The sequence below is a fragment of the Canis lupus genome, chromosome 7 (assembly GCF_003254725.2).
Source record: "Canis lupus dingo isolate Sandy chromosome 7, ASM325472v2, whole genome shotgun sequence".
Lineage (NCBI taxonomy): Eukaryota > Metazoa > Chordata > Mammalia > Carnivora > Canidae > Canis > Canis lupus.
Genome location: NC_064249.1, coordinates 13,066,124 through 13,188,019, shown reverse-complemented (window position 1 = coordinate 13,188,019; position 121,896 = coordinate 13,066,124). Strand labels below are relative to the sequence as shown.

Here is a 121,896-nt window from a genome sequence, read left to right as displayed (position 1 = left end):
GTGATCCTGGAGTCCAGGGATGGAGTCCCACATCAGGCTCCCTGCATGGAGCCTGCTTTTCCCTCTGCCTGTGTCTCTGCCTGCACCCCCCTTCCGTGTCTCTCATGAATAAATAAATAAAAGCTTAAGAACACCTCAGTGTTTACAATGGCTTGAAACTTTCATATTGAATAACAGAGCATTATTGATCCAATCCAGATCTGATTCCAAACCCTCTACTCACACTGACTTGCACTATGATTCTAGGAATTTAACCTGGAAGGACCTAATGTTAGTAGGGATTCTGATTTTAGGGTAGGTATCTTTTTCTTGAGGCATATGGTATGGTTTGAAGATGTAATGGGACTGTAGTTAAATCAGCAGTAGGGTCTACACTTTCTCCCACCCTATTTTTGAGTTATTCATTCATACTGATTAGTAAAGCTAGCTAGAATTTAGGAAGTACATCTTGTATTGTGTCAATTAACATGAGAAGGATAAATATGTCCTTCACAAAGGGTATGCCCCTTCTTCATGATCACAAATGAAACAAACCTGTTTTAAGAAAAAAAAGGGATCCCTGGGTGGTGCAGCGGTTTGGCGCCTGCCTTTGGCCCAGGGCGCGATCTTGGAGACCCGGGATCGAATCCCACGTCGGGCTCCTGGTGCATGGAGCCTGCTTCTCCCTCTGCCTGTGTCTCTGCCTCTCTCTCTCTCTCTCTGTATGTGACTATCATAAATAAATAAAAATTTAAAAAAATATATTTAAAAAAAAACAAGGGTGCCTGGGTGACTAAGTTGGTTAAGCATCCACTTTTAATTTTAGCTTGGGTCATGATCTTAGGGTCCTAGGATAGAGCCCTGCATTGGGTTCCATGTTCATTGTGGAGTCAGCTTGGTATTCTCTCATGCGCTCTCTCTCACTCTCTCTCTCTCTCTAAAATAAAAAAGAAAAGAAAAAAGCCCAGACTCTTAGCTATAGAGAACACACTGGTGGATACCAGAGAGAGGTGGGCAGGGGATGGGTGAAATAGGTGATTGGGACTAAGAGCACATTTATTGTGATATGAGCACTGGGTGATGTATAGAATTTTAAATAATTATATTGTACACCTGAGACTAATATAATGTTATTATACTATTATACTATTATACTATACTATTATACTATGTTAATTATACTGGAATTTTAAAAATAAAAATAATATAAATAAGTAAAATCTGTTTAATAGAATGCTATGCATTTAGCTCTAACAGTTAATGAAAAACTCACTGAATGGATAGATGGATGGATTCATTCCATCAATAAAGTAGACTAGGAGAACTAATTAAAAATTTAAGAAAGAACAAACTACTCCTAAATATCTGGTTCAGTTCAAAGTAGCTTTTTGGGGACTGAATTATCTGGAAAATTGCTTCAAATCCACATCTCACTTTTGATGGCTAATCCCTCCCTTACAATGAGTACTGAAGTGCTGTTGGAATAGAGCCAAGCAATGGGGTTGTGAGTTTCTTCCTTTTTCTATTTCTGGTAAAGTCAAAAGCAAACTAGGATTTAGAACAAATCTGAGGCTGACTTATAAATACATACATATATATGTATATATACAGAGGCTTAAAAGCATAGATTAATTTATTATAGTAATTGTGCGACATTGGAAACAATGGGTACATCTCCAAAAACATTTTTTTAATAAAAGCGTTGTTGAGTGTAAAAAAAGCAACTTGGTTAAGTGATGTCTGCAGTCTGACTTTTCTGTAAACAAAAATCAAATAATTCTATAAATATTCTATAGGTATAAATATATGACAGTACATAAAAATGATAGACTCTGGTGTTGGGGAGTGGGTCTGGATTAGGTGAGGCTGGCTTTTGATCATTTTTATTACTATAATTTGCTTTCATCTTAGATTCCTCAATAAGATTTGTGAGTGAGACAACCAGTATGTCTAAGTCCTAAGTCCTTCCCATTTTCTCCAAATTAAGTTTTATACTTGTTAATAACCAGGGTACTTCTGAAATGAGTGATTTTGAATTTTTTTAAGCTTTAAAAATTATATTTTCAGGGCAGCCTGGGTGGCTCAGCGGTTTAATGCCACCCTCAGCCCAGGGCCTGATCCTGGAGACCCAGTATCGAGTCCTGCGTCGGGCTCCCTGCATGGAGCCTGCTTCTCCCTCTGCCTGTGTCTCTGCCTCTCTCTCTATCATGAATAAATAAAATATTTTTTAAAAATTATATTTTCCTATTTTTATCTCTGTGAACCTTCGAAGATTAGTCTCTTTGAACTTTGAGTGCCTTCTTTTTAGTATTTTCCCTATTGGCATTTCTTTTAAATAGCTTAGCTGACAGACATGGTAATCCCTTTACTGTACAAAAGCAACCCTTTTTCTCAGAACACTCTTAAAGAATGTCTCTTTTTAGGGCATCTCTCTGTTTCGATGCTGTTTAATGGACCAATAACACAAATGAAATGTGCAGGGGTACATCGCACAGCAAGACAGCTGCAATTTTTAAAAATTGCTGAAGAATATAAGTCAGAATAAAGTTACATGTAACCAAACCAAGTTATATTTTACAAGGGGTGAACCACCCGATTTACAGGCTGTGGAAAGTTTTAAACTCTTGACAGGAGATTTTCTGTGGCCCTTCCAAAAATAGAAAAAGGCAGCTGGGTGCCCAGCCTAGAAGAAGACCCACAGGTTTTAATGAGGCTTATCAGCCACTAAAAAACACTCCTGGAATCCCAGGATTGGGTGCTCTCCACCTGTTGAAACAAGAAATGAGAACATGTGAGCATTTGATTACAAATCCTCCTGCATTAACAAAACTCTATAAGGGGGCAAAAGCAGCTGGAACTGCCTGACAGAAAAACCGACAGGCAGGAGGAATAAGAGAGGTAGTGAAGAGAGAGATGGTTTTGGAAATAGAAGTGATTGCATAGATTAAGTGTGAATGGAAAAAGTTTGTGCAAACATATATACTGTTCTCACATATGCTAATAATTATTTTACATATATAAGTGGTTATAACTAATATATATGCATTTATATAATTAATTTTATATAACACACATATATATAAATAACTCTTGTACAATCTTTTCTTAAAAAAGATTTTATGTATTTATTCATGAGAGGCACAGAGAGAGAGGCAGAGACACAGGCAGAGGGAGAAGCAGGCTCCCTGTAGGGAGCCTGATGCAGGACTCAAGTCCAGGAGCCCAGGATCACGACCTGAACCAAAGGCAGATGCTCAACCACTGAGCCACCCAGGTGCTCCACTCTTGTACAACCTTTAATAACCTAATTTATTCGCAGACATTGTCTTGTTCAATTCTCACCAAAATCTGTGAAGTATCACCACACTCTCTCAGAGATGAGGAAGCTGAAACATGGAGCAATGACGCGGCTCGTTTTTGGTCATAGGTTAATGAGTGGTAGAGCTACATGTGGAGGCTCCATCTCTTGAATCAGGAAGGCATACCTGTTCCACCACATAGTGTGGCTGCTCAAAGCAGTTGGGTTCTCTTTAGAAAGAACACTGAGATATGGATTGCTGTGCTTTGGCCAATCCAAGAAGACAGGAGTGACTAAGTGAGAAATAGTTCTGTTTGCTGGGTTCGTGATTCCTCTCTTTCCACAACTGTCTGGTCACCTTTTAACCGGCCCACACAGGTGATAAAAGAAAGGATGTGTATATCTGTGGGTGTTTATATACAGCTCTCTGCCCTAAATTAACCTAATCTCCCATCAGGAACCTCAATCCTAAACTTAGGCCAAAATGAAGGAGAAATTTATTGATTCTCCATTTTGAAATAGAATTAGAGTTCACATGCAGTTAATATAATCAAACTTTGTTTTTGTTCTATGATTAGTTTACTTTTAGCACAAGAATTTAATATTAGTATATATATATATTTATATTGGTGATTTTTTGAAAAAGCTTTATTTACTTGAGAGAGAGAGCACAAGTGGGAGGGGCAGGGGGAGAGAGAATCTCAAGTGGACTCCACGCTCAGCATGGAGCCTGACATGGGTCTTGATCTCACAACCCTAAGATCATGACGAGCCAAAACCAAGAATCACTTAACCACTACACCCTCCAGGCCCCCCTGTATTTGTGATTTTTTTGTCAGAAGTAGTAATACTATGCACTAAAATGTTTGTGTTCATGAAGCAGACTATAAACGATTTAAAGGAGCTTGGAGACTAGGACTAAAGTCAAAGCAACATTCTTGAAAGGACAGCAAACAAGAACAACCCATAATTTGTTCTCATAGAAATTACAGAATTTTCAGGGACAGTTTTGAATTGAGTGGGAGTAGAAAGTATAGAATAATCCCTGTTCATGCCTATTTTACCAAAAATAATGTATGGCACACACACACACAAAATAACCGTTAGAACATTGAATACTGATATAATTTCATATGGTTCTATATTACATACCTAACATAGGTTCTGCTAAATAACCTAAACCTAATATGGACATTTTTTTGAATCTGGGATAATTTATTTTTGAATCACCTCTTAAGTTTCTCCCATGAAATTCATGACTTCCAAAAAAAATCATTTTCATTTAATTGTTTACAGAAGATAATATCGGTTTTAAAAGTACATTTAATACAAATTTACACTAATAAATGTCTTTTGGATCTGGAAAGCTGACTTAGTGATATGAACAGAGAAGTAGATTAGATTCCTGAAATAAATTTCTGGTTCCATCACCGACTCATTGTGCATGCTGAAGTAAGTTATTTAATCTCTTGGTATCTTAGTTTCTCCACCTACAAAATGGGGCTAATAATATTTGCTATTAGATAATGTCAGCAAAGTACTTGGAGAACATCAGATGAAAGGCGCCACAAGTAAGTCGTTATCTTAAGCATGACCTCATACTGTCTGAAAAATGGACTTTACCAGGCTTGCTGATTATCTCAGCACCTTAATTCCAAACTTTTCCTGTTCAACTGCTTTCTGGATTTACTCACTTCTGTTTATACTCTTTACATATTTTGACTTCATTGTGCTGTTTGTATTGTTTTGAGGAGAGTTGATGCTTTGAAGTAACCATGAGACGATGCTTCAGTTTGTTTGGTTTGGGTTTTTTTGTTTGTTTAAGCTCATATGCATATGTTTAACATTTGAAACATATAGCACTTAAACAACTTTCTAATTATGGAGACACCTATAGCTATGTGAATTATATTGGCCTTATCCATCCATCCCTCTTGTTTGTGTTAATTATATTTTATTTTATATTAAAAGGTAATTTTTAGGATGCATGTATTTTAGGAGTATATATTTATATTCCTCCCTGAACACTTTGTGAAAGATTGAAGGCAGATGTTGAGACTGCTGTAAATTTTGATGTTTGTGCCACTTTCCTAGAGGAATGAGGTAACATGATATAAAGGCAAAAGATTAGTTGCTTAGAACTGAATCTGAGCTTAACCCATAATCATCTAATACACATTGATCTCCTCAGGAAAATGGCAAAGGTCAAATAGGTACTTAAAGAATAACCACATGACTCAAAAGGCATGGCTGTTGATTCAACAACAATTAGCACTTAGAGACGAAGTCAGAGGTAGAAAGTTGGCTTCATTTCCTGAACAGAAAAGCACTTCATTCCCTCTGTCAACCTGTATATCTAAGGCTAATAAAAATATTCCAGAGGAGCGAACCTTTGGTCTTTGGAACCTACCAGTTAATTCTTTGGGACTAATTCCAAAGAGAAAGATTTCACTGGAATCTGCCCATGAAGATGTTCTATTTCAAACAGAAGTATTACAGTATATACAACCACAGTTTGAGTCATCTGTTGAACAATGAATGGACAGATTATGGATTGCCAGAGATAAAGACTCTTTCAGAGGAGACATCAAGCGAAATACTTTGGGCTTTACAGTATTTTCAGATATTTGAACTTTTGCCAATTTTATAGAACCAGCATTGGCAGAGATTTTAAATATCCAGTTCAACGTACATTTAAGTTAGGAAATCAGAACCATAGTCTGCCTTTGTTATTAGAATAGTATTCTAACAGAGTTCCAAACCTGTTTGCCAGATTTTATCTCTACAGAGAGGTGTGAATTTCGTTAGATAATGAAGTGATTCTGTAAGTCAGGTACTGTTTCCCTAAATTATATCCAGTATATGTTTATTGTTTATAAGATGTAATTTAACACTTAAGAAGTAGATGTTATTGGGGTGCCTGGCTGGCTCAGTCAGTAAAGCATGTGATTCTTGATCTCAAGGTTGTAAGTTTGTGCTGCATGTTGGGTGTAGCGATTACTTAAAAATAACTTTTAAGAAGTAGATATTATGATGGGATAGATTGTAGTATGATGGTTAAGAATATAGGTTTTGGAGTCAGATGGTCTGAGTTCGAATTCTATCTCCAGAGTATAACCTGGTGTCTTTGTTTTCTCATCTATAACAGGGAGATAGTATTTACTTCAAAAGACTGTGAAAATTAAATGAGATGCTATATTTATGGTGCCAATTGTGGTGCTTGGCATATATTAAGTACTCAAAAAACATTAGCTATCATTCACTCCATTTATAGACTACACTAAGGTTAGACTGTGACACAGGTTGGGGTCTCTGAGCAGCAGACTCAGACAAAATTTAATGTGCTGGATGTTTACTAGAGAATGCTCCTGATATGAACACCTATGGAAAGGAGGCCAAGGAAGCAAGATGGGGTTGAGGGGGGAATCACATTATAATGGAGGTCCTATAGCCTCAGCCAACCCCATGGGAAAGCTCTGGAATGCAAATGGTCCATCTAAATTATACTGTGTCGGGCTGAGAAGCCCGAGCCTTTATATTCTCTTTATCAGTCATTGGATACGTACCGCTCTCCCCGTAACCTGGCATGACTTTGGGCAAAATGACTCTCTGCAGGTGAAGTAATCCATGAAGTAGGTAATAGTGACAGCTGTTCACCGACCCACATGGCCAGCATTTGGGGCAACACAATCTTCCTTGAAGTGGATCTGGATGGTACATCTTTCATTCAATACTGGGTAGATCTTGGAAAATCATCTCAACCAATTAAAATTTCTTGAATAAAAGTTAGGTCTTTAAGGATAAAAGTAGGACAGTGAAGCTGAACAAGCCATAGGAGAAGGGGGGCTCTGTGTTACAGAAATCTTTCCCATTCTTTAGAATCCCTCAGATTCTTAGAGAGGGTGGATTCTGGTAACTAGAAGCCCTTTAATGAACTGTGATGGGTTGGGGTTTGTAATGAAGGTGTAACCTAGGAAAAAGCCCAAGTACTATGCATAAGGGTTGCTTAGGAAGGTGGAAATAGAAGCCAGTCAGTTGATGTCACAGAGAAGAGACAATTGATAGTAAGAATTTAAGTGAACAAAAATGGCTAACATTGTACCCTTTGGTGTCCTCAGTACTTTCTAAGTGCTTTGCATAGATCAACCGACTTAATCATCACAACAACACTATGATAGTATTTACATAATTTTCCCCATTTTAGAGATGAGGAAACTGTCAGAGAGAAGCAAAGTAATTTGCCCATGTCATTGAGAAAGGTGTGGAACTGGGATTTGGGCTCAGGCTTCAGACTCCAGACTGTAGGGGTTGGGCTTAGTCATACTTTCTCCTCTCTTTCTGGACGGTTACTAATGTTTTTGATGCAAACGGACTCTTTCTCAGCAATTCAAGAGGTGCCGTTTTGCATCAAGACTGAGAGAGGGCAAACACAGAGGTATGCAGGGATAGCTAACACCTAGGTCACATTTAGGGATTTCAAAACAGATCAACTGTGAGTCCACACTGCAGGTCTTCAGTTACAGAAGCATGATGCCAGTGTAAGCAAGGATGAGTCAACAGGTAGGACTGTGATGACTGTCTCACCCTACTCAAAATTCTTCAGACACTTAGTGTGTACAATATTGGATTCCACAAAGCTGGGCAAGGAGGAAAGACAGAGGTTTAAAGGAGAGCCACAATAAGGACCTACAAAATAGAAAAATATTTCAACTTGTATGGAGCCTGAACAGATTGGGGAGAAGTACCATATTTGGGGGTTCTAGAGACTACGTACATAGTGGTTGACAGTAGATGTTTTAATGCCAGACTGCTTGAATTCCAATCTCTGCTTCATCACTTCTTACTTGAATATGCTTGAGTGTCACTTTACCTTTCTGTGCTTCAGCTTCCTGTCTATTAAATTGGGATAGCAGTGCTATGTCACAGGGTTATCGTAAGACTTGAGCCTGTTAATACATGGGAAGCACTTGAAACTGTGTTGGGAGCAATAATAAACAGTAATTAGCTGAAAAAATATAAGAAAGGGTGACAGATAATACATATTCAAATATAAAGACTTTCATGTAGATATTTTCCATCTATATGGTAGACAAAATGAGAGTAAGTCCACTTAAACTGAGAGATTGATTTTTTTTTTAAAATTGCCCATCAAGAATAACTAGAGTGAATATTCTCTGTAAAGGGCTACATAGCATGGAGTTGATTCTCAAGTTTAGCCTAAGAATGGTACGCTCTAAAATTGAGGTGAGGGTGGGAGGAGCTCAAAATATCAAATTTGAATCAGGTACATAGTCTCCTACCACCGCACTTGCCCAAGACATAGTCTGAAAACTAAAAAAAGTTCAGTGTTCTTTTGAGGGACTTATCACTAATAATAGCCATTATATATTAATGTAGTACCTGAAGTTTTGATAACTGTTCTTTTTCAGCATAAAAAACGCAGAAGCAGTGGGAAGAAATGAGAACACATTTGTAGCAGAGCTACACAAAGGAATTGCTTGGGTCAAATTTATCTAGACAGAGCCATGATCAAGACCCAGATTTTAAACTTTTCACAGTGTTTCCATCATCTTTTATTTCATTTTTTAAAGTGAAAATGAAATAACCAGCATCATGTCATAGAAAGGTCTTTATAAATTTGAAGATATTTTTAGTTGTCTCTTAACCAGATCTGCCCACTTCTTGGCCTGGCTTCAGGAGAATGCCATTCCCCAGGCCCATCCTGTGGCCCCTTTTAAAGGAGTGACCTATTTTCAGGGATCATCCATACACTGGGTTGAGCCAGTCAAGTTCACCCTCTGGGTGTGGTTAAGTCACAACAGCAAGGTTCCTAAGGTGAAGCAAGCCAGAAGTAGAAGCAGAGGGAATGGCGGCTGAGCTGTCCATCAGCAGTCCACTCGTTCCCAGTCTCCTGTCATGGAGGCTGAAATGCATTCTTACAACACCCACCCTTCCCCTCCTTTCCTCTTCTGGTTAGACAGGGTATTTTACAATCAAACAATTCCTGACTAAATATGTGTCTATCTCTACTTCAAACTGCTAAAAGTCAACAAAGACATGCAGAGATAAGAGTTTAGTCTACCACTGTGTACTTAGTATTTGGGGGACAGAAGATATGAGCTAAATTCAATGAAGAGGTATTTTTTAGCAGTAGAGCATTTTGAAAAGTACTCTATGAGGTATTTTCTCTTAACATTACATATTCAATTAACCACATTTGTTATTTCTACCTCAATATTTTTTCTTATCCATCTTCTGTCCATCTCTTATTTGGATGATACTACCCTCTTAGGCAATATGAAAAGATGTAAGGAAACTTAGCTTTTCGAAGAAAACTCGAATTCCAAATCTCAGCATAAAGACTTCATGGCCTCCCAGTTTTCTCTCTTACCACTCACCTTCCCCTTAGGGATCCCTCACTAATAATCCTTGCTTCCACCAGAAAAAAAACAGTATCCCATGGCATTCGTCCTCTTCCTTAAATCACTCATAGCACTACTGAATTGAGGCTGAATAGTTAGATAGCTTCAGAAAAAGGCTCAGGAATAACAGAAAAAGCAAGTAAGGTAGGAAGATGCAACTTACTTATTTTAGGTAACAAGGTAGGGTGTACAGTTTTTGACAAATGTTTGAGCAGTCTATATGGTTACCCTTGTGCATATACTGATGACACTCTCTTGCTCTCAAGAGGTGTATGGTAATGTAGAGTGTGCTAACTACTGTCAGGGTATACACGATGATTGAGAGCATAAAAACGGGGCACATAAATCAGTATTGGGGGAAAGAAACTAGTGAAGGTTTCAGAGAAGTTCTGCCTAAGAAACTGAGCCCTGAAGAATAGACAAATAAGAATTAGCAAAGCATAAAACTGGGGAAGGGGGGGGGCAAGAAAGGAGGAAATATTCCAGAAGTATCTAAGAATGTGCAAAAGACGAGGGCACAATATGTCAGTGGTGAGGGGTTTCTGCCTATTTCTGCTCAGGTGACAGGCTATCTTCCCTACAATCCCCAGAAGCCTGCAAGCACCCAGGACTTTTCTGAATCCAGGCCAAAGAAAGATCTTCATTGCAGTTTTCTTTTAGCTGATGGCAACATTCTTACCTTGTTTTCCTACTCAGGACTATTATCTTCTTCCCAGGTGGCTAATGCCAGTAGAATCCTCATAAAATCTTACTCTATGACCTTGATGAAGACAATATAGCAGGATAATCCATTATCCATTCAATAGAAATGCTTCCTTACATCGCCAACATAAAGGCCACTTTCCGGGACGCTTGCGTGGCTCAGCCGTTCAGCTCAGGGCATGATCCTAGAATCCAGGGATTGAGTCCCACATAGGATTCCCTGCATGGAGCTTGCTTCTCTCTCTGCTTATGTCTTTGCCTCTCTCTGTGTCTTTCATGAATAAATGAAATCTTTATTGTTTTTAATGAAATCTTTAAAATAAAATAATAAAGCCACTTTCCAAAGACCTAAGATCAAAAGGAAACTGGATTTTATACCTTTAGGTATTAACTAATGGCATGAACTATGCAAACAAGTTACAGTTCTCTTCATAGAATGAAAATCAATTTTACTTCCAATCTTTGTTTTGAGAATGGGAGGTTTAGAAAACTTCCCTAAATATGTCATTAGAAGGGAAGCAAATTAAGTTTCTAGAAATCTGTAAGACTAGTACTGCGTTGTGGTTTTCCCTGGACCAGTGTTACCACCTAAAGTTACAATATACCTAATTTCTATAAACCCTAGTTTCTATTTTCAAGCTCATGACTTATTAAATTTTCCCTTTCAAAGGATAATAACAAACAGAAAATAGAATGTTTCAGGCAGCAGTGATAAAAAATACAGATGTTCTTGGGTGCCGGAGTGGCTCAGTTGGTTAAGTGTCTGACTTTGGCTTAGGTTATGATTCCAGGGTTGTGGGATCAAGTCCCGCATTGGGCTCCCTGCTCAGAGGGGAGTCTTCTTTTCCTTACCCCTCTCCCCTGCTCGTGATCTCTCTCATAAATAAAATCTTAAAAAAAAGGCAAATAGATACAATACAGATGTTCTTGAGCATGTGTTCTCAGTGGGGACAAATATTGGTTCTTAGAAGGCAAAAAATCTTATTCTTATGTTTAAAGGACAAAAAGATATATAGTAAACAAATATATAGTATATGTGTGGTATTAGAATTTCAAGGGAGTACAATTAGGGAAAAATATCTAAAAAGGCTCTTTAGCGAGGTGAGAAGGAAAAATTTGAGAAACAATGCTGTATAGATTCTTTTGCTAAGTCAAGAAAATCTAAATTAATTCCAATATAATAATTCAAAATACCTGCATGAAACAGAAAAGCGTGGTAATTATATTTTTAACCAATATACTTGTGAATGGCTCCAATTCTTTGACCTTTGTTTTTCTCAGAAGTTACTAGAATTGTTCAAGTGTAAAGAAAATTCTAGGATTAACTGGGAAAAAAAGGACTATGAATCATTAAGTTTACAACACACAGAATACAAACCAAGAAAGTAAATTTATTTAAATTACTAAAATAAGCTTCTAAAGTCATTTACAGATCACCTGCTACAATTATTTTTCCTGAAAGATATAAGTAACATTTATTTCTTTAAAATTATTTTGGTCAGTGAAACATTTAATAAAAACATTTGTTTCTCCATATAATATATGTGTATAAAATAAGCTTTTTCAAAAACTCTTGTTTTAGAATCATCTATAAATCAGATGGCCTGACTCCTGATAGTCAGGAGCAAGTTTCAATAAAGGGTATACATTTATGAATACTGGTTGTCCTAGTTGGAAGAAACCAGACCACACTCCACACTATCAGGCATGGGATCCTCAAAAGGTAAATGATAAAGCCAATGACTGCCTCTAGTATTCTAAAACCAGTATTTTCACTTGAAGGTTTGTAGACAATAAAAACAAAACAAAACAAGGTGGATCTGGAATCTTAAGATATTAAGAAAAACCAAGCAATCAATAAATGAGAAAGCTTAGTTACAGAAGCAAGGTGACACTTGAAATGCAACAGTAGTACAGGAATGCACAATAGTACATTTCAACATTCTTCACATATGGTAAAGTTCACTTTCTTTTTGGCTTGAGACACTCTTAATAAGATTTATCATGTGCACAGTAAATCTTTACATTTGTCATAAGAGCATCATTAAAGGACCTTAAAACTGCACGTAGAAAATCAAATCCTTCTTTGACAGTCCAGGAAAGCTGGTTAACCAATGGTTTACCAATTCTGGCAACTATATTTCTGAATTTAAAACGAAGGCTTTAGGATATGTCCAAAATAAAATGCTCTGAATTGACCACACCCTTCAGAGTCAAATGAACAAATATGTTAAACCTTATAATATACATGCTTCAAAATCCTTGGGAGGACCAAAAATTTCTTAAAGGAAAACAAGGACATGTGAAAAACAAATCCCAATAGAATTCACTGAGAATAGAGTTCATATGGCTATGCTCGAGTGACCTAAGTCTCAGTGGCTTATTTTAAATTTCATCTTGAAGACTTCTTCCCCCTTTCCTCCTCATTCCACAACTTCTCTTTTCCCTTGACTCCTTCTCCAGACCTCCAAAAACAAAGAAAAAAAATCCAAACACACACTCAGATGACCTTTCATTACTCTTGTTCCTTACCTTCTTGTAAGGGGAAGGTAAGGAATCCGCACCTAAATGATGTAAAAGAAAACAAAATGGGAAAACCCATGGCTGTATTTAGAAAGCTGTCTTACTAATAGCAAACTCTGTGAAAAATCTAACTTAAAAAATTGAGAGGATTCATAGGAAGGAGCCCAATACCCCCCAATCCTGGTCTGGTCATACCATAGCAATAATGACTCAAACCCCGAATATAAACAGATCCTCTATGGGACTGCATATGATTTACAGTCCTCAGAGACCATTAACACAGATCTCAGTGGAAACAGGGAAATGATTCTCTCAAGTAACAGATAATTAGGTTGAATAAATGATTTAGATATTCCATGTTTACATAAGAACTTCCTTTAAAAAAACAAACAGTTCTTTCAAAAAGAGCCCTGAATCCTATCTCTGGTTAGAAAGTCTGAAAAATTTTTAGAACTTGAGACATGATTTTTGTCCTTGTCACTCTTTATAAGCAGATGCCACTTTTCAGGGCATTTTCAGGCTGGACAGGCAGGACCAAGTGAGAAATACGGCTCCAGAGTCCACTTAATTTGTCTGGATCCATATGTTTGTAGGAGTTGGGTGTGTCAGAGTTGGTGAACTTGACTTTGAGAAAATCTCTCACTTTTTCCTCAATTTCCTTTAGGCCTAGACTGGTTCCCAGTGTGTCTTCCTCCAACAAGACAGTCAGGACTAAGGCTACATCTTTGAAGGCTGCATTTTCATGGTCACAATATTTATAGAAGATCAAAGTAGAGCCTGCAGGCAGTGACTCAAAGCGGTGTACCACAGCTGCATTCTGGCCATTCTTGAAGCCATTGCTCAGTTCCCAATCTACCTCTTGTTTGACAATATCACTGTCTTGAGTAGCTTTGCCCGCCCCATCAATCCGGATGGCACGGACACTACGGAAAGAAGAGTAGGCATCCGCAATTTGTTCGCTCAGACACCTAAGTGCTTCTTCAGCATCTCGAGCAGCAGTGAGCAGCAAGATGGCAGGCTGAGGCCGAGGTTGGGAGCTATTAAGATGTTTTTCAAGGAATGTAAGGCTCCTTCTCCACAGTTTCTCATCTTGACCTTGATACTTATTCATAAGTTGTCTCATCTGGTTCTGGAATTCTTGAACAGCAGTGGTTTCTACCTCAGGAGTAGGAGTGAACAAAAAACTCCCAAGAACAAAAGCAGCTATCAGAACAGCTAGCCACCACCACTTTATCTTGATAAAAGATGCACTTTTGGGTTGTCCAGTCACTTCTGCTCAGGAAAAAAAAAAAAAAATAAAACCAAACAAACAGATTCAAATACTATTTTCGTAGATTCAAGAACAAGTGATTTTTAAAATCAGTATCAATCTTCAGAAATATTAGATAAGAGAGGAAGGAATTTAAAGAGTGGAGCTGGTAATTTACTATCTTAAAGAAATGTTCTTCACATGTATTTAAGAAAATTTCACATCCATAGGTTTTAGGTGTATGTGTTTCTTCAATGTCAAGATGATAAAAAGCCTTAGAGGAAAAAGTAAAATTTAAATATATGAAATGTCAAAGCAAGTCAGAAATAATATATAATCTATAAAGCAAAACTATTATTACCACTGCTAGTATCTGGGAGGTAAACAATAAAAAGGTCAATAGATAAAATATTTATTTTTTATTTTATTTATTTATTCATGAGAGGCACAGAGAGAGAGAGAAAGAGAGAGAGAGAGAAACAGGCAGAGACACGGGCAGAGGGAGAAGCAGGATCCATGCAGGGAGCCCGACGCAGGACTCGCTCTTGGGTCTCCAGGATCAGGCCTGGGCCGAGGGCGGCACTAAACCGCTGGGCCACCACGGCTGCCCAATAAAATATTTTTTAATTTAGACATTCAGAATTCATACAGCTTATTATCCAAGGTGGAGTGTTTCTGAAGTATACAGAGGGATTAAAAAAGGATGCACTCTAAGTGAACATCTTCCATATATTGTAATAGCTAGCTGTCCCTTAAGTTGCACTGATGTCCATTCTTCTGTGGAATGCAAGCTAACACTAGTAAAATCAAGCTCGCAACTCATCTCTAATTATTGGCAATAATGGTATCAATTTACATTTATCTAGTGCTTTTCAGTTTATAAGCACTTTCTCATGTACCACTTCATTTAGTAGGACAGCAACAATAATACTTTTATACTTTCTATTTTATTTGTACTATGGACCTTTTTAAAAAAAAAAAGATTTAGAATTTTTTTTTATTTTTTAAAATATTTTATTCATGAGAGACACACAGAGAGAGAGAGAGAGAGGCAGAGACACAGGCAGAGGGAGAAGCAGGCTCCATGCAGGGAGCTTGACATGGGACTGGATCCCAGGTCTCCAGGATCACGCCCCGGGCCGAAGGTGGCGCTAAACCGCTGAGCCACCGGGGCTGCCCTGTACTATGGACCTTTTAGAGGAATAGTTCTCAAAGTGTGATTGGTGGGTGCCTCAAGATCCTTCCAAGAAGGTCCTTGAAGTTAAAACTATTCTCATAACACTAAGATTTACTGACTTTTCCTATCATTTTCATTGAGTTGGATTGATGGTGCAAAGCCATGGTGGGAAAAGCAACTGATGCCTTAGAATCACAGGACAGTGCTAATGTAGTCTTTGTATTCACAGCCAAGAAGAATTTAAAGTTATCAGTGAAACTGCTTCATCAAGCAGTTAAAATTATTCATCTTATTAAAATTCAACCCTTGAGTACAAATCTCAAATGGAATATATGAAGAACTGGGAAATATACATAAAGCACTTCTGAAGCCTAGCAGAGTACAGTAGTTTTCTCAAGGAAAAGAATTTTGTGCAACTGAGTCAAGCTGAACTAGTACTTTTAACAAGTGACAAACTATGGTTAATCAGACTTGAGTATTTGGCAGACATTTTCTTGAAAATGAACAAAATGAGTGTCTGTTGTTTCTAGGAAAACTGACAATATTTTTTGTCAATTATGAAATTTATAATTTTTTAAAAAACTTTAAAAAAAGATTTTATTTATTTATTCATGAGAGACACAGAGAGAGAGAGGCAGAGACACAGGCAGAGGGAGAAGCAGACTCCATGCCGGGAGCCCGATGCGGTACTCGATCCTGGGACCCCGGGATCACGACCTGAGCCAAAGGCACATTCAACCACTGAGCCACCCAGGTGCCCCTAAAATTCACAGTTTAAAGTAAAAATTAGGATTATGGAAATATTGTATCCGCCATTATAAGCTTGACAGCTCCCAAATCCTTAAAGACGTTTTGTTTTGAGATTGGTGGTGATATCAACAAATGTGATCTTTTATACTATATTACAAATGTGTAAACATTTGGAAGATCTACATAATTTAGTGAACCGGTATTTTCCAAATGAGCAGTGCATGATATTCCATTCAAAGTACAAGAAAGACCACTGAATTTTAATGTAACAAAACACAAAAAGTTCATTAATATAGTTTCAGATCTTACATTTTAAGTAACTTGTTGAATTTTGGACAGTATCAAAAGAGAATATCCAAAATTATCTTTAGACTGTTAAAAACTACATTATCTGTATAAAGCTAGAGTTTTACATATACCACAACCAAAACTATATACTGTAAAAGGATGAATACAGAAGCAGATATGAGAATCCAGCTCTGTTTTATTAAGCTAGACATTAAAGAGATTAGAAAATACAAGCAATTTATCACTATTCTTACTAAATTATTTAAAAGTAAATAGGTATTTTTACAATTTTTCAACTTTAATTTCTAGGTAAATATGGATAGGTATAGCCCATATTTTTTTTTTTTTTAAAAGCTCTTTAAGGTACTTACTAATTTTGCTAGTAGAAAGTGGTTTTGAGACCAAAGTGAGATTGACTGTGGTGTTATTTTCTTCTTATTCACTCAGGATAATATATAGGCTTAGAGAATTACAGAAACTTGCTGCAAGGCTCTAACAGGAGGTTATGTTAAGTGGTCCAATCTAATCCAAATACAGGTCTGCGGACTCTCAAACCCATGGTAATCCTATTACATCATGTTATGTGCCATCTTTCTTTTGACTCAGCAAGGTTCGCCTGGTTATTAGTATTAGTAGTTCTGCTTATTAACTTACTTTTGGATTTACGGATAAATAAGTGAAGGGGAAAACCGATATTGTTTCATATAGTTTGTCCTTAAAGAATTTCAATGCTAGTAAAATATGTACTTTTTCCTCTTAAGTGCTTACAATACAATTCTTCAGATAGCACTATTTTTGTTTGTTTGTTTTTTTGCTGTCAAAAAAATTAAAACAATTAAGAATGACCAATTTTAAAAACTCACTTAATAAAAACTGAACAAACTTACGTTGGCTGGAGGTTGACGGAGACCTGTTTCCAAGCTCTGATTTCTGAATGCTGTCATCTAATGATAGGAGTAATAAATAGTATCAATTTCTGGTTCAGAATTTAAGTATTTCCAACAGAGGAAGAAAATACAAATTCCACCAAGAGAGTATAAGGCAGAAATTAGACAGAAACAGAAGAAAAAGCAGATCTAAGTGCCCATTAGACTGACAGCTCCTTGAGACTCAAGAGTTATTTCTGTCATAATTATTCACAGCATGCCATGGTGTCAAGAGTATAAAGGATACTCTTCATACATTTGTTTTATGAAAAAGCCTTAAAGTATTTGACTCAAATTATTTAATGGAAGTAGTGAAACTTATGGCACAAAGTTGAGACCAAAGAAAAGAAGTACAACTAAAAGAAAATAAAACATGTTATACCATCTGAAAAACTGCCATGTTTTGGACTCTTGCCTGGTGATGATGCTGCAAGAGGGGAAAAAAGGACAAAATATGGATTATGAGTTACCTGGATAAGTGGTTTTAAGGTAAATGCAATCTTAATCCTCACTATTCTCTACCTCAGACTGACTCAAACATTTACTCTGGTGCCTCTGATCATTTCAAATATCAGTAATATTTTAAAAATTATATTAAAAACTTTCACCATTTCAACAATCTGTTTTATTTAGGTTTGTGGTTAAACAACAGATTTCAAAAATAATTTTCTCATGACTCCATCAAATCTCCACTTCTATCATTGTTTTTAGCAAACAAAAACTATCCTCTTTCCTTTTCTCTTCCATCCTTCTTGACATGAGCATAGATTTTAACATAAAAGAGAGAAGTAATAGAAAGACATGGTTTTGGAAGGTGGAGAGGCTAAGTTACTGACTCATATGACCTATATTTAACAATACTGCCATCTATCATTTGCCTGGAGTTTTATAACTTACGTATATATAAATGACCTTCCTGCTGTTTACCAAGAGCTTTCATTTGAGAAATACTGGACTAAACTGGAGGTATAAAATTAGCACTGCTAAAATATAGAAATAGCCTTATTCTTGGTCATATGACAAAAAAACTTCAAATGAAACAAAAATGACATCAACCTTCACTCTAAAGGCATACTGTTTTACAATTACTTGTTTAGCCTAGGAAATTACATCATTTAGAAATTTCTAAGTTAAAAAAAAAAAAAAAAAAAAAAAAGGAACTTTTAAGTTAGGCCACCAAAGCTAACAACTCTAGTACTAAAACAAACAAATTCCATCAAGTGATGTTTTATCGTGAATACCTTACTCTATGGTTGCAAAGATCAAATGAAATAATATATATTATTATAATATAATAACATATAACTATAATAATATAAAATGATAATATTGCAATATATATTATTATACAGAAAGATCAAATGAGATAATTTTATGTAACACCTAACTACAACAGAACTATAATATATAGTATATTTATAATATTAGTTATATAATTATATAGCAAATATAATATTTACATAACCCAGAGGACAGTTTAAATTTTAAAGTTTAAAAAATTAAGAAAATAATCCCATTTACAGTAGTATCAAAAAGAATAAAATACTTAGTAATAAACTTAACCAAGGAGGTGAAAGACTTGTACACTGAAAACTATAAAACACTAAAAAAATTAAAGCTGACATAACTAAATGGAAAGATACTCATGTTCACAGATTGGAGAATTAATATTCTTTTTTTTTTTTTTTTTGAGAATTAATATTCTTATAATGCCTATTGTACCCAAAGCAATCTAAAGATTCAATACAATATCGATGAAAATTCCAATGGTATTTTTTACAGAAATAGAAAACAATCTTAAAATTCGTAGGAAACACAAAAGACTCCAAATAGTCAAAGAAATTTTGAATAAGAAGAACAGAGATGGGGGGCATTACACTTTGACTTCAAAATACATTATAAAACTAGATTAATCAAAACAGTATCGTACTGGCATAAAAACAGACAGAGACCAACAGAAGAGAACAGAGTCCAGAAATAAATCCATGCAGATATGGTCAACTGATCTTCGACAAGGGTACCAAGAATAAACAATGGGGAAAGAACAGTCTCTTGAATTAATGCTGCTGGGAAAACTGGATATTCACAAGCAAAAGAATGAAACTGGACTCATATCATACACAAAAAGTCAACTCAAAATAGATTTAAGACTTAAACACACACACACACACACACACACACACACACACACACACACACACACACAAAGACTTAAACACAAGAACCAAAACTATGGGGGGTTGCCTGGGCAACTCAGTTGAAGGAGCATGTGACAATTGATCTTGGGATCATGAGTTCAAGACCCATACTCGGTGTGGAGATTGCTTAAATAAATAAAACTTAAAAAACAACAATAACAACAACAAAAAACAAAACCATAAAACTCTCAGAAAAAAACAGAGAAAAGGCTTCCTGACACTGGCCTTGGCAATGATTTCCTATATATGATACCAAAAACACAGGCAACAAAAGCAAAAACAGACCATGGGATTATAGCACACTTAAAAAATTGTTGAGCTAAATTAAAATCACACCTCACACCTGTTAGGATGGCTATTATCCAAAAAGCAAGAGGAAGGTATGTACAGAGGATGTGGAGAAAGGGAGCCCTTGTATACTGTAGGTAAGAATATAATTGTTACAGCCACTAAGGAAAAGTATATGAAAGCTCCTCAGAAACTGAAGAATGAAACTACCATATGATACAGCAATCCTACTTTTGAATATATAGCCAAAGGAAATGAAATCAGGATCTTGAAGAGATATCTGTATGCCCATGCTCACTGCAGTAATATTCACAATAGCCAAGACATGGAAGCAACCCAAATGTTCCCTGATGGATGAATGGATAAAGAAAATGTGGTATATACAGTTAATCCTTGAACAATATAGGTTTGAACTGTGCAGGTCCACTTATATATGGATTTTTAAAAATAAATACATTGGCAAATTTTTTTGAAGATTTGCAACAATTTGAAAAAACTCAAAAGTTGAATTACATAGCCTAGAAATATTTTAAGCCATTAAGAAAAAGCTAGGTATTTCATGAATGCATACAATATATGTAGATACTATTTTATCATTTGCTACCATAAAATACACACAAATTACAGAAAGTTAAAATTTATCAGAATTTACACACACCGATTGTATATGGTGCCATTCACAGCTGAAAGAAATGTAAACAAACATAAAGATGTGGTATTAAATAATAATTGCATAAAATTAATGGTACTGTATACTTTAATAAGGCCATAGTTTTTACAGAAAAAGCCATCAAACCTCAAACAATAAATTCCTGCTGGAGAAAACGGTGTCCAGATACATATGACCTCACAGGATTTACAACAGAGCCAATCAAGGAAATCATGAGAGAGCATGAATATGGCAAACCAGGGAGGGGGTGAGGGGTTTCAAGATATGGATCTTAGATTCAAATATGCTACAAAGCTATAGTAACCAAAACAGTATGGAACTGACACAAAAACAGACATATAGATCAATGGAACAGAATAAAGAGCTCAGAAATAAACTCATGATTATATAGTCAATCTTTGACAAAGGCAAGAACATGCAATGGGAAGAAGACAGTCTCTTCAACAAATAATGCTGGGAAAACCGGACAGCTCATGTCAAAGAATCAAACTGTACCACATTCTTACACCATACACAAAAATAAACTCAAAATCAATTAAGGACTTAAATGTAAGAGCTGAAACCATAAAATCCTAAAAAAGAGCACAAGTGGTAATGTCTCTGACATCAGCTGTAGCAACATTTTTTTTAGATCTGTTTATTGAGGCAAGGGAAACAAAAGCAAAAATAAATTATTGGGACTCCATCAAAATGAAAAGCTTTGGCACAGCAAAGGAAATAATCAAGAAAACTAAAAGACAACCTACAAAATAGAAAATATTTGCAGATGACATATTTGATAAAGGATTAATATCTAAAATATAGAAAGAACTTCTACAACTCAACACACACAAAAACAAATCATACAATTAAAAATCGGCAGAAGACATGAACCAGGTATTTCTACAAAGAAGACATACAGAGATGCAAACAGACACAAGAAAAGATGCTCAATATCACTCATCATTGGGAAAATGCAAATTAAAACCATAATGAGATATTACCTCATATCTGTCAGAATTTTGAAAATCAACAATAAAGAAACAATTATTGGCATAGATATAGAGAAAAATAATCTTGTTGTATGGTAGGAAACATTTGGTAGGAAACATGCAAACTGGTCCAGCCACTGTGGAAAACAATATGGAGGTTCCTCCAAAAATTAAAAATAGAACCACCCCATGATCTAGTAATTCCACTACTGGGCATTTACCCAAAGAATATGAAAATACAAATTTGAAAAGATACATGCACCCCTATATTCACTGCAGGATTATTTACAATAGGCAAGTTATAGAAGTAGTCTGTGTCCATTGATAGATGAATGGATAAAGAAGATGTGGTGTCTGTGTGTGTGTGTATAAAAACGAATGAAATCTTGCCATGTGCACAACATGGATGAATCTAGAGGGTATAATGCTAAGTGAAATAAATCAGAGAAAGACCACTACCATATAACTTCACTCATATGTGGAACTTTTTTTTTTAAAGATTTTATTTATTTATTCATGAGAGACACACACAGAGAGAGAGACAGAGACAAAGGCAGAGGGAAAAGCAGGCTCCATGCAGCAAGCCCGACGTGGGACTTGACCCCGGTTCTCCAGATCATGCCCTGGGCTGAAGGTGGTGTTAAACTGCTGAGCCACCGGGGTTGCCCTCATATGTGGAATTTAACAAAGAAAGCAAACAAAAGAAAAAGGACAAAAAACAGACTCTTAAATATAGAGAACAAACTGATGGTTACCAGAGGGGAGATGGGTAGGAGGATGGGTGAAACAGGTGAAGGGGATTAAGAGTATTACTTACCTTGATAAGCTCTGAGTAACTGCTGAGTCACACTATACTGTACATGTGAAACTAATATAACACTGTATGCTAATTATACTGGAATTAAAAAAAATGATATGGATCTAAGAGAAACTCAAGAGCAAATAGACACACCAGAGGAATAAAGAGAAGATGACTTGATAGAGATGAGTGCTCCTGAACTGAGGAAGAAGACCTAGAAGAAGCAGTGCCAGAAAAAAAAGAGTGACATTAGATAATCTGGCAGAAGGACTCCAATTATTTAAGACTCCCTTCAACTTCTTTTACAACATGGACCCTTTCATGACAGAGGCACTGAAACTAAAGGAAATGGTGGAAGACAGTTGGTACCATATAGACACATTTTTCAGAGACATGAGAAGGTAAAAAAAGTCAGACAGAAATCACATATTTTGGAACGTGCCTCCCCTTCCACATTTTCCATCTTTTCAGCCTCTGCCACCCTTAAGACAGCAAGACCAACCCATCCTCTTCTTCCTCAGCCTACTCAATACAAAGAAGACAAAGTTGAAGACCTTTATGACGATGCACTCCCACTTAATAAACAGTAAATAACCATCATGCTGTACAGTTAATGAACTATCTGTTGTATTAGTGTGAAAAATCTAATACTTGTATGGCAAGAATTGTAGGAGATGTTTTTGTGTTATCTTCTCTTCCAAGTATTCATTGTGTGCAAGACTTACATATAGAAGAGGATAGCCTATCCTTATATAGGCATATGAGTGATATTTAATATAAAATTAATAATGTCAGTTTTCTTACTGTTTCATTACTTTGCTTTTAAGGAAATAGGATACTGTATACCTTTCTCTTTAGTAACCAGAGAAACTGTCTATCAGCCTATCATTACAGGTAAATGTTTTTTAAAAAGAAACAACATTCCCAATACTGTGTCATGAATATGACTATAATACTGTATGCTTTGGAAGCTTTATAATGATCCATTTATTAGTGTATAGGTTAGGCTACTATGAAGCGATCAAATCAACTATCCTAGGCTACCATAAAACATGCTGCTTCTTCATTATCAATTCATGAATCATTATACCTGTAAATAAATAAATACTCCTTTTTCACATTATCAAGTTAATTATCAATTAACACTTTAATGTCAAGTGTTAATAATACATATAAAATCTACAATGTTTTGCATCATATAAGACAATAGAGTTGTAGGTCCTGACAGACAACTCATTTTGTGCAGAATCTAAAATAGTCAATTCATAGAAGCAGAGAGTAGAATGGTGGTTGAGGGAGAAGGGGAAAATGAGGAGGTATTAAAGGGTACAAAGTTTCAGTTATACAAGATGAAAAAGTCCTAGAAATCTACTATAAACTATAGGACCTATAGCTAACAACACTTTACTGTGTATTTACAAATACAGAACTTATGTTAAGTGCTCTTATCATACACACACACACACACACACACACTCAATCAATCAATCAATAAATGGGTGGGAGGAAACTTTTGGAGGTGATACGTTTATGCCATTGATTGTGTTATGGTTTTTAAGATGCATACTGATCTCCAAAAACATCGAGTTGTATACTTTAAATGTATGCCAATCATACCTCAATAAAAGGACTAAAAAAGTTACTATATGAACATGGCAAGTAGAGGAACCTACAGTGAAAGACCATATGAAAAATTATCTTAGAAAAAAAATCCATCAAGATAATGCTTATCTTGAATAGCTTACTCCTTGTTGCAAAGATCAAATGAGATAATATATGAAAATTCTGGTAAGTGTTCTTCTATGATGATTTTAATGATGAATAATAGCTCAATAAGTTATTATATAACATGTAATTTAAAATTCACAGAATACAAACAAACTTAACAGGCTATAAATTGCTCAGGTGAGCATTCTCTAAGAGATAATTTCTATCCCTCTTATTAAAAATATTATTAGAAATAGTGACAAATTCCTTAAACAACACACACACACACACCACTTTTTAAAAGATAAAGCTCGAGGTTTTCTAGTCTGAAGAGTAACGGTAACAATTACTCTGTAAAAGTCAAGAGCGGATGGCATGAATCTTTCATAGTTGTTATCATTGATCATTACACAAAATATTGTGAACAATAATTAATACCAATGGTTATTCATTTGTTATTTAGACTTTAAAAACTGTGTTCAAATATATAATAAGCTAATTAGAATAACCTAAGTATAGGCAACTACCATCCCTACTTTAAAGGTAAGAAAATTGATGTTCACAAAGGTTAAGTGGCTTTACCAAGATTACTCAATTAGTAAGTAGAAGAGTTGGGACTGAAGTTCCTAACTCCAAACTCTTTTTCATGTCTCTGCACTACTGTTAGAGACAGGTTCCAAAACATGTATATTGAAGCATTGACTCAGAAGTCTGACCTCTCCACAGAAACTCTTCCCTATACTCATTGTTTCATCACCTGGAAAATAGGAAAAATAGACAGTTGTACCATCTTCCCCAAAAGGTTAGGACACAGGCAGAAACCCAAACTGGAATCTGTCTACCCGGGAACTGGTGCTAACATTGGGTGACAATAAGGACCTAAAATCCCAGATTTTTTTTTAAATTCCAGATTCTTGAACACTTAAATCTAAAACTGAATTTTTTCTCACCAAAGCAAACAGAAATGTAACTTTAACGAACTATGAAATTCAGAATGCCAAGCAAACAATTTTTTAGATGATTTTGGATTGAAAAGGAATCTAGGAGCACTGGGTGGCTCAGTGGTTGAGCCTTTGATCCCAGGGTCATGGGATCAAGTCCCACATCCGGCTCCTCAAAGGGAGCCTGCTTCTCCCTCGGCCTATGTCTCTGTCTCTCTGCCTCTCATGAATAAAATCAGAAAAGGAAGAAAAAGAAAGAAAGAAAGAAAAGAAAGAAAGAAGAAAGAAAGAAAGAAGAAAGAAAGAAAGAAAGAAAGAAAGAAAGAAAAGAAAAGAAAAGAAAAGAAAAGAAAAGAAAAGAAAAGAAAAAAGACATCTATAAGGCTGTATGACAACACTGCAGTCTTCCACTTTTATTGAAAATATTTTTTCACTGTTTTTATCTTTTTAAAAGATTTATTTATTTATTTATTCATGATAGATATAGACAGAGAAAGAGAGAGGCAGAGACACAGGAGGAGGGAGAAGCAGGCTCCATGCCGGGAGCCTGACGTGGGACTCGATCCCGGGACTCCAAGATCATGTCCTGGGCCGAAGGTGGTGCTAAACTGCTGATCTACCCAGGGATCCCCTCACTGTTTTTATCTTAGTCCTCATGTGGTTAAAGGTCTAATAAATTCTGTTATCTGCACCTTACTGTGCAAATTTCTGGTATGTAATTTCTATATAACTCTCAAAGTTCTCTCTATATGGTAGATGGCTATTAATCAATATACAGTTATTTAAGTCTTACTAAGTGCACTAAGACAAAATAGGGATGCAAACAGATATAGTACTAAGACTTAGCTATCAATTTATCTATTTCTACATTCCAATCAGATCTTTAATATAATTATTTTCCCTTCGCTTTGCATTTGCAGTGTCTTATCAGATGAAGTAAAAATGGTATAAACATTTTTTGGTAACAATGTATACTATACTTCACTTATCTGGAAGAAATTTATCTGTTATTAATTACCCAGAATATATAGTTAAGAACTAAGAAATAAAAAGTCTCTGAGCTTTTCATAGTGTATATACTTAAACTCATCCATTTTTGCTTCTGAGAGTATATTTCTCAGATCTACAAAGTAAGTTTTAATTTTTTTTTTTTTTTTTTGAGAAATGGAGGGAGGGAGAGAACAGTGCAGAGGTAGGGGGCAGAGAGATATAAAATCTTAAGCAGGTTCCACACCCAGCCCAGAGCCTGACTTGGGGCTCAATCTTACAACCCTGAGATCATGACCTGAGTCAAAGTCAAGAGTCAGACACTTAATCAACTGAGCCACCCAGCTGGCTTTAATTTTTGATACTTTTTATAAATATAATCCTAGTAAGCTAAATAATTAATATTTGCCTTCCTAATTACAATAGGTTAGAAAGAGCAAAGTGTAAGAAGAAATGGTTTTCTGATAGCAAGGTACATACAACCATTAAGAATGACAGCCAACAATGAGAGACACCTAACTCTGGGAAACGAACAAGGGGTAGTGGAAAGGGAGGTGGGCGGGGGTTGGGGTGACTGGGTGATGGGCACTGAGGGGAGCACTTGATGGGATGAGCACTGGGTGTTATGCTTATGTTGGCAAATTGAACAATAAATAAATAAATAAATAAATAAATAAATAAATAAATAAATAAGAATGACAGCCAACAATAAAGCGACAGAATGTTATTTCAGTTTTAGACAGCTGAAGAACTCACATGTGGGAAAAAACTTCACTGGTGGAAAAGAATGAATTGTGACCATCACTACTTTGCTGATGGAAAAATAAAGCTATAGAGATTTGTTTACCACAAAGTAATCTTGTCCTATTACAGTCTGTCATTTCCCACCCACCCCTTTTTTTTGTTAAGGTTTTATTTTTAAGTAATCTCTACATCCAACATGGAGTTTGAACTCACAACCCTGAGATCGAGTCACATGCTCTACTGACTGAGCCAGCCAGGTATCCCCCTACAGTTAGTCACTTCTTGAGCAAGAGATATGTGATTGGGATTTTTATATTATCTAAAAGGGAATACCTAATGATCTTGATATTTATTGTGATTAGATGAGTAAAGAAGGGATAAAGGTTAAGGGTGACTTAGTTTTTTTTTTAAACAGAGTCAAAATTTATTGTGGACACAGCTACAGAAATTATGATAGATACTGAATTCAAAGCATGATTACTTCACCACATCTATCTATGATATTTCTTAAATTCTGTGACATTTAATCCACCCTAAACATGAATATACTATTTGTAGATTTCATACTTTATTACTTAATATAGTGGGCAAGCAGATTTGCTCTAAGTGGGTAAACAAGTCTGCTACAAATAAAAAATAGGTACTGTCAATAGAGTAGAATTTCATGATTATGTATGGACTGGACTGCTGCTAGACAGAACTGACAACTTGTGAAGTCTATACCCATCATTCACTGGCGTTCTTTTCTTTCTTTTTTTAAAGATTTATTTATTTATGATAGAGAGAGAGGGGGGCGGGCAGACACAGGAGAGGGAGAAGCAGGCTCCATGCAGGGAGCCCGACGCGGGACTCGATCCCGGGACTCCAGGATCGCGCCCTGGGCCAAAGGCAGGCGCCAAACCGCTGAGCCACCCAGGGATCCCCATTCACTGGCTTTCTCACACCACTATTTACACTCTACAGTTAGACCATCTCCTGCTATTCCAAGCAGATGGAAATAAATAGTAATCATAGCTGTTCTTCATTAATGAAATCACAATCTAAATGCCTATCTCAAAAACTAAATATTTTTGTATGCTGAATAATAAAGAAAAACAGCAAATAAACTTTATATTACTTCAGTAACAGGTAGAGATTTATCAACTTACTTTGCGTCGTAGTTCTTATTCTTGTGGTTGGTTCAAACCATTCCTGAGTTTTTTTTGGATATGCTGAGCCTGAAGCCAATACATAGAACATATATATATATATTTTTAATCTATAAGTACATATATCATATATCATTTCACAAACCTTGAAAATATATACCATACAAATTTACAAGGTAATTCTATCAGAAAGGCAAAACAAAGTTGGGGAAAACAACAAAAACAATAGGTTCAGAAGTAAAAGATGATGTTAAAGGATCACACCAGTAAAGGATGAGCCACTACTTACAGCAAAACAGGGAGCAAATAAAAATACAATCATCTAATAGACAAAACTATGTACAAGTCCTTTGTTCTGGTCTGAGAATGACTGAGTTCAATAATACTTGAACTTAATTTCAATATTATTTAAGAAGAAAAAAAACAATCATTTATTCTTCCAAATAAGTTACTTTAGGTAAAAGTCCTAAACACATTTCCATATCACAGAATAACTACACGTTTGGTACCAATGTGTGGTAGGACTAAAAGGCAAAAAGGGCAAAATAAACTTAAATCCTATTCAAATCTAAATTTGACAAAGTCAAAATTGCTTGACTGATAAAAGAACAACCAATCACTTACTTAGCACAGAAGTTTGCTTATCAAAAGTTTTGAAGTTTCGACCTACAAGAAAAAAACAGAGATAGGCTCATACAATACTTGGAAATAAGAACAGTGATGATACTGCACAGACATTTTACTTGTATACTATGGATACTATAAACCAAAAAAATCTCCACAAAAATCAGACCTTTCTTTCAGCAGTCCCAAACATATGCATATTCATTTTTTTCTCTTTTCTAAACTTCAAAGTATCCATCCAAGTATTGGATAATAAGTCAATTTTAGGATCAATTCCATCAAAATAATAGTTGTATGTACTGAATGCTTACCAGGTATGACGTATAATTTTACTTAATTCTCACACTTTATGTGATTGATACCATTATTCCTATTTTATAAATAAGGACACTGAAATTGATCACTTGCCTAAGATTACATATCTAGAGGTAGTAGGGATAAGATATAAACTCAGGGTGTCATATATGTTAATATATACTATGTAAGCAATATTGCGGACATTTCAAAGTTGTTATGAAAGATGCTACTTTTTCTTTTGAAATGGTATCTAAGGACAACTGTAAAAGGATACAATGGGATGATTAGAAATGAATTTCAAACAATTATAGCAAAGTAAATCAAATATGCCCTAAATTTATTTTTACCCATCGGTACAAGTGTCACTGTAAATTTTCAATTTTTCTTCTGTATACAAATGCAATATATGCTTGTTGTAAAAGAAATACAACATTTGGGGCAGCCTGGGTGGCTCAGCGGTTTAGCACCGCCGTCAGCCCAGGGCGGGATCCTGGAGACCCGGGATCGAGTCCCACGTCGGGCTCCCTGCATGGAGCCTGCTTCTCCCTCTGCCTGTGTCTCTGCCTCTCTCTCTCTCTCTCTCTGTGTCTCATTAATAAATAAATAAAAATAAAAATCTTTAAAAAAAGAAAAGAAATTCAACATTCTAGAAATATATGACTTAAAAATTCATAAATATCTATTGAGTGCCTACTACATGCAGGAATACCATGGTAAATAAGACATAGGAATATTCTTTCAGATTTGTTCTCAGTCTCTATCAACAAAGTACTTTTTAAAAAAGTAGATACATGCTTCTTAAAATGTGTTTCTTTGTTTTTAAATAAGTACTTTTTTTAAAAAAAGATTTTATTTATTTGAGAGTGCATGTGTACCTGTGGCAGGGAAGGGCAGAAGGGGAAGGAGAGGGAAAAGAAAAGAACATCAAATAAACTCTGCTGAGTACAGAGCCCAACAGGGGTCTTGATCCCACAAACCTGAGATCATGACCTGAGCCAAAACCAAGATTAGACCCTTAACAGACTGAGCCACCCAGGTACCGCAAGAAATACTTTTTAAAAAAACACCTCTGACTTAGGGCTGTATCTTATAATCAAAGATATGTCATAGTTTAACTAGATGGTTTTTCTAGTGATACATAAAATAATGGCATCTTAGATTTGAGGACATATATCTTTTTTTTAATTTTAATTTATTTTTTATTGGTGTTCAATTTACCAACATACAGAATAACCCCCAGTGCCCGTCACCCATTCACTCCCACCCCCCTCCCTCCTCCCCTTCTACCACCCCTAGTTCGTTTCCCAGAGTTAGCAGTCTTTACGTTCTGTCTCCCTTTCTGATATTTCCCACACATTTCTTCTCCCTTCCCTTATATTCCCTTTCACTATTATTTATATTCTCCAAATGAATGAGAACATATAATGTTTGTCCTTCTCCGACTGACTTACTTCACTGAGCAAGAAGTTTATTTAGAAATTGGTTAATATCTTCTGGTGGATATTTAAGCATGGTGTACATCTATACTTATTGCATACCCTTTTACTTGTCTTTTTATATCCAGTGTAAATGTAAGTCCTTGCAGAGATCCTACAGTTGGAAGCACTGTTGCTTTCTCTGAACTAAACACACAATAAAACTTTATTGGTTGAAAATCACAGTGAAATTAATATTTTAAAGTATTTGTGGTGAATAATTTTCAAAAGGCATATCTGTATTACTAATCCGAATTTCTTCATGTGACTCATTCCAGTTTATTATTGTAACTTTGATATTTGGATATGCGTCTGAACGTATGAACAAGGGCTAGATTGCAGATTGGGGACGTTTTTACCTTAAGTTCTGTCCTTTCCTTTCCTTTTCCTTTCTTTTTCCTTTCCCTTTCCTTTTCCTTTCATTTTCCTTTCCCTTTCCTTTCCTTTCCCTTTCCTTTTCCTTTTCCTTTGAGAGAGAGTGGAAGAGAGCACAAGTAAGCAGACCAGTAGGCAGAGGGAGCGGGAGAAGCAGGCTGACCACTGAGCAGGGAGCCCAATGTGGGGCTCCTGGGATCACGACCTGAGCTGAAGACAGACACTTAACTGACTGAGCCACCAAAGCACCCCATACTTTTAAGTTTTCTTAAGAAAATCTTTTTCCTGCTATAATATATTGTTTGCAATGAAGTAAAAGTAAATTATGCATGGAATTTGAGGTGGTTTTGAGATGATATGGTTTTAAATACTTTAACCATTTTAGAAAGAGAAAGATTTTGAAACCCTTCTTTGAGAACACACAAATAAAAAATCACTTCTCATTATGGGTTAATACACATGGTCCTTTCACCCCATTCTTCCTCCTTCGAAAGAATAGGAATACTGATAGTTAGCTAACATTTATTGAGTACTTGTAGTTTCCAGGCACTGATCGAAGTACTTTGCATTTGTATCTTATTTAATTCTTGTAATTTCTTGAGTTAGGCGCTCCAGTCATTCCCATTTTACAGAAAAGACAATTGAGGCCTAGAATTTAACTTTCTCAAATGTCCAAACATTAGTGGTGGAGAGGGATTTGAACTTAAGCAGTCTGATTCCAGAAACCTGTGCTTTTAACCACTCTACACAGTGCCTCCCAATAAGTTTCATATGATTTATTTAAGGTTGTAAATACCTTTCAAATTTCAAGCATAAATAAACTTAAAAAATTTTTTGAACTTGAATACCTTTAGGTAGGTATACTCTGTAGTTCATCTCAGTCCCATTATTATTGTCAGACATACTCTGCTGGCTTCCTGTCTTTCGTTTTACCTTTCCCTGAATTTCCTTCTAATTCTAAATAAATTATCCAGTGTTAAAAACAAACCGAATGTAAGACAGATCTATTATTACTACCTTACACATGTTCCTTTCCTTTTTTTTTTTTTTTTTTTTGACCATCAGGTTTCTGCAACAACTTGTGATATATAATCTGTTGCCTCCACTTCCCCTCTATCCATTTCTTAGGTTCCCCATTTCTGTTAGTAGTTTCAGCATATCTCAGTTACTTTATGCTTGGAAGCATGACATTTCTTTTCCTTGCCCTTCATGTCCCCTATTCTTCCTTAGGTACCTGGGAAACTCCAAATTACATATCTGATCTTGAAGACCTTGAAGATCTAGCTCAAAAGCCATTTTCCTTGGCTAGCAGACTTTATTGTTTTCTATCCACACTCTGTTGAACTTTATATATATTATATTAGTATGTATGACATTGTATTTTAATTCTTTTTATTAATTCTTTATTAGTCTCTTATCCCTGTTAGATCTTGAGAAACTAAAGAGTGAAGAATAAGTTTTAACTGGATTAAATTTTTGTCTGAAAGAAAATTTTGACTGAATTTTTGACTAAATTTTTGACTGAATTTTTGTCTCTCCTGTTCCTCTAGCATCAGCATAAGGCTTGGCACATAATTGGCGTTCTAAATACTTAAATTTAAAAATCTTGGATTTGGGGGCACCTGGATGGCTCAGTGGTTGAGCATCTGCCTTCGGCTCAGGTTGTGATCCCAGGATCCAGGATCGAGTCCCACATTGGGCTCCCTGTGGGGAGCTGCTTCTCCCTCTGCCTTTGTATCTGCCTCTCTCTGCGTATCTCTCATGAATAAATAAATAAACTCTTAAATAAATAAATAAAATTTTAAAAAATCTTGGATTTTTCTCAGCAGTATCTTTTATATTTATAACCTCCTTTGTGTTCCCATTACTACCAGCTTAGTTTGAGTCCTGATATTTCGTGGCATAGAATATATGCATTGGTTTTCCTTCATTCCATTTTCATAGCAGTCCCTCAAAATGAAAGACTGTACAAAGTAACTTCCAACCAGACCTTGCATGACATGCTTTTCTGTTCTCTTATTACTCTGGTTACCCTCCTCCAGATGATTCTTTTGAATTTAATTGGTAGACCTCACATTTATCCATACTAGTTTGCAGCCTGTCTAAATAACTTTGAATCATAATTTGATAATTTTTTGGGTTAGCCATGCCTCCTAGCTTTCTGTCATCTGCAAATTTGATAAGCATATCTTTAGTCATCATCCAAAAATTATGGACAAGACCAAGGACAGAATTTCATGTTATTTTTCTTTCTTTTTTTTTTTAATTTTTATTTATTTATGATAGTCACAGAGAGAGAGAGGCACAGAGACACAGGCAGAGGGAGAAGCAGGCTCCATGCATCCCCCGCCCTTCTCCCCTTCTACCACCCCTAGTTCGTTTCCCAGAGTTAGCAGTCTTTACGTTCTGTCTCCCTTTCTGATATTTCCCACACATTTCTTCTCCCTTCCCTTATATTCCCTTTCACTATTATTTATATTCCCCACATGAGTGAGAACATATAATGTTTGTCCTTCTCCGACTGACTTACTTCACTCAGCATAATACCCTCCAGTTCCATCCACGCTGAAGCAAATGGTGGGTATTTGTCATTTCTAATAGCTGAGTAATATTCCATTGTATACATAAACTACATCTTCTTTATCCACTCATCTTTCGATGGACACCGAGGCTCCTTCCACAGTTTGGTTACTGTGGACATTGCTGCTATAAACATCGGGATGCAGGGATCCCGGCGTTTCATTGCATCTGTATCTTTGGGGTAAATCCCCAACAGTGCAATTGCTGGGTCGTAGGGCAGGTCTATTTTTAACTCTTTGAGGAACCTCCACACAGTTTTCCAGAGTGGCTGCACCAGTTCACATTCCCACCAATAGTGTAAGAGGGTTCCCTTTTTTCCGCATCCTCTCCAACATTTGTGGTTTCCTGCCTTGTTAATTTGCCCCATTCTCACTGGTGTGAGGTGGTATCTCATTGTGGTTTTGATTTGTATTTCCCTGATGGCAAGTGATGCAGAGCATTTTCTCATGTGCGTGTTGGCCATGTCTCTGTCTTCCTCTGTGAGATTTCTGTTCATGTATTTTGCCTATTTCATGATTGGATTGTTGTTTCTTGGGTGTTGACTTCAACCTAGCTCTTTCTATACTCGATAGGTCTTCTAAGCACAACATCTCCAAAGAAACGAGAGCTTTAAATGATACACTGGACCAGATGGATTTCACAGATATCTACAGAACTTTACATCCAAACTCAACTGAATACACATTCTTCTCAAGTGCACATGGAACTTTCTCCAGAATAGACCACATACTGGGTCACAAATCAGGTCTGAACCGATACCAAAAGATTGGGATCGTCCCCTGCATATTCTCAGACCATAATGCCTTGAAATTAGAACTAAATCACAAGAAGTTTGGAAGGACCTCAAACACGTGGAGGTCAAGGACCATCCTGCTAAAAGATGAAAGGGTCAACCAGGAAATTAAGGAAGAATTAAAAAGATTCATGGAAACTAATGAGAATGAAGATAAAACCGTTCAAAATCTTTGGGATGCAGCAAAAGCAGTCCTAAGGGGGAAATACACCGCAATACAAGCATCCATCCAAAAACTGGAAAGAACTCAAATACAGAAGCTAACCTTACACATAAAGGAGCTAGAGAAAAAACAGCAAATAGATCCTACACCCAGAAGAAGAGAGTTAATAAAGATTCGAGCAGAACTCAACGAAATCGAGACCAGAAGAACTGTGGAACAGATCAACAGAACCAGGAGTTGGTTCTTTGAAAGAATTAATAAGATAGATAAACCATTAGCCAGCCTTATTAAAAAGAAGAGAGAGAAGACTCAAATTAATAAAATTATGAATGAGAAAGGAAAGATCACTACCAACACCAGGGAAATACAAACGATTTTAAAAACATATTATGAACAGCTATACGCCAATAAATTAGGCAATCTAGAAGAAATGGACGCATTCCTGGAAAGCCACAAACTACCAAAACTGGAACAGACTTAGAAATAGAGAAATAGACTACCTAAACAGGCCAATAACCAGGGAGGAAATTGAAGCAGTCATCAGAAACCTCCCAAGACACAAGAGTCCAGGGCCAGATGGCTTCCCAGGGGAATTCTATCAAACGTTTAAAGAAGAAACCATACCTATTCTTCTAAAGCTGTTCGGAAAGATAGAAAGAGATGGAGTACTTCCAAATTCGTTCTATGAGGCCAGCATCACCTTAATTCCAAAACCAGACAAAGACCCCACCAAAAAGGAGAATTACAGACCAATATCCTTGATGAACATGGATGCAAAAATTCTCAACAAGATACTGGCCAATAGGATCCAACAGTACATTAAGAAAATTATTCACCATGACCAAGTAGGATTTATCCCTGGGACACAAGGCTGGTTCAACACCCGTAAAACAATCAATGTGATTCATCATATCAGCAAGAGAAAAACCAAGAACCATATGATCCTCTCATTAGATGCAGAGAAAGCATTTGACAAAATACAGCATCCATTTCTGATCAAAACTCTTCAGAGTGTAGGGATAGAGGGAACATTCCTCAACATCTTAAAAGCCATCTACGAAAAGCCCACAGCAAATATCATTCTCAATGGGGAAGCACTGGGAGCCTTTCCCCTAAGATCAGGAACAAGACAGGGATGTCCACTCTCACCACTGCTATTCAACATAGTACTGGAAGTCCTAGCCTCAGCAATCAGACAACAAAAAGACATTAAAGGCATTCAAATTGGCAAAGAAGAAGTCAAACTCTCCCTCTTCGCCGATGACATGATACTCTACATAGAAAACCCAAAAGTCTCCACCCCAAGATTGCTAGAACTCATACAGCAATTTGGTAGCGTGGCAGGATACAAAATCAATGCCCAGAAATCAGTGGCATTTCTATACACTAACAAGGAGACTGAAGAAAGAGAAATTAAGGAGTCAATCCCATTTCCAATTGCACCCAAAAGCATAAGATACCTAGGAATAAACCTAACCAAAGATGTAAAGGATCTATACCCTCAAAACTATAGAACGCTTCTGAAAGAAATTGAGGAAGACACAAAGACATGGAAAAATATTCCATGCTCATGGATTGGCAGAATTAATATTGTGAAAATGTCAATGTTACCCAGGGCAATTTACACGTTTAATGCAATCCCTATCAAAATACCATGGACTTTCTTCAGAGAGTTAGAACAAATTATTTTAAGATTTGTGTGGAATCAGAAAAGACCCCGAATAGCCAGGGGAATTTTAAAAAAAGAGAACCTCATCTGGGGGCATCACAATGCCAGATTTCAGGTTGTACTACAAAGCTGTGGTCATCAAGACAGTGTGGTACTGGCACAAAAACAGACACATCGATCAATGGAACAGAATAGAAAACCCAGAAGTGGACCCTCAACTTTATGGTCAACTAATATTCGATAAAGGAGGAAAGACTATCCATTGGAAGAAAGACAGTCTCTTCAATAAATGGTGCTGGGAAAATTGGACATCCACATGCAGAAGAATGAAACTAGACCACTCTCTTTCACCATACACAAAGATAAACTCAAAATGGATGAAAGATCTAAATGTGAGACAAGATTACATCAAAATCCTAGAGAAGAACATAGGCAACACCCTTTTTGAACTCAGCCACAGTAACTTCTTGCAAGATACATCCATGAAGGCAAAAGAAACAAAAGCAAAAATGAACTATTGGGACTTCATCAAGATAAGAAGCTTTTGCACAGCAAAGGATACAGTCAACAAAACTAAAAGACAACCTACAGAATGGGAGAAGATATTTGCAAATGACATATCAGATAAAGGGCTAGTTTCCAAGATCTATGAGGACATATATCTTGATCATCTATTCATTAGTATATAAAGTACTCATTTTTCATAACTAAAAATTATTCCACTGTATGCATGTAGCATAATTTATATAGCGAGATACTTTTAAGAGCTTCCAAAAATCAAAGATTTAGAATAACAAAAGGCAAACATATAAGATGATTCAGCAAGTAATTTTCCACAAGATTTATTTTTGTGTCTCAGTGGCTTTTATCACAGTTTTAAGTTCAAACCCAGAACCTTCTAAAAACTAAATATATATAAAGTGAAATAGAGTGGAATTCTATAAACACAATGATTACAAAACAGATTTCCAAAGACTTTTTCTTTAAAAACAATCTCATATTTCAAAAAAAGGTGAGTTGGAAAGAACAAAAGTCCCTGTATATTTCATATACAAGGATATTTTAGGTTGATTAAATTAACTCAAATTCTGGGACTTATTTTAGATTAACATTCTATTTATTTACTCATGAGAGACACAGAGAGAGGCAGAGACAGGCAGAGGAGAAGCAGGCTCCCTGCAGGGAGCCCGACGTGGGACTCGATCCCGGGACTCCAGGATCAGGCCCTGGGCAGACGCTAAACCGCTGAGCCACTCAGGGATCCCTGGGACTTGATTTAAAAATGAAAAAGAAAAAACCGTATCATTTCTGCTTAACCTAAGAAATACATATCCACTGTAGATAATCAGCCAAATACAGAAGGAAAATGTCACCAATTATTCTACCATCCTAAACAAATCATTGTTATTAGCACTTTAATATATTACTTTCCAACCTTTTGTTATATTTTCTCAACATATTGTGAGAATTTTTGAGATTGTAAGCAAGGCTGTAAGATTTTTATATACCTATTACCTAGCTTACCATTAACTTTTTACTGTACCTTGGTTTATTATTTATTTATCCAACCTTCCAAGCTTTTTTATTTTTTTTAAAGATTTTATTTATTTATTTGAGAGAGAGACAGAGATAGTGACAGAGAGCACAAGCCAGAGTGCACAAGTGGGGAGGAGGGGAAAAAGCAGGCTCCCCACTGAGCAGGGAGCCTGATGTGAGGCTCCATCTCAGGACCCTAGGATCATGACCTGAGCCCAAGGCAGATGCTTACCCGACTGAGCCACCCAGGTACCTCCAATCTTCCAAACTTTCGTATTAGAGCTCAAATCATACTATATATAAAATTTTATATCCTTATTAGAATATGTCCATGTAAATAGGCTCAAACTACATTAAATTAAACTAAAAACATTAACAAATTTATATGGGAAGCAAGGGACATTCAACAAGTCATGGAATGCAGATTCTTTTTTATTTTTATTTTTTAAAGATTTTATTTATTTATTCATGAGAGAGAGAGAGAGAGAGAGAAGCAGAGACACAGACAAAGGGAGAAGCAGGCTCTACGCAGGCAGCCAAACGTGGGACTCAATCCTGGGTCTCCAGGATCACCCTGGGCTGAAGGCAGTGCTAAACCACTGAGCCACCCGGGCTGCCCAGATTCTTGTTTTTTAAATTCAAATTCAAGCTTGGGTACAGGGATGAAGCAAATTCAAGATGCTGGATGAGTTTTATTCACTATACCTCTTTTTCAACACTTCATGTTAAATAGGACAACAGAATCTTCAAAAAATAAAAAATTTGGGGATCCCTGGGTGGCGCAGCGGGTAGTGCCTGCCTTTGGCCCAGGGCGCAATCCTGGAGACCTGGGATCGAATCCCACATCGGGCTCCCGGTGCATGGAGCCTGCTTCTCCCTCTGCCTGTGTCTCTGCCTCTCTCTCTCTCTCTGTGTGACTGTCATTCATTCATTCATTCATTAATAAACAAACAAACAAATAAATAAGTAAATAAATAATTTGACCACACACACAGACTTTTAAGAGTTTAAGACATGGTTTTACTTACTTTGTGATGACTGCCAAGATTCTGGATATTGACTTGATAATATGGTGGTTTGATCTAAAAAAACAACAAAAATAGACATAGTACACTATAATGTATATTATACTTTTAAAATGCATATTTTTATAAGAGAACAATGTATAATCAAAGGAGCAAAAGTATTCCATAAAACTCCAGGGAATTCAACACTTGGGGGGCACAATTTATTTTTAAAAAGTTTCTAAAGAGTTATGTTGTACCTAAAAAATTAACTACTTAATTATCTCTTTTCCCTAATGACTTTCTAAAGAAAAAAATGTAAGACAGAACATAGCATGAGGTAAGGGAGATAATAAAAGCTTTGAGTTGGGGAACATTTTTAAAGTTCATAATGGATCTTCTTGAAATCTTTAATATCCATTTGCCTCAAACTTTCCCTGTAAGTGGTCAATACATTATATATTTTAGTCTACTCTTCTTTAAAAACTTGTTTTCATATAAAAATGGGAATCATAACTAAATCTGTTCAAAAGTGATCAGATTGTTACCTTGGAAGCAGAAGGATTTGACACATTCAGGGGTGGTAGCTAAATATTTTTGTTACCATATTCCTATTTCTAAAAAAATTTGAACATCCATCTCTAAAACGTATTATATACATGTACTACTGAAATATATTAACTGATGTGTTGCATTTATTATAAAACAAAAATAGACATCTTAAGTGGATGAAATAAAATATAGATATACATGAAATTCTAATATTTTCTAATATTTTCTTCCTGCATTGCAATGGATTTTTTGTTTTGTTTTGTTTTTATTTAAATTCCAGTTAGTCAACATACAGTACAATATTAGTTTCAGGGGTAGAATTAAGGTACTCAGTACTTCCATACAATCCCAAGTGTTCATCACAGCAAGTATACCCCTTAATCCCCATCACCTGTTTCACTCATTCCCACCCCCCCTTGCAACTAGCAGTTTGTTCTCTATAGTTAAGAGTCTGTTTCTTGGTTTGCGTCTCTCTTTCTCTCTCTCTTTTTTTCCCTTTTTATTGTTTCTTCTTGTACCTCTTCACTGATAATTAGTCCAGAAAATAATCTAGGAAGATTTGTATTCTTCTTAACATGCTCCTCTTTTTGTTCTTTAGAGTCTTCTTCTGCATGCAGGTGTGTGCTTCACTAAGAATTTAATAGAATTTTAGGGGCGCCTGGGTTGCTTAGTGGTTGAGCATCTGCCTTCAGCTCAGGTTGTGATCCCAGGGTCCTGGGACTGAGTCCTGCATCAGGCTCCTTGCAGGGAGCTTCCTTCTCCCTCTGCCTATGTCTCTGCCTCTCTCTGTATCTCTCACGGATAAATAAATAAAATCTTTTAAAAAAGAAAATTTATTAGAATTCTAAAGGGATCACAGAACCTGTGGTTTATGTAGTTTCAAAGAGCTATAAGCTGGTAGCAATGGCATTAAACTATTGGCCGTATGAATGGCTTAATCAGTCTCTCATTTTTAGAGCTTTGTGTATACATATACCAAAACTAATAAGAACACTTAATTTAAGTGTTTTCTACATGACAGGTACTTTCTAGGTGCTTGCACATGTGAATTAATTTAACCTCTTAAGAACCCAAATGAGGAAACTGAGGAACACCGAGGTTAAGTAATGGCCTGAAGGCACAAACCTAGTAGTAGAGGAGTGAAACCCAGCAATTCTGGCTCAAGAGCCCATGTTCTTAACCACTATGCTAAAATGGTGCATATCTTCTTTGGGATTTCTGTATCAAGAAAGAATGGGGGAAAATGAGGAAGGGTGCGAAATATAAAGAATACTCAATGCCCATAAACCAGCTTTGAGCTTATTTTTAAAATGGAATGATGAAGTAAAACAGGAATTATGGAAATTCTCAAAAAGTGGTGAGGCTAAAGTGGAGAATTACTCTTTCATAGAACTAAAATTTAAAATTATTCATAATTGACAGAGTTTACAAATTGGTTCAGCATCCTCTTAAGCCTCAATTGGTATTTTTTTTTTCTCTTCAGTCAACTCTTCCCTTTAATAAAACACAGATTCACATGAATAATCAAATGGTTATTACTAATCTGGGGTTAATCTGGACAATCCAAGGGTAAAAGCAATTATCTAGGTATATAAAAACTTCCTAAAAGCTAACTAACATTCCTAATAGTGTAATGAGTATAACTGCCAATGAGATCAGTTTCTCTAAGATTTTTAAATTTTTAAAAAAGATTTTATTTGAGAGAGAAAGAGTGAGCGTGCATATATGCATGCACATCAGTACACAAGGAGGGGGACAGGCAGAGGGAGAGGGACAAGTAGACTTTCTACTAAGGAAGGAACCCAACATGGGGCTCAATTCCAGGACCCTGGGATCATGACCTGAGCTAAAGTCAGACGCTTAACTGATTGAGCCACGCAGGTGCCCCTCTCTATAATTTTTTTTTCTATAATTTTTTTTAAAAAACTACAAATAACTCTCTTCTTTTAAGCCCCCAAAATATCTTATATTCCATACATAATCAAAGTAGGCTAAAGAGTGACTTGTTTAGATATTACATGGCATTACAGTACTAATCAGATGCACGTATGGAATCAGTAGTTTTAATAAATATTTTAAAAGTATACAGCTTTTTAAAAAGTCGTTATAAGGAAAATACTTTGCAGTATTTTAAAAAGCATATTCACAAAATACCTTTATATTTTAACTAAAAAGACAGCTCCTAAGATATAGTCATATGTATAAAAGCAAAGTTACCTGCAGAATCCAGAGAATCCCCGGATCTGACCTTATTAGTAGTAATATCACTGTCAGAGCTGTCTTGATCATCCTGTTCAGTTTCTCCTAAAAAGAAGTAAATAAGACACTAGTATATAGTCCATTCTAATTCTCTGAAGATCTAGATTAAAAAACAAGTAATTAAACATTAAAATGAAGCCTCTCTATCAGATATAGAATTGCTATTTATTATGTTTACTATTCTGGATCACAAATTTTCATATAAGCTAAAACTGAGCTTATTACTGTTCTCTGAAGCACATAATTCTATCTCAAGCAAATATTCAGAGTAGTATCTACAACATTATATCGAGGCTTTATTGTAGAGTTGAAGAGTAAACAAATGAGCGTTAAATAGCGGAAAAATTTTACCTTATGGAGGGAACTACATGTTGCATGTAAATTCAGACAAGACTAGTATATGCACACACATGTGCTTACATGTGTCCATCTGTGTTTTGGAAAGGAGGAGGTATACACACACCCATATATAAACATTTCAGTATGCAGGTCACCCTTAGATTATGGTGGGCTTTAAAAGGGACTAGATTTTATTGTGCTATTCATAGACTGATTATGAGAATTTGGAAAAAATGATTAATATCATAATCAAAGGCCAGAATATGCCAGAATTGTTTATTAGCTTTAACTAGTAACTAGTAACTCAGAAAAAAGATCCTTAAAATTCATAAAAAGGTTATCATCACTCACTCTATCCTATTTCACCTGCCCAATTATGAGTTCAGGCAGGCATGGATTTTTGTTTTTCTGAAGAAAAACACACTATTTTCTCTTCTCTCTGAAGTACCTGTCAAAATTGCTCATGTTAATGGGGAAAAAAAAAGATTTAGAATATTTTATTTTATTTTATTTTATTTAGAATATTTTAAAAGAAAATACCTCCTTCAGAAAAATTGACCTTCTGTTGGACACTGGTGGCTTCTAGAAAAGAAAAGCAGACATATCATACATAATATCAAAAGCTAAGGCTCAACCATAAACAAAAGCATGTAATTTAGGAAAGTGAACATAAAGACAGACTAAGCTTTTTTTCCTATTAAACCTTAAGAAATATATATTATTTCCCTTTAGGTTATTTCAGAAATAAGTCTGACATAAACTAGAATCAGGAAGAGTTTATTCTTCCTTCAGCCACAGATTCCATTTGTACTCTAAAACATGACCTGTTCACTGAGGGGGGCAATGGGATGAGCACTCGGTGTTCTGCTATATGTTGGCAAATTGAACTCCAATTAATACATACATACATACATACATAAAATCTGACCTGTTTGCAGAAAACATTAAATTCTGTTAACAAATATTCCAGTCTCTATAGGTTTGCTGTATTCTCATTCTATTTGCTAGATTCCTACACTCAAAGTCAAAGTCAAACTTGCCTTAGTACTATTCTCTCAAAATTTTTTCATGAATATTTCCATTCGTACAAAAAGGTATCACTCCCTTTTTTGGAGTTTTCTAAGCATACAACTATTATTGTACTTCTCTTTTGTACAGCAGTTTACTTTCTTCATTCCTATAATTAATCCCATAGCACACACAAGATGTTTCCTTATTAAGAATCAATGGTTACCTCTTAAGTCATTATCTTAATATCTTAATAGTTAAGCCCTTGATATTTGCACACTGCTAGTTTAAAAAAAAAAATCTTCATGTCTGCCATATGATTCCCATAACGTCACAAGGAATAGTCTCCTAGATAAGGCTCAGAGATACTAAGTGACTTTTCTAAGGGTACCAGAACAAGTGATAAAAAAAAAAAAAGATTTGAACACAGCTTCTTCTAATTTCTAGTCTACTACTTATCTACTACTGCATAAGTGTTGTTTATAATGGCATATAGTCAGCAATGATAATTTTTTTTTTGATTGGAGCAATTTAAGATTCACAGCAAAATTGAGAAGGTAGATTTATGGTCCCTGCCTCACACATGCATAGCCTCCATTATCAACATCCCCACCAGAGTGGTATATTTGTTGGACAGTGGTATCACTGATGGACCTATATTTACACATTATCACTCAAAAACACTAATTTATATTATAGCTCACTCTTGGTGTTGCACATTCTGTGGGCTTAGACAAATGTATAATGACATGTATCCATGGTATCATATTTTCATTGCAGCTTTTTGTGTGAACATTAAATTTTCAACTCCTTTGGGTAAATATTAAGCAGTGTAATTGCTGGATTGTATGGTAAGAATGTGCTTAGTTTTGTACAAAATCATCCAACTGTTGTCAATGTGTTTGTACCATTTTATATTACAACTAGCAATGAATGAGTTCCTGTTATTCTACATTCTTGTTAGCATTTGGTGCTACCATTTTTCTGGATTTTGGCTATTCTAATAGGTGTGTAGTGGTATCTTGTTTTAAACTGCTCTTCCCTGATGATGTATAATGTAGAACATCTGTCATATGTTTATTTGCCATCTGTCTATCTGTTGTTGAGGTGTCTGTTAAGCCTTTGGTTCATTTTCAAATCAGATTTTATCATTGAATTCTAAGAGTTCTTTGTATATTTTGGATAATTGTCCTTTATTTGCTCTGTCTGTGGCTTGTGTTATTCTCTCATCGTCTTTTGCAGAGCAGAAGTTTATAACTTCAATGAAGTTCAGCTTACCAATTCTTTCACGGGTTGTGCTTTGTTTATACCTAAAGAGGTATCACCATACCCAAAGTCCTTTAGGTTTTCTCCCATTATCTTCCCAGAGTTTCCTAATTTTTAAAAAATTTATATTTAGGTCTGTGATACATTTTGAGTTAATTTTTGTAAAGGGTTGAAGATCTGTCTCTAGATTCACTTGTTGCATGTAGATCCACTTGTTCTAGTGCCATTTAAGACTATTTTTGCCTCCATTGTATTGCCTTTGCTCCTTTGTCAAGTATCAGTTGACCACACATGGGTCTATTTATGGGTTCTGTATTATATTCTATTGATCAATTGGTCTATTCTTTTACCCATACCACACTATCTCAATTATTGGAGCTTTATAGTAAGTCTTGAGGTTGAACCCTCCTACTTTGTTCTTCAATACTGTGTTGGCTATTCTGGGTCTTTCAATCCTCTATATAAACTTAAATTTTTCACTATCCACAAGATAAGTTATTGGGATCTTGATTGGAAATGCACTGTATCTATACATTAAGTTGACAAGAACTGACATCTTGACAATAATCTTCATATCCATTAATGTGGAATAGCTCTCCATTTTTTTTTTTTTTTTAGTAAATTCTTTTACTTCATCAGTTTTGTAGTTTTTCTTATATACATCTTGTACATATCTTCTTAGATTCATACTTAAGTATTTTACTCCCAGGGCAGGGGATGCTTTGTAAATTGTATTGTTTTTAATTTCAAAATTTTCTTGTTCATTGCTATTATGTAGGACAATGATTAACTTTGGTATATTAACCTTGCATCCTTTGATCTTGCTATAATTGTTAGTTTCTATTTTTTGTCCATTCTGTTCGATTTTCTACATTGATAATCATGTTACCAGTGAAAAACGACAGTTTTATTTCTTCCTTCCCAATCTGTATACCTTTGGTTTCCTTTTGTCTTAACTGCATTAGTTAGAATTTCCTGCACAATGTTGATAAGGAGTGGTAAGCAGGGACTTCTAAGTCTAAATATGCATTTAGGTTCCTTCAGATCTTTTCATGGCTTGATAGCTTATTTCTTTTTAGCACTGATACTAATACAGAAGCTTCCAGTTTCTCACCATTATGTTAGGTGTAAGATTTTTTGTAGCATTTTAAAGTTAAGGATGATCCCCTCAAAAAAAAAAAAAAAAAAAAGGATGATCCCCTCTATTCCTAGTATACTGAGAGCTTTTATCATGAATGGGAGTTGGATTCTATCAATGCTTTTTCTGCATCTATCAATATGATCATGTGATTTTTCTTTTTTAGTCTGTTGATGATAAATTTTCAAATGTTGAACCAGCTTTGCATACTAGGGACAAATCCTACTTGGCTGTAGTGTGTGTTTTAAGATTTTTTTTTTTTTTAATTCAAGTAATCTCTACACCCAATTTGGAGCTAGAATTCACAACCTCCAGATTAAGGGTTGCATGCTCTACTGACTGAACCAGCCAGGTGCCCCTAATTTGGATTCATTTTGCTAATATCTTGTGGAAGATCATTCCCGCTGTGTTCATGAGATATTGATCTGTAGTTTTGTTTTCTTGTATTTGTCTGCTTTAGGTATTAGGGGAATGCTGGCCTCACAGAATGAGTTAGGAACTATTTCCTCTGCTTCTATCTGTAGTAATTTGTGTCTTTTTTAGTTTCTTTTTTCCTTAGTCAGCCTGGCTAAAGGCTTTATCCTTTGAAAGATAATTTTGCAAAATAGAGAATCCCAGCTTTTTTTCTCTCAACATTTAAAATAATTTACTCCATCTCTTCTTGCTTATATGGTTTCTAAAGAGAAGATGAATGTAATTCTTATCTTTGTTCCTTTATAGGTAAGGTGTTTTCTTCCTCTAGCTTCTTTTAGGTTTTCTGTATCTCTGATTTTCTGTAGTTTGAAAAGGGTAAATACTAAGGTGGGTTTTTGTTGTTGTTTTTGCATTTATTCTGCTTGGTGTTTTCTGAGCTTCCTGAATCTGTGATTTGGTGTGAACATTAACTTGGGGGAACTCTTAGTCATTATTGTTTCACATATTTCTTCTATTCTTTTTCTTCTTCTGGCACTCCCATTTAAGTGTATGTCACACATTTTATAGTGGTATACTTGGATGCTGTTTTTTTCAGTCCTAGTTTCCTCTGCGTTTTGGTTGAGAATTCTACTTTTTACAATTAAGATATAATGGACACATAATATTGTGTAAGTTTGTATATTACATGTTGACTTGATACACTTATATACCATCTTTACCACAACAGCATTAGAGTTAACATCTCTGTCACATATTACCATTTATTTTAATATTCTATCAGTATGCCCCCTAGCACAGAAATTTTTTTCTCAGCCATGTCCAATCTAGTATGTCAGTGTTTTTTTTTTTTTTTTTTAATCTTTATCTCTACTATTTGATTCTTAGGATTTCTATTTGTTTACATTGTCAATCTGTGTATGCTGTCTAGGGGAGGGAAAGGGCTCCACAGTCCTGTAATTCTTTCAATGTGTTTATGTCTCTGAACTGTGAACTTCACAAGTGGTTTTCAATATTTTTCTTTCCTCCTTAGGTGAGACAGGTTGTCTAGAGTGGCATGGAGTAGGGTATTTTCCTTCTCCCAAGTCAGTTGGGCTCTGATGATAATTCAGTAGGTCAGGCTCTGGTTAACTAGACTACCCTGAAGGCAAGCCTTGTTAAGAACAGAGTGCTCTGGCATATTTAAAAATGATTCCTTTCCCCCCTTCTCCTCTCCAAAGCATGATTTGGTCAAGCTCCTAGAGGTAAATCTCACAGTATAGTAGGGACTCTGTGACAACTGGGTTCCCTAGGCATTTTTAACTCTAACTTCTCCGCACTGAGCATCCTGCAATTCATAAGTTACAGTTCAGGTTCTCCCACATAGAACTGGTTCCTGCAGAGGTCTCACTGAGCCTTTGCTCTTGGGAAACCATGATAACCTGTATTTGTCTCTCTACTCTAGGAGGCAGGGGTTTGTCTTGTGTTCTCTCCTTTCTCACATATCCAAAAAGTTTTTGATGTGGACGGGAGGGAAACCAGAAATCTCAATAATTTTTAAAATAAATTGATGAAGAAAAGGAAGAAGGCTGAACTCTTCTGAGGTTCCAATAATTTCTAAGTATAACTCATTTAAAACAGCAGCTTTGCTAAAGTTACATTTATAGTGGGCATTACATTTTATATAATTTAAAAATTACTTGGTATACCAAAATTTAAAGCTGAATTGATTTTAGAATCTGTATATTCCTTCATTGAGTTACCAGCAAAAAAATGAATAGTGCAGTTATCTCTCCCTTTTAGATCCTAATTTATTTCCGGATACTTTTTAAACTCCAGGTCAATTTGTTCAGAGACAATTCATCTAATAATTAATCCCTCATATACAAGTTGCTTAAAGTTCAGTTTCCTTTGTTTATGTATGTGTTATCTAATTAGCTTGGGGGAGAATTTAAGAATTATTTTTTTCATCAACTTACACAAGGGAGCTCCCCATTTATTTTTTATACACTTATTAAGTATTCAATAAATCATGGATTTTATCTATTTTTGAACACTTTTAAAAACTTTGATTCTAATCTTTAAAGGTCCTTTCTTTAGAGTTTTATGTTTCTAACAATATTTATCAATATATTCAAGACAAGAATAATGTGAAACAAGGTTTGATAGTATCACTAATATCATTGTGCTTCATTCATAATACAATGATATCTTATGGATTGGATGTTCTAAATAAAAATAAATCCCATAGGATTATTTGATTTGATGATAACCATCATCATGTCAGTCTACCCATTGTCTTGCCTATATTCACATTTTTTTAAACATGGTTTTCATTTTAGGTCAAGAATTCCAACTCTACTATTAGAATGTCATCCTAAAGTCATTTAGCATAAGATATCTCAGAGTTAGAGATAGCTAATTAGAGACTGTTGACTCTAATGCAAAGGAGTTTCTCATATTATACAAACTCTGAAGATGTCTATTACAAGACATTTACAAGTATTTGCAAATCTCTTTCCCCATTCTGCTTGCTACTCATTCTTCAAAACTCAAGTCAAATGCCATTTCCTCCATGAAAACTTCCCAACCTCTCCTGCAGAGTAGGGCACTTCTCCAGGCTATCACATACACATACCACCATTTTAACACAACATTACAATAATTTTTCTAACTTTTCTATTAGATGTGCTGTAAGAGCTAGAAAAAAAATGTTATGGATCTTTATGGTTCTAAGCATTTAGGACAGTCACTGATTTCATATATATATATGTATAGTTGATGTATATATATAAAGTTGTTAAAAATAAAGGTGTATCTATCTAACAAACGAATAGATTTTGCTATCACAGAATAAAAACTCTTAAGTTAGGGCTTTTGTTAATATTTCTCATACCATGACAACATTACTTAACTCAAGAAAATAGTGTGGAATCAGTGTTTAGTAATTAGGTTTCATGCAAGGTTTTAAACATTCCATTCTCATCCTTTTAACCTAAGCTGCAAAGAATATATATTTAAATACAATCTGATGATGAATCAGCAGCATCTAGGATGATATGAAAGTTTTAATTTCACTTCCCTCTTTTGTATTCATCTTCTTTTATATCCTTTAAATTAAACTCCTTGGCTTCTATATGTAGATGGCTAAAACACTTATTTTTTTTTAAGGTATTATTATTCCCTATGCTCATACAGAAGCTTTAGGAAATTAAACTTTTGTTTGGAGCAGTAAATCTTTAATTAAAAAAATTAAAATATTATAAAAGTTGTGGCAAAGCAGGGAGAATAGGCTGGGTAAGATGTACTTAGAGTACATCTGCCCAAAGCTGGGGATGTCCTGGTTAAGAGGGGTAGAGCCTGGGCCTCAGGCTGGCAGCTTCACCATCCAAGGGTCCTCAGGACTCACCACGCCCCTGCACTGGTGTCCCCCAGATTCACTGTGAGAACATGGCATCAATCAGTCCAGACATACTGGCCGCTGACTTTACCTATTACCTGGTTCACAAAAGGATGCCATTCCGACAGGATCACAAGAGCTCCAAGAAAGCCGTGTTCATGGCCAAGACCAAAGAGGTCACTCTCAACCAGCTGTTGCTGATGGAGCTATAGACCATCAGCCCCCTGGTCTTAGGTGACATGAGCTGCCTGTGGTACTATGTAGAGCTGCCTAGAGTGGTATGGCAGGCTCCAGTGTTGACTAGCAGATCAGCCAGGTGCAAGCAGTGCTGCAGGCCCAGCAGGCCTAGAGTCTTTCCCACCCCATTTCCAAATAAAGTGGGTCCAAGAGGAATAAAAAGAATATAAAAGCTGTGGCATTTAGTAGACAGATGGCAATAATTAAAGGAGCTGCTGAGGAGGTACTACTTTCCCAATAATCTCAACCAATTAGGAAAAGGTACTTTCAGAAGTCCTATGCATTTGCTGTAAGAACAGATCACCTACAACTATCTCTTCTAGTGAAACAAACCACTAAGTGTACCCCTTTCTTTTGCTTGGCCACAGTTTTTAAGGAAAATACAAAGTTCCAGGTCTCTAATACAAATTATTAGAGAATTTCTATTCCTAGAGACTTAGTGAATGTGTTGGTGTGAGAAGTGAAGGATATTCAAGGAAATAAAACTTTGCTTATTTTGTGTTTTGCCTATTGACAAATATAGGAAAATTTCATAAGTGAGGCTCTCATGCTTTCTCAGAGAAGATGAGAGAATATAAGAGTCGTTATGTCTCCATGACAGTCTCCAGGGACAGTCTTCTTGTGCTATCCATACAGGTACAAGATGTGTGTGTATATATATGTGTGTGTGTGTGTGTGTGTGTGTGTGTATATATATATATATGTATATGTATATATGGAGTGCTACAATAAATCTATGTCCAGGCAAGTATGTAACTCTCTAAAATTTACTCTTAAAACAAACAAATGACACTTTGGGTGATTTGCTGTCTTTATTTCTGCCACCGTTATAAACCAGGGAGTGGTAAACTTTTTCCATAAAGGGTCAAATAGTAAATATTTGAGGCTTTGCAAGCCACATGGGGTCTCTTTTCTTAGTTCATGGGCTATACAAAAACAGGATTGCAGGGTCAGATTTTACTCAGAGGCTGATCCCCTGTATAGACACCTTTAGGATTATTAAATGCCAATCATGCTTTTGAGGACAGAGTCAGAATGGGGCAGCAGGAAGGAGAGTATAAAGAACAGCTGGAGATTATTAGCAGTATTCAAGCTCATAAATAGCCATTTTTAATACTCTAATAGGTACTAACATTACTATGAAAAAGAATCAGAGAATGCCATTTTCTATTAACCCTGTAGAATTTTTTTTTAAACCAGAAGGCAGTTTTTAAAAAGTTAGTTCTTATTATAAAGTACTTATAATTTCTAAACCTAGCATAGAAAGGAAAAAGTGCTAGATTATTTCAGCTCCAACTTCTCTTCCAATTAAGATACTATCACTCAAAAATTTTTGAAGTTTTTAAATAGAGAACTTGAAAAATTCTGGTGGCTATGAGTTACACATGAGTTGCGTGCTGTAAGGATCATTTTCAGTACCCAGACACTAAATCCTGAAGTCTCTAAGAAACAGCCTGAACTTAAATGAAAGATGAATTCAAAGAAGTTGCAATTCATTATTTAAAAAAAAAGGAAGCTTCCTTCCTTTTGAGTCATCTCTAAATATAGAAAAATACTGTAACTTAAAACCAAGTCCAACCACAATCAATGTAGGTTCACTTAAAGCCATGGATCTCGGTATCTCACATCCAACATGAGGCAAACACTGGAAACCATTTAAACCAGTTCAACAAATGTGGCAAAGGACACTGAACTTCCTAAGAAAAACATCTCGAATTCACTTTCTAAATTAAGAAAAAATGTGAATGTATAAGCTGATATCCCCTTTCCTCTCAGGAGTGTGAATTTAAAAAGTCTAATAAAAATTAAAATGCATTTGTTATTACACATACATATGTAAGTTTAAATAATATAACAAAAGACATAATTTCAGATAGAATAAAAAGCAGGGTGATTAAGAAAGATCATGGCCATAGGGACAGTGTCCCACAAGCTGAGATAATGAACAACATAATATTCTCAAGCCCATGACAGAATGTGTACATTTTTGATTCTGATAATCAAAATCCTCAAAAAGAACCTAAATGAATTAGAGAGAAACAAACCTAATTCACTCATTTTAGTATTTCCATTTGTTTTGTATGCCGAATCTGCAAGAGAGATAGCAAGAAAATGATTAGAGCTTAAAAGGAAATGCATTCATATGGTTTACCACAGGTTCTTCATCAAAACCTTAACAGATCTTTATCATTATAATACTTAAAAGAACAGTTATCCATTAAAAAAAAAAAAAACCCATTCTAATTCTTTCTTGAAGGAAAGGACTGAGTAGAAATCTAATGTGAAGATAAATAAGGTTCTTTTTCAGTTCCATGATAAAGCACCCTTATGGGCTAATATACCTGAAAATGAAGCAGAAGTAGATTGCTTGGAATAATTTTACTAGTTTTCATTCATAGTCACAAAATCAACTTAAGAGCAACATTTTTTAGAAGTTGTAGTCAAAAAGAAATGTAAATGATTTTGATCAATTTTATAGCCCTGAGCTATAAAGCCTCAGTCTTGATTTTTTTTAGTAGCATTATGCTGGGAAGAGTAAAAGGTCCCTGATCCTAGTTTTAAATCATCATGCTAACAAAAGGAATCATAGCAACATATAAGAACAACCTCTTGAAAAGAATGAAGAAGCCCTTTATACACGTATATGGAAAGATGTGTTTGTATGTTAAGTAAAAATAGAAACAGACAACAGGAAGGTGCAGAAAAGAGTGTTTATTGGGCTAACATTTGTGTTAAAAAGAAAGGAAAATATAATTTATACATGAATTTCCTTGTATCGCCATAGAATAGCTCTAAAAAATACCTAAGAAATTGAAAACATTGGTTGCCTCTGATGAGGACACTGAGTGGGTAAAGGATAAAGGGGCCAGGGAGACTTTCACTGCATTTTTATAACTTAAAAATTTTGAACCATATGAGTACATGTACTAATCTATTTAAAAATAGAATATATTTATGAAACAATTAAACCAATAGACAAAACAATCTCTTACCAGATCTTGGACTTCTTAGAGGGGGTCTACACAGGCTGATTACAGGATCTTCACTCACCACTAATACAGGAAAAGAAAACATTTTTAAAAATATGAAATGTCAAACATACTAAATTATACAATCATCTATTTATCCAACAAAGATTTTTTCTGAGCCTTTCATTATGTTAAGTATGGGAATATAACAGTGCCACAAAAAAATTTATGAACATGAGTGGAAAAATATGCAGTTTTCTCTAACAGACAATATTTATATAAAAAGAAAAGAATGCCAAATAAAACTTTTCTGAATTTCCCAATTAAGAACCAAAATTTGCACTGTAGCACCAACTCAATTATTTATTCCATTTGGGGCTTACTCTCACTACAGATTATTCCTGGCATATTTTAATTTGGGGGGTAATTTCCTGAGAGTTAATATAGTCCCTCCAACTATTTAATCTTGTATGTACTCAAGAAATGCAAACTCTAATTTTAAATAAAATGTTAACATTAGCCAAGATTTATTTTAGACTGTCTATGGTTCAATGGCATAGGGTTAATGGGGAAGCCAATACCATTATATAAAATGTTAACCTAGTAAACCAAAGTGTGTTTTCTCAAAGAGCTTCAAACAACATAAAGTCCAATATATATTTAAATTTGGATTATGTTTATTTCATTTGTCTCTATAAAAAAACCTTCTGTTTGCCTCTGTATAACTGTGAAAACCATTCTGAACTGGCTATCACTGGTCCCCTCCATTACATAAGCAGTCTTATGTTTGTTTTTATAAAACTGACTTAACCCCATGTCCCCTTTAAAGTATCTAGGTGAGAAAGTTTGAAGGGCCAGCCACTCATTTATTCAAAAAATACTTACTGAGCATGTTTCTATGCATCTTAAAAGAGATGTAGAAAAGCAATTAAATTGATTTTATGTAGCTCAAAAAAAGCAGAAGATCAACAAGAGAAAGTTATAGCAAAGTAGATTTTAGTTCATTAAATAATTTTTTAAAATTTTATTTAAATTCAATTTGCCAACATATACATAACACCCAATGCTCATCTCATCATGTGCCCTCCTTAATGCCTGGAGCAAATAAATTATTGTTGTTATCTCCAAAATAGAACAGATAGCGAGGGAATGATTTCCATTTCACTGAAAATGTCAAGCACTATAATGAGTGGATAACAAAAGGACACCCTGCACTGATGGAAACTTTGAGTAGATGACTTCCCTAAATCTTTCAGCTCTAAGGTTTTACAAAATATCTTAGTTGCTAGTGTTTCATGCATCAGGTATTTAGAACTTATAGAAATAGCTTTAAAAATAAATCTTGTACGTGTTCATAATTCCATCATTTCAACTGTCCTTGTTTCCTCTTCTGTATTCCCACCCTTTTTCAGGTTCAGTTAAAACCTAAAGCTCAACTTAATCTATACACACCAATTGCAATTTCAGTTCCATCTTTTAAGAAGCATTTTCTATATGCACCATGATGTACATAGCCTTATATTAGATACTTGAAGGAGACAGAGTACCAAACAGAGGTATTAAAGAATAAAATAGCAAGCACCCTTATTTTGTAGCAATCTTCGTCCCTTGTCTGCTTTTGCTCACCACTGCAACCCTAGCATCTAGCATGGGGACTGGCATAAAGTAGGTGCTCAATAAATATCTGGAGAATGAATGAATGCTCCAAAGAATCAAATGTTCAGCAGCCAAAGAGTCAAATGTTTGTGACAAAATAGTAGGCATTCAAAAATATGATTACTTACATAGATACCACATCTGTTAGAACAAAAATATTTCTTTAACTTAAGGAGAAGTGAATGAAATTCTCCTAATGTAATTTCATATTGTAAAATTAGCTTCATGATTTCCAGAAAGGAATGAATCTGATCACAGAACAGTTATGTAAATATACATGGACTGAACTGAATGAACAACCCAAAGGCTACTTTAATGTGAAAATATTTCAATTTTGGAACTTTGAACAAGAGTTCAAACTGTATCCCTCTTCTAAACTAATATAATCAACATTTACCATGACTTATAAAAACAGGATGACAAATGATGTAGTTGTCTTTACTAGGTTGTTTTACAAGGTGGCCCCTTGGTTTAAGTCTTTATTCTTTTTTAAGATTCATTTATTTATTTTAGAGAGAGAGAGAGAGAGCGCGCGCGCACATACATACAAGTGAGGGAAGGGGCAGAGAGAGAATCTTCAAGCAGACTCCCTGATGAGGAGGGAGCCCTACTCAGGGCTTGATCTCATTACCCAAGAGTCATCCAAGCTGAAACCAGGAGTTGGATGGTTAACCGACTGAACTACCTACACGTCCTGCTCTAGGGTGTTATTATTTTTTTTTTGTATATTTTTTTATTGGAGTTCAATTTGCCAACATATAGCATAACACCCAGTGCTCATCCTGTCAAATGTCCCCCTCAGTGCCCAGTCACCCAGTCACCCCAACCCCCCACCTACTTCCCCTTCCACTACCCCTTGTTCGTTTCCCAGAGTTAGGAGTCTCTCATGTTCTGTCACCCTCTCTGATATTTCCCACTCATTTTATCTCCTTAAGGAGTTATTCTTAAGAGCATCTTTGGACAAATTTCTCTCAGACCAATCAATGATCCTCTATATAATTATAGCAGTACTTTGAACACCACAGTTAAACTGAAAGTCTATGATTCTGTAAAGAGGAAGGGCCTATACTTAAACTTGTACTTAAAGCAGTCCGCCATCAAAGACTGACTCCTGGGTGCCTGGGTGGCTTGGCTGGTTGAACATCTGACTCTTGATTTTAGCTTGGGTCATGATCCTGGGATCGAGCCCTTCGTCAGGCTCCCCACTCAGCAGGGAGTCTGCTTGTCCCTCTCCCTCTGCCCCTCCCCCTTCTCTCTCTATAAATAAAGAAATAAAATCTTTTAAAAATACTCCATTATCATAATTCCTCTGCTAGACAGACATTACAAGCATTTATTCAATAATTTCTTTAACTCTTTCTCCTTTATTAAATGGCATGAGATGGGAGCATGCCAAGTACTAGATACAACATGATATTTTAAAACACTGAGTTCTTGGTATCCCAAATCTCTCAAAGACGCACCTATCCTTATTTCTAGTTCACAGGGAACTACTGATATATTCCAGATAATTTATGCATGGTTTTCATCAATCTACATTGGGTAATGTTTTGTCTTTTCCATTTCCAATTATAACATAAGTTTCTTGAGAAAAAGAAATGCTTTAATCAAAATTTGATTAACTTCACATTTCTTGTAATGTCCCATGAGGAGGGGAAAAAACCCTCACACCTGTATGTTTTCCTGTGTACAGTGATTTTGCATACACTGTATCATTTCTGCAGTGGCATTTTGGGTTAGGCAGGAGAAATCATATAAAGGCCTGAGGCTCAAGGTAGCTGGGTAACTCAACCAAAGTTCAGTGCTCTTTGCACAATATTATGTCCCCGTGTACCTCATTAGCAATTCTTAAATGTGAACCTCAAAAGAATGCTGAAGATATAGATCATACTTTTATAACAGTCTACAGGCTGGTCCTCAACAATCTTTATGTCAACTTACTTAACACCATAATTTTTATATATGTTTACTCTATATTTTAAAGAAGAAAAGTTTGCTTCTCTAGGTATAAGAGCTATATAATTAAATCTACTATAAATAAAAATCTCAAGAATATGGTTTTTCTAAATGGCTGGAAAAATCTAATTTCAGTATTTATTACTCAAAGCACTTTTCTAAGAGAGTTTATAATCTTAACACAGTAACACAGGCATTAAATATAAAGGGTGTATTTATTTGGAATTAAACTTGAATCTTATAAATTGAGAACAGAATAGGTCAAATTATAAAGCATAATCTTATTTTTAAAGATTTATTTGAGAGAGAAAGAGAGAGCACATGCACAGGAAGATAAGCAAAGAGAGATTCTCAAGCAGATGCCACACCGAGTGGAGAACCCAATACAGGGGTCGGTCCTAGGACCCTGAGATCATGACCTGAACAGTCTGATGCTAAACTGACTGAACTACCCAGGTGCCCCAAAGCATAATCTTATCAGAAGCAATGGATAAGGAAACAAGTCAAGATATGAGTTAAAAAAAAAAAAACAAAACAGTTAGCAATAGTCAGTTTCATAGCTACCATTATTTATGGTTGTGGGACTTCCCTAGCATCAAAAAAAAAAAAAGCAATTTGAAAATAAAGGAATGGATGCCTTGGTGGCTCAGTGGCTGGTTGAGCATCTGCGTGTGGTCCCAGTCTCGGGATCAAGTCCCACACTGGGCTCCTTGTGAGGAGTCTGCTTCTCCCTCCGCCTGTATCTCTGCCTCTTTCTGTGTATCTCTCATGAATAAATAAATGAAATCATAAATAAATGAGTTAATGGAACTGAAAACCAAAGGATAATAAGCATTAATAACTGAACTAAATCCTTTCTACTTTTCAAAATAGTTTAAACAATTTTAAAATGCAAGTAACTATCAATGTAGCCTACTTCTCTGTTACATTGATACTTAGATATGAATATTTTTACACTTTAACATCTCTGAAATTGGGATGCATCATACCATCTATGGCATATTACAGTTTAATTGGCAGCATTTCTTCCTTCTAGGTGTTATGTAAAACAATAATGGTGGATCTTACAACTGATGACATTTCAGATCTCATGAAACATTGACCATATCATCTCATGATTTGACTTTCCAGGTTACTTAATCCATTTTATTTTATTTTTAAGTAGGCACCATGACCCTGAGATCAAGAGTCTCATGCTGAGCCAGCCAGGCACCCCCCACTTAATCCATTTTAAATTGAAGGTAATGTGGCATGTTCATGTACACCACACTAATGAACTTCACTGAGTAGCTAATTATTATACAGGATAATGACAATGAGGTACTTGGGGAAAATGAAAAGGCTTTGGAGAAGAAAAACCTGGGTCTGAATTTTGGTTCCATCACATATAATGTAATGGTAAGGAAGAGTCTTAGCTTCTCTGAGCTCCAGGTTTCTCACCTATAAAATGGGTACATCTATCCTGCAGTGTTATGTGAATGAATTACCTTATACAAAGTGGCTGGTAATTCATAATTCATAGCTATCAAGTATTCACCCCATCTTTTCTTGACATATGCCTGTATGGCTTAATTCAATAAATAATCTATAGAAAAGATTCACTGGAAATCTGGGTAAGTTATGATTTGGGACCCTTGATGAATCAGGCTATAATGTGTACATAAAAAAGAGCAGCTGGGACACCTGCGTGGATCAGTGGTTGAGCATCTGCCTTCCGCCCAGGAGTCCTGGGATCCAGTGCCGCATCAGGCTCCCCGCCAGGAGCCTGCCTCTCCCTCTGCCTGTGTCTCTGCCTCTCTCTCTGTATCTCTCATGAATAAATAAATTAAGATCTTAAAAAAAAAAAAAAGCTGGCAGATAAGGCAAAAAACAATCGCTTTTCTTACCTGGAGTTTCTTGTATTCTCTGGATAGTTTTCTTCGGGACTGCTTGGCTTAAAATAGTTTGTGTAGATGGTTCATCCTCTAAAGAACAGACATTACATATGTCAAAATTCAAAACAGATTGACATTTGGGTCCAGATTATGCACCCTAACAGCAATATATAAACAGGAAGGCAAGTAATTCTTTAGAAATGTGTAATTAGGTCCACCAAAACTACTACTCTTAAAAATATAAACTATTCACCTTTGATGCTTTATAATAAAACCATATTAATTTAGAAATTTAAAAGATGGTCCAGAGTTTCAGAAACGTCGAAGAAAGCAGAAGTGTGCAAAATGTTTAAGATCCTTATAGATTTATTAAAACAGAAGTAAATCCTTTATGTATTAAAAAAGTCAGCTTCTATAACTGCAGGAGGATCTGTGCCAGAGTCAATACAATGTAACCTATTTGTTGCCTATCGTGGGCAAAGCGCTCTTCAGATACTGAAGGAGATGGAATTAACTTCAAATAGGATGGGATCTTTGTCCTCAGTAAGTTTCTAATTCTAAAAGAGAGATAGAACATACACATAGGCTAAAATGTCTGGAGTAAGCTCCACCCATATTAAGTTAACATTTTCTTTAAAATAAAGTTTTCAAAATCAAGGCATCTTCAGATGTGTCAGTGCTGCATGGGTCAGCAGATACGAGCGTTGCCTACAGCTCTGCTGCGAGCTGAAGGTCCACTTCCTTCTTCCTATCTATCCATGGTCTACCACTAAGGATGCAATCACTTTGTGATTCAAACCCCCCGGATTTTTACCTCATTGGTGCCTTACGTGGGCCTCCCACGAAACTACACCCGTGATTCAGATAGGGGACAGGGAAGTGGGCGGGAGAGGATGGCTCAAGGGAGTTGCTTCACCTGTGCCTCACCTAATCTACACGCTCACTTTGCCAACATCCTTTCGGCCCATTTAGAGGAAAACTAACTCAGAATCTTCCTTGGTCAAGCTAAGTAACCCATGAGGTTGCATCGAAGCCCGCCCCCCCCCCCGCAAAAAAAAAAAAAAAAAAAACACGTAGCGAATTTTTGCAGAGACCACCCTGCTTGAGAAAGAGCGATCAGCTCAAGTTTATCAGGCATTAGGGATCTTCAAGTTCAGGATAACTCGCCTTACCCCCACCTCGGTAGAAGTATTCGTGTGGGGTCTCAAGTCCATTTAAAAAACGGCGCGCTCCCTCCAAACGCCCACTCACCCAATTTCTCCCTCCTCCTCCCCCGACCTCGGTAGCGATGGAGAAAAGCCTGGGAGGCTACCCGAGAAGCATCACTCTCAGCTGGGGACTCGTGGCCTCTGAGAGTTAGAGGAAATGGAAGTGGCTTTGGTAGCAACATCCGCAGAACGGAGGGAACCGAAGTGAAAGCGAGCCTGGAGTGTCTCCCTGCCCGCTGGCCCCCCGAGCCGCCGTCACCCCCCTGCCCCCCGCCAAGGCCTGCAGAGAGAGGCGAGCCGGAGCCCCCTCCTCCCCCGCAGGCCGGTGCCCGGCGAGGCGCGGAGCTCGCCGCTCAGGTCGCGCCCCCGAGCCTCTGCAGCCCTCCCGCCTGCGTCCCCGCCCCGCCTGCGGGCGGTCGGTCGGTCGGTCGGTCGGTCGGGGGGCCCCCGCGCCGCGAGCCCCGGGAGCCCCGGCGGGATGCGCGGCGCGGCGAGGGGCTGCGAGGGGCTGCGCCGGGACGCACGCGCACACGCCCCGCCCCCGCCCGCGCGCTGCGCTCGCCCCCCGGCTCGCCGCGGACACTGCTCCCTCCGGCGGCCTCACTCACCGTCAGACGGATGAAAGTCCCGTAACCCTCTCCTGGTCGTCACCGGAGACGGTGACTGCTGCTGCTGCTGCTGCTGCTGCTGCTCCTGCAGGCGGGTCGCCCTTCGCGTGTTCATCTCCTCGGCTCCTTGGAGTCGCGGCTGCCTCCGCTGCCGAGACCGAAGGTAGTAGGCGCTTCCTCGCACTTCCCCTTTCGCAGACTCAGGCCGGAACTCTTCTAGCGAGAGCCGTCTTCTCCCCGGGGACTTTTCCTTGGCCACCGGGGGCTCGAAGTCGCCGTACACTTCTGGCGGCTCTTCCGAGAACCTCACTTCCCGCCGGCCGTGGCGCGACGGCGAAGGAGTCCCGTACGCAGGCGCGTCACTGCCGCCGCCATTTTGAGGGGCGAGCCGGCGCCTTCCCTCCCGTAGGGGGGCGCGGGGTGTGACGTACATCCGCCAGCCTTCCCTCCCCGGCTCCGCCCGCCGCCCGTCGCCCGCCATAGTTGTTGACGTAGCTTGAGGCGATCGCGAAGGTGGTTTGCGGAGCGGGGGGGCGCGTCGGTCGGTTCTCCTGGCGTTGGTGGCGATGGCTGTTGCGAGGGTGTGGTTGCGGCGGTCAGGGAGGCAGTTGAGAGGCGCCGGGGCCGCCGCCTGCGTCGTCGCTGCGGTGCTGCGAAGCCGTCTCTGGGCCCATGGCTTGTCCTGAGGGCTGTGGGAGAGGCAGTGCCGATGCCGGGTCAGCTGCTGCGGGTCACTCCCGCCTCCTGGCTGAAGGCACCAAAGAGGAGGAGAAGCGGGAGGACGACGTCGCTGTCCTTGGCCTGGGGGGAGGGGACAGCCGGCAGCGCGGATTGCCTCCCCGGCCCCAGCGGCTCGCGGCCGCCGCTGCCCGCCGCCCCCGAGCCCCCCGGGAAGGCCCGCCGAGCGAGAGTCGGGTGCCCAGCTTGGGAGTCCTCGCCGCCCCGGAGTCGTTCTGATTTGACCGCTGCCTTAGCCCTGCCTTTCCAAGTGTTTCTATAGGAGTCTTCATGAAGATAACTTCTGCCAATGCTGCCTTTTCCTGGGGGGAGGCGGGTGGGGGGGGGGTGGAAAGAAATTGTGGGATTTAATTCTTCTCGGAGAAACTGCTGCGACGATCGGTACACTGAGTGATGCCTGGCCTTTCTTTAACGATTTCTTTTATAAGGTGCCTGTTACTGTGGCTCACTCTTAAACATCATAAAAGCCTCATAATGTCATCATTAAAGGATATGAACCTTTGTAGTGCCGATGTGCAAAGTGCACGTTATGAACGTTATTAGCGCATGTTAAGGGATCGGTTTAAAACATTAACCGGTGCAGTTTTGTGTGTGTGTGTGTGTGTGTGTGTGTGTGTGTAGAAGCTGGGCTACAAACTTGCGGAACTCCGGTTTTGGGGGACATCTTTAAAAAAGAAAGGACAAGCGGTTCTACTACGTGTTGCTGAGCAGAGAAGATGATGTTCGTATTATTGTGAATAGTCCGTTCACTGCGTTACACAGGATTCTTGTAAAGGCTCAGGAAGGAAACTTACGGGTTTGGCTTTCCCAAGAAACAAATGAGGAATCTCGAAATCAGAGGCACGATGACTTTAACACCTACATATTGCTTAGGGTTTTCCCCCTCTTTAGGTAATAAGAATGCATAATTCTAGCGCTGCCGTTCCTGCCTCCCACACCTAGCAACGTTACAAATACCAGCCCTGATCACTTTAACTTTGAGGTAAAGCTAAACTCTTGTCAAACCAGATTTTCTGCTGTAGATGTTTTCTAAACTCTAAGGGTGGCCCCAAAGACGTGACGTTAGAGGCAGTGGATTCGTAGCCAATAGCGTAAGAGGCTTGCAGGTCATCAGTACCGGGAAGAGGCATGAGCTCTGGATGTTAGACAATTAGTTTGGGAATTTGAAAAATACAGAGGAATTAAGTGGATCACAAGACAGGTAAGAGAATCCAGTACCTATACCTATATTGGCACAGAATAGGTGTTTGATAGATGTATACATTAAGTTAATATGTATTCTTTACTCTTAGGGAATTTGCCTTTTATTAGGGAAAGACCTATACAAAAAAATCAGATTAAATGGCTGGCATCAATTTATATACTTAGCTGTTGTGCCTAGGTCTAGAAATCCAGTGTTGGTGACACTGGATTTTTTTTTTTTTTCGATTTTATTTATTCATAGAGCCACACAGAGAGAGAGAGGGAGGGAGGGCGGGAGGGAGGGAGGCAGAGACACAGGCGGAGGGAGAAGCAGGCTCCATGCAGGGAGCCCGACCTGGGACTCAACCCCGGGACTCCAGGATCACGCCCTGGGCTGAAGGTGGCGCTAAACCAATGAGCCACCTGGGCTGCCCCGACACTGGATTTCGAATGCAGCTATTTTTAAAGAAAACATCTTATTTTAAAATAACGTGATTTATGTATTTGATTTTTTTGTTTAGGGTAAGCAGAAAACCAGTTACTTACTGGGAAAGCATCCATCAGTTCATTGTGCATAATCACATTTCTGATCAGACAGGGAAAGAACTTTATATCTTAGTAGAAGGGCAACATTGTTATTTTTAATAAGTTAAAGATGATTAACATACTAAAACTAAAGGAATAGTAGCCACCTCCGTTTTTCCCCATTCTCACAAGCGATGGGAAAAATCTTTTAAAGACTGTGAAAGTGTACAAAGTACAAATGAAAGTGTCTAGCTGGAAATGTTATACCAAAATTAACAAAAGTTAAATTCAACGAAGTGAATGGGGTATAGTAAATAATTCTTCCACTTATTCTTTGTTGAATTCAAAATTACAGTCAATTAAACAGCTTCTAGGAGTGTTCCCATATCCTATGACTTTTGCGGAAAGAGAATGATTGAGAGATGAAGGCACCAGAAATCCCCACTACCTGAAGAATCATTAACTGAATAAATATTTGAGCGTCTGCTGTGTACTAGATAGACCCTGTTCTACGTGCTGGGGGTATGGCAGTGAAAGAATAGAGCAAAAGATGACCCTCCCGGCCTTGGAGTTTACATTCTACGGGAATCAGATAAAAAAATTAAGTAAAATAGGGTATTGGTCATTTTTTTTTTGTTTTTAATATTTATTAATTGAAAAATCTATAAAATTCCACTTCTATCCCAAGGAGGTAGCTGCTGGGCCTTAAGGATCTGGTATGATACCTAAGTTTCTCAGGAAGGAGAGAGATGTGTAGAAGTGAGGCCAAAGTTAGGAACCCCACAGCCTGATCAGGCCCAACCCTGCTGAGGCAGCGTGTTCCATAGCACTTGGCTCTTCTGGCCACAGGAATTGGGGCAACCACAAGAGTGGGCCACTGAGACAGTTCCCTCTCAAAAGAGGCCCCCAGGGTTGGTGGGGGAGTTACTTCTCTGCTCCCTAGGGCTTATGGCTGAGTTCCTCCAGAGTGAGCAGAGGAGAGGCACATACAGGGAGACAGCCCTCAAAGCAAAACTGGAAAGAGCCTGGAACTTGGACCTCTCTTCCCTCTCCCTTCTGCGTGCAAATCCACTCCAGGAGACACTCTGGGTGAGTGAGTGGGGGTGATTGCATTTCTGTGGATCCTTTCAATTAAATGGTCGGCTCACCAACTGAGAATTATAAGGGAATTTTTTGTTTTTTTTTTTTTAAGTACTTTTTTAAATGAATTTTTTTTTGTAGTTATCGTATATGTACCAAGAAAGCTATAACTTAGGGTTTGGTTGTGTCTTTGTTTCATGTTTTTTATTTTTTTTCTCCTTCGGTTTTGTGTTTTTTGGAATGATTTGTTAGTTTTTCTAACTTTACCAAAGTTTGCAGCTTTTACCTCAATAGAACAGGAATATTTTATTTATTTTTGAACAGGAATATTTTAAGTCACATAACTGCAGACAAACTGGAGAGATACTGTTTTAAAAGTTTTTCTTAAGAAAAAAAATAAAAGTTTTTCTTTTCTCCTTACTAGGTTTGTTAATGTATTAGGAAGAAACCACGAAATCCCATGTAGGCTTTTTCTAAAAAGTTCAATATTCTTTGTCCAGATTTTTAGATTCTCAGAATAAATGCCTTCTACAGATGCAAAAAAAAAAAGTAAGCTTTAAGAGAGATTTTCTTCTGTGTTTTGAGTTGGTGTAGAACAGGAATTTTAGACTTGACTGCCCCTGACCCATTGATCGTGTCTTCTAGGGTAAATTCCTTGTCCTCTCTCAATCTTCACATTTATAGAATTAAATAGCAATTTGTTACTTCAACATTTACTACTGTCATTTAGCAGCTACACCGTTACATACGTTAATTAGCACATTTACTCACAATAACCTTATGAGGTACGTATGTAGGAGCCTTGTTCCCATTTGACGCCAGCAAACTGCGGTTTAGATTAAGCAGCTCGTTTGAGGACACACCTAGTAAAGGGAGAGGCCGGGTTCCAAGTCACGTCCGACCGGTGCTTGCCATTAGTGGGTCGTGCCCCTCGCGCAGTTGCTTCCACGGGTTGTTGCAGCCTCTACATTTTTAAGGCCTGGGGTTGGCGGTTGTCTTGGCAGAGATGCGCGCCCTCCCGTGGGACTGCGGGGGAACGGGACCCCGGCCGGCCGGCCGCTCGGCGGGAGCGCGCTCCCCACGCCCCTGGGCGGCGCTCGGGCCGGTGGCTGGGGGCGCGCGCCGGGAGGGCTGGAGGGAGGGAGGGCTGGAGGGAGGGAGGGAGGGCGGGCCGACTACCAGTCCCGGCATGCCGTGCTCCTCCCCTCCCCTCCCCTCCCCGCGGAGGTCGTGTCACGTGGGCGGGGCCCGGGACGACGTTGGATCCGCCGCGTCCGAGGAGGGGTGCAGCCTGGCGTCGCGGAGCCCAAGGAACCCCGCGGGGCTCCCCTGACGTTGACAGTTGACCGTTTAAGGCCCTGCTAGAATTTGTAAGTAAGGAAAATGCATATACAACTTTTCCAAGTGCTAATACTCGGTCTGATAGCTTCTTAGGAAAGGTGCTTCCTGAACGATCCCTCCCCACCCCCACCTCCCTACCGCAAAAAACCTCGATCGGAGCAGTTTGGGGGCATATTTTTGCTTTGGAGTAAAAGAAGAGAAATCAGATCTTATAAGCGTTAAAATAGAGTAAGGTGGGAATAAATGTGTGGTTCGGACTTTGAGAAGCAGAATTCCTCTAAGGCTCAGAATGTAAACTGGAAATCGGCCAGTGCAGGTGGCGTTTACACCCTCCACCTGCGTGCCTCCGGCATCTCCTCGTTCGTCGCCTTCATCCTTTCAGAAGTGTTATCACCCCCCACCCCCTTCAGCCGAATGGTGCTGAAAAGGGCGGTTTGAGGTTAAGATCCTACGATTACTGTTTTGCTTACGTATTATGTATATATTCTTGGTTGTATTTCATTTCCGTTGAGAAAGTTTTCCCCTTTTTCTGTTCCTTCGAGAAAGTGCATAGTACTTGTTAGACTTTACACCTAGTTACAGAGGTTATCTTAATCTGAATGTACAGACTGCCTTTGTTTTGGTTTTACCTGTCTCTGGGTTTTAAAACATTTTTTTGGATCCGTATGAGAAATTCTTTACTCGTCTATTTTTTTCTTTTTCTTAAGAATTGGGGCCGTGGCAGAGAAAAGAAGTAGGGCCATGGAATCTATCCATATTTATCAGTTTTATTTTTTTAAGCACATGGGTAGCATATACATGGCCAGTGGAAAAATCATGTAATGAAAAACGGAACTTCATGGTAGAACTAAAAATGTTCTTGGAAGCGTCTGAGTGTGGATTACAACGGCTTGAAAGCTGAAATTTGCTACAGAAACTTTTAAGTGAGATCCTCTCCTCAGTAATGTTTATTATGCTGAAGGCAGAGTCCACAGCTTGATTACCACTTTTACTGCTGGTTCATCACATAACCATGAGTGACTCATTGAAACTCTTTCACTTATCTTCCGTACTGGCATAGAGATACTCACGAATAGAGTAAAAAAATTTAGGTAATAATACTTGAGGATTATTGGGTATTTTAATAATGTGTCCTGTATATAATTTGTTCTTGCCTAAGAAGACATGTTAAAGCAAATACCACGGAAATCCACATCTGAACTACCCCTTGAATTTCCTGAAGGGAAGTTTGCTCAGAGAAGCCTTAACAATTTTTTTTTTTTTGCATTTAGAATTTTTAATTGTGTTAAAATTTCCTTAGTATTCTACATCTTATGATTACTGCTGTATCCCACAACAGAAAAGTCTGCATAGTGACTGTACTTTATCGTAAGTTTTATATAGCAAATCAGATTTTTTGTGAATAAAGAATGATGTTCCCGACATTGGTCATAAGTACAGAATTTGGAGTCAGAGCTGAGTTTGAATTCCTCTCTGTCGCTGTGTGAGTTGGGCAGATTGCTTTATTGCTCTGAGCTCCTTCCCTCATCTGCGAAGGGGAGATTCTTCGGGTTATTTGGAGTATTAAATGGGATAGTTTAAGAACTCAGTGGATGAGAACTATTATTACTAATTGGGCTACTTTTCTCTTTACTAACACTAAAGGAGTTGGTTCATGATTTTGATAATCAGAATAGAAAGGAAGAAAATTCCCCTATAATCCCACTACCTCAACAGATCAAATTGGTTTTTTTTTTTTTTAAATATACTCTCAGGTGAGCTGCCTGGGTGGTTCAGCGGTTGAGCTTATGCCTTCAGCTCAGGGCGTGATCCTGGGTCCAGGGATTGAGTCCTGCATTGGGCTCCCTGGCAAGGAGCCTGCTTCTCCTTCCGTGTGTTTCTGCCTCTCTTTGTGTGTCTCTCATGAATAAATGAAATCTTAAAAAAGTAAATAAAATATACTTTCATTTAGCCCTTGACCATAGGAATATGTAATGTAAATGTAGTAACCTTTTTGCAAAAAGTAAAATATAAAATATTGGTTGTTAATTTCTGAGAGTTCTGTTTTATTTATATAAATAGAGCTGTCTGGGTCTACCTTTATTCTGATCTGCTAGTGAAGAAACAGCCGAACTGTCCTTTAGCACAGTTTCCACTTGCTCTCCCCATTCTGAAAAATAAAATCTCTAGTGGCACTTTTATTTAATAGTTCAAATAATAATAGTTTTTGAGGGTTTCTTTTGTGCCCTCATAATGGCAAATGTGGCACATTAACTCTTTAACCCTCACAGTGCCTCTTTCATCTAGTAGTGTTAGTGCTTTGGGGAGTTAATAAAACCAAGGCATAGAGAAGAGTTCAGGCCTAACAGTTTGACTTTAGAGAACAGTGCTGCAAGGGGTTTATTTTTGCAGCTTCACTGTATGAATGTTAGGTCATATGTGTAGGCAGGAATTGATACTGGAAGCTGACTTACAACTTCTTTGTATAAAAGTATAACAGTATTTGTAACCATGTCAAAGAAATTTTTATAAGAAAATAGTGAATTTTAGTGAGTTTAGTAAAACAAATAGTAGTAGTAGTAGCTGTCCGGATTGTTGGTTTTCAAACACTATCCTTTGATTAAAGGACCCAGGAAAATTTTTTTTTTTTTTTTTTTTTTGAGACATAGTTGACTTCAGGGCTGGAACAGGGAGCCTGGGACATCTTGTAGTGCTTGAAATTAAGGAAATGCTCAAAAAAGTTTGGGGGCTTGTTGAAAGGACAACCTGAAGGTGCTCCTAATGGCCAAAGTTGTAACAACTTACACTTACAAAATGAATTGGATTTTAACCCATAGGACAAAGTAAGTATCCATGTGGAATGGATAGAGTTGAATAAACAAACAGGGAAGAAGGCACACTTTTTTTTTAAGACTTTATTTATTAGAGCACAAGAAAGGTGGAGCATGAGTGGGGGAGGGGCAGAGGGAGATGCGGACTCCCTGCTGAGCAGGGAGCCAGATATGGAACTCAGTCCTGTGACCCTGGGATCATAACCTGAACTGAAGGCAAATGCTTACCCAACTGAGTCACCCATGCGCCCAGGGACAATTCTTTCTTATTGAGGAATTCCAGTGAAGGAATGAAAAGCAAGAAGTAGAAAATCATCGTTAGGCAAACAGCACTGTCATAATTATTGCAGACAAAATCCACCTGTAATGCTAGTGGGTGAAAGTTTGAGGAGAATCAGGATATTTGCATGGTTTGAAAACATCTCTCAAGATAATTACTAGGGGCAAAGGAAAAATAGTAACTTGACAGGCGAGATACCATATTAACCCAATGATTGAGGCTAACATCACCAGTAGAAGAGCATGGACATTCTGAACTCAGTGATATGATGCAGTTAGAAGGATACAGTGTCATTTCTGCGGTGTTACTCTTGGCAAAAATGCAATGTTTATCTTTCTAATCATGAGGAAACATTATATAAACCCAAATTGAGGATCTTTCTACAAAATAAGTGACCATTGTTTTTGAAATTTTTTTTTACAAAAGACAAGAAACCATAAAGACCAAGAGACTGTCACCGTTTCGAGACTCGGGAGAATTATTAATTAAATGCAATATGAAATTCCAGATTGGATCTGGAACAGAAAAAGGATATTATTGGAGAAACTGGTGAAATATTTTTTAAAGATTTAATTTATTCATGAGAGACACAGAGACAGAGACACAGGCAGAGGGAGAAACAGGCTCCCTGTGGGGAGCCTGATGTGGGACTCAATCCCAGGACCCCCAGATCACGACCTGAGGCAAAGGCAGTTGCTCAACCAATGAGCCACTTAGGCATCCAGAAACTGGTCAAATTTGAACAGTCTGTAGTTTAGCTAACTGATTTGTACCAGTGTTAGTTTCTTGTGTGTGTGTTTTTTTTAAAGATTTTTATTATTTGAGAGAGCACGAGAGAGAGATTATGAGCCAGGGGGTGGGAGCAGAGGGAGAGGGAGAAACAGTCTCCCAGAGCTGACGAGACATGGGCCAAGGCCAGGACCCTGCAATCATGACCCGAGCCGAAGGCAGACGCATAACTGCTGAGCCACCCAGGTGTCCCTTACACCGCCCCCCCACTTTTATTTATTTTTTATTTTTTTTAAAGTTTTATTTATTTTTTTGTTTGTTTTTGTTTTTTTTGTTTTTTTTAATTCATTTATGAAAGACAGGCAGAGGGAGAAGAAGACTCCATGCAGGGAGCCCGATGCGGGACTCAGTCCCAGGACTGCAGGATCACGCCCCGGGCCAAAGGCAGGCGCCAAACCGCTGAGCCACCCAGGGATCCGCCCCCCACCCACCCACACACACACTTTTAAAAAGATTTTATTTTGCTATGAGAGAGAGCACCGTGCACATGGTGGGGTGGGGAGGAGCAGAGGGAGAAAGACAACCAGACTGCTTTCTGAGCGCAGAGCCTGTTACATGGCTCCATCTTAGGACCCTGAGGTCATGACCTGAGCTAAAACCAAGAATTAGATGCTTAACCACCTGAGCCATCCAAGTCCCCCAGGTTCTTGTTTTTTATAATTGTAGTTTAATTTTACAGGATGTTAACTTTAGGAGAAACTGGATAAAAGTTATAAGAGAACACTTTGCAATATATATATATTTTTAAGATTTTATTTATTCATGAGAGAGAGAGAGAGAGGCAGAGACACAGGCAGAGAGAGAAGCAGGCTCCATGCAGGGAGCCCAGTGCAGGACTCGATCCCCGGTCTCCAGGACCATGCCCTGGGCCAAAGACAGGCACTAAACCGCTGAGCCATCCAGGGATCCCCACTTTGCAATATTTTTGTGACTTTTCTGTAAGTTTAAAATTTGTTCAAGGAGCTCCTGGCTGGCTCAGTTGGTAGAGCGTGCAGCTCTTGATCTTGGAGTTGTTGAGCTTGAGCCCCAGTTGCGTGTAGAGTATTTAAAAGTAAAATCTTTTTTTTTTTAAAGTCTATCATTGGGGTGTCTGGCTGCCTTAGTCAGTGGAGCATGTGACTCTTGATCTTAGGGTTTAGAGTAAAAGTCCCATATTGGGTTTAGCGATTACTTAAAAATCTTTAAAAATTAGTTCAAAATAAAAAGTTTAATAAAAATGTATTGACTTGATGTAGATATTAAAGGTGATTAGGGGAATTGAGCTAAAACTGGGAATCCATTAGTGCTACTCAAATCTTAGCAAACTCTTCTTTCTTGCATTACTTACTTACTGCCTCTACTTGATCAACCTAAACCTGAGTTACAAGTCACGGGAGTCGCGAGGGTCTAAGAGAGAGAGATAAGTGTAAGAAGGAAAGGAAGAGTTTCTGTACTTGGAAAATATGTTTAAAATCTGAACTGTTGCAAGCGTTTAGTCCCTATTTAAGAAACAGTTCCCTAAGGGAAGTAATTGGAATACTTTTTGTTCCTATTTTAGTACTTTTTCAAACTCCTTTCAAAACTATGGAAAATACTAGAAAACAGTGGGAAATTGCGAAAATAATACTGGCATATTATCCCAAATACAGTGCAGAGGAGTGGGCAAGACTCAGAAACTTAGTTTTAAACAGACACAAATAGCTGGTATAAGTATAGGTGTTCCTGAGCTTGGCGCACTGTTGAAAGCGGTGTATTAACCTTAAAGGGCTTATTGCTGGTGTTTGAAATTGAAACTGTAGACAGAATTGGAACTATGGCTTTTGGTCTATTAGGGCAAGGTCAATTGAAATGTACAAATAAATGTCTAAAGCAGTTGTTCCCTTTTACAGTATGCTAGCAATCCTTACAAACACCTGTTTTGTCTGTCAGTTCCTGGAGTGAGAAGAGAACATTCAGCAGCTGTTTTCTAACTTAGGATCATTTTTGTTGTTGTTGTTTGGCTCATATGTTCTTCATAAGAGGGAACAGTGTATATGGTAAGTCATGCTGAAGATTGTAATCACGTGTCTTCTCTCACTGCCTGCTAAATTAGAAATACTTCTCACAAAATAGTCTGAAGACTTTCTAAGAATAATTTATTTTGATAATATTTTTTAACAAAATTATTTTAGATTATATGAATTTAAAAAGAAGATTCCTGTTTATTCCCACATTCCTTAATCTTCTGTCATATAAATTCCAAGCTAGTTAAAAATATGAAACATGAAAGCTGTTTTGACATGAAAGTTTTGACTTTGTGTATGAAACTTATCAGAGAAACTGTCTTATACCAAAAATTGACATTTTTGATTATTGGTTAGCCTTAGAATGTAATACTCCATGGAAGAAAATATTTAAAATGTGAACTCAGGGTTTAAAGCATTTATATATTTTCTGTGTATCTGTCTTTTGATTTTATATGTCATATGAGGAGTTAGCTGAGACTGAATTCTAAGGGATATGTTTGCTTGGAGAAGTCACCCCAATCCTGCTCAGTCTTGAGACTTACATTATCCTACTATATAAAGAACAAGAGAATTTTTGTCTCTCAAAGGCAGATTTGAGCTCGCTTACTAACACTCATTCAGGAAATAACCAAGAATGAAATAGAATCAATATTTAGAGAGGGTAATTTAGTGTGTATTAAACTGCCATTATTAGTAGATATAAATTTCAGTGAATTAGAGTTGCATTTTCATTTGCAGTTAAAGTGCTGTTTTCTAAATTTTCTCCTAATGAAGTCTCAGGAAAAATCTTAAGTTTACTGTATTTCTTACACACACAAAAACCTGATTGGTGTTTTCCTTTTGTTTTGTTTTTGTTTTGGTGTTTTCCTTTTGTATAGCCATTTGTGCAGTAGAGAAACTCTTTAAACTTTGGCTTTTACCCATTATTGCTGGTTAAAAGGTTTGAAAACCTTGCTACTTCTATGGGCCTTCCAGAATTTCATATGAACTCTACATTGCAGTCTTTTAATATCCATCTGAAAGCCTTTAGCCTTTACCCCAAAGCATTGTTTCCAGTCTGGATTCCCTGGACATCTGGAAGTCTTATAAGATTTTTCTCTATGTATTCATAGTACTTGGCATTGGGCCTAGTACATGGTTGGTTTCCTCAGTAACTTGAACAATTACGTTTAATAATCAGTAGAGAAACAGTGATTCTCAAGGTATTTTCAGCATTTTTACAAGCCTAATAGTAATCATATATTTACTTTAAATCAACTGCTTTTAATTTAAGCTAACAATGGAGTTCAGGAAGGAAATAATCCAGAATATCTAAATCTTTTCCAACTTTATAATAGAAGTATTTTGAATATTCATCTGTAATTTAAAATACTGAAAATTTCTAAACCAGAGCTGCTAACAATCATTATCAACTTTGTTAGAAGCTTTATTGGCAGACATCTGATTAGTAAAAAGAAATGTGACAAAATGAAATTATTGGAAGAATGCTGGTTGTTTAGATATCCTTCCAAAATAAGATCTGAGGAGGGAGGGGTGTGCTGGAATAAAAATAGCATGTAGTAGTAAAATTATTAGGAACCATTAAAAACCTAATGGTTTTGAATTACTTCAGATTCCTTTGGGAGTCTAAAAGTATCTATTCTCTTTCCAGAAAAAACACGTATGTACATAAAAAATTCTGATGTAATTTCAGGGAGTTCAGGACTTCCTCAACCCATCCTAGATCTTTTTGTGTGGAAGTGAAAAATTGTAGGGGATTTTCTGCACCCCCACCTCAGTACATACACACCCTTGAAGAGTAGCAAACAGCTTGTGGAGGGGCTCTCCAAAGCTTAACTGTTGCTTCCTCAAAGAGGCAGTATCTTATAGTTGCTAGGAGTATAAACTCTGGGAACCAGTCTACCTGGATTCAGATACTGATTTGTCTGCAGTGACCTGTGTGACCTTTGCGAGTTGCTCAACCTCTGTTTCCTAAGCTATAAAATTGATCGTTTTAAGGATTATGTGAGTTAATACAGGTAAAGTGCTTAGAACAGATAGTGGTACTTGGTAGTTATTATTAGTAAGCATTATTATCTCACAGACAAGAATTACTATGGAATACCTGGGCAAGTGAGGTTCTCTGGCCTACAACTGACTTGGAGGAAGGGTTCCTTTTTCTAATTTAGCACAAAGGCACCATATGAAATAAAATCCTTGCACATAGATGCATGCCTTTATGGGAATATGTATAGATAAACTTTCTTTTTCATACCAGCATTAGGTAGGCTTCTTTTATTTCTATGAAGAGATAGTTGCTAACAATTTTACGAGAAAACAAAGGTCTTTATCCTTCTGTAGGCCTCTTTTTTCCTCCATGTATTAGTCACTCTGGGCAAAGTAACTGCTGCTGCTCTTCTTGTCCACAATGTGAAATTTTGGTTTTGCTAAAATCAAAATTTCTTTTTTTCTTTTTCTCTTTTTCTTTTTCTTCTCTTTTCTTTTCTCTTTATTTTCTTTTATTTATTTTTACACACACACACACACACACACACACACACACGCAGAGAGAAGCAGCAGTGGGAGAAGCAGCCTCCCCACTGAGCAGGGAGCCCAATGCGGGGCTCAATGCCAGGACCTTGGGATCATGGCCTGAGCTGAAGGCCATTTCTAGCCCATTGCTACTTCTACTCTACTCTTTTTAAAAATTATAACATTGAATATAGATTCTGTGTACAGTGAACCTTGTACCTCCACTGAGCTAAAAAAAAAAATACTATCTTTTATTTTTAATTTTTAAAATTTAAATTCAATTAACATATAGTGTAATATTAGCTTCAGAAGTTGAGTTCAGTGGTCTTCAGTCTTCTATAATACACGGTGCTCATTATATCACATGCCCTCCTTAATGTCTATCACCCAATTACCCCATCCCCCCAAAATATTATTCTTCGAAATGCTTTGTATGCCCTCCCCAATCCTAGCGCCTTCCTCTCCCATCAAAGGTAAAGATGTTTTTTAGTTTTATTGAATATTTATTTCTAAATAACATATTGAAGCTTTACATAAATGGAAACCCTGTAAGTGTGTGTGTGTGTGTGTGTGTGTGTGTAGGGGGTGTTCTGCTAGTTTTTATTTTTTTTAGTTTAATATTCTTGAGCTTCATCTGTGTCTGTATGTGCAGTATTCCATTGTACAGCAGTACAGGCATACTTTGGAGATAGGTTTTTTTCCCCACCACTACAGTAAAAGCAGGTATCTCAGTAAAGGGAATCAAGTCAATTTTTTGGTTTCCAGTGCATATAAAAGTTGTGTTTATGCTATACTGTAGTACATTAATTATGAAATTAGTATTATGTTTTTTAAAAATGTACATACATTAAAAAATAATTTATTGTTAAAAAATCCTAACCATTTGAGTTTTTAGTGAGTATATTCTTTTTACTGGTGGGGACGTCTTAGCTCGGTGTTGATGGCTGCTGACTGTTCAGGGTGGTGGTTGCTGAAGGCTGGGATGGCTGTGGCAATTTCCTAAAATAAGACATTAGTGAAGTGTGCTGTATCAGTTGGCCCTTTCGTGAATGATTTCTTTGTAGCATGTGATGGCGTTTGATAGCATTTTACCCACAGTTCTGTGAGTAAAATTGGAGTCAGTCGTCTTAAGCCCTGTCACTGCTTTTTCAACAAAGTGTATGTATGTAATACTGTAATTTTTTGTTATCATTTCAACAATCTTCATAGCATCTTCACCAGGAATAGATTCCATCTCAAGAAACTACTCATCCGTAAGAACCAACTCTTCATTCATTAAAGTTCTATTATGCAATTAAAGTTATATTCACTCACATCTTTAGGCTTTACTCCTAATTCTGATTGTCTTGCGATTTCCACCACATCTGTAGTTTACTTCCTCCAATGAAATCTTGATCCCGTCAGTATTCTATGAGGATTGGAATCAGTTTCTTCCAGAATCTTGTTAATGTTGATATCAGCCTCTTCCTGTGAATCAGGAATGTTCTCAATGGCATCTAAAATGGTGAATCATTTCCAGAACGTTTTCAGTTTACTTTTGTCCAAGTCCATCAGAGGAATCATTCTCTATAGCAGGTATAGCCATATTTCTGAAATAATAAGACTTGGAAATCTAAATTACTCCTTGATTCATGGGCTGCAGAATGGACATTGTGTTAGCAGGCACAAAAGCAACATTTATCTCCCTCAGAGCTCTTGGGTGACCAGATAGATGCATTGTTAATGAGCAGTAATATTTTGAAAGAAACCTCTTCCTGGATGGTAGGTCTCAACAGTGGGCTTAAAATATTCAGTAAACCATGTTGTAAACAGATGTGGTGTCATCCAGGCTTTGTTCCATTTATAGAGCATAGGCAGAGTAGATTTAGCATCATTCTTAAGGGCCCGAGAATTTTTGGAATGGTTAAAAAAGCCTTCTCTTTAAAGTCACCGCTACAGTAGCCTGTAAAGAGTCTGCCAGGCATTGATTTCTCTAGCTCTGAAAGTCCCAGATGGCATTACTCCAGTAGAAGGCTGCTTTAATCTACATTGCAAATCTATTGTTAGTGTAATTACCTTCATTTAGTAAGTTAGCTAGATCTCCTGGATTTCTTGCTGCAGCTTCTACACCGGCACTTGCTGATTCACTTTGCAGCTTCTTTCCCTAAACCTCAGGAGCCAACCTTTGCTAGCTTCAGACTTTTCTTCTGCAGCTTCTTCATATCTCTCAGCCTGCATAGAATTCAAGAGAGTGAAGATTTTGCTCTGGATTAGGCTAGGTTGTGGCTGGTTTGATCTTCATTCCAGACCTTTTAAACTTTCTCCATATCAGCAATAAGGCTGTTTCACTTTATTATCATTTGTGTGTTGACTGGAATGGCATTTTTAATTTCCCTCGAGAACTTTTCCTTCACAACTCTGCTGGTTGGTACAAGAGGCCTTGTTTTTAGCCTTTGAGCTTTGGACATGCCTTTCGTACTTAGCTTAATCATTTCTAGCTTTTTTTTTTTTAAAGATTTTATTTATTTGAGAGAGAGAGAGGAGAGGGAACAAGTGGAAAGAGGGACAGAGAGAGAAGCAGACTCCCTGTGGGGCAGGAGCATGATGTGGGTGGGGTTCGATCCAGGACCCTGGAATGATGACCTGAGCTGAAGACAGAGTCTTAATGGACTGAGCCGCTCAGGTGTCCTAATTTCTAGTTTTTTGTTTTTTGTTTTTTTTTTTTTTTTAATTTTTATTTATTTATGATAGTCACAGAGAGAGAGAGAGGCAGAGACACAGGCAGAGGGAGAAGCAGGCTCCATGCACCGGGAGCCTGACGTGGGATTCGATCCCGGGTCTCCAGGATCGCGCCCTGGGCCAAAGGCAGGCGCTAAACCACTGCGCCACCCAGGGATCCCCTAATTTCTAGTTTTTGATTTAAAGTGAGAGACATGCAACTCTTCCTATCTCTTGGACATTTAGGGGCCATTGTAGGGTTTTTAACTGGCTTAATTTCAATAGGGAAAGAGATGAGGGAACAGCCAGTCAGTGGAGCAGTCCGAACTACTTTTATTCACAGTCTTATATTGGCATGGTTTCTGACCCCTTAAATAATACGTCGTAACATCAAAGATCACTGATCATAGATTACCATAACAAATATAATTAATAATGGCAAAGTTTGAAATGTTATGAGAATTAACAAAATGTAACACAGAGACACAAGGTGAGCAAATGCTGTTGGAAAAATGGTACTGATAAAAATGCAGTATTTGAGCAGCACGGTAAAGGAAAGTGCAGTGAAACAAGGTATGCCTGTACCTCCATTTATTTATCCATTTTACCATTCATGACCATTTTAGCTGTTACTGCACGTAGTACTACCATGAATATTTTCATTCATATGTTTAAACACAAATGTGCACATTTTCTAGGGAGTGGAATTACTGAGTTATAGAAAATGCATGTCTTTAGCTTTACTAGGCAATGCCAAATTAATTCCAAAAGTGGTTATACTAATTTATGCTCTTACTGTATAAAGAATCAAGTTACTTTTTTGTTCTTACTATTTCTGTTTATTGGGCATGTTACAGCAGTAAATAAACAAAATGTCCTGGTCTCAAAGAGTGTATATGTATATTTTAGTAGAGACAAATTGCTAAGATATTGAATAGATCAAAATGGAAAATATAAGGCAAGGAGAAGGGGATGTTACCTCGGCTGCTCTTGGATCCATATGGGAATTAGAAATTAAAGGGATGAAGTACAACCAGGAATCCTTGGGCTTCGTTTTAGTGGTCAAGATAAACAGAGGTACAGGTATGATGAGATTGGTTGGTTCTGATGCTTTCAAGCTATAATTATAGTGAAGCTGTAAGTGGGGGAGGGAGTGGAATTTGAGAATCTTGTCAGCACATTTTCAGGAGGCCCTCTTCACTCATCTATTAGTGATTAAGACCAAGAAATGGACAAGGAGTCTGGTGTTAAGTAATCTTATTCTGAGCACTTAGCGCTTGGGGGTCCTCTTTTGACTCTTGCTGATAGTGGTTTAGGGGACCAGGGGAAGGGCTGTCTTGTCTGAAACATAAGGAACACCAGAGTTCTCTTAGTTCAGGAATACTTGGAGCTCTAAAGTTTTGTTGACTGTCCATGTTGGAGAAATGAAGGTTGGGGAAAGAGTGGATTTATTTTGAGTATTTGGAGCTTTAGGGCTCCCTCTTGAGACGGCCATTGGAGATAATGGAATCCTGGGGGAGGAGTGGTTTTGCCTAGAGTATGTACGGCCCCATTTGTCAAACTTGTTAATTTTTGCCAGTCTGGTGGATGTGAAATATTATCTTGTGATTTCCCCTCTTACTCTAAAAATCCAAAATTGTTTATCTTTTCTTTTTTTTTAAGATTTATTTATTTATTCATGAGAGACACACAGAGAGGCAGAGACACAGGCAGAGGGAGAAGCAGGCGGGAGCCTGTCAATGTCATGCCCTGAGCTAAAGGCAGATGCTCAACCTCTGAGCCACCCAGGCATCCCTGTTTATCTTTTCAATGTTAGACTTAGCTATATAACTTTACTACTAACTTTTATGTTGAACTCCACGGTTATGTGGGTTTTATTCATCATATTTAGTACATATTGTCTATGTACTAAAATGCAAGATTTCCCAATTCAACAACTGAAACTTTTACTCCAATGACTCTTACCAGTGGACCCACAGGGAAATCTGTTATGCCCTGTGTTGTCACTATAAAGGTTATTGAGTCAGGAACCCTGGGGTACCTTCTGTTAACTGCCTGAGGAGCTGAGTTGGTAGCCTGCACTGGTACATTGTTACCTAACCTCAAAAAATACTTCAGTGTATCCACACTGACCCTGTCTCACCTCATCCAGAATTCATCATCACCTCAACATAGTAGTTGCAGCACTGTTAGAGGCTCTTGATTGCCTTTTAAACTTGTCATTTTAAAATCTGAGAATCATAGCTACTGTTGATAGTCTGTAAGGAAAATGCTTTGGCTGACCACAACTAAGGCTGTCACTCCTCTGCTTTTCAGGCCAAATCTTTATACAGTTTTAGCACTCACGCCTTCCCCAGTGTCTCTACGTGCTCTCACAGGATCAAGCCTCAGAACGCACAAAAAGAACACTGGAGAAAAGCAAGGTATATGTTGTATTCTGATATGTTAACCACTCCCTAAGTGGTTATATAGTTGTTCCATACATTCTAGTACATCACTTTATTTATTCAGTGTCCTGAAGGAGTATAAAAATGGTGATAGTATCTGCGAATTCCAACTGATTTTCTAAGAATTACTCATAACTGTTGTTCAAGACTGTATACCTTACTTGCCTTCTTAAATATATAATGTTCATAAACCTATAAAGATAGATGTAGGTAATGAGAGATGCCCCTTTGTTTCTTTTTCAGCCTTAAAAAGGATTTTCTCCCAACTTCCTAGAGTTAGCTATCAAGAATGTTTCCTGATGATTTTGTAAGCATTTTCCTGGTTAAATTGAAGTCTATTATAGAAAAATCATCACTGTTGTTAACGTTATTGCACACATTACAGGAATACCATATGTGGTACCCATTTCACAGAAAAGATACACAATCTCAAAATTTTTACTAATTAAACATAATTATATAGACTGTATTATTACTAAAGTGCAAAAGGAGTTAGAAAAAGGAAATATAATCCTAAAAATATTAAACTAGTATGAATCTTAAGTGAATTAAAACCCTTCCTAGTGCCCAAAATAAGCATAAGAATAATTCTCAATGGATAAATTAGTGTGAGCCCATTTGAAATTGTCATAGAGAAACCTACAAGACAGTTCTCATCCACCTTGACTGGCCCAAATGATTTCCAAATGCATGTCTCTAATAATACTGTGAGCAACTCAAAGCCCATGTGAGTCGTCTGAAGTTTTATCATTTACAGGTATGTGAAGCATTCCCAGACCCTTCAACCAACTCAGCATCAGCTACTTCTTTGTGACTGGGTCCTGATTAAGGTCCTCCCAAGAAAGACTTCATTGGATCCACGCTCAAGAAGACTCTACCAGGTTTTCCTGACCCCCTACGTCGCTGTAAAGTACCAAGGCCTTAAGACTTGGGTACGTGTATTACAACGGCAAGTGCCAGCGCCCACAAAAGACCTATTGGACCCACCAGCTCCTCTGTTTCACCAAGCAGACATAATAACTTACCAGCAAAGCAGAGTAAGCTAAGTGCCTCTGCATGACACCACCAGCTGATAACACACAAGAAAACATAACCAATTTAGACTAGAGCCTTATCTTTTCTTGAGAAGCTGGGATTTGAAGGAGCTGTTCTGAGCTCTGTGCTGCTAGTAAGTGACTGATAACATTATAGACTGGATTGGTCCCTGAGTTCAGAGACTGAGTTGCAATAGACAACGAAGAATTGCACGGAGGTGCAAGCCACATTTAACTCCGGTCACCAAGTATTGTTGGTTGGACTGAGAAATTGCTAACCCAGACCTGTAATAGGCCTGGTTATTTGGGTATCTCTCTTTGTCATTGTTGCCTTTTACTGTTACATTGCTTTCTGTGTTATCTCTCTAGGGCCAGATGTTCTCAGATAATTCACATTGCCCGGACTGTGGACAACAGTGGTTCCCTAGTTTAGAACTAGGCCATTGGTTGTACCAAACTGAACTTGTTGAAAATGAATGTTACCAAGTATTCTTGGACCGTATTAACAGAGCTGATTATTGCCCTGAGTGTTACCCTGATAATCCTGCTAATAGAAGCCTTGTTCTTCCTTGGTCTTTCCCACTTGAGTGGGCTCCCCAAAATCTTACTAGATGGACCTTTGAAAAAGCTTGCCACCCATTCCTTCTGGGTCCTCCACTGGTTCGAAAAAGGATACATGACTCTAGAGTAGCTGGCTTTAACCCTGCATTGCAGTTAATCTTGACCAGAACAGACAAAACCTTGAATAAAAAACTTGGCCAAAACAAATAACTTCTTAAATAGTCAAAATCATGGACACTCTAGAGTTGGTACTAGTAGCCCAAGGAAGAATGGAAAAATGACTCCTTTCTAAATCTGATTTAGACTGTCACTACCTTGGGGAATTGCTTAAAGTGTTGGATCTGCTCCCATCGTCTACACATATTTTGTTCAGCATGAATTTAATCAGTATTCCAGCCAGACTGTTCATCTAGAACCAGTCTAATCCATGTTCCCTATGTTTTGGAACTAGCTTACCCATCCTAAAAAGCCCCACAGCCTTATTACAGACATATGACAGGATAGTCCTGGAGGAGAGGCCCTATACTTTGTGTACCATAATGATATTTCAGTGATAACTTCTGTGGGAAAGCATTCTTGTAGCTGGATTATAGATTATTCCAGTAAGAGAGCTAGATATTTTAATAAGAAATTACATTGTTATAAATTCCATCTCTTACATTTTAACCAGTGGTAACACCTACACAGGATACACAAACATGCAGAAATGCCACTATCTTTACTTACTTGGCTCTGCATAAGCAAAGGCTATCCTGTCTTCGTGGTGACTGAACTTAGAATGTCCTCCCCTGGAAATATAAAAGTACTTGTACTGTGAGATAGGTGACAAAGGAGTTTTCAAGCTTGACTCATAGATACTATGAACAATCTAGAGGAAGCATCTTTCTGAAAACTAAGAATGTCTTGCTAGACATTGATTGCATTCTCCCCTTCACTTGTTGATGAGAATCATAGAACTAGAGTATAGGAGAAACTTAGAACTAACATCTGTTAAAAGCATTTCAGAGGCCACTGAACAATTTTTAAATTCCACTTAAGATACAAGATAATTCAGTGCTTGTGTAGTAGCTCAGCAATGCTCCTAAGGTCCCAGGCTCTTTCTGTTTTTCCTTCTGGGATCCTTATCATGGTGGCTTCTGTGCTTATAGTTGTTTGCTCAGTGAGTAGAGCGTGGCTATTGCTGTTCCAGACATTTCATTCCCAATCAAACGCTGGAAGTAGGAAGCAAAAGCTTTTCCTTTTCAAGTCTGTCTTTTATTTGGGAAAAAGTCTGTCTCAAAAGTCCCTCAGAGATTTCTTCTTACATCTCATTAGAAGTACTGGTTCACAAGCCTGAGAACTCCTTTGGGAGTGGGGTTAGCAGTGCCTGGGTAGGGCACATTGTCTCCCCTAATAAAATAGGGCTCTTTTAGGAAGGGTGGAATAAATGGCTGTTGGTATGCAACAAATCATGCCTGCCACATGATGTGAAACCTAAAGTTATTTGTTTGTCTGTGTAAAGGATGTACTCTAGAAATATACCCTGTATCTGCCTTATGTCTATCACAATGGAAGTTCTCTTCTGTTACATTGCTGAATAAACTGTGTGGACTGCTAAATTGAGTGAAGACTAGTTAGTTTATCATTAATCCTTGGTTAAGAACTCCTTTACTATCCTAAAGCTCTTTCTAAAAAGTGAAAATTTATTTAGAGGTACTGCTTTTGATCAATATTATTAGTCCCTAAGTTTTTTCAAACACATACTGATAAACACTCTGCATGTGTAATTTTAAGTATCAGCAAACTGTTTTAACCAAAGATTGTTTTAACCAGTCTCTCCTTTAAGTAGTAAAGAAAAAGTAAATGGATTTGTACTGTTGATATCCAAATCAGTACCTGGATGAGCTTGTCAAAATATGCAAATTTCTTGATCTTACAGAAATTGTGATTCCTTTAAATCCTTAAAGCCTGGGAATCTGCATTTGTAGATAGTGGCGCAGGAAATCCTTACACAAGTTGTTCGTGGCTACTTTGAGAAGTACAGTCGCAGCACCTCCATGGTGTTAGTTCTCTGACTTAAAAGGATGGGAAATGAGTACTCATACTGCAGGGTAGTGATAGTTATTGTAGTTGGTAACATAAAGAGGTTACATGTCAGACATGCAGGTAGGTCACTGTGGTTATTTCAGATTATAACTCAAGTCACATTTTTCTCATTAAAATAATTAGGACTGTTGTAGTTCTGTGTGGTGTCATTATAAGCTATGTGTGAGTATGTGGGCAAGAGAGGAATAAAAAATATTAAGTATTACATTAAGAATACTTTGCCTTATATTATCACACACCTGTTACATGGTCAACTCTCAGAAATGACCTCATGTGACAGAGTTCATAAAGTTGAGCAAGGAAGAAAATTTAGAGAACTTTGTAGCTCTTCAGCTTAGGTCTTTTTATATGACTTGACTTGGCTTAAAATATTCTATGCTCCAATTCATAATTATGATATTGAACTTTAAACTACAAATATATTCCTAAAATTAGGTCTCATAACAAATGATTTGGAGGGTTATCCACTATTTTAGATTATGTGAGTCATGTTAATCTTCCATATGTCATAGAGTTGATACTATTATTTATATATAGGTGGCCATTTTAAAAATGACTTTTATAACCATTTTGGGTTATTTTATGGCTGACTGGGGAGTGAAAGGTTAAGAGACATGTGCTGAGGTAACCTGGGAAGGAAATAATCTATTAGAGAGAAGGCTAACCTTGGGTTGGGGGTGACTGACTCATCTCTAAGTGATAGGAGGAGAAAGAAGCCCAGGCAAGCAGGCCGGCAAAGAAGAATTCCATGGAATCCAAAGAGTATGTGGCAATCAGCATGATACACATATCTGTGAGAGTGAGATGAGCCATACCCCTTCTGTATCTTTTGTCTTTCCTGACAGCCTTTGATTCTCCATGGAATCCTGAGAACACAACTTGAAAACTGCTTATTGTACAGAATAAATAATGGCCTTGCAGCCAGCTGACCTGTGTTTGCTTTGAATTCTGGAAAATGACTTTGGGCATTTTAACCTCTGTCTGTCCAGAGGTTACTTGTAATTTATTATATTACCTGAGACTTTCCAGAAAACCAAAATAAGCAGTTTGAGAAAAGTTGAAGGATACGTGTAGATTCAATGAGGTTATACGTACCAGAGTTACAATTCAGAACTAGATTCAGGGCACTTTGCAATATGTTTATTACAGGCTTTTTTTCTTTTTTTAGTGTCATGGTTAAAAGCTTGGATGCCACAGTCAGATTGAGTTCAGATCCTGACTCTGCCTTTACTAGTGTGTTTTCGGATAAGATTCTTAACCTCTGTGTATGTCAGTTTCCTTGTCTGTAAAATACTAAGAATATTAATGGTCCAGTCATCATAAGACTTGTGAAGATAAATGAGTTAATACATAAAGTGCTTTGGATGCTGCTTGGCATAAACAAGGCGCTCAATAAATGTTAGCTATTATTTTTATGGTGTACACTTTGTATGTTGTTTCTACAGCAGAATTATAAATTGTTTGAGGGCCAGAGTATCTACTTTTTATCTCTAGAGCCTACAACGACACCATTCACTAAAATAAAAATGTTTAAAAATAGAAAAAAGATGTATGTACTTAATTGGGCCCTGACCTCCATACATTTGTCACGATGGCATTTATATCTCAGTTGCCTGATACTGGATTGACTGATTGTCTTTTGTCCTTCTTAGCTGCTAAACTCCCTTTTTTTTTTTTTTTTTTAAATTTACCACTTAGTGGCACCTGGGTGGCTCAGTCAGTTAAGTGTCCCAACTTTTGGTTTTGGGCTTGGGTCATGATCCTGGAGTCATGAGATCAAGCTCCACGTTGGGATTCTCTCTCTGTCTCTCTCTTTTCCCCCCTACCCTTTCCCCACTCATGTTCATGCTTGTTCTCACTCTCCCTCTCTCTAAAATAATCCTTAAAAAAAATTTACCACTTAATGTTGCTGATTCCAGTGCTTCCTGATCCCTGCCTCTTCCGTCTTCCCCACGTCTTCTAGGTCTCCATCCTCTTCCCTCCCTCCTACCTGGTCCCCATGGTAGGACCAGAGGTTTTCAGGATGAGTAGAGGTTGATTAAAGGCCTACTGCTCATCCAGCCCTGATTTTGTTCTTAGGGGCAGCTTTTTCTTGTTCTGTCTCTTCCCAGCTGGTTGTGACAAATGCATGGGAGGCTTTGGTTGAAGCATGCCTCTATGACAAATTTATTGTTCGTGAGCTCAACAAATTAGCATTACAGGCCTTGCCTTTTGATTCTTACTCTTCCTCACAGAGGCTGATATATTTTAGTACTCATTTAAAATAGTTTACACCAAACATATAGAATAGTCCAAAAATAACATTTACCAGGCACCTAGATCTAAAATACATTAACATTTTGCTACATTTGCCTCAGTTTGTATTTTTAAGATACTTGTCCTTATTCTACTCCTGTCCTTCCATTAGCAAAAGCAAGCACCAGATGGAAGTCAATGTGTATCCTTTCTGTTCATGTGTTTAATTTTTTATTTTATAGTATTTTTTAAAAAGATTTTATTCATAGAGACACACACAGAGAGAGAGAGAGGCAGAGACACAGGCAGAGGGAGAAGCAGGCTCCATGCAGAGAGCCTGACATGTGGGACTCGATCCAGGGTCTCCAGGATCACGCCCTTGCTGCAGGCGGCGCTAAACCTTAGCTGCACCACCGGGGCTGCCCTATTTTATATGTATATAAACAATGGTGCAAAGCAATAAAGAATTAACTGCTTTCAAAATTTTATCACCCAGTAACATATCAGTAACACACATAAAGATGTAATATTCACTGATTTGTAGAATTCCCCTTATGACACTTAATTTTGTATGTAGGAGTCTGCTAACCTTGGTTGTATTGCTGCCATGCAAAGGTCAGGCAATGTACCAGTCAGTGAACACACATACCCAGTTGTCAAAGCGTGGTCATTGGTACAGTGAGAAGGAACAGAAAGGATACATCTTAAAAGAGCACAAAGCAATCACCTTGACAGAGGAAGTTAGGGAGGCAAATTTGTGTCTCTAGAGAAATCCCAGGATATGGAAAATGAGGAAGGCATCCCTCAGCATACTGCCTGGTGCATTCTCTGTAAAGGAAGAATAAAACTATTGCTTTAACTTGTTTAAAAGCCCTCATATGGAGATTGTTAAAGGAAAATAATGAGTCTTTCTACAGGTTTCAGAGTCACAGGGAAATACAAATAGCTACCAGTGATACGAGTCTGTGTTTTACTTAAGTGGCAAAATGAATCATAAGCTCCTATATGGGGCACTGAAAACGAACATTTCACAATTAAACTTCAAGGGATTTGCTGAAAGTAAATGTCTTTTGTGTCTCCTGAAGCACATGGGTCTTCATCAGAACCTTTTTTACAAAAGATACCATCAGAGGTAACCTTTCTTTGGACAAGATTATGGAATGGTTTTCCTACAGCTGCAAAAAACTCTCCAGCATTCCCATTTTCCATCAGGATGAGGCTCTACCTCACTTCCATTAAGCAATCCAGAGGCTCCTAATGTACACATTTCCTCATGTGGATTGGACACTGCTCAAAAGGTTGACCTGCTTCGGGAATAGTGGCCTCAAGATCTCTCAGCTACCCCACCAAGTGACTCCTTGTGAGGATGTGTCAAGAACCTCCGTGTTTATATCACTTCTTCCTGGTAGCCTTGAGGGAATACCATTTCAGCTATGAACAGGGATGTGTTACAAAAGGCCTGAATGAAATGGGCTACAGGAATGTGTGCCTCATGACAAGAAAGGTGTATACTGAACATTTGGAAGATGATAGAAATTATCTGTGATGATTCCTTTTGCAGTGTTTATTGGCTGCATCCTACCTAGTTAGCAAGTAATAATTTTTGAAAGCATTCAGTTCTATTTGTTGGAAATAAAGTTTATTGAGGATATTCTATCTGCAATAAAATGTACAGATTTTAAGTTTGATTTTAAGTTTAAGATGTAACCACCACCTCAATAAAGGTATGAAATACTTTCCTAACCCTAAAAGGCTTCCTCATGACCATTTCCAGTACGTACTCCTTCCCCCAGGAACCACTGATGTTTTCTGTCACCATAGACCACAAATAACTATTTGCCTATTCTAGAACTTCATATATATGGGATCATTTAGCATGGTCCTCTATGTGTGACTTTTTTCGCTTACCCTTTTTTAGATCTATTGATGTTGTGGTTTTTATCAGTAGTTCATATTTATGCCATTTTCACTTCTTTTGAATCACTATAGTATAACTTTGTTTCTTAAATTGTATATAAAATTTCTAATATTGTCCTTTTACAGATTTTTGAGATATGTAATTCATTTAGTTGCCATATATATTACATGGTAAGAATATACCACAACTTTAAAAAATCCACTTCCTTATTAACTGACATTTAGGTGGTTTTCTCATTTTTTCCTCATTTTAAACAATGCTGCCACAAACATCGGTGGGTGCTGGAGGGAAAGTTTCTCTAAGGCATATATATGTAAATGTACCATTGACAATTTGTAGAACATGAATATCTTAACTTCACCAGATATTGCTGTATTGCTTTACAAAGTTGTAGTAACAGTTTACCTTATTGCTGTTGGGGCTTAAGAACTCTGTATATCCAAATTCTCACCAACAGTTGGTATTGCCCGACTTACAAATTTTTGCCAATCAGTGGTTGTAAAATGCTATTGTATGTCATCATTAATTTGTTTTGCATTTCATTGACCATTCTTCTTATTGATTCATTAGACCATTAGGTTTCCTCTTTGTTTTCATAGTTTGTTAGAACTCTTAAACTCCTTTGCCCACTTTTTCATGGTATTAACTGCCTCTTACTGGTTTGGGGAGTCTTTATGTATTTTGGATATTAATCCCTTGCTGATTATATGTGTTGATATTTTTTTAGTCAGTTTTAACTTTGATTTTTATAGAAATTAACATTTAAAAAATGTGATCACATTTGTCAAATTTTCCCCTTATGGTTTGTGTATTTTGTATGTTATTTAAGAAAACTTTGAGATTGTAAAGATACTTAATATGTTCTTCTAAAAATTGAAAGTTTTGCTCTTTACACTTAGGTCTTTAATCTGGAATTGATTTTTGTGTCAGGTGGCAGGTAGAAATCTGATTTTTTCTCCATTTGAATTGTCACCTGTCCTCAAACCACTCATTAATCCATTCTTGCCCTTTGGTCACTTAGCTGGTTTCCTTTATATGTGTGTGCATATATTTCCTGGCTCTCTTTCTGTATATTTTGTTCTTGCACCATTGCCCTATTGTTTTTATTTACTATAAGTTTATAATAAGTTTTAATATATCTGGCAAAGATAGCTCCTGTCCTTCAGAATTGTATTTTTATTTTTCCTTTAGAATTATCTTAACTCTTTTAATCCTTTACTGCTCTTTGTGAATTTTAGGGTTAGCTTGTCCATTCTCTAAGAAACCTACAACAATAAAAAAAATTCTCTTGCAATTTTGTTTCAGTTTACAATGAATCTATACATTAATGTGGAGAGAATTGACATCAGTGGTTTAGAGTCTTACTGTCTCTGCACATGACATGTATCTCTACTTAGGTCTTTTTAATTCATTTTTATTTTTATTTTTTTTTTTAGAGATTTTATTTATTTATTCATGAGAGACAGGGAGAGAGAAAGAGAGAGGCAGAGACACAGGCAGAGGGAGAAGCAGGCTCCATGCAGGAAGCCCTATGTGGGACTCGATCCCGGGACCCCAGGATCATGCCCTAGGCCAAAGGCAGGCGCTAAACTGCTGAGCCACCCAGGGATCCCCTACTTAGGTCTTTTTAAAAATCCTTCAATAAAGTTTTATTCTTTTCTTCCTAAAGTTCTTTTTTTCAAAAAATACAGCTTTACTGAGGTATTATTTACATACCATAAAATTCACCCCACTCTAAAGTTGTTGCATATCTGTTGTTAGATTTATTACCAGGTACATTTTAGTTTTTATTATGAGATTCCTTATAGTTATTATGAATAGTACCCTTGCTTTCTAAAATTTTTGTCACTGGTGCATAGGAAAGTTGTACCTATTGTTTTCTTGGTTTTGGCTGGCAGAAAAAGATTGTATTAAGAGATCTGAAAAAGACTGGGGACTTTTTAATTTTCTATCATAAACTAGGATAGGAGAGAAACCCTCATTGGAACATATGGTAATGCAAAGGAGTGTTGGAAGTCCATTCTCAGGAGATTGAAGAAGATAAAAGAGTGACCAGAAACTCTCCAAATCTTAGACCTGTTCCTGAATGTTCATACCATCAGAAGGAGCCCTGTTTTTAACTTCTCTTCACATTTATAATTGGCACCACTCTATACATTCATACATACGTTTATTTACTCATATTCTTTTAAATTTAAATAGGGAGTTCTTCCTTTACATTAGGCATTAAGCCTGGCATTTGGGATTAAAATTTTTAACTTGTAAAATTAAATTTTCCAGAAGAGTGCTATGAAAAAGACAAAGTTAGTTGGCTAGCCTCTCAATGAGGCTATCAAAAATAATGACCCTTTCCAAACCTCTTTCACATAATACTTTTATATTTAATACTCATAGCAGTCCTCAATCATTTTTACAGATAAGGAAAGTTAAGTAACTTTAGGTATTATTGTTCCTGACAAAAAATATGATTTAACTATATGTAAAATGATAGAATGTTTTATTATTAATTGCCTCTGACTTTGATTCCTTTTGTATGTAGTTCATAATAATTTGTACATTAGTCTTTTTTGAACACTACATGGAAAGGCCTTGAAGACATCTAGAAAGAATACAGGAAACCACAGTAAGACGGCAGTGATGAAACTCCAAATGTGTGTTTCCTTCTCCTGATACCAAGGCAGCTACCTTAGTTTGTAGATGTACTATACTCCCTGTTCATTGTTACTTAGTCATGATAAGTGGAAGCTGCTGGTAGGATGAGAGATTTATATGGGACAGAAATTGACATAAAGGAAATCTGTAGTAATTAATTGAGCAATGACTTAAATTTTTACTCTTGGGTTACTTTTTATTCCATTTTCAAAGACGTCGTCTTTAAGATTCTGGTCATTTGGCATTTTCCATCCTTTCAACACAATGGAATGTATTAGATTATGGCATCCATGCAAGATTAATAATCTGAAGGCTTTTTTCTATTTGTAGTCAAGGATTTGAAGATCCTCACCAAAGCCAGAAAACATTTCTTTTTCACTAGAAAAGTTTCAAACAGGAACTATTACTCAAACTAAATAGATTGAGTAAATGAACCTGAAATTGGCATTTCTTCCATGAATGAATTAAAAAATCATTTAATTTTTTTTTCATTTTATTTTAGTCACGTATATATGCCTTATTTCCTGGGTCCGCGGGAAGCATGAGTCTGTTGGGACTTGGGACAAGAAGAAAACAAGACCTCTTCACAAGAAAAACCAGACACTAACAAAAAGTACCCCAAAGTCTGAAGAGCTAGACCACAAACATGGCTGACAGGGATCCTGCAGAGGGTAAGACTAGTCTGTACAGCACGGATTTTTCCATATTTGTGCTGTAGGAATCTAGAGCTGTGCTAAGAGAAGACCTCAAATGACAGAAGCTTGAAGTTTGGAAGTAAAAAAGAAGCTAGCTTAATTGATTAGTTTGTTATGATTATTCTTACTCTTTTGTATTTACTGAAGTCCACCATTATGTGAGATTCGAATTGTAAGGAAGATTAATGTTTTAGAGACTCCAGTAGTATTAATACCTGTAGTATTAAAAAAATATATGCATCTTAGGGACCAATTTTTAGAGCTATATTTTTAAAAATCAAAAAAACTAATGTGCCATCTATTTAGAGATCTTTGAATTATAGGGAAAAATGAAATTTAAATTTTTCTTTTTTTTTTTAAAGTATTTATTCATAAGAGACACAGAAAGAGAGGCATAGACACAGGCAGAGGGAGAAGCAGGCCCCATGCAGGGAGCCTGATGTGGGACTCGATCCCAAGTCTCCAGGATCATGCCGTGAGCTGACGGTGGTGCTAAACCACTGAGCCACCTGGGCTGCCCCTGAAATTTAAATTTTTCATCTTGTGTATATATGTAGGAGATAGATATAAAATAGGCAGAATAGGAAGTATATATTTCAGAAGAGGGCATATTTACTTAAACCTTATATTTAAGGATATTTTAAAATATATAGGAGAGCACTATAATGAATTCCCACGTACTCAACATCTAATTCCTTTTTTTTAGAGTTTTTATTTAAATTCTAGTTCATTAAAATACAATGTAATACTAGTTTCAAGTGTACAGTATAGTGACTTCATAACATAGGTTATAATTGAAAGTTAGATTTAATGCCTTGGATTTGCATTTAAATATCCCAGGCAGGCAAGAAAGCATTAAATCATTTTCTTGTTAGATACTTTAGTTTACATCTCTTAAAGATAGATATTTTTTTTAAGTAACCAAATAGCATCACACCTGAAAAAATATTAATACTGTTTTTTTAATATTATATTTAATCAGAATGCACATTTTTCCACTTGTCTCAAATCTTTTTTGTCCTCCCTAATGTTTTTTTCCTCCACAGTTAGGGTTTTGCTTGTTTTTTTCTTTATAGTGGGCTACTCACTCACTGCATTTGATTGATCTTTTAGGTTGCTCTCTTTTAAAGCTTTATTACAGAAAATGTCAAACATTCATGATAGTATAGAAGGAAATGAAATGAATCTCATGTACCCATAAAATGGCTTCATCTGCTGTCAACATATTGTTTCATCCATAGTCTCCCTTCTTTCACCCATAATCTTGAATTGAAGAAAATTCCAGACATGTAATTTAGCCATAAATATGTGATACTTGTCTCTAAAAGGATGTTTTAAAAAATTATCCCAATATATTGTACTTAAAAGATGAACAGTAATTCCGTAGTATATATCTGGCATTCAAATTCTCTGATTATCTCATAAATATTTCAACAATTTGTTCAACATTAGATCTAAACAGTGTGGTCACACATTGAATTTTGTTGATATATTTGATGTCTTTAAGTTTCTCTTAATACGTTGGAACGTATTCTCTTTTTTTTTTCTTTTCATTGCCATTAGTTTTTATTTTTTGCTGTTATTAAGGAACCAAAGTCTCTTGTCCCTTTGAATTTCTCACATTCTAGGTTTTACCAATTATATGTCTGAGGCATGATTTAATGTATTCCTCTATATAGTTCATGGAAACTGATAGCTCTAGAATCTTGATCAGATTGACCAGTTGTTTGGCAAGAATACTTCATAGGTGGTATAATGTACTTCCCATTGCATTGAATTGGGAGGTTAATAATGTCTGGTTTTTCCCTCTTTCTGTGATGTTACAATTGATCAGTTCAACAGTTTTATCAATCTGATTGATTCATTATAAAATTTCTCACCAGCTTTTTTATAGCGGTTTTAGTTGCTGTTGACAATTACTGCCTAGATTCATTATTTTATTAGGGAAGAGGATATATTTAATACAATCAAAAATTGGTTCTGTCATTCGAAGTAGTTGTAAATTAGTATTATTTGTTAAATTTATTAACACATAAATTTGTCTTAATCAGCTTTACTGAAAACCAAGAGAAATAATGTTTAAGAAGAGTGCCTTATAAACCATAAAAATCTATACACATATTACTTATTATTAATCAGGGATCTTGTTAAAATACAAAAAGAATTGGGATTTTTTTCAATAAAGATTATTAATTTTTATCTCAATAGTCTCTCAAAAGGATTTGAAAAATGACCCGCCAATAAGTTCTCAGGCACAGGAGATCACAGTCCCAGCAACTACCACCAAAGAAGCTCATACCCCTGACCTTGCCTCTGATCTTAACAAAGTTCACCAAGAGGTAGAAACAGTAGGTCCAGGAAGTACAGACACAGATGATCAATCAGAAAGTCCAGATGAAACAAATTATGAGAACTATCCAAAGGATAAAACAGAACATGAGAACAACCAGAGTTTTCAGGATGAAGAAGAAGAACATCAACTCTCTTCGGAAAGTCCAAATGAAAAACCCTTGGATCTAGAACCCACCTGTTCTCCAAATGACAAGGTAGGAAGAGAAGATGCACTCTTCTGGAGCAGCTCTGCAGCCCTGCCTGAGGAAGTGAACAGCGGACCTGGAGTGTCACAGGAGCCACCTGCCATAGACCCTCAGGGTACCCAGAGCCCTGCTTTTTCCCCTGCAGCACCGGAGAGCCAGAGTACAGTGAGGAGGCGACTGCTGGCACCAGGTGAGAGAGCCCATTGGACTTCTGTTTTGTATTGCTCTATTACAAGCATAGGTCAGGGTCCTTCTTTTCAGAGAATTTCTTTTCATAGGATCAAGGCCTTTGGGCCTTGCCCAAGGTCACTTAAAGAGAGATGACTCAGCTGAGATTAGAGTGAGGTTTTTCATCTGCTAGACTAGCACATTACACCACTTAGGTAGCTTCCAACACATTATTTTTTTCCAACACATTTTTAAACAATATTTGGATTTACTTATTGTTTGTAGTAATGTACAATTTTAAAAAGGAGGAGGTGCATGACTTTTTAAAACTTCACTTCTGGCTTTTTCTTTGTTTGGAGCATATTTTTACTTAACATTTTAAAAATATTTTTTCCTTTTGAAAACTAAATGCCACATAAATCTAGAGATGGGTATATTTAAAAACCAGCATCAGTGGTCCAGTGCCCTTAACTCAGTCATATTTTATAGGACTTTAAGCGAATCAGTTAATTTCTCTTTACATGATTTTCCCCACTTGTCTATTAAGGTGAATAAGCATCCTATCTTCCCTTATGAAGATAATAGTTATAGTGGTTAAGTCCTTAACTGGAACTCAAAAGAGACATGGATTCTAGTTGTGGCCCTACCACTTGCTAACTTGGGTGACCTTAGGCAAGTGTCTTAACTTCTGTTACTTCAGTTTCCTATTTATAGAATGAAAAAGTTGGATAAGAGATAACTAGCTGGTCTCTCCGAACTCTGTCTATAATTGCATGTATGGGTTTGTATTTTGTAAGTACTTGGAAGAACTCATTCTAAATGCCTATTTGCCAAGTGCAAAGGGATATAAAATCTAACACTTTCTGTCCATCAGGGTCTTGACTAAGGGCTGGAAGTTCCTGTTTTGCTATAAATCAGTGACTGATCTCAAATATATGTTTCATTCACTAATCATTAGAATAGTCTAACTTCATTGAAAGCAATGACTATGTCTCTGTCATTCATTGTGTTTCTGTGGCACCTGGCATAGAGAAGCAATTTTATGAATAGTTGTTATATAAATGAATGAATGTGATTTGTATGGACTATTCTATCATATTTTTACCAGTATGCAGATTCACTAAATAGAGGAAGAAAATACAGTTTTAAAAGTGCAAGCTGTGGGCAGTAACTTAATGGAATGCTGATCTAGCAGATGAGAAACCTTGTTCTAATCTCAGTTTAGCCACATCTCTTTATGTGACCTTGGGCAAAGCCCTTAATGACCCTGGACCTTTTGCCAATGATAGGTAAGGTGGAGCCACAGTGGGTGATATTAAAGATCCTTTCATATTCTGTGATATGATAGTTTAAATTCCTATTTTTGAGGGGTGTGATATGACTAAATACACAATCTTTTATAGATGGAGATGATCTTCTTTATGTTAATAGCGTATACCATTTTGAGTTATTTTTCCAGTAAGCACACACCTTGACTATAGAGTGACTTAGAGTACCCTCCTTTTCACTCACACATTTTTTAAGATTGATGTCTCACCCTACCTACATTTTTATGTAGTTCATAAGTTTTCTTAACTTGGTATTCCTTGCTTTTTATACTTCCTTCACTAAGAGGTTCAAACTTGCTTTTGTAAGCTGTTTTGTAACTGTACAGTAATCTCTCTTATCTCTAAACTGAGAGTCTCTGCTATTTGTATACTTGGGGTCTTGAGGAGTCACATAACTTGAACCCTGGAATTAGAGTGTCTTTGCCTTATGATGTTGAGTCTAGCGTACAGCTAATTCTTCTTTTTTTTTTTAAAAAAAAACACTTTATTATGTGTGCTTTATTTTTTAAATAGCTTTCATTTATTTATTTGAAGTAAGCTCTATGCCAAGTATAGGGCTTGAACTCATGACCCTGAGTTCAAGAGTTGCATGCTCTACTGACTGAGCCAGCCAGGTACCCCTAGCTAACACTTCTTTAGTCCCTTTTTAATTTTGTACATTGTCAAGACACATTGTAGATAGGTTTGGCTGCAATATTAGGATGCTTGTTGCTTTGTCCTTGATGTAAGGGCCAGTGGGAAATAGTGAATGTAGCAACAGTAATCTTACATGAATTTCACTACTTCATTTTATTCTTCTAGGTAGAATAAAAGTAATAGCCTTAAGGAAAAGACAGGAAAAAAGTTAGCTTTGTATAAGAAGATTTTTACAAAGTATAGAAATCCTCTCAGTCTAGTAAGTCTTTGGTAAGAGGTTTAAAGTATATGATACCCCATTAGTGTATTGTCTAAAAATAATGTTCCTTTGCCTCCCAGAGGCTGAAAGTCATCAGCAAGAAACACAAGAATTGGAAGAAAACAAAGAGAATGCACTGGATACCGTAAGAAAGATGAATACAAAGAAGTTTTTGAGTTATGGTGAGAACAAAATTGGTCTTATTTTATAATGTTGATTTACATTCAGAAATCCTCAGAGAAAGCACCTAGAAAACTAGCAGATTTAAGCAGTTTTAACATTGTTTTGTATTGTATGGTTTTAATTCCAGTAGAGTTAATACACCGTGTTATATTAGTTTCAGCTGTGCAATATAGTGATTCAGCAATTCCATACATCACCCTGTGCTCATCACAAGTGCACTCCTTAATCCCCGTCACCTGTTTCAACCAGCTTCCTGCCCCCTCCCTTCTGGTACCATCAATTTGTTCTCTGTAATTAAGAGTCTATGATGATCTTGGTTTGTCTCTTTTTTCTCTCTTACTCATTTGTCTTGTTTCTTAAATTCCACGTATGACTGAAATCATATATTGTCTTTCTCTGACTGACTTAGTATTATATTCTTTAGCTCCATCCGTGTTTCAAATGGCAAGATTTCATATTTTTTTGGTTAATATTCCAGTGTATGTTTGTGTGTGTGTGTGTGTGTGTGTACCACATTTTCTTTATGCATTCATCTACTGATGGACACTTGGGCTGCTTCTATAATTTCGCTGTTGTAAATAATGTTGCAGTAAACATAGGGTTGCGTATATCTTTCTGACTTAGTGTTTTTGTATTTTTTGTGTAAATACCCGGTAGCACAATTACTGGCTGGTAGGGTAGTTCTATTTTTAACTTTTTGAGGAACTTCCATTATTGTTTTTCACAGTGGCTGCAACAGTTTGCATTCCCACCAATGGTGCAGGAAGGTTCTCCTTTCTTCACATGCTACCAGCACGTATTGTTTCTTGTGTTATTGATTTAGCCATTGTGATAGGTGGGAGGTGGTAGATAACCTATTTGTAGTTTGGTTTGCATTTCTCTGATGAGGATGGTGTTGAGCAAGTGTCTGTTGGCCAGCCAAATGTCTTCTTTGACATGAACAGAAGTCATTTCTTCTGCCCATTGTTTAATTTATTTGTTTTTTGGATGTTGATTTGTGTAAGGTCTTTATAAATTTTTGATACAAACCCTTTATCAGATATGTCCTTTGCATATATCTTCTCCCATTCAGTAGATTGCCTTTTAGTTTTGTTGATTGTTTCCTTTGCTGTGGCGAAGCTTTTTATTTTGATGTAATCCCAATAGTTTATTTTTGCTTTTATTTCCCTTGCTTCAGGAGACCTATCTAGAAAAATGTTGTTCTAGTCGATGTCAGAGGCCTTACTACCTGTGTTGTTTTCTAGGATTTTATGGCTTTATGGTTTTAGGTCTCACATTTAGGTCTTTAATTCTTCTTTTTTTTTTTTTTTTTAAGATTTTATTATTTATTTATTCATGAGAGAGAGAAAGAGAGAGGCAGAGACATAGGCAGAGGGAGAAGCAGGCTCCATGCAGGGAGCCCAACGTGAGACTCGATCCCGGGTCTCCAGGATCACGCCCTGGGCTGAAGGCACCACTGAGCCACCCAGGCTGCCCAGTCTTTAATCCATTTTGAATGTGTTTTTATGTATGGTAAGAAAGTGATCTAGTTTCATTCTTTTGCATGTAGCTGTCCAGTTTTCCCAGCCATTTGTTGAAGAGACTTTTTCCCAGTGAATTTTTGTTTCCTGCTTTTTCAAAGACTAATTGGCCATATAGTCATGGGTTTATTTCTGGGTTTTCTTTTGTGTTCCATTGATCTGTGTGTCTGTTTTTGTGCCAGTATGATACTGGTTGATTACTACCACTTAGTAATATACCTGGAAGTCTGGTATTATAATACCTCTAGCTTTGCTTTTCTTTTTCAAAATTGCTTTGGCAATTAAGGGTCTTTTGTGGTTCCATATATATTTTAGGATGATTTGTTCTAGTTCTGTAAAAAATAGTGTTGATATTTTGTTAGGGGTTGCATTAAATCTGTAGAATACTTTGGGTAGTGTAGCCATTTTTATGATATTTGTTCTTCCAGTCCGTGAGCATGGAATGTCTTTCCATTTCTTTGTGTCATCTTCAGTTTCTTGCATCAGTGTTCTTTAGTTTTCAGAGTATAGATCTTTCACTGCTTTGGTTAGGTTTATTCCAAAGTATCTTCTTATTTTTGGTGTGTCAATGGGATTGTTTTCTTGATTTCTGTTTCTGCTGCTTATTAGTATACACAAATACAACAGATTTCTGCACATTGATTTTGTATCCAGCAACTTTACTGAATTCAATCATGAGTTCTGGTAGTTTTTGGTAGTATCTTTAGGGTTTTCTGTATAGAGTATTGTTTCTTCTGCAAATAGTGAAAGTTTTACTTCTTACCAATTTGGAAGCCTTTTATTTCTTTTTTGTCTAATTACTGTGACTTTTTTTAAATGTTTTTTTTTTTTTAATTTTTATTTATTTATGATAGTCACACAGAGAGAGAGAGAGAGGCAGAGGGAGAAGCAGGCTCCATGCACCGGGAGCCCGACATGGGATTCGATCCCGGGTCTCCAGGATCACAACCTGGGCCAAAGGCAGGCGCCAAACCGCTGCGCCACCCAGGGATCCCTAAATGTATTTTTTTAAACGTTTGGTAATAAGTAATAGTAAAAGAGAGCAATAGAGTTTTAAGGATTTTCCTTTAGGGGTCTGGCAGATATTTTGCCATCCTTAACAAAAATGGGAATTCCCAGAGGAGGAAGGGCTCTCCATAAATAAGAAACTAAAACTGCTTTTTAATTACAGAGTATTAACTTCTCAAATGGCATTTTTTACATTTTGACCCTTTCAGAAAAATGGCCCGTTGTAGGTATTAGGTACTTTGAGAAGGTGAAAGACTATTGCAATAGTTTATTTCTAAATCACATTATTAGTTACAGCAACAAATACATAAACTTAGCTTTTACCTTTTAACAAAAATACTGTAACTTCAAATAATTAAGACAATAGAGAAGAAGTATTTCTGGTGGACCTTAATTAATATCTCAAACTTTAAAGGATATAGACAAACTCACCACAACTAGTAAAATCTAACTCGTTTTAAGTTTTCCCCAGGTTTATTTTCTGATCTGTGTTCTAATTTTGTGTTTTATTTTCCCATTCTCTGACAGGCTCCATCTTTTTTGGCTTCCTGGTTATGACACTTTTTTTGCTAAGTTGTGTTAATAGCTTCTATTCCTCTCCAGCCCAGCAAGTGCCCAAAAATCCAGCTTTGGAGGCCTTTTTGGTTCAGTTCAGCCAATTGAAGGATAAATTTCCAGGCCAGAGTTCCTTCTTATGGCAGAGAGGACGTAAATTTCTTCAGAAGCACCTCAATGCTTCAAACCCTACTGAGCCAGCCACCATCATATTTACAGCAGCTCAAGAGGGAAGAGAGACCCTGAAGTGCCTGAGCCACCTCGTGGCAGATGCCTACACCTCCTTCCAGAAAGTCTCTGCCATTCAAATTGATGGGACTGGAAGAACCTTGCAGGACAGTGACACAGTCAAGCACTTGGTTGATGTGGAGCTGAGCTCGGGATTTGAGAATGGCCAGAAGGCTGCCGTGGTACACCACTTTGAATCCCTTCCTGCAGGTTCTACCTTGATCTTCTATAAGTATTGTGACCATGAGAATGCTGCCTTCAAAGATGTGGCCCTAGTCCTGACTGTTCTCCTAGATGAAAAAACATTAGAAGCAAGTGTTGGCCCCAGGGAAACTGAAGAAAAAGTTAGAGATTTACTCTGGGCCAGGTTTACCAATTCTGACACTCCTCGCTCCTTCAACCACATGGACTCTGACAAATTGAGTGGGCTCTGGAGCCGCATTTCACACCTGGTGCTGCCCGTCCAGCCTGTGAAGAGCATAGAAGAACAGGGGTGCCTTTTATAAGTTAAGAACAGAATTGGTTTTTGAAGGCATGGAGTTATTGAAAAGTCAGTTTAAAAACCTGTTTCTGTGGAAGGAGGTTGATGAAAAGCCTGGAAAGCACAAATGAGCTTATTTTAGAGGAAAAAAATTCATTTTTTTTACCTTTTGTAAAATCTTTCTAAGCTTGACAAAACTTGACTTTTTTTTTCCTGGCCTTTCAAGTAAATCAGGTTTAAAATATGCATAAAAATATCATTGAGGCTCTTTTTTTTAAATTTAAATCTAAAAATATAGCAACAGAATCATTGCATGGGAGATAAAATCTCAGAATGACTACAGTGATTTTTGTTTCAGAGTCTAAGGAGCCTTTTGGCTAGTGTTTGGACTTGGACTAGAGTAATTACAATTTAATGAAGCAATGGTAATTTAAAAAATGTTTTTTCTATCACGTTAAGTATTTTTTAAACTGATTTTAATAACCTAGTCATGGGATTATATCTTATACTAATTTGCATTTTTAACAGTATGAAAAGAAACGTGAATTCAAATACTTAGCTATATGTAAGGCACTGTGCTTTTATTCCGTTAATGGGCTGAGGTGTAAAAGCAACTATCCTCAAGAAATGTTCTTAAAAATTGGAAACAAGGAGGAAATTATTTATAATCATTGGAAATGAAGCAATTCCAATGGACCATATCTTTACTTCAGCTTTCTCGAATGCTTTAGAGCAGTGGTTTCTAAGCTGTGTCTACTGACAACCCTCCCCTTTTCATCAGAGCAGTTCTGCTTTTGACTGCTCTATATAGTGGGAGTCTCCATAAGATTTAATTGGAGCAAAGAGTTCTCCTGATAATGAAATTTGAGAATCATTGATTAAGTGAAAAAAGTCTTAGAAGATAGGAATAAGGGGAGGAAAATAATATATTAAAACTTATGAGTTGGAAGATGAAATAATAGGTTTATTATACAGACATGCTATTTATAAAAGATAAAGACATAAAGATGAACAGCAGAATGTATAAACTGGTATTTGCTGAGTATATTTCTGATGCTTTTGTTAATTTCTGTTAATCATCATTTCTGTCTCCCCTGAATGGAATTTTATAATTGTCTCGGATGAGAGTTTGAGTGCCATTTAAGCAGAACAGATTTTAATAACTAATTGAATAGTAAATTTTATCTGGGTACAGTAGCATAACTTCACCATGCTATCTACTTGTTACACAGTGATGGAACATATAAATGCAGCTCATTTGTTGACTAGATAGTTGAAAACACCAGTAGGTTAACAATTAAAGAAATCCAAGAGACACTATACTTCCTAAAAGGAAGCAGACATAGTGAATAGATTCTAAGAGGTTTTAATGACCAATAGTAAATGTTGGACCATGTTCTGTGATTATGAGAAAGATTGAGAAGTGTTGATGGAGACAGTAGTTGTTAATTTGCATTGCAGCTCTGAAGGCAGAACTCTAGTAAAATCGTATAAAGGGTCTGTTCCATGACGTGGAACCATCACCATGATCTTGGAATATCTCAACTAGGTTTTGGCTTCTCTGCTGCTGTGAGAGAATATGTATGTATATTGTGTGTGTGTGTGTGTGTGTGTGTGTGTGTGTGTGTGTGTGTCTTTCCCGTGTTTCTAAAAAGCTTTTCATGTTTTAATCATGTGACTTCTTTAAAGCAAAGAAGTTTTGGAAAACTTTCCAAACAAGTTTGGAAACATTGGGAAGATACAGGATCTTTACTGATACCTAAAAAGAGATTATAAAGACATGGGGGAAGAATCTATTGGAAAATATCTTCACAGGAAAGACACATACATCTGTTCTATCCAAGGCCTTAAGTGGTGGTCAGTTGAGTGTAGGGCATACCTAAAAGAACTGTTTTCGTTTGTGACTTTGTGAAGGAATCTTTCAAATAGATTTGAGTAAAGACCTGCCTGAACAAAAGGACAAAGCATAGTAATATAATATCAGTATCAATCCAATACAGAATCAGAGGAAATTGAAGAAAAATGTATATACCGTATTTGAATTTTTTCCTGTATTTCTAGATCTCAGGTGCCAGCTAACATTCTGTCACACAAAACCAATGGTGCCTTGTAGACTTGTTCTGTTGGCCTGCTGACCTGTGCTACCTCAGATCTATGAAGAACCAGTATGAAATGTGCATACCCAATCTACCAGTGTTTCAGATCACAGATGAGAAAAACATTTTTGTTTTTTCATTCAGTTGAATATGATTTTTCATCATTTCCTTTCAATATAATTTAGAAAAAGATTATAAACTGGCACTTTTTCTTTTAATGTTTAGCCTTTGTTAAAAAAAAAACACTTTTCCTTTCATGTATAAGTGCAATCAGCTGAAACTGTTGTCAGTTTTCTATCCACTATTTCAAAACTTATATTAAAAAGAAGCAGTTTATTAGTTTTGGGTCTATTCATGAATAAAATGATTATTTTTAAAGCATAAAACTTTATATTTTTTAAATGTACAAATAATTAAAATGTATTATCTAATGTATGCTTAACATTAATTTCTATTCAGTTATTTCTTTTTTTTTTTTTTTCAAGTTTCCAGATTTTCTTTTGCGTATCTGGGATTTCATCTTTCATTACTTTTGCAGTTTTGGTTTTTTTTTTAGAATAGTGACTCATGGGCATAGAATATCATACATGATACCATACATAACTGTGTAATTATTATCACAGAAAAATTGTAATTACATTCTGCTTTAATATAAGTTGCATCCTGAGTGATATCAGAGTTCCAGAAGAAACTGGTGTAGAATCAGACACTGGTGTAGAATCAGTCCAGACACTGGACTTTGGAGTTTTTTTTCTCCTGTGAGGTAATTTTAAGTTTCTCAGTTAGTTTTGAAGAGTTGGCAGAGAAATTTCAGGGGATTCCTATGGCTAAAAGAATTAATGCTGTTGTTTCTTTTTGTATCTTTTAAATCAATAAAATAGCTTAAATGTATTTTGTTTGAAAGCCTCCAAGCTTTATGGTTGGGCTCAGCAGGCCTGTGACCTATCATCCTCCAGCTAATGACCTGGTTGAAAGTGCTAGCTGCTGCAATGTTTTTGACCCTTTCACAGTTTTTAATTGTTTGAGTTACACTTTTATCCATTAAAGACAGTAAGCATAATGAGAACTGATGTTAAAATATAACAAGCAGAGTATGTGAAAGTGATAATAATACAGCAAGGTGATCTTCACTGGGACTATATTTGCATGTACCTGACCAAAATTTTTATGTAGCTTATGTAGATGTCTAACGTTTCAAAAACTAATGTTAAATAGAAAACATATCCCATTAGAGTTATCATTTAATGAGAATAAAACAACCACACATAGTTTATTTGTAGAGAAGTATTTAGAAATAGCAAGATGAAGAAACCGTTTTTAAATATCTTCTATCATTTCTTTTGTCACAATCACCAATAAGTAAATCACTTCGTAGCCCTGATTGCCAGAAAAGTCTGCTATCCCATCATGCCACCAGCCAAAATAGGGACTGACTGGCACCCATTAGAAGCTGCTGCCACAGAAAAATTCCCAGGGATGGGCTCTTTCCACAATGAGTTTCTGCAACTGCTGGGAGATTGGTATGAGTTCTACAGGCCTGCAGAGCCTGTAAAACACATCACTTGATGACGGCGTGGGTGCAGGCTATGTGTGCATAGATCATATAAGGGTAGCCAGAGACCTGGAACAAGACAAGTGTCTGAAGAGTTTGCATCACAGGAGCAGACCCTTGGGGCATCTGCCAAATCCCAAACTTTAACTTGCGCAAATGTATACATTCCCATGAAGACCAAGCTAGAGGAATTTGTGGTGTCTTGCCATGGCAGGGCCAGGCTAGCTGGCCAGGATATCTTACAGTAAGAGACACCTAGGAGGCTTCATTGGTGGGAAAGCTTGGGGTTCCATTGAGGAGCTGGTCCAAATAGGGACTGTCCTCAGTTTGAAGGTACTGCCTCAAGAGTTTTGGAGGGTAGGCTCCCTTTACCTTGGAGGCCATTAAAGTGGTTGAGGTCCAGACAGAGCACCAAGGCCTTGAGGGCATCAACATCCCAGGGCCTGAGGGGGTGCTTGCTGACTGGGACTGCCCGCCCATGTGCCAACTGCAATTTAGCCAGGGACCTAGGACAGGGTAAGGGTCCTTAGAGGCCACATGACAGGAGCAGGCTACTAGGGATACATCTGCCTAATTCAAAACTTAACCTGCACAAAGGCATCTATTTGCCCTTAAGGCAGAGCTGGATATATTGGGATTTTGTTGCCGGGGCAAGGCCTGCAGAGGTGGCCTGGCAATATATTCACCTGAGGGGCTTGGTTGCTATAGAAGTCGGGGACCACATGGGGCCCGCACTTCAACACGAGGATTGACTGTTGCCAGATTTGAACAGCAGCCTCAGTGATTTTCATGGGTGGGCTCCTGCCATAGTAGGCTTTCCAGGTGGTTGAGGACCAGCCTGAGCTCTACAGGCCTGCAGGACCATGGCTGCCAGAGGTCAGCTGACAGGGTGTGTAGGATACATACATGGGTCATGCAAGTCATTGTAGACAGGGTCATGGAACAGGCCAAGTGTAGGGAGAAGCCAGATTTCACAAATGCACCATGGGGGCTTATGGCATTTGCCTTACTTCAAGCCCTAACCTTGACAAATATGCATATTCCCCCTGGAGGCAAAACTGAAAAGAACCTGAACCATCTTGCCAGGACAGGCCCAGGCAGGCCAGCTGGGATATCCTCCACTTAAGAGATGCCTGGGACCCTAGATGCCTGATAAGCCCTGGATCTCGCCAAGCAGGCAGTCAAAATGAGGACTTAATGTTACCAGTTTAAAGGTGGTGGTGGGGGATGGGCCCAAACTCCACAAGCTTAGGAGCTCTAGCTGCTGGAACTTGCCAACAGTGTGTACTGTATGAGCTGTGCAGGTCAAGGAGGCCATGCAACTTGTAACTGGCAAGTGTAGAAAAGGCCAGGTCTACAATGCAGGCTCTTGGGGCCTCATGGCATCTGCCTAATTGTAAGTCCTAACCTATGCAAATGCACATTTTGCCCTGAAGGGAAAGCTGGAGGAATTAGTACTGCCTTAATAAGGCAGGCCTGATGGCTGGCCTAGGTATCCCCCTTAAGAGATACATGCGAGCCTGGATTGCTGGAGAAACCTGAAACCACATCAGGCAGCCAGAAATGGGGACTTTCTCCAGTTTGAAGCAACAACCTAAGGAGGATTTTAGGGGGTGGGGTCCCTCCACCATGGAGGCAATATAGATGGTCAGAGACCAACCAGTGCTCCACTGGGCAGGAGGGCCTCTACTGCCCCAGGCAGGCTATAGGGATGTGAACTGTGCATGCAAGGGCCAGGCACAGTGCCGAGTGATGGTTGCTCAGAGTGGGTTGTTGAGAGCTACAAGGCCTCTCCCTAATTCTAAGCCTTAACCTACAGTAACATACATATTGTCCCGAGGGCAAAGCTAGAGGAACCTGGACTGCCTTGCCAAGGTGGGATGAGCAAACTGGCTGGGATAGCCTTCACTGAGAGGCACCTGGGATCTTGGATTCCTGGAGAAACCCAAGATACCATTAGGCATCCAGTCCAAATGGGGACTGTTGCCAGTTTAAAGCTGTCCCCTCAGGTTTCTAGGGGCGCTCCCTCTGCTCTGGAGGCCATGCAGATGGTTGGGAAGGACTGCTGATAGGGTCTGCACTGATTAGGGCAGCCAAGAACCTGGAATTGGGCAATGTCAGGAGAACCATATCTCAAGAGGGATCTCTTGGGGATCCATGGCATCTAACTGATCTCTATATGAATGTGCATATTCCTGCTGAAGGCAAAGCTAGAAGAGTGTAGATCGCCTTGCCAGGGCCAGATTTCAAGGCCTGGCCAGGGTATCTTCCAATAAGAGACATCTGAGAGCCTTGATTACAGCAGAGGCCCAGGACCCCAACAGCCAGCCAGTCCACGAGGGGACTGTCACACATTTTAGCTGATGCCTCAGCGATTTTCAGGTGGGATCCCTCCACTCTTGAGGCTATGCAGGTGGCTAGGGATGGGCCTGAACTCCACAGTCCTGTGGCCAATTGGGTGTATACTCTACACATGCAGATCATACAGATCAGAGAATCCAGGGACCAGGACTGAGCAACGTCAGGAGAATCTAGGGTCCAGAGCAGGCTCTTGGGGGTCCATGGCATCTTCCTGCTTCCAAGCTCTAACAGATACAAATGGGCATATTTTCCTTGAAGTTAAAACTGCAGGAATCTGGGCTGCCTTACCAGGATTGGTCCTGGCTGACTCACTGGGGGTCTCCTTCACTAAGAGCCATCTGGAGCCTGTAGAGCTGTAAAAGCCAGGGACTCCAGCACGTAGCCAGTGTGAAGGAAGACAGACGTTGCCAGTGTAAAGCTGCCTCCTCACAAAGATTTTTGAAGAGTAGTCTCCCTCCAACCAGAATGTTACATACTAGGCTGGGGACCAGTCTGAGCTCCACGGACCAGGAAGGGCTCCCACTTGCTCAAGACTGCCCCTGTGTGCGCCACACAGGTCAGGGATGCGCTGGCCCTTGACAGGACGTTGGGAGAAGCCTGGTAACAAGAGGGGGCTGTTGGGAATATTGCAAGCCTCAACTCACAAATTCACATATTACCCCTGAGGGCAGAGCTTAAGGAATCTGGGCTGCCTTTCCAGGGTTTGGCAGCACAGGATGGCCTGGGTGCCCTTCCTAAGGGACACCTGTGAACCTTGATGACTGCTCAGCCCAGTCCCCAAAAGGCATAATAGAGTCTAATAGATAAGTGCTCACTGTTGCCAGTGTAATGCTCCAACTTGGAGAGGTTTTGGGTGGGCTCCTTACCCCCTAGAGGGAATGCTGTTGGTTGGGGCCTGGCCAAAGCTCCACAGGCCTGGAGCGTTAAGGCTGCCAAAGGCCAGCAGACAGTATGCACATGCACACGCGCGGATGCAAGGGTCTTGTAGCCAACAAGACCTGGCAGTGTGAGGAGAATTCAGGTATTAAGAGCAGGCTCTTGAGCTACAAGAGCTCTTGAGCTACAAGTTACAAGGCAACTGCCGGATTCCAAGCCCTAACCCATGCAAATGTGCTTATTCCCACTGAATGCCTAACTGGAGTCATCTGTAGTGTCTTGCCAGAGTTGGATCAGCAGTTGGCCAGGGTAGCCTCCAATAAGAGATACCTGGGAGCCCTGATTCTGCAGAAGCCCGGGAACCCAGTGGACAGTAAGTCCACGTGGGCACTGACTTGCTCGTTTCAGCAGCTACCCCAGAGCCACGTCCTGAACGGGCAGGTGCGCTCCCTCCATCCTTGAGGCTATGCAGGTAGTTGGGGATGGGCTCTAGCTCCACAGGCCTGGAAGGCCCCAGCTGCCCAAGGGTGGCCAACATGATATGAACTATGCATGCATAGGATGAGTAGATCATCATTGTCAGGGACCTGGAACAGGGCAAGAGTCAGGAGAGGCTGGGTCATGAGAAAGGGCCCTTAGGGGTTTAGAACTTCGGCCTCATTGCAAGGCTTGCCTACCATTGTGGAATATGGCCCCTCGCCCTCCCATCCCCCAAACCTGGAGTCACAGCTGGAGGTTTTTCAACTTACTTCTGAGGAAAAGGCTGGCCAGGTGGGACAGGGTATCCATCGATTAGGAGTCACCTGGGAGTCCTGGTTCCCTATGAAGCCAGGGACTGCATCAAACAGGAAAACTGCATGTGAGTATTATCCATTTTTTTGGCTGCTGCCATGCCAGAGCAGTTTTTGTGAGGTGGGCTGCTTTCATGCAGGCAGGTGATTGAGGCCTAGCTGGAGTGCACAGGCTTGCAGGGCTGGGTTGCCTAGGCCAGCTTACAGGTGTGTGTACTGTACATATGCTGAAGATGCAGATCAGGGTAGCCAAGGATCTGAATAAGGCAAGATCACTCTTGGGGTGGCAGGGCAATTGCTTGATGCCCAGCCCTAACCTACCAACCTAACTGGATCCTTCTGAGCTGCCCAGCTGGGGTAACCTCCCATAAGAGACACTTGGGAGCCCTGGTTGCTGCAGAAGCCAGAGACCCCAGCAGACAGTAAGGCTACATGACACTGATTATCATCCATTTCAGGGGCTGCCACCGTGATGCAGGGGGTAGGTGGGGGTGGGGGGTCTATCCATCCCTGTGGCTACACACTTGGTTGGGGATGGGCCCTGCTCCACAGGTGTGGAAAGCCCCGCTTGCCTGAGAGTGGCTAGCGGATTTGAACTGTGCATGCATGGGACACACAGGTCAGGGTTCCCAAAGCCCTGGCATAGGGTGAATGCTGGGAGAGGCTTGGTCACAGGACCAGGTTATTGGAAGTACCTGGTATCTGCCTGATTCCAAGTCTCACTCTACACCAGCGTGTATATTCCCTCTGGAGGCAGAGCTGGAAGGATCTGAACTGCTGGCCTAAGCGGCAGGGCGGGAGTGCTAAGGCACCTTGCAATCTGAGCATCCTGGGAACCCTACTTGCTGTTGGGGCCTCACTTCATCAGCTAGCCGGTCTAAGTAGGTGTTGATTACGGCTGCTTTAAATCTGCCACCTTGCAAAGATTTTCGGGTGGTGGGCTTTCTGCGCCCCGAGGCCAGTCAGTTGGGTGAGGTTCTGGAGAGGCCCACTGCGAGATATCAGACTGCATATGAGTAAACCTCGAAGGTCAGAGAGCCAGGAGTCTGGAACAGTGAAATGTTGGGAGAGGTCTGGACAGGCATTGCTGTGGGGGGGTAGCTGGCATCTTCCTAATTCTTTTTTTTTTTTTTTTAAAGATTGTATTTATTTATGAGGGGGAGAGAGAGAGAGAGAGGGAGGGAGGGAGAAGCAGGCTCCATGTAGGGAGGCTGATGTGGGACTCGATCCCAGGTCTCCAGGATCACACCCCGGGCTGAAGGCAGCGCTAAACCGCTGAGCCACGGGCTGCCCTATCTTCCTAATTCTAATCAATCACCTACACAAATGGGTACATTCCCCTGAAAGCAGAGGTGGGCTCGTCTGGGCTGCCTTGCCAGGGCTGGGGTATCCACCAATAAGAGACACCTGGGAGCCTGACTGCCACTGCAGCCTGGTCCCTATCAGGTAGCCAGTCCTCCAGGGGCCTGCCTGTAGCCCATTTCAGGGGAGCCCCGGTCTGGTGTTGAGAGGGGTGGTCTACTTCCACCCTTGAGGCAATGCAGATGGTTGTGCTGGAGCCCCAGCTGGCCAGTGGCGGGTGAGGAGACATACAAGTCACGCTTGCCAGGGACCTAGAGCAGAGCAAGCACTGGGGGAGGCTGAGGTCTAGGAGAGGCTTATGCAGGTCCAGAATGTGGGCCTAGTCACAAGGCTCACCTACCATTGTGGACTATTCCTCCAAAGGCTGAGCTGGAGGTTTTACAACTCCCTTTTGAAGGAGGGGCTGGGCGGGCAGGACAAAGTATCTCTTGATTGGGAGATAGCTAGGAGTCCTGGTTCCTTGTGAAGCCTGGGACCCCATCAGGCAGCAAGTCCATATGGATATTTACTGTCTTCCATTTGCAGCTATTTGCTAGGAGAAATTTTCCAAAGATAAGCTACTTCCCACCACAGGCCAAGCAGGTGGTTGGGGCCTGGTGGTGCTTTCATAAGCTGGGAGCGCTGGGTCAGCCCAAGGCCAACTTAGCAGGTGTATAACGTACATGTGTGGGCTGTCTCCACAGTGGAGTTAGTGGCCTGGAGCAGGGCAGTGTTGGGTGAGGCCAGGTCAGAGGAGGAGGCTGTTGAGGAGAGAAGGCATTGGCCTGACGCACAAGGTGGGATATTTCCCTTGAAGGCAGAGCTAGAGATTTCCCAACAGAGCCATGCAGGGCCTAGACTGTCAGGCAATTGTATTTTCCATGTGGGGACCCCTGAGAATCCCGGGTTTTAGAGGACCCTGGAACCCCATCAGGCATCAAGTCCACAGGGGGACTGACTGTTGCCCTTTTGCAGCCATGGGCTCGCTCAGAGTGGTTGCCTTAAGGTGGGCTTCCTCCACCCTGGAGTCTATTCAGATGGCGGGCATCCTGCCTGAGCTCCAGAGGCCAGAGGGCCTTGGCCGCCAGAGAAATGCTGACAGGGTATGGACTGTACATGACAGGGTGTGGGCAATGCAGCCTGTGACCTGGGACAGAGCAATGTTGGGGGAGGCCGGGTCACAAGAGCGGGTATTAGGAGTACAGGGCATCTTATTAATTCCAAGGCTTAACCTACACAAATGTGTGCATATTCCCCTGAGGCAGTGCTGGAGGAATCTGGACTGTCCTGACAGGGTGAGGGGACGGGACGGCTGGGGTACTCTCTGATAAGGGACACCTGGAAACTTTGATCGCTGGAAAACCCTGGGACTCCATCAAGTGGTTAGTTCATATGGGGACTGACTGTCACCAGTTTAAAGCTGTTGCCTCAAAAATATTTCAGGGGGTGGGCTCCCTATAACTTGAGGCTGACCAGGTCACTGGAGTCCAGGTGTAGTGCCACAGGGCCAGAGGGCCGCCTGTGTCCCAAGGCTGGATGACACAGGTGGACTATGCATACACAGTTGCACAGGTCAGGATAGCCAGGGATCTAGAACAGGGCATTGTCAGGCAAGGCAGATTCACAGGATGGGGCTTTGGGGACCCTGGCCAAATACCAAGCCTTCATCTACACAAATGTGCCATACCGCAGTGAAGGCAGAGTCGGGGAGTCTGGCCTGCCTGGTCAACACTGCATTCTGAGGGCTGGTAGGGGACTGTCCTTCAGTAAGAGACACCTATAACCTTGATTGCAGCAGAAGCCCAGGACCCCTGTGAAGCAGCCAGGCCACATGGGGCCTGACTGCCACTACTTGAAAGCTGTTCCCTTGAAAGATTTCAGATTTCATTTCCACTGAAATTCCTCTGCCATAGAGGCTCTGCAGAGGGTTCAAGACTGCCCGAGTTCCATAGGCTTGAGGGCCTTGGCTGCCCAAACCTGGTTAATGGGATGCGTATTGCTCATATGTAGGCTATGCAGGTGAGGGAAGGCAGGATTTTGGAACAGAGGACGTGTGAGGAAAGTCTAGGACTCAAAGTGGGCTTTTGGTCGCCTGCGACATCTGCTTAATTCCAAACCCTAACCCGTGCAAATGCTCATATCTTTTTCTGAAGGCGGAGCTGGACGTATCTGGACCACATGGCCAGGGTGGAGCCTCATGGGCTCTTTAGTCTTCAGCAAAAGATACCTGGGAGTCTAGGGGCATCTGGGTAGCTCAGCTGGTTGAGTGTCTGACTCTTGATCTTGGCTCAGGTTATGTTCTCAGGGTCGTGGAGTCGAGCTCCATGCTCACAGAGGAGTCTGCTTCAGATTTTCTCTCTCTTTGCCCCTGCCTGCTCTCTTGCTCTCTATCTAATAAACAAAATTTTTTAAAAAATAAAGGACACCTGGACATCTTGATTATTGGTAAGCCTGGGACCCCATCAGTCAGCCAGTCCAGACAGGGACTGCCACCAGTTTAAAGGTGCCACCTCAGAAAGATTTTTGGGGGGTGTGCTCTCTTATCCTGGAGGTTATGCCCAGGGTTGGGGACCGTCCAAGCTCCACAGGCTTGGAGGAACTGACTGCCCTTGGCCAGCAGAGGAAGCACATTCAGTACATGAATGGACCTCGCAGATCACAGTAGCAAAAGCCTATTATAGGAAAAGTGCTGAGTGAGGTCAAACCACTGAAGCAGTTGGTGGCACCGGGCATCTGGGTAATTCCGGGCCCCAAATACACATGCACATATTCCTCCTGAAGACTTTTTTCTTTGGGAAGGCAAATGAATGCTCAGACTGAGTCTGCCTTCGTCAACAATGTGTTTAACACGATACAGTGGATTTATGAATTTCACAAGCATATAGGATGTCTTTTAATAAACCATAAAGACATAATCCAAACCAATGGTACATTAATCATACGATCATTCCAGGAAAGGGGAGTGGAAAGGAATAGAGTCCCACTTTAACTGAGGTGTGCCTTTATATGAGTTGGCATTGGGGGAAGCCAGCTTGGCCAACTGGGAACTGACTTCCAGCTGCCAGTGCAAAAGTAGAAGTCCTGCATTGATAGAGCATGGGCCACGGTGCTAGAGAAGAGGGCTGCTGGTGTTGATGGGAAAGAGAATCTTCCAGGAGCCGCAACATGGCTTTTACCACTGCTGGTAAAAGAGCCGCCTTTATTGCTGCAGGATCTAAGTGCCCCATGGTTTTCAGGTTGTTATTTCAGGTCAGCAAATTGTAGCCTTGCTCATACCAAACACTGTCGATCATCTTCACAAACTCCGTATTTGCAGTCTTAGTGTCCCCTCATCACTGTGACATCTTCATCTGTTTTTGACAAACTCCAGCAGAGCCACTCAGCAGCTGAGCAGCAGCTCTTATCCATGTGGACAGAGGAGATGATGACATCCTGACACACCTTACTTCGTTTTTGTATGATTGATACAAAATGAACAAACCTTTTAGAATTTAAAAAAAAAAAAGAAAGAAAGAAAAGAAAAGAGGGGATCCCTGGGTGGCGCAGCGGTTTGGCGCCTGCCTTTGGCCCAGGGCGCGATCCTGGAGACCCAGGATCGAGTCCCACGTCAGGCTCCCGGTGCATGGAGCCTGCTTCTCCCTCTGCCTGTGTCTCTGCCTCTCTCTCTCTCTCACTGTGTGCCTATCATAAAAAAAAAAAAAAAAAGAAAAGAAAAGAAAAGAGTTTTGTTGGAGTCCAAGTTAAGACAGCTGCTGCTCAGGATACACAGTCTTCATGAAGATCCAGGAAAGGAACCTTGGGGTAGGGTTATACACATTTTTTACATAAATACTTACAAATCATTAGAAAAGGACATTTCATAAAGTTGCACACCATAAGTTTCTAGTATAGGCAGGGCTGAATGACCTTAATTTTATGGAAACCAAGGATGTTTCTTCCTTTTTCTTATCTTTTGTGTTCAGAATGCTCCTTTTTTGGTTACTTTCCTTAATGAAGTAGATGTACAATGTATGCTCCAGCAGACATTAGAGCACATGCTCTGAGGTTTTGCCAAGTCATTTGGACTTGTTAAATGTTAAAGTATAACTTCCTTGGGAGCCCAGGAGCAGGGCCCACAAACATCAAAGATTGAAAATTTCTGGGGCACCTGGGTGGCACAGTTGATTTGACTCTTGGTTTCAGCTCAGGTCCTGATCTCACGGTCATGGGATGAAGCCCTATGTTGGGCTCCACACTCAGCACTCAGCATGGAGTCTATCTTCCTCTGCACCTCCCCCCACGCTCACGTGCAAGGGCGCATAGTGCTTCTCTCTAGAATAAATATTTAAAAGGAAAGTTGAAAATTTCCTTGATCAATATCAGACAATTTTACTTCTAATGTATGATTTAAGGTTATTAGATTTTATTAAACAAAACATCTTTCTTTTTTCTTTCCTTCCTTCCTTCCTTCCTTCCTTCCTTCCTTCCTTCCTTTCTTTTCTTTTTTTTTTTTTTTTAAGGATTTTATTTATCTTTTCATGAGAAACACAGAGAGGAGAGAGAGAGAGGCAGAGATACAGGCAGAGGGAGAAGCAGGCTCCATGCAGGGAGCCTGACGTGGGACTCGATCCCAGGACCCCAGGATCACACCCTGGGCTGATGGCGGCACTAACCGCTGGGCCACTTGGGCTGCACCCTTCCTTTCTTTCTTAATCTCCATATCCAATGTGGAACTCAAGCTCATGACTCCAAGGTCAAGAGTCACATACTCCACTGCCTGAGCCGGCCAGATGCCCTATATTTATTAGATTAATTTTAGGACATCTAATGTGAAATATTTCTCTGGTTATTTTAATAGTTGCTTTATCTTCCATTGACCTCAAATATCTTTCTCCTTCTATTGACACATCATTACTTGTTCTATTTTTACACATCCTATCATGTTGCATTTCTTATTTTTCCCTGACTCCATTAGGCTACCATGAGATTTGGTTCAGCGCATACTATCCTGGTCCAGTTTCCTATGTTATATATAATTGGTAGAAGAGGCACCAAGGCCATAATCACATGTCCTTGTATCATAAGCATGTCTGTCCAAAGGTTCAGCAGTAGTAAAGTTATTTGGGTTCCATTCCAACAACATATCCGTAGGAGCGTGTTTTCCTCCTGTCATAAGGCAGCTTCCTGTGGCCTATCGACTACTCTCCCTTTTGATACTGGGGAACTGCAGAAGTGTGGTACCCAGTGTCCTGTTTCATACTTCAGGTGTCAATATCTGATTTCACAGTTTCCTAAGGAATCACAACCACTAGGAATGTGTGGTGTCTACTCTACTTGTGGTTGACTTGTCTATTTTTTTTTCATTTTAAACAAGAAGTTTATTTAAACAACAAGACGCTTGACTTAAAGGGAAAACTATCTAGGATTCATTTCTTTTAGAGTAATTTATCCCTACTTAAAGACAGATTGCCCTACATGTAACAGCTACGTACAAAAAAGTTATAAAACTGTCCTTGGGGGCAGGGGGTGGGGGTGAATGGGTGACAGGCACTGAGGGGGGCACTTGACAGGATGAACACTGGGTGTTATTCTGTATGTTGGCAAATTGAACACCAATAAAAAATAAATTTATTATTAAAAAAAAACTGTCCTTGGTTTTACAATGATAAATGAAAAACATTAAAATTCTCCAATCGAACAAGGTATGCAAGGATTTTTATGTTGTTGTTCTTTTTTTTTTTTTTTTTTGTTAAACAGTGAGAGCAAAATAACTTACTAGAATATAAAGATAAGAGCTGACTGAGCATGCCACTAATGGAGAGAGGGGGTATTTTCACAGAAGCAGTATTTTCCCCCATCCCATCTCCATTTGATGTCGATCAAAACATACCATTGGCCATTTAGTTAAAAAAAAATGCAATATGCTTGTGCACATACACAGTTACTTTATGTACAATAAAGGAATGGGGAAGGGGAAAATGAAAGAATAGAGAAAACTATACTGTAGTAGTCAGGATGTGGTGGAACCAAACTACGGCTTTCTATTTGAGAAGGTCTTCTTGGTCTGGAGGAACAGAGTTCTGGAGTAAAGTAGCAGGTTCCCTTTTTAGTAGACACCTCCTGTCTGCTGCTGGAACACATCAATTGTATCTTCATCCTCCATTGCCAACTGTGCAGGTGTGTCTGTTTCATTGATTGGCTGCCCATCAAATCGGAATCTTATCTGCCTCATTGACAAACCTTGTCGTTCACAATAGGCTTTCGTTAGTTTCCTAAGTGGTGTATGCCTCTTAATCTTAAACTGCACCACAGAACCATCCTGCCCCGCCACCTTCAAATTAATATGATCGTTGTTCTCAGTCTTCACTCCTTCCTTGGGCTTTTCATTGGCCATGACGAGAGCTGGGGTCTCCTCAGCTGCCACTTCACAAAAGAAGTACCAGGTCCTCACCGAACGAGCACACAAGCATTGACTTGTCTATTATCTCAGGAGACCAGTACTGCCCTGAGATTATAGCTTTTCTAAGATTTCACATATCAACCAATCTTAACTTCAACATTGACAATCTACACTTAGAGAAACATATTTTGTGGCATTTTTTTAGTGTTTCATTATTTTTAGCATTTTCTTCAACTGCTTTATGTCAAATTTCCATTGCTCTATTTACTTCCATGTGAAATTCATTTACGTGTTGTAATATACTGTTGATTTTATCCATCTGTGTACACAATGTTGACAAAGTTGCCATGCATGAGTGTTCAACTGAGGCTGTGTGGTTTCAAAATTTTCAAAATCTAATGTGATTTGATCAATTTGAAAGCAAGAAAAAGTGGCTGTTATTGTTCCTCCAATTAAGGCTCCTACTAGTCCAATAAGGAACTATAAGTGTTTCTTTCTTTTTAGTAAATCTGGTTTTATCATAGATTGTAAATTGGACATAAACAAAGGTAGATAAAACTGAGCAGAATTTGGGGATCTATATCTGGCTTGAAAGTCCTCTATATTAAATTTCAAAGTATAGGCTACCACTGTAGGTTCCAATATAATGGGGAGAAGTTTTATTAACATAGGTTCCCATACTCTTAGGGTAGAACTCTGTGATGTGAGAAGCCTGATGTGTACCATGACAGACAGACAATGATATGTGTTCTAGGCTAAGTTCCTATATGTCCTCCGTACACTTTACAAGGTGTCTCTGTTCTTTTAAAGTCTGGATATAATGACTGAGGCTCTATTCTTATTTTTCTAATAGGTAGATAAGGATTAAAGAATATAAGTTGGGAATGTAGTAAATGATCCATTTTTTGGCATATTTATATTTAAAGATCTAATTGCCCATTCTGCATAATCAGCAGCTGCTTTTATAATGAAACGCTAGAATATGGAGTAAATGAGGAATCAAATTGGGGTCATTCTCATGGAGTCTCTTGCCATATGTGCAATGCTGCACTTGATTCAGTAAGATAAGGGAGAAGAACAAAAGTCATCACCTCGTCTTCTTGGTATATAGGTTGGGTTATAATATCAAAGTCAGTTAGTAGTTCAGGCCAATCTTTATCCTCTACATCTGAAGCCTTTAGGGGTGCTATAGTAGCAGGTGCTATAATTTCCCCAGGACCATATCTATCATTATGTTTTTTAAATCAGTCCTTTCCCTTTTGGGGGCACTTGGGTGGCTCAGTCGGTTAAGCCTCTGACTCTTGATTTCAGCTCAGATCATGATCTCAGGTCCTGAGATCAAGCCCTGTGTTGGACTCCATGCTGAGCATGGAACCTGCTTACAATTCTCTTTCCTTCTGCCCCTCTCCACTCATGCACTCTCTCTCTCCCTCTCTCTAAAAAACAAAAACAAAAATACAAGAAAACACAGAAAACCTTTTTCTTTTCATTTAGATTCTGGGGGATTCATTTAGATTAACAAATTAGTGCTAATTTTATTCTGTGGATGCCTGTAATGCTAATTCAGTAGGATTTTTTCCTTGTTCAGGATCATTTCTGATTCTTCGAGATTAAAGTGGAGGTTTCCATTGCTCAATCAGCTTCCCCAAGTATTTGGTTTCTCCCCTGATTGAAGGTTTCCAGCAAGTAGATGATGCTCATAAAGAAGGGTGGAGCGGAAAGGTTGGGCTTGGTGATACTGGTGACATTGCTGATGCTGATGAGTCCTCATCTGCAATAAGGTGACTGGGATGGTGATCTGTGGAGAAAGTAGAGGATGTCACAGACAGTGGACTTGTATTTGGACCAGAAGGTGGGGTTTCACTTTGGAACAGTGGTGCACTGCTATTGCTGCCCCGTCAGAGTATCTGTAGCTGCAGTGGGTATGGTATCTAATAGTGAGCGATAGGCAGCATGCTGTACTGACCCGCTTAGGAATATTAAGAGTTAAAAATGCATAGCAGAGGGGCGCCTAGGTGGTTCAGTCAATGAAGTGTCTGCCTATGGCTCAGGTCATGATCTCAGGGTCCTGGGGTTGGACCTGAGTCAGGCTTCCTGCTCAGCAAGAAGTCTGCTTCTCCCTCTCCTCCTGCTCCTCCCTGCTGCTCATGCTTTTTTAAAATAAATTTTTTTTAAAAGAAAAAAAGATACATAGCAGATTCATGCATGACAAACAAAGGTAGTGTTTATACATCTTTAATTCTTTCTCATTGTTCTTGCCACTCAAGAAAATCTGTTGTTATTATAGCTCAAGCATAATTGCCCTGCATCATGCTAGGCTAAATACTAGGCACCTACTATAAAAGATGTTTTTTCATGCCTGAAATTTTTATAGTGGCATCATATTATTTTCTTTAATTGATGTAATAAACTTTTTCCTCTGGTCTTCCAGTAGGTTTTATTAGTAGCACATGCCACTAATAAGTAATAATCTACACTTTTCCTTTTAATTTTGATTCTGGGATATTAATTAAGATTAATTAGTGCTGGAATTCACTATGATTTCCAAGAAATCAAGAGCTGGATGCTTAGTAGCTGAGCCACTCAGGCGCCCTTATTTATAATTATATTTTTAATTGTTTTCCTCAGACACATATCAATGTGTTATTTATTTATTTATTTTTATTATTTATTTATTTATTTTATTTTTTATTTATTTATTTTTATTATTTATTTTTATTTTATTTATTTTTATTTTTATTATTTTTATTATTATTTATTTTTATTATTTTTTATTTATTTATTTTTATTATTTATTTTTATTTATTTTTTATTTTTATTATTTTATTTTATGCCAGTGTACTCCATGTGGTATTAGGGGGACTGACCCATCTGTAAACCATGTCTTATTGAATGGTGTGGACCAGGGTGGTCCCTATGACCCAACTGCTTGAGGTTAGATAGTCTTAAGCCTCAGAAATTCCAGCAAATCCATCACTGGCAGTTTATCAAGAGTGCCAACCCTTCATTTGTACACCTGGCTTGGAAATTATTTCCATATTAGGGCTTCGTTGTTAGGAATACCCACGCCAGGATAAGCTATTACAATTTAAGTATAGTTTATTTTCTGTTAGTGGCTCTGCATTTTGTAGAGTACCCAGGTGAATGTTTGAATTGGTTGATATCTGCTCTTGGACCATAGGAACTTGTTAGTGCAAAATGCAGATTGGGTGAAATTTTGGGTCCCATAACTGCTTGGGTCATTGCCTGACACAGGCTCCTGCTTGACACAAGAGATTCCATTTCCATTCTCTACAGAAGGAGTCACCTTTTTAGACCAAGTGACTTGTTCTGTGACTTTGTGTAATTGAGTTTTAACTTCCCCTGAAGCGTTAATCCAGGCACAGCACTTCCTGGCCGCAGAACAGATACCTCCTGGCTCAGCTAAAAGATAATCAAGACTATTCTGTTATGAGGGATGCAACTTCAGCTAGAGAGCCTAAAGATCTTTGTTGGGCTACTACTGCCCTAGCAGTAGAGTTGGCAACAATTTTAGGAGTTAAGGAGAAGTTCTTGATCATAGCTTCACCTACATTTATTTTTAACCAGGGGATATAAGGACCTACCAAAAGGAGTGAATCCTGAATCGGGAAAGTCTCCTGGTAAGTCCTTTTTAACTAAACAATGTAAACTTAGGGTAGCTGACCAATGAGATATCTTACTTTGCTTGTGAAAAGTTAGGGGCACAGTTAGATTTTCTCCTAGGCTAAAATAAAAGGTTTTAAATTCCAAAGGTTACCCACTTTCACCCCCCTCTCTACCTCCTAGCAATGGCTTGAGAGATACAGGTGAGGGCATTATCTTTCCAGGGCAATGTCAGGGTAAAAGAAAGGAAAAGAAAAAAGAAAGAGTTTTATGTTTAAAGTATGAAGATTTAAAAATATAATTAAAAAATACAAATATAAACAATAATAATAATTACTAATTTAAAAAATAATGTATGAAGTCTTGATGTGTCATCTTGGACCTACCTTGGAAGCAGTCTACCTTGATGTCAGCTACCTCTCTTCCTCATCGATTTGACTTAGAGGTCTCCAGCATCTTGTCATTTTGCAGCAGTGTCAGTGGTCAGGAGCACGTTGTAAGGTCCCTTCCTTGTGGGCTTCAAGGCTGTCTTCCTTTGATGATGTTTCTAGAATCTCCAGTCACCAGACTCCAGACTGTGACCAACAGGTTCCTTTGAATTGGGATCCAGGGGGGCTTCTTTGATCCATGGATGACAGGCTTGAGTAAAGACATTTGGAATGGTTGCTGGTCATGCTAGCATGAGACAATAAGTGTCAGCAGAAGGCTGTACATTGATAGGATTTCAAGAAGTTTGCAGGGTTTTTGTGAAGTTTCATATGATTTTTCCAGTGGAGTGCGTGCTTAGATCACAGGAGATCTTTCCCCAAGTGAGAAATAGACTTTTTAAGGTTTTTTTTTTTCTTTTTTGCTACTGTGGGGGCATCAGCCTTGCATCAGGGGAAAGCTTTAATCTATCTAGAAAACACACATATTGTAACAGGAACATATTGTAACCCATACTAAGTGGTGACGAATGAAGTCCATCTGCAGGTATTTTAGGGGCCCTGAGGGAGGAGGTTTGAAGCCTCTGGGAACAAGCAAAAATCAGATTTACAGGACAATGGGCCAGGCAGATCAGACATTTTTGCAGTTTTACAGAAGTCTCTCTCCTAATGTGAATTCATAATTTGAATTCACCTTAAATGCCCTGCAGTGGGTAAAGTAATGCAAAAACTGAAAAATGGTATTTGCCAGGGAGCTGGGAAGAACCAAGTGGCCATCTTGGGGTTTCCATAGCCTCAAATGTTTGTTTAATTTGTATCTATTTTTTACCCACCTTAATTTCTCCAATTTAGAAGTGGACTGTTACTAGGACACTGGGATGGCAAAAGTCTGGAATGAGAGGTCATATATATATATATTAGTCTCTCTCTCTCTCATTATATATATATATATATAATATCTCATTTTATATATATTCATATATAAAAAATATATATATATACAATTAGTGTAACATGTAGGGAAGGAAAAATTCTTTCCATGCTCTTCAAGTTCTTTCAGTTGGACTAAGAAATGTATATAAGACAGATTAACAGGAGGAAGAACCAAACTTTTATTACATGTCCAGAGAGTCCTGATAATGAAATTGAGAACTAAAGATATGATCAAGATAGGCAATTTTTATACATTTTAGACAAAGAGACAATAAATTTGTGAGGAACTGACTGGATAAAGAAAACAGGTGTCTGGAAGCTTTTATTAAGTAGGGAATTCTAGGCAGAATTTGGGTTGAGGTAGGAAATTAGAAAAAAGATAATGAAGTTTTTTTATTTTTATTTTTATAGCTTTCTTAGCTTTAAAGTCCCTATCTCTGGTAAGAAGAATATCTTTTTACTTCTTAGTACAAGGAGTATATTTTTTTTAAAGGTTTTATTTATTTATTTGAGAGAGAGAGAGAGCAAGCAGGGGGAGAGGCAGAGGGAGAGGGAGAAGGAGGTTCCCTCCTTAAGAGGGAGCCCAACCCAAGGTTCAATCCTAGGACCCTGAGATCATGACCTGAGCTGAAGGCAGACATTTAACTGACTGGGCCACCCAGGTGTCCCAGGAATATACTTTTCATATAGGAGTTTAGTCTCCTGCTTTCAGGGGGATGGAGGAGGATCTGAGTGTCTTTGTATGAGCTGCCTCCTAAACAACTTTTATTTAAAGTAATCAATATTTTCAAGTGGCACATTTTGGATGACCTGCCCTTGGTCCCCACAAGCAGATCCCTTGGAATATTCCAGGTAAAAAAGACTTCATTTAGAATTTGACTTTGGGAAGATGGTCAAAAAGATCAACAAAAGGTTTTAAAGTATTTATCTAAATAGGATCACAGATCATTAATAAACTTAAAAGGTAAAGAAATCTTTACAGTCTTATCAAAAGCAGACCAAAAGTCCAAGAAAACTTTGTTCTTTCAACAGACAGAAAATCAAATTCTAATTGTGTACCAGCTTACATTTGATATTAAAACTCATTTAAAAAATCAATTTATTTTAATCTTAAGCAGTTTGACCACACATTAAAATTCGTTTTTTAAAAAAAATTCATTTTCCAAAAAATGTATCTCCATTTCTCATACCTTGGCCCCCCCGACTGCCCCTTCTGAAAACACAACTTGCTTTTCTGGCATACAGAAATGATTCCTTTATTATTTCTTTTTAGTAGCTTTAATTATACATACTAATTAGAATTCTTAACCCTTCAAAAACCCTTCAAAAACTTAATATCTAGTGAAAGCTAAGAAGCAATTGTAAACTGTCATACGGTTTACAGCATTTAAAACATTTTTCAAACATATGTATACATTTAAAAATTTTTCGAAGTACATGTTTTTAAAATTTTTCCCATGTATCATTAACACATCCAAATATATTTTAGTTTCTTTGAAATAAGCCAAAGTTGATAAACCTATGCTTGGTAATTCATGTTTTAGTATTTTGTCTTATTTGGAAGTGATCTATGTGGGGCATCCTGATTGGATGGGAGCCTTGGCACAGGCAGTTAAAGAATTCACTCACCCTTGAATAAAAGAGATAGAAGTTTATCGAGTACACCATAAAGGGGTGGAGGCAGGATAGCAAAGGAGAGACTGTCTTTGGTGGTGAGGGGCTATAAGTACAGGGTGGAGGGAGGGAGTATGGGCCCTATAGAATTTTCTCTTTTTAAGTAACTGTGCTGGTTATAAGCAGCTCATTGGTCAGTTACCCTCTCTGACTTAATGAGCTTGTTTGCATCAGCCAGTTGGTCACTTGGTCCGCCTTGCTCACGTTTCCATTGCTCAAGCCTATTACCTAAAAGTGGCCTCTGCAGTCTAGATATTTAATGAATGTAACATAACTCACCATTTAACTTAGCACAATTTTAATGTTTCAGGTTACCAAAAAGATTTAGGAAAACTGCTTTAAAAACTTACCTAACTTTTTAAATTTAATTTACTTGTTCTTAACGATTATGTTTGGATTACCCACAAAAACTTTATTAAACAAAGTCAGCCATTACCCTGCGCTATTGTTTTTATTCGTGGACAGATCTTGTAAGAATCCAGTTGGCTAGTAAACTCAAGTAGAATAAAAGTTTTATATTTAATGGTGGGAACTCTAAAGACATGTTTGTTTAATTAAGCTGTCAACCTTAAGTGAGCTTTTATATCAAATATTTTTCCAGATCGCATGAGCTTGGAAAATATTTGGGTTAGTTTCTATCTTTTTGAGAGTTTAATTTTTAAGAAATATTTATTTATTTATTTTTAGAGAGAGAGAGAGAGGGCACATGCTAGCCTGCGAATGAGGGAGGGGCAGAGGAAGAGGGAGAGAAAGAATCTCAAGCAGACTCTCCACTCAGTGGGGAGCCTGCTATTTGGCTCCATCCCAGGACCCTGCTATCAGGACCTGAGCCAAAATCGAAAGTCAGACACTTAGCCAACTGAGCCACCCAGGCATCCCTCTGAGAGTTTTAGAATGCCCAATCCTTACAAGCATTTGCCTCCAAATCAACTAAATAGAGCAATTTTACAAATTAATTTTAGCAATACCATCTAGAGGTAGAAAATACCACGTAACTACGCTGCATATAGATAGACATAGATGAAAATACAGATATAGAGAGCTTATAGCTTCTGTTTTAAAATTATTGCCATATTGAAATAGGCACAAAATTTACTAGTTACTGGGTCTGAGTTTGTTTTTCTGGTAGATGGAATCAGTTAAGGTTATCTGTTTAGATGGCTGAAGCTTAAAAAAGCTTTTTTTTTTTTTAAAGCTGAGCTTGGAAAACTTTGAAAACTTTGTCTTAATATACACTACCTAATGTTCTGAAATAGCATGTTTTTATTCAAGTGGCATCTTGAAACAATCATTATAGAGTTCAGGATATACAATGGAACAAAGATTGTTAGAAGATAAGGTGGTTTTGCTGACAATGAATAATTAGAGTCTTGACTCTGCTTCTTACCAGCCATGCAGACTGGAGCAAGTTATTTAAATTTCCTATACCTCATTTTTTTTTTACATGAGAAATGGGTGTAGCACCACCTATTTTGTGGGGTTGTCATGACAAAAATATGTACATTGGACAAAGAACTTGAAAATAGATTGGATTTTTAAAGTGGCATGTGTTAAAGTAGGATTATATGTGTTTGTGACTTCAGAAGAGCTTGCACAAGAATTAATAATCCACAGACTTTTTCTCTTTGGGGATCTTTGGAACTTATGTTAAAGTAACAGTGTTATTTTTTTCTTTTTTTTTATTATTACTTATTTCTGATAGGCAGACAGTGAGAGAGAGAGGCAGAGACACAGGCAGAGGGAGAAGCAGGCTCCATGCACCGGGAGCCCGTCGTGGGATTCAATCCTGGGTCTCCAGGATCGCGCCCTGGGCCAAAGGCAGGCGCTAAACCACTGCGCCACCCAGGGATCCCTATTTTTTTCATTTGTAGAGAAGACACTTAAGATTTGTATTTGTCCTTGGCAAGTCAAGTTCCAAAAGACTTATCCCCCTTGTTTGTTTTTTTCTTAATAAGAATTACTTCTCTGTAATTTGCATTTGAAAGAGATGGACTAGATAGAGTTCCTGGAGAATACCAGGTGGAATATTGTACATTTACATTTTAAAGGTACAGGGGAAAAAAGGCAAGTTTTTCCTAGAAGGACTTGTGTTCCCTTAGGACCAGAATTTTTACACTTATAAGCTTTTTGAGATTAAAAAAACAAAAACAAAAACAAAAACAAAAACAAAAAAAAAGGGGGGGTGGTAGGTTTTTGAATCTGTAAAAAAGACTTGTGGTCTTTGAATTGTTTC

At 38.2% G+C, this 121,896-nt stretch overlaps 4 protein-coding genes and 1 long non-coding RNA gene across 19 annotated transcripts; 2 read left to right on the top strand and 3 right to left on the bottom strand.

The window, feature by feature from the left end:
- Positions 1 to 1,594: 1,594 nt before the first annotated feature.
- On the bottom strand, positions 1,595 to 10,454 carry LOC118355244 (uncharacterized). The gene is made up of 2 exons (XR_004817315.2): positions 10,379 to 10,454; positions 1,595 to 2,745 (listed from the first exon to the last, which is right to left on the bottom strand). It is a non-coding gene; the product is annotated as an uncharacterized LOC118355244 (long non-coding RNA).
- Positions 10,455 to 11,772: 1,318 nt separating this feature from the next.
- Positions 11,773 to 59,883, bottom strand: TOR1AIP1 (torsin 1A interacting protein 1). 3 transcript variants are annotated; one of them, XM_035719012.2, is made up of 12 exons: positions 59,144 to 59,883; positions 57,340 to 57,417; positions 51,866 to 51,925; positions 50,918 to 50,962; positions 41,974 to 42,015; positions 41,053 to 41,139; positions 38,308 to 38,361; positions 28,392 to 28,433; positions 27,768 to 27,836; positions 17,697 to 17,741; positions 17,276 to 17,332; positions 11,773 to 14,196 (listed from the first exon to the last, which is right to left on the bottom strand). In XM_035719012.2, exons 1-12 carry the CDS (start codon positions 59,622 to 59,624, stop codon positions 13,409 to 13,411), a joined length of 1,848 nt encoding a protein of 615 aa, XP_035574905.1. In that variant the 5' UTR covers positions 59,625 to 59,883; the 3' UTR covers positions 11,773 to 13,408. The 3 variants fall into 3 exon arrangements, with proteins under 3 accessions (XP_035574905.1, XP_048968062.1, XP_025285718.1); XM_049112105.1 differs by lacking the exon at positions 59,144 to 59,883 and adding an exon at positions 58,579 to 58,783; XM_025429933.3 differs by lacking the exon at positions 50,918 to 50,962 and having other exon boundaries at positions 59,144 to 59,867.
- Positions 59,160 to 100,598, top strand: LOC112648432 (torsin-1A-interacting protein 2-like). Of its 13 annotated transcripts, none has more exons than XM_035719017.2 (7): positions 59,168 to 59,306; positions 77,398 to 77,504; positions 78,286 to 78,460; positions 88,516 to 88,684; positions 90,917 to 91,435; positions 93,717 to 93,818; positions 96,876 to 100,598. In XM_035719017.2, the coding sequence occupies exons 4-7, from the start codon at positions 88,660 to 88,662 to the stop codon at positions 97,634 to 97,636; spliced, it is 1,407 nt and encodes a 468-aa protein (XP_035574910.1). In that variant the 5' UTR covers positions 59,168 to 59,306; positions 77,398 to 77,504; positions 78,286 to 78,460; positions 88,516 to 88,659; the 3' UTR covers positions 97,637 to 100,598. The 13 variants fall into 13 exon arrangements, with proteins under 13 accessions (XP_025285723.1, XP_035574910.1, XP_035574918.1 ...); XM_035719019.2 differs by lacking the exon at positions 59,168 to 59,306 and adding an exon at positions 60,036 to 60,863; XM_035719016.2 differs by lacking the exon at positions 59,168 to 59,306 and adding an exon at positions 60,896 to 61,082.
- Positions 78,799 to 79,474, top strand: LOC112648433 (torsin-1A-interacting protein 2). Its single transcript, XM_049112108.1, has one exon. It carries the CDS (start codon positions 78,938 to 78,940, stop codon positions 79,331 to 79,333), a length of 396 nt encoding a protein of 131 aa, XP_048968065.1. The 5' UTR covers positions 78,799 to 78,937; the 3' UTR covers positions 79,334 to 79,474.
- An 11,934-nt stretch (positions 100,599 to 112,532) lies between the features above and the next one.
- LOC112648429 (small ubiquitin-related modifier 2-like) lies at positions 112,533 to 113,001 on the bottom strand. The gene has a single exon (XM_035719011.2). It carries the CDS (start codon positions 112,999 to 113,001, stop codon positions 112,714 to 112,716), a length of 288 nt encoding a protein of 95 aa, XP_035574904.1. The 3' UTR covers positions 112,533 to 112,713.
- Between the last annotated feature and the right edge of the window lie 8,895 nt (positions 113,002 to 121,896).

What these genes read in the sequence shown, in the direction of transcription:
- LOC112648432 (XM_025429938.3), top strand. Translation starts at nt 88,660, where the DNA reads ATGGCTGACAGGGATCCTGCAGAGG. An exon ending in GAGGCGACTGCTGGCACCAG is followed by an intron (nt 91,436 to 93,716) that starts GTGAGAGAGCCC and finishes TTTGCCTCCCAG; the next exon opens with AGGCTGAAAGTCATCAGCAA. An exon ending in AAAGAAGTTTTTGAGTTATG is followed by an intron (nt 93,819 to 96,875) that starts GTGAGAACAAAA and finishes ATTCTCTGACAG; the next exon opens with GCTCCATCTTTTTTGGCTTC.
- LOC112648433 (XM_049112108.1), top strand. Translation starts at nt 78,938, where the DNA reads ATGTTCTCAGATAATTCACATTGCCCGGACTGTGGACAACAGTGGTTC.
- LOC112648429 (XM_035719011.2), bottom strand. Translation starts at nt 113,001, where the DNA reads ATGGCCAATGAAAAGCCCAAGGAAGGAGTGAAGACTGAGAACAACGAT.
- TOR1AIP1 (XM_035719012.2), bottom strand. Translation starts at nt 59,624, where the DNA reads ATGGCGGGCGACGGGCGGCGGGCGGAGCCGGGGAGGGAAGGCTGGCGG. An exon ending in TACTAAAATGAGTGAATTAG is followed by an intron (nt 42,016 to 50,917) that starts GTTTGTTTCTCT and finishes TTTCTTTTCTAG; the next exon opens with AAGCCACCAGTGTCCAACAG. An exon ending in TAAGCAAACTTCTGTGCTAA is followed by an intron (nt 27,837 to 28,391) that starts GTAAGTGATTGG and finishes TATTGGCTTCAG; the next exon opens with GCTCAGCATATCCAAAAAAA.